Raw genomic sequence first — 144,179 nt, forward strand, 5'->3', positions numbered from 1 at the left:
TTGCTCTGGTAAAGAATAAAACATCTGCATAGTCGGTATTGCTTAAAAACCTGTGCAGATGGCCACTCCTTCCAATGATCCGGAGCATGGAGCCAAGGGCTGACATTGCAATTTGTTATCTTGACAGTACAATGGGTGTTGCAGTCTAATTTGCAGTTTTAAGAATTAGTGGTGAAGCGGTAAGAGGCGATAAAGATCATAATCTGTGTGAAGTAACAAGGAGCAGGACAGAGTTGTGTCATTACTTTGATGTAAATAAGGCATTTGTTCCGCAATGCTCTGGTAGTTCAAATGAGGTGAAGCACATGCAGAAAATCTGAGAAAGTGTATTTGTGGACATTTACCTTATTTACCATACCTGTCCATTTACCACCAAGCTCTGCTAGAAACCGATATGTCATTATTGGCTGGTTCATATCTTTGTATTTGGACATATTTATGAGAACAAAATAAAAGTGGTTAGCTGAAGAGCACTGTACTCACATAGCTTATTTTCTTTTTGCTTTGTTTATTGGAACTTCAAGGTATTTCATGAACATTACCATAACAACCTCTCGATTCACAGATTTATGTTCTTCTTATTGATTAATTAAACAATATAAGGTGACAGCTCTGTGGCTGCTGGAGTGATAGTTTGAAAATAAGAAATGCAGTATTTTTTGAAATAGGAAGGAGGAAAAAGCAAACCGAATGCCTCTTCGCATGCAAATAATCTAAAACTGGCAGCAATTCGGAGAACTTCCCAAATTGTTAAGGGTGGATTGCAGCCATTTGGCATGTTTACCTTGGTTGTGCAATGGCATTTAATGTAGTAGCTGGATAATTTTACCAAATTTTGGGGGAGACTATGTAAGTTCTTAAAAGTTTTCATGTAGTGACTTCGGTCTTTTCAGCCTCTCAGGAAATAGTTCTATTTTTGATACTTGAGTTTAAGAAGTCTCTGTGAAAAGCATAAAGGATTTCTGAAGCAAAAAGCTTGATGAGTTATGGACTTGTGTTTCTTATTTTCTGCAAAGCTGGTGGTGCGTATATGTCTGGTTTCTGATTTATGTGGAGAAATGAGTGCTCCCAGGCTGAGGGCGAAATCACCGTGTATTCATGCTGTTGTACAGAGCTTCTACCTTTAGACTCTTACTTGAGGTTCAGGATTTCCATACAGCTAAAGTAATACATAGGTACTTATATGTGTAATTTATACATATAAATTACAGGTGATTTATACGGTAACAATAATTGTCACAGAATTAATTGATCTCTAGACAAGCATGCCCAGATCCATATGGACACCCCAATGCTGCCCTCCAAGGGTGAGTGCCCAGTGAAAGGACAGCAGCTCTGCCTGTCCTGGTTTGAATACTCAGACTTTGTGGGCTCTGGGCTCTCAGCCACACCTCTGCAGCAAGGCTTGGTCAGGCTTCCACAGCTTTTGATGACCTCACATTATAAACATACCTGTTAACACCTCTGAATCACAGCAATCTGAGAACCTGTTGATGTGGAAAGGTTGCTCCATGCAAGATTTTAATCACCATGATGAGCTTTAATGTACATTTCGTCTATTCAGTGGCCATCAGTGTCTCCATGTGTAGTGAGCTGCTATTGACTTCTGCCTTCTGCCTAGTAGAATTTTCCTCACATTTTGTTCAAAGAGCAATATTTGTGCAAACAAATGTTCTTCATACACATGGCCAATCTGCCACCCATTTCAAAGCGAGTCTACTTACAAAACAGGTGAAATTAAGGAAATATCTTTTAAAATACCTGTCCAAATAGTTCATAGTAGTTTTGTAAACTTTTACTAGAGCACGAAAATTTCACAGGGAAAGCTTTAGTAGGGTATCAGCAGCATATTTAATCTGAATGCATGGCTCTGTGATAGATGCACAAAAATGCATGTAAATCTAACTTCCTAAAAATAAGAAATAAAGCTTAAAATAACAGATTCTAGTCTAAGAAGACTTTCCTCCACCTTACTGAAATCAATCTCTTTCAGAGTAGGTTCACTAGAACACTGATCAATTTCACTAAATTGATCCTTTTTGTTCTGCTCTAAGAAAATCTACATGATGGATTGCTTAAAGAATTGTTGTTAACTCATACATTGAGAAATTACTTTTTTCTAGAAAGAACATAATTGTGCATTTAACCGATTTCAGTTGGGGTTTTTTTGTTTGTTTTGTTTTGTTTTTTAATTTTTTTTTTAATTTTTTTTTTTTTTATTTCGAGAGAACTTTATTTTTGCAGAGGAGCTCAGGAGGGACAGACTGCAAAGGAAACAGGGAGAGTTTCCTCCAGGTTGTTTTGCTAAAGAGTATTTTTCCCTTACAAGACTTTCCCCTCCCTGTTGGCACAAGGTCAGCAGTGACTTTCCTGGCTTGCTTGAAGCACAGCAGTAATGAGAACACACTTCTGGAAATGTCTTTGTTGTCTGTTGCCCTTGGAACTTGTCCTTAAAGAGGGGGTTGTCCTTAAAAGCATGGAGGAGAAACACTCAGCCTTAGCTCAATTCCTTTTCCTTAGATCCACAGATTGTGGAATGGGACGCCACTTGTGTTCCTTGGGCTTTCTGCAGGTTTGTGCCTCTGTCCCCTCGCTCGCTGACCCTGTGGGGATGTCACAGGGTGGGGGACAGGGGACAGGGAACCTGAGCTGCACCAGCCTTCACGCTGCTCCTCAGGGTTTGCCCGCCACAATTCCTCCAGAGCTTGATGTTAATTAAGACTTTGGTACATTGCCGTGAAGATTAGTTAATCCTGTCATTGTTTTAGAGCTGACTGCTAATGCAATTAACAGATATTAATTCCTGTGCTCTTTAAGAAATTAACAATAATAGATTTCCATATCAGCTTGTTTTTTGCAAGCATCTTTCCTCAGCTATATGGCAAGATAGTACTAACTAGAGCTGTCTGTAGCTCTACTCAGTTTTAAAAGTCCATCATTTAATTAGAAATTGCTTAAGACACCCTAAAAATACATTTCAATTGTAGTCACCTTCAGATACTTGTACCAAATATCGAGGGGGTTTTTTAAGTCTCCATATTCTCAAAGCAACATTACTTCAATTTACAACGTCTGTTGTCAGCAGCATGAATTAATGTTACCAATAAATCTATCTTCCTTCATAAGATAATTTTCAAATGCCTGCATTTTGCAATGTTGTAGTGAAAAGGAAATTGGTGCCTTATTTGGCTGAATGATGGTGTTTTGGTTTGGAAAACAGGTGTCTGCTAAGGAAGGCAGGAGCCTCCCTTGGAAAGGAAAATGTAAACCCCTTCCCTCTGAATTGTTATAATTTTGAAATTAAGGGGCTCTCAGCCAAAGACATGAGAATAGAAATAGCAGGTCTTTACTAGTATGTGTAATAAACCAAATAACCAACAACAACTCTGGCATTAACAACAAACAGAATCACAAACCAGGGACCTCCTCTGGGCGGTGGAGCGCGGTCCCCGTGGGTGCAGTTCCGGGCACAGCCACCAGGGGCGCTGCTGGCTCCCGGCCGGCAGGGCGCTGTCATGATTCCCCCGCGGCTGCAGGGGGCGCTGTGGGCGGGCTCAGGTAGGACACGGTAATGGCGGCTCAGCCCGGACAGGGAGGGATGGAGGAGACGCTTTGCTTCACACACTTCACCAAGTCCATCCCAGTGCTCCAGCAGGACTCTGGGCAGCAGCAAGCTGGGCTGCCAGGACAACGCGGCAGGCTGGGGGTGCGGGGCTAGAGTGCAGTGAGAGCTCAAGGCGGTGCCGAAGAAGCAGCAGGGGCGGTGCCATGGCAGCCCGGCTCTGAGCAGGGCAGGGAGAGGCGAGATCAGGATCCCGGCACCGAGCAGAAGGTGATGGGCCTGTCTTTTAATGAGGTGGGTGTTAATGGGGTCCCAGTTCGGTGGCTGCTCTCATGAGCAGAGCTCACCCCACGGCAGAAGAAGCAGCTCTGGGCTGGGCTCTGGCGGCAGCTGTGAATTCCCTTCCCCAAGGAGCAGCTCCGACCATCCTGCTCCAACGCCAAGAGAAAGAGCCAGCAGCTGCCCCAGCCCCGTCCTCTACCTGCCCAATTCTCTGTCCTTTACCTGCCCAATTCTCCAGTATCCTGTCCCCTTGGAGAGAAATTCTCAGCTAAGAGAAGTGTAACCACACGTCCTCCTCCCCTGAGCAAGGCCACTTCTCTTCTTTTCCTTAAGTACCCAATCATTAGTGTTTCTCAGCAACTTATGGGAAAAGATTCTCTAAGTAAAAAGGAACAAAAGGAAAGAAACCTAACCCCCAACAGATGGTTGTGTCGAGATTTTGTTATGTATATATTTTGGCTACTTTTTTTTTTTTTTTTTTTTTTTTTTTTTTTTTTTTTAATGGCTCAAATTGGTTACAAAGGGCCCTACACTCAATATTTAAATTTTTTTCCCCCATCAGCATTTTAAGCTACTTGCATCATTGTTTCAATGTTACCTAATTAAATCAGATCTTGAATTTATTCCATTTAAATTTTCGTAGATATGTTTAGAATCTTCATTTTAGAAATCTCATACATTATCTTTTACTGAGGGATCAAAAATTTTGCCTGTAATTTTGTTGGTAAAAGTGTAGTTTCTATTGGGCTTTGCCTTATCTGAAATTTTCGAGGGCATAATTTTGGCGTTTTGCTGGTTGGTTTGTTGTTTTTTTGTTTGTTTGGGGGTTTTTTTGGTTGGTTTTTTGTTTGGTTTTGTTTTGAAGACAATTATTAACACTTTGTTTAGTGAACAAACTTTTTCTGTAGCGAAAATCTGTAAATGTATGCAGTTGAACTAACATTTTTGAAATGTTGATTGAACTGTATTTAGTTTTTTCAATTTTTCGGATCCACTTTATCAGGAAAAAAAACCTGAGAATATCCTCAAGAGTTCCTTATTCAAAGTCAAGTGTAACTATCTGGAAGCCCAGAGAGAGAAACACATTCACAGGGAACCATGTCTCAAAAGCAAGGTTTCAAACGTTTCAATGGCAAACAAGCAATTATTTAAATAATAAAACAAACACCTGCTCCTTAAAAGCCAAGAGCAAAGAGAAAGCAACGCCCCCTGCAAGCCCCCAAGGCAGGCACCACTCCTGGGCAGACTGAGTCACTGCCTCGGGAGTCTGTGATGCAAAAAGGCTCCCCAGCTGAACAATACCCTCAAACTCACAGCATTCTCTTTAAATAGCGAGTGCCTCTTTACTGATACTGAACGTGCTCTTTGGTTTGGGCTTTTCTGTAGCATCCCCTTCCTTTCATCTCTTAGATTTTGAAAACATTTTTGACAGTGTGATACATTAAAAAAAAAATTCTCCATCCTGTGTGGGGGATTTTTTTTTTCAAACCTAAGAAAATGGTAAAGGATCTTGTCAAGGTTGAGTTCTTTGTGTTGATCTAAAGAACTTGAGTTAAAAGCTTTTTGAAGTGTGTGGCAACTGCATCAGCAATTTATATGGATGGGAGATCAGCTATATAATAAATAACTAGCTGCATATTTCTAACTTCTGAAAGCCTACTATCTTGTCCATTAAATAACTTTCTTTTAATTAAAAAGCCTCTAATTAAGCATGTGGTAATGTTATGGTGTGATTAAGGGAAGTTTCATTTGAGCTAGAATTAATTTATTTGCCAACATTTTGACAGTATAGAATTTAACTCCATCTCTGACTCGAGCTTTCTGCATGGCAGTAACATTATTAGTTTAATGATAGAGCTGCTGAGTTACAATTCAGTGAGTGCAATTACAGAGCCTCCTGAGCAGCCCGTCCCCCTCCCTGCTCCACTGGCAGGGATTCCTGGGAATGATGCCCCAGAGATGACTCACACTCCATGACTGTAGTTTACTTCAGCATCCCAGGCTGAAACATTTCGGGGAAGAGAGGCCTGTGCTCCCAAATGATTTCTGGAGGGACAGATTGACCACTCCCCCCTTACTCCATTGTATCAGGTTTAACAGGGAATGCTCAAGTCCTAAAACTAAGACGCAACAGCGAAATCTGCCTCCACACCCTCAGCCATCACCTCCTGTGACTGTGTCCTCAAGCTTTGCTTTGCTTTCATCCTGCAGAGCTAGGAAAGGGTACACATGGAGGATCATTGTCCATCCATCTCAGAATAGGTGGGTGGTGAATGCAGTTTTGTGCTCCTCTGAGCTGCCTCAGAGGCTCTCTTCGAGTGTCCAGCACCCAGAAAGGTCCTTGTAGGGAGTGGCAGGGCTGGTTTTCCTCCCTGCTTCACTCTCCAGTCTGATTGTGCAGGCTCCTGCTGGAGGCACCTGCACACTCCTGAGAGCTCATGGCCAGCCATGAGCCAAAAGCAGAGGATGTGCTGCTCAGACAGTCCTGCAAACTGTCACTACTGTCCAGTGTTCTGCTGGTGAAGGTGGTTGTTTCAAGTCATGTTGAAACAAACACTGATTTTGTGGTAAAGTACCCATGTAGTAGAACTCTGACCATCATCTGAAATTTAGAAGTAACAGAAATTCTCTTATCATGTGTTTTGGGATTGGGCTGATTGCTGCAGGAAATGAGAGGAAAAAAAAAATTAATTTGACACTTTTTTCCCTTTTTCTGAGCATATGTGTTTAAACTTAACATTTTAGGTCTCATGTCCTTTCTGATCAAATGTCCAGTCCTTTTTTGGTACACCTGAAACAGACTGCAGCTTTGGTTGGTAAGGACGGCAACTGACTGTTTAGAAGGGGTAAGAAAATGTCTTTCTGACAAAAATGTCATGGAAATTTGTTTTAAATCAGGAAAGTCCAGTTTTTATATGTGTATATATACTAATTATTATTATTATTAGGTATCATCATTGATGTGTATGTCTGCTTTGGCAAGTCAGCTGTTTTGTTTTGGAACTGGTGGGCAGATAATGTAAGAGATGAACATGGCCTTGCTGGCTGAGAGGATCTGCTGGTTTGGGCTGGGATAAAGTAAATTCTCTTCCCTGCACAACGTCAAGGTACTTTCTGCTTCTCACCCCAGCTGCGAGGCGACTTGGGGGTGCACAAGGATTGGGAGCAGACACAGCCAGGACACCAACCCCAGCTGAATTTCTGTGTCATCATGCTCAGCATGTGAAACTGGGGGAAGAAGAAGGAAGGGGAGAACTTTTGGAGTGAAGGCATTTGTCCTCCCAGGTGACTCACAAACGATGGAGCCCTGCTGTCCTTGGGGTGGCTGAACACCTGCCTGCCTATGGGAAGGATGAATGAATTCCTTGTTCTGCTTTGCTTGAATGTTTGGGTTTTGCTTTACCTTTTAAAGTAGCCCACACATTCAGTTCTACTCTTCCAATTGTCTCTCCCATCCGACAGGAAGGTGAGTAAGGGGCTGTGTGGGACAGAGCTGCTGGCAAGGGTTAAGCCATGACTGAGGACATCTCAGATGATGGCAGGACAGGGCAGAACCACATAAGTCACAATCTTCTGTCACACTGATCTGTATCCTGCTCTGCTTAGATAAAAACTCAGTAAATGAATTTTGGGAGTGTATTAGCATTATTGGTACTGAGGGTTTTTTAATGGTACTTTGTAGGCTTATAAAAACAGAAAGGGAGCCTGTAAATAGTATCAGTTTTCCCCCAAGATCTTGCAGAGTGAGTGGGTTTGCCTTTTTGGAAGGCAGTCCTGATGAGGTTTAGTATTTTGCATGTACACAAGATGGGGTTTATTGTTCTGGCACTACAGACACATCTGACTGCTGAAATGTGGTGTAATTAGCAGTTAACTCTGAACTTGGGCACTGAACAACACAAGATTGCTGTTACATGTCCTCTTTCTTTCTTGTCAAATAGCTCTTCTGTCATATGACAGGATTGGGAAGAATTTACTTTCTGAACATACTTATTTTCCTGGACAGAACAATCTGTAACTGCAGATATTAAACATTCCATTACATACCATGCATATAGAATCCATAAGATAATTCATAATATATTTTGGAGTATACCCTGTGAGTATAGTTCATTATTAGAGCTAAACAATGAGTTTGTTTCCCTTAAAGATGTCTTTTGATAAGTCTGATTAAAAGAAAGAAAAAGAAAAGTTTACTCTAAAAAACTGAAAACAGTTGAAGTACTTGGAGTTCAGCATTGTGAAATCCATAGTACCATGCAACTATTAATTTAGATACAAACCAGTCAATCTTTCAAATGAAAGAAGCTCCTGGCACATCCATGTTTCATGTACTGACTGCACTTCCTGGTATCACCAAGTGAGGTATGTGACAGCATTCCTTCCCAACGGGCTGTTCTCTTGTTAAAATCATTGGATCATGGTATCTAGGAAGAAATTAATTACAAGTGAATAGCTTGTAGATAGGAATGCTGTGCTGCAGGCTACGTGTTGCTCCAAGAAATTGGAGGGAGGAAAAAAATTAGTCCTTGTTTAACTTCCAGCACAGAAAAATCTTAATTTTTCCACTCCTGCTGTCCAAAGTTTCCATTAAATGTCCTTTTTTTTCAGTGAATTCAAGGCAGTCAGGCTGTTAACTGGCTTGTAAGATGGTGTTTGTAGCATAGATTTGGTCTCAAGCTTAATTCAGGCTAAAATTTTGAAAGCAGGTTTAACTTTAGAGACAAAATACACAGTAGCATTAACTCCTAAGAAAATCAGGCTGTTACAGTGGAAATTCTGCCTGACTCAGCTACATTGATATGAACAGGATCGTTTGATTGATGACAATGTATAACTCCAAAGGTGAAAAAACAAGGATATCTCCAGCTGCACACACACTTCATTTTCATTTTTTGAGGGCTGGAGCTCTGCCGTGATAGGAATACAAAAGAAATCCTGGGTCTCAAGGTTTAGGGGCCTTTACACCAAAATTGCAGATAACAGAGGGGACTCTTTCTTAGTCTTGAATAGTTTTTTTCTTCTTTCTCTAAACAAATTAGCATAGTCCTGTTTGATTTCTTTTTTTAAAGCTGTGTTGTGTTTTCTCTGTGCTGATATGGTAGTGGCACATTTCTAAATTGGCTCTTCTCGATCTCATTCAAAATTCACATGCTTCCTTAATAAAAGCTCTCCTCAATGTGTTCCTCATTCTTGTTCTTCCATGTCCTGCTGTACTGGTGTCACAACTCAGCCCCAGCTGGTGACTGAGCCCCACAGAGCCCCTCACTCACTCCCTTGTCAGATGGGGGAGACAACGGGAAGAGTAAAAGTGGCAAAATTCATGAGCTGAGATCAAGACAGGTAAAGCAAAGCAGAACAAGGAAAGCATTCATCCCTTCCCCTGGGTGAAGTGCTCAGCCATCCCCAGGACAGCAGGGCTCCAGCAGTGTAAGGGTGACTTGGGACAACACCACCATCACTCAAATGTTCCCTCCTTCCCTCTTCCCCAGCTTTTCTGGGATCAGCTGTCCCAGCTGTGTCTCCTCCCAGTCCTTTTGCACCCCCACCCCACTCACTGCTGGCGTGAGGAGCAGAAAAGCCCTGACTGTGTCACTGCTCAGCAATGACAAAATTACCCCTGCATTCTCTACCCTGCTCCCAGCACAAATCCAAACTATAGCCTTGAACAAGCTGCTCTGAAGAAAATTAACTCTATCCCAGCCAAAACCAGCACAACTTGTGAGAGCAGCTGTTACTACAATACCACCTTTCCCCCCAGCTGGCAGGCAGATGGGCTAATCCACAAAGAGCCACTATTTGTTCATGGATCAGTTTTCAGAGTCTGAAGTGAACAACTGACAACCTTTCCAAAGATGCTGAACATGTCCATGCCTGGGGAATGTTTCACAAAACAAGAAAAGTCTTTCAGGGCTTTTAAATATTCCTCATTCTCTCTCTCTCAGAGTAGGAAGAAAGACAGACCACAGTATTTTTTTTTTTTTTTAATTAGGAGGTTGTTTTGTGTACCCGAAAATGCAAGTGCTCTGCCTTTTTAAATTTCATTCTATTTTCAAGAGAGAAAATACTACAAAAGGAAAAAGGAAGCAACTTAAACTACAGCAGCAACTGCAGTAGTTTAAGTATTTTACAAATTTGGCAAGGATTGTGCCTGATCAGTAGACTGATATGCCTTCTTATATTGAACTATGATCTCTTTGATTTTTTGGTTTTCCTGCTGACATTCCTGCTCTATATTTAAATATTTAGGCTTTATTGCCTGTTGGGACACTATCCTTGCTGTTTAAACAAGATGTAAAACATTTTATCCTCTTTTTTTTTTTTTTTCTTTTTCAGTTTTTAGAGAAGCACGAGATGGGCCAGAAGTACCCTTGATCTTTCAGAGTTTAGTTAGCAGTGGGATGTATGGCAGAGTGTATCTGACACTTTGTAAGCTGCACATAAACCACCATAAGAAAAAGCTCTATTGGAGGGCAGCTTGTTACTTTATGAATCCTATTTTTAAATCAATCATAAAAGACTGGAAGATAAGTGAATTAGTGCTGAGTGTGTCAAACAATATGACTGTTTTCTTTGTCTACTCAGACCTTGAGTTTCTCTTGCAGGAGTCAGCCAGTGAACTGTCTCCCCTGACAATAATAAGCCAGAGCAGTATCTGGCTGCAGCCTGTGTTGTCTTCCTTCACAGAGGTGGTACCTCTCTGTGCGTTGTCCCAGGTAGGGCTGGCAATACTTCAGAGACAATATTAGCAGTGGGTTGCTGCCCTGTAGGGCCACACTTTTCACTTGCCAGCCCAGGATGTGACAGGAATTGTACCAGGTTGGAAGGGAGGAGTGGAAGTGCTCTCCTGGCCCTTGTGCATTATGTGCTTTTCACCTTTGTTCACCATCTGGCCTTGCTGGAGCTGACGTCTGCCATCTGAGGGCTCAGATGCTCTCATTAGATGCTTATGGCACCCTCAAAAAACCCCTCACTAACCCAGGGACAAACGGGTGTCTTTGTGAGGCACACACTTCCCCATCCCCGTGGTGCTTTTGTGCACACACCCTTCCCAACAGCCTTTTGTGTGCTCAGACCCCAGATGGTTGCCTGCAGTCACAGCCTTTAGCAGAAGAATCATATTCTAATTGTCTAATGGATAATAAACAGTACTGACTTTGCTTCTGATATGAATTGGATGTCTTCAAGTTGATGAAACAAGATCTCCTGGGGAAAATTGCTGAAGATATGTATCACTGTGAATTTCAGACTGGGGAGGGAGGGAAGCTGAATAAATTAAAACTCCTACTTGGGTTTGCTGAGGAAATAAACACTGCAGAAGTTGAAGATTAAATCCCAGAAAATATCATAGAATTAGTAGAGTGTCTCTTATATCCTGCTTTCTAGATCATTGCAGCTACGCAACTAATACAGCCATTTTTCTATGTTCTGAATTCACATGGGCCATATTTGATACCTGGAATGTTCAGCAGTTTATTTTTACTAAAACAAAATGCTTTTGAGAAGACTTTACAGTTGCTAGAGTATTCCCAGAAATTTCCAGTGGCAATAGCTAAAAACCTTTGAGGTTCTCTTCCCTCTCTTCTGCCCTTCAAATAACAGAACAGAAAAATGTGACACATCCTGAGAATTTCAGATGGAGTTTCCTGGAGTTTCAGACGTTGGTAGTCTGAGCAAAAAAAGAGCCCACACTGATATTATTCAGGCTTAAGTGTTAACTTCAAGTAAGTATTCCAGGGTTAGAAAACAAAGTTGTAGGGTTTTTTGTTTGGTTTGGGTTTTTGTTTGGTTGTTTTTTAATGGGATGAAAAAATGTGTTAATGTAAATTTTTTTAGCTCTCCAAGGCATGTTGCTAGGACATGTTTTTCTAATATCTAAACAGAGATTTTTAATCTTTTTAGAAGTGGTAATTATCACCAGGCTTTTTAATATACAAAATAAGATTACGAAATAGTAAAAGACTTAGGTGTACTAATGGTTCCAGAATATTACATATACATATATATTAAAAAATCCTCTAAATCAAAGGTGAATGTCTGAAACATGATGAGTAACAGCAGAAGTGTATTTTTATAGGAAGGATTTGAATAAATCTATCTTTGATACAGCTTCCATAAGTTTTGGGAAAAGCAGGATTTTTCTTTCAGAAGCAAGGCAGAATGCAGGATAAACCGTGGCATTTAAAAAAAAAAAAAAAAAAAAAATCTTTTCGGGACCTACCTCTTCATTTGTCTGATAGTTATATGTTGAAATCTCATGGAAGTTACCCACTAAGCAGTTTAGGAAAGCAGTATTGAAACAAAAGCAATCTGTTTCAGTTAAAAAAATTCTGGGCACTATGTACAAGAAATAGCTTAGTAGTACTTACATTTCCAGAAATACGTTGCGGGGAAATCTGGGTGACAGACCTACCCGCATGAGCTCATGACAGGATTTGAAAGAACAGCTAATGTGCTATGGTTCTGCACACCCAAATTGCCTGTGATCCAAAGTATGCACCTTGTGGCTTTCCACAACTAATTATTTTGGGATGTTGTATTCACATTAGAAGAAAAATGGAGGGAAAGACCACTGCAGCCATTTCTTGCTGACTATAGAGTCAAAACTTTCCTGTGAGAGGCCATAGAGACCTATTCTCTCACTGGCGCAATGGACAAGAACCAATATTATCACAAGTATCAATAACATCTGAATTTCCTTCACATGTGTGGCAGCTGAGGTAACAGCATGAATGCACAGGGGCCAAATGTATCCAGGGAGATTGGATCAGTCATGATTTAGTCTAAATCAAGGTGAGATGCTATTGATGCATCAAAGAGACTTAAGTGAGCTAATGAGGATCCACCTGCACCCCAAACTTGCCAGTGTCACTGTCCTATCCTCTAGCAAAACAATCACATAATGTGTAGTGTCAGCAGTCTTTTATACTGCCTTGGGTTTAGGTGTTGTTGTATCAGCCATTGTCCCAGACTCTATATCCATCTCTTCTAATTGAAAAATCTGTGTTTAATTTTTCTCTTGATAGTTCCTTCAGCTGCATGTGATTGCTGCAATGTACTGAAGGCAGCATGATGTAGTAATACCACTTGAAATTAAAGCTAGTGCAAGGTATGATTACAGTTATTAGAGTTCAAAGCAGAGACTACAGTGTTTGGGATGTGAATTAGCCACCAGTCAGGTTCTGATGGGCTTTGTGGCACTGTAATGACTTAAAGGGTCTGATGAAGTTTCAAAGCAAGTTATAAGTAAATGCCAATATGACCTGGACTGCAGCAGCCAGTTGGAGGAGCCAGCAGGAGGCACAGGCTCTCTGGGCTTTCCAAACAGGAACTGCCACTTCAGAGACCATTCTCAGACAGAGGTTTCTGTGATTGGAATTTGCTCCTTAGGTTATGCAGAACCCAAAATAAGTAAGTAGAATGGGTATTGGATAGTTTTCAGTACTGTAATCGACTCTGTTGGATCCTCTGAGATGTCCCTCCCATTTACTGCTGGCCCAGGCCAAGGAGTTGTTACAGTGCTTAAAGGAAAACCCTTCCCTAAAAATCTTGTTCTCTTCTGTGTCAGTGGAAACTTATGGTTGTCTTTGTCCAATGAAATTTTGCCTGAGAGAAAAAGTTGCATACCAGCTCCATAGAGAAATCAGCTCCTTCAGATAGTGCTTCAGATCATGAGCTCTGCTGGAGATAACACACGAGGAAAATGAAGGGGAAGTTGAGGTGCTTTCTTCTTACCTGGGAGTATAATGTAAGTATAGTCTGATTGTTTTAGGCATTATCTGATGTGTTTGGGAAGGGGACTTGACTGTGTTATAGGACTTGAAGTACATAGTAAGCTTTGGAAATACATCTGAGAGTGTAGGTAGCTCTGCTTTTGAATAGAGGGACTTCTGACATTTTTAAATACTCTACTTTTGAATTGTTAAGTATTTCTGAATGCCATCCTTATTTGTCAAATGTGGTGTGCAGGATCTTCATCCTCAGTTAAGAATCTTTAAACTAAGGAAACATTTATGCAAGTGCTGATTTCCTAATCTCTGTGGGGTTTTGTCATTTGCTTGTAGGGAGATGAACTCTAAGAAGGTAAATTCTAACTTCTGCCCAATGACCTAGGGAAGCAGATCTCGGTTTCAGCAGCAATTTGTCAGTTCATTACGAGATGCAGTATCCAGGCTTCTTGGGTAATGGTTTTGCTAGGCTCCAAGGAGTAGTGGTAAAGTCTGATTTCATGGCTACCAGCATATGGCCAGGTCAGAATGGAAACACCCATGTAGAGAAGCTCTGTGCAGACAATGTTTTGAATGTCTGGAGCAAGGCAGAGGCTTCTGTGCTTCTCTCGGTACTTCCATACAAATGTCCAGTGTTCATGGAAGCAGAGTTTTAGGACTGAAATACTCTTAAACATCTTGTGTGGGAATTTTGTGGACTTTAGAGTAGTACAGTTAAGGTCACATCTTCACATGTGGATACCTAAAATGCATGGCAATACAGACTTTCATAACAATTTTCAACTTTGGCTCCTCTGTAGGAATGATGACTGTAGTATTGCTGTACTTAAGAGGGCTGATAAAAATAATATGCAATACTTAAGCACCATAAATAGAAATTATGGTGCAAGGAAACATAGATCTTTACAATCCATAAATCTCAGATGTGTATTTGTTTTGTCTTAAGGATCTCTAGGTGGGCTTTGTCCACACTGTCCATCAACTTATAACCTTATTTCTGTGGCTTCACTCAACTCTCCCCTTTACCTTTATCTGGAGCTCACCCAAAACTCCAATCTGGAAGCAAGAAGAATCCCAGGGATGTAGATACACAAGATACAGCAGTGCCTAAATGGCCTTTTGTTCCAGGTTCCTTCTGCCTGTACTGGGAGACAGCTCTGCCTGGACAGCCAGGCAGTGCAGGGCAACCTGGAATGTCAGCAGAGCAGCTCAGCCTGCTACTAAAAACCAGAGCAGATATGGCCCTCCAAGTATAGGAGTGCCCAGAAACCAGGTGGGTAAATATTAGTGATCTGGATCACAGGATCAGCACTCAGTACTTTTGGAGTGTGTGTAGGAAATGTTTCCTAATTGCTTCTGAGAGCAGTTCAGGGTGTGGGAAGATTCACCATGCAATAATGTGGAACTTACCTTGAAGGTGAGTATGTAGGGAAAGAACAAATTTAGGCAGTTATATTTTTTTTTGCCTGTTTGCTATCAGATGCGAGGATACAACTTCAAATGATGAATCTCATGTGAGACAAGCATAGACAGCAGATTACCATCTTCTTGATCTAAAGAAGAGCTAAACTTTCTTTTTCCTCACTTTTTTTTAACTGCACTTACTGTTTAATGGGCAATAATGAACAACTTTTACTCTCAACTCTCTGCCCAGCAATTCCAAGTGACTGGAGAGGCAGAATATTTCTCACCTAGCCCTCACCACCTAACCATAGTGTTTGTCAGTCAAGCATAAAATGCATTATTCTCAAGAATTCTTCTCTGACTGTGATTTTTATTTTCAGGTAATTTCAAAGTAGTAGAAGACTTTGGGGAACGTGAGTAATGCACAGTGCTTATGACACAGCCTAGGTTCTGCTCTTTGTGATGCACAGCTCCAGGAACTGTACCAAATGGTTCATTTTGTTGACTTTGTGTCACAGAGTTTATCTTGAAAGGTTTGTAATGTTACACAAACTTGTGCCTCTTCCTCCTCTCCTCAGGTATTTTACAGCATCAGCTCAAAAGAATGGGCTGTATCTGTACCATGCTCAAGTGTGTTTTAAAATCACGTTAATATTTTAACAGGTGATTGTTTCCTATTCGTTTATATTCTCATCGATATACAAATAGCATGTTGTAGCCCTCATTAATCAAAATGACACTTTCTACACCCTCAAGTGTTTTCACATTAGCACATGAAGCGTGTTCCCAAAACTCTGTGCTGCCTGATTGATCTCTGCATTGTGCACTTTTCAGACCAATGTGTCTAAAGCTGGCTGAAAAGATACAAAGCTTGACTTCTAATGTGATTTCTTTAATCTCCTTTTGTAGAATTAGTATTACAAACCATGTAGAAAGTCTTTCCAAATTCACTTTTTGCATCAAGCTTGGCACAGGCATGAAGGACCACATCCCATCTTACACTGGAAAACAAACTGCTGGCTGCCAAAAGAAGTGTTAGGAGACCCTGTTTTGGGAAACATGCTGTTTTGGGAAAGGGTGAAAGAGAAATAAGGCTGTTAAAAACTGAAGAAAGCAGAACATCCTCCAAGGCACAGACTTGCCCAAGTGTTCAGACATGGCTCATTCCAGGCCTCCTCTTCCCAATGAGTGCCACAAAACAGGCATTACCTGGTGGTCAGTCCAAGGGGAGGATTTACATTCAGTAACTTGTCTGCTGGTAAGAGCACAGATGACTACTCATGTCAAGACTTCCATGTATGTATATATAAACCAGACAAAGACTGCCTGAGGGAATGGGAAGTGGCAGAAAGCCTGTCCTAGGCATAAAGAACTGTGGAGCAAATAGAAAACTCCCATTCATCCTGTGCTTTCTATCTACTGTACATCTCAAAGGCTGTGGGGATGGGTGTGTATGCAGGGTGTGGAGAGGAACTGAAGTTTAATACTCTCTTTAAAATATTTCATTTGGGTTCAGGAGTGTCTGACCCCTTGAGGCACCACCAGGTCCCCACAGAAGGGGTGCTGCCATTATCTGACACTTTTTCTGCCCACATGGCATGTGTGAAACACAGCCAGTTTTACAGCAGCTCCTATGGAGGATTTATTGACTGAAGACTCTCAAAGAATTTGCAGAATTTCCTTTCCATTTTTTTTATGGTCTGAGCATGGATATTACTCTTGTCTGGCTCAGTTCTTTGCTAAAAGCCTGTCTGAACATTTTAGTAAAAGAAATAAAAATACAGTAGAAATAGGTATCAGCATGAAAGTGGAGAGGGGAAAATTTTTGTCCTCTTTATCATTAGAAGTATAAAGCATAGGTAGAACAGTAGAATTTGAGGAAAAATACTTATTAGCTAGTAAGGTTTTCTTCACCTTTCTCATTTTTTTTCCTCGTACTAGAAGAGATAGTTATTTTATGTCACCTTTCTGGTCTAGGGTCTCTAAGAGAAGATAATCTAGTTTTGGGGTGCGAAGTGCACAGCCTGAGCAGAAGCAGCACGTAATATTTCTTGTCTCGAGTGTGGACCCAAGCACTGCACAGAGCCAGAACACAAGTGTGTCAGCCTGTGCTGGTGCTCCTTGGGCCACAGGGGAGGGAGGGCGATTTAGGGCCGAGCTTATTAGGGTTCAAACCCACTGCTTTTCAGGTTGTTATTTACTGATATTAATGAGTACGGATCGAAGCACTTACCTGATGCCTGTTTTGTAACTTGCACTGGTCTGACAGGACTTGCCTCGCCTATGGCCTTCTAGAAGACGTGAAGCTCACCTAAGAGCGTGGGGTTGGGTTGGTTTTGGCAACCAAAAGTATAATTAAGAGTTTGACCCGCATGTATCTGGCTGACAGAGCCCGGGTAAGGCGAACCGCCCGTCTCCTCCCGAGGCCGCGTGTGCCGTGTTTTCCCGGCAGTGCGGGACGCGCGGCCCCGGCCCCGCGGCGCTCCCTCCGCTCCGCTCCGCTCCCCGCCCCGCGCCCCGCACCGCGCACCCCGCGGGACCCGCCGGCAGGGCCCGGGGCGCCTCCCTGTTGCCTCCCGTCGCCAGCGGCGCGCCGGAAGACGCCGCCGCGCTTTGCCGGAGGTGCGAAGCCGCTCGCCGTGGCCCGTGGGGCGGCGGCCAGACGCGCTGCTGGCAAAGTTTGCCGGTGCCCAAGGGCGAGTTTCACGCGTGAGCGGCGGGGCCGTGCTGTGCTCTGCGCTCTGCTCTGCGGGCGGGAGCCGCGTTCGCGGGGGCCGGGCCGGGCCGGGCCGGGGGGAAGGGGCGTTGCCATCTGCTGTTAATTCCGCGGTCATTGGATTAGTAACCAGCGGTGATGAGATCAGCGGGATCGACTTTCGCGAGGGGGCACGGCGCTCCCCAGCTGTGCCGGCTCTCGCATGAGGCGGCGGCGGGCGGCCCAGGGGGAGGCAGCGCGCACAAAGCCCGGTAGCCGCCGCAGGCCGCCGCCCCCGGGCAGGGCTCCCGGGCGGCCCGAGCCGCCCGAGCCGGCAGCCCCCGGGCGCGGCGCCCGCCTCGCTGCGCTGCTCCCCGCGGCTCCCCCGGCCCCTCTGGCCGCCTCCCGGGGCAGCCGCGGGCTCCGGCGGCGGGAGCAGCCCCTGCTGGGCGGGCGGGGAGCGCTCCGGGCGGGGAGCGCGGGCTCCGAGCGCGGCCGCGGCGCCCCCGAGTTTGTTTACTCGTGCTCCGCGCCTCGGCCCCGCCGCCTCCTCTCGCTGCCGGCATAGCGGATCCGGGCCGGGCCGGGCCGGGGTGCATGGTAAGTTTGCGATGGGCGAGTCCCGCAGTTGGTGGGAATTTGGTGTTTTGTTGCACGCTGTGTAAAGACGCGTTTGTGTGTGAGTGTGTGTGTGTGTGTGTGGGGGGGGGGGTTCTTGTGTAGTTGGTGTTTGGAGAAATGCACTTGCGAGCCGTTTTCTGCTTTATAATGAAGTGGTTTACAATAGAAATTAGTTTCCTGAGCTGTGTAAGAGCATTATTTCTAGATGTTGGATAACTAGAAATCTGCGTTTCTCACAAACCGAACGTGCCTGACTGTGCGCTGCCGGGCGCGAACCCTCTCGCCTCATGATCGCCACAGGCGAGTGCTTTTCAGGGGTTACTTGGTGCTTTTTCGGGCTGTAAAAGCCAGACCTCAGTCCGGGTGTTCAGATGAATCTGAAATACTAAACTATCTTCTCCGTAAGCGGGAAGCTGAACCTCCGTCAGGACGGACATGAATTCGTATGCGAGACTGGAGTTCCAACAAAGAAAGGTATTGACTGACTTTGCCCTCGCGTTAGCTGTGCGGACCGGGGCCGGGCGCTGTGTGCTGTGGTGTGAGGACGCTGCTCTGCCCGGGGGCCGAGGGAGGGGGCTGAGCGCTGCCCCGCTCCTTCTGGGGGCTCCGGAGCGATGTGCAGCGAGTCGTTTTTATTTCTTTGTGCCCGGGACTCGGAGTGTGGACTGCTACAGGGGGGAAAGTGTCCTTTATAGAGAGAGGTGCCCAGCTACCACTTCAGCTGCTGGTTTGATGCTGGCTACAGCCCTTCGGTGCTTAAGTCATACCTGATATTTTCACAGTGCTCTGTTTGCCTTCCGGTGACAGAAGCAATCCCTGATAAGATATCTCCACGCTGCAAAAGGGCTTATCAGGAGAGAAAAAAAAAAAAAAAAAAAAAAAATAGTGCCAGAGAGTTGATGCTTGTGGCTGAAACTGGCCTGACTTGTGCGGTGTATCTCGAAGGATGCTGCATTTTTAATGTTGTTTCTGTAACTAAAGCAGCCCGTCAGGGACGTGAATATCAAATTGCTGTTAGATTATTTGGTGCTGCTGACAGAGAATTGCCAGATACTGTACATTCTCCTTACAGCAAGCGGAAGTTTTATAACTGGCCTTAGTCATGTAAGTCTGGTTTCCTTGGTAGCTAATGTGCTCGGTGTCTTGCTGCTGACTCCGGATGTCCTTGGATGACCGTCCTGTGCTTCTGCCAGGGCTGGAGGGAGACTCGGTGCTTCCCTGCCTCGCCAGGATGAGAAAACTTCCCAGCTCCGTGCCTTCCTGAGGCCCTCCTGTGGGTGTTGCTCTGGAAGTACACGCTGGTGCTGTTGGGCTCCCTGTGCTCACTCCCATCCCAGCGGCCTGTTTGTCTTTGCAAATGTCACTGCACCAGCTCTGGGGCACCGGCTTCCTGCTCAACAGGCTCGGGACTAGGAGAGCAGTGCCGCCTTTTTGCAAGGAGCTTTTCGGAGTTGTGAGACTTCTGGGATTTTGTTTTGTTCTGGTTTTGGGGGGTTTGCTTGGGGGTTTTTTTTTTTGTTGGGTTGTTTTTGGGGGGAGTTATTCGTGGTGGGGTATTTTGGTTTTGGTTTGGGTTTTTTTAAGAGAAGCATAACACCCCCCCCCCCCCCATGAGAGGTACTAATTGGATATCTTGTTTCTTGAAAAAAACAAAGCTGCTGAGTTTTGATTTGACCAGTCATTACAGTCATCTTTATGACTCGTGTTTGTGCAGCATAGGAATTTCTGAATGATGGGACATCTCTCCTGTGACTCCACAAGCAACAAGTCATTAACGTGTCAGGCTTCATTGTTGCTGTGCAAACTTTTGTAATGGATTTTCCATGTACCAGGAAAATTCAAGGCAGCTATTTTTGTCTCATTTTCCTTCACAATCACTGTTTTCCCCTCTTCTGTGTATAGGACATTGACCTCTTTTTATGGAGAAGGAAAGTAATTTTCACAGTGGCACTCAATGCCATGTCACAGGACTCCATGTGATGGTTACTTTGCATTGGCTTCTTTTAATTGAGACAGCTGGAGAGTTTTTCTGTGAGGAGCTGATTGCTTACACATTTGAGACTTAGTGACAGCAACTGAGGAGGAAGGCATTACATGATTTTCTGAGATATTATTGTTAAAAATCCTTGGCTAAAGTGATTAGCAAGATCATGCTAGATACTCAGCTGTCCCATCCTAGTTATTCTTCACAGCCAAGAGGAGGAAGGTAGAAAGAGGGATGCCTTATTCAAATTCTGTAAGCCGTGCTGTGTTTTCGCTGTCTGCTCTCTTCAGTCTGCTTGGCAGCTCACATCCTCTGCTCATTTCTTTTTGTGCTGGGACAACTTCGCTTCAGTGTAAACTTGAGGCTCTCACAGTGGTAAATCCCAGGCTGAATAACAGTATTGCAGAGTGGCCTTGATACTCACATCTATTTCCTGCATTAGTTAGTGAGGCTAAATGCACTGTTCTTAATAGACTGTCCATGTAAAGGAAACCAAGATGCATTTTCTTCTCAGCAGGTTTCCCAGGACAGAGGGTGGATGTAAATGTTGCTGGACTTCATAAATCTTCTCTGAAGACTGAGGTGTGACTGATGGTAGAGAGCAGTGGAGGCTGGAACTGGTGGGTCCCCACCTTCCTGGCACTGTCCAGGAAGCAAAGCTGGGCTTGTGTCTCCAGGGATGAAGGGCTCCAGACTGGCAGAGCTCTGGGTGGGTGGATGGATCAGTCCATCTGAGCTGTGTCAGTGCAGTATGCACCTTGAGGCTGGTGGAGATGCAGGCCATGCATGTTGTCCTGGGAATTTTAAGTATTTATTAAGCCAGAATAGATGATTTTCTATGATTAAGGCATTGGTTAAACCTGCCCACTGAACAGTTAGGCAGTTTTTCAAATCAAAACTCTCTGTGAAGTTTCTACATATGGATAAATATTTGCTTATAATTCTGGACGTTGGTGTTGTTGGACTGACTGAAAATCAAGTGCTGTGGATTGAAACTTGCCAGACCAGATAGCTGCCTTGCCCTGTGTATTTTTCATGGGGTTGTGTACATGTTGGTGAATCTGTGTCACTCTCTGCAGCACACACAGCCTTCTGGGGTGGCTTTGGGCTGGCTTTGCAACGTGCTCTGTTAGCTGACATGGGTTGTGCTGTAGGATAAGGTGTTGATGCATCACATGCTTCCTGGAAGAGCAGTTCATGTCTTCTGATTTCTTTAACTCCAGTTAACTCCGGCTCAGGTTTTTTGTGGGGGTTGGTTGTTTGCTTTTTGCCTCGAAAACGTGTGTGTGCATCACTATCACTGGTGTTAGACTGTGTAGAGCCGATGCACTGGAGTGCTGCTCCAGAAGGGCTGAACACAGCTTCACTGATAAATAACTTCTTTCGCAAAGAACAACAGCTGTTTGTTATTTTGTTAGTGTCCAAGCTGCTGTTGCTTGAAGCCAGCAGTGTAGTGTGCTTGACCTGTGTTCCCTCAAGAGTTAAAGTATCTGATACGGTGGATGCTGTCTGAATCCTGCTTTCAGGTGATGTTTGCAGTGATGTCAGGAAATGCCTTTTTCTCAGCTGCTTGTACAGCCCACAGCCCTTTAGATTGGATGGTGATAAAGTTAGTTTTGTTTTGGTTTTTTGTGTCTGGAAAGCTGGCAGAATACTCAGTAGCATTCACAGCCTATCAGGGAAAAATCCTTGCCCTGAAGAGATTTAACAGTGTGGCCTGGGTGGCAGCATGGAAAAAATGCATAAAGGAGAGCTAGAAAAAGTGGGTTGTGTTTTTTTGGTAGCAGTTGTGGTTAAGAGATCAGTGCTCACAGGGTGCCATGACTTTGGGCTAAGAACTGCTGTTTGATTGGCAGTAATTGATTAAAACTTGATGACTCTATTTTGGCTGCCCTGCTCTGTTAAAGACTGGCCCATCAAGAGTGCTGGGCAGAGTTCATGACTTTCCTTCCTTTGGCTCCTTTTCCACCAGAAATAGAGTTGTGCCAGGTACAAGCCTGTTGAAATCCACGTATGTGTATGTTTGCATTTTTTGGGGGTGTCTTTTTTAAGTGTATGTCACCTTTGCCTCAGAGGCACGAGGTGCAGCATTTAATTTCTATAGCAATTAAAATGCAGAAATTTTACATAATTTGCTGTGGTTTGGCCATTGCAAAGAAGCATGTGAGGAGAATTTATATCTATTTCCACGCTTAGTAAGAGGTGAGGTGCCTGTTAAACATGGGGGCTCTGTGACCTACATCTGTTCATGCTGAAGTAATTTGAACTTAGACCAATGCTGGGCAGTATTCTATATAAATTTTTTTGCTTCCCTGTGCTTATTTTGTATATCTTTGGATTGAATGTTGTGGGGTAATCCTGCTCATGACAAGTGTCAGATGACAAGTTTTATTATGTTGCATTGCAGAGTGTGGTGACTTAGCAACTTTATCTTTGAGGATTTGTCAGAGGCTGAAGGGACAAGTAAGCTTTGGTGTGCAGCGTGAAGTGCAGCAATGTGGGAAATCCATCTTGGAGCTGATTGCAAGCTAATTCTTTCAGAGCTGTACAGAAACTCTCTAGATGAATTTGCTTTCTTGATTTAAACGTGCATTTCCAAAAGCTTGCTCTTGTACTGCCTTTCTCATCCTAGCCTATTGTTGAAGTCTGGTGTGCACTTGTCTGCTGTTGTGCCTCTCTGCAGTGATGACTCCTAAGGAAAATTTTGCCAAGAGATTTTGAGAAAAAGATTGGTTGTATTTACAGTGTCTCCTCAGAAGGATGAGGATTTACTTCCTGCAGAAATGGGTTCATACCCTGGGAGCTAACCACAGTCCAGACTGCAGGAGCTCATCTCCTGCAGCCTCGCCTTGCTGGGATAGGGAGCTGCTGAGGGAATTCCCTGTGGAGGGGTTGGACAGCCTGGGACACCTTTGTGCTGAGGCAGCAGAGGCACTGCTGACAGCTGACTTGGCTCTTCTATTTCTTCAGTAGTTTTTCTGCTTGGCACCTGAACATGGCCCAGCTCTTTGTGAGAGGGGGAAGTAAAGCCAGTACCTAGAGACCATTCAAGCTCCATCTACACCTCACAGCAGCAGCCTCCTGTAGCCCTTGTTAAAAAAGGGTGTTTCTTGAATGTTTAAAAATCAACATATTTAGAATTGCTTTTTTAAGGACCATTAATCATGCAAGAGCACTTGTATAGCTTTAGGCGTAGAAAAAGGTGTGATTTTTCAAATCTGGTGAAAGTTTTAGGTGCTTAATTATAATTTAATTTTAATTTCTCCTCCATCTCTTCAAACGAATGCAGAAACAAATTACCTCCAGCAGGAAGATACCTTTTCTCATTAGATACTGGAGGTCATAATTTTAAAAAAGAGCCATGCTGCACAAAGTATTTACATCAGTGCTACATTTCATACTGAGAGTCTGCTGTCCACAGAAATCCCTAACTGGTAGTTGTAAGCGTAGTCATGAGCTGTGTGTTGGTTCTTTGTTTTTCTGTAAGAATATTCTAAGCAATAGCTTTGCTCTGGAAGGATGAAAGTGGCTTGGAAGAAAGTTGGCTGTTGTGTTTGAGCACTGAACTAATTCTCAGAAATGTTAAGCTTATTTCCTAATCAAACTATTTCATGATAGAAGCCACACAAAATTAAGCAATAAATTCACAGTGCTGTCAACAAGGATTGTATTACTTCACGTGTGAGAAAATGCCATGACAGTCAAATCTATATGTACAGCCAAAGAAATAGTTGGTTTAAGTGGTAAAGGAAATTTTGAACTTTAACTACTTTTTAAGTTAAATTATAGTGAAATTATGAACAGTTTCTTGTTTTGAGAATGACTTTAGGGCAGCTTGGACACACTCAGTAATCTGGGGGCCAGTACTGGTACTTTTGAAACTTTGTTTTCCCAGTGTTTTGGACCCCATTTCCATGATAAGATCTGCTGTCATTTGCTTTTGACAACAGAATCGTTGCAGAGGTGTGAAGTGAATGGTTGTTTTGAAATAAAGTTTACATGTTAATTTGTTTGTATTTGCATTCCTTACTTAATGAGGTAATTGTATATAATTTTATAGTGTGTCCTGTATTTTACTCCATTTATGTGAATTGTTGACTCAAGTTATAAATAATCCCAGAATTCTGTGTAGCTTACCTGGGGATTTAAGAGTTAAAATTGAAACCTGAATACCTTTGTGGTATTTTCTGGCTGAGACACTTTCTTGAATTAAAAAAAAAGCCCATTAAAGTTAAAATTTACTGCTTCATTTGTTCGATTATCTTGAAAGTTAATCCTAATTTAACATGTAAAGAGATGTAGATACTTCAAAATTGTGTAACATCTTCATGGGGAATTGAGTATCTGTTCCTCACAGCTTATCAGTAGTCTCTTTGGATTTAATTTGAGGATCTGAGGGTGTGATAGGAGCACATGCTGAACTCTTTCAGAGATTTAGGGTATTTTGAGGCCCCAGCTAGTTCACTTGGGCAGGGCCATTACTTTGTTCTTTGCTAGGAAAGGAGCAGCAGTAGTGCACCTCTGGGCATGTGCTAAACCTGAGAATAATAAATTAAATTGTGACCTTTGATATTTTTATCCTATGCTTGAGCAAAGTCCCTCTCTATGGGGAGCACATTTTGGGAGTCTGACCTGCAAGGAAGGTTGGGTGCATTGCTTCCAAAAATTATGATGCAGCGTAAAGAAATTGAAATACTGTGTTCCTTGTTGTTGAAAACTATTGTCAAGCATGTTAGAGATGACAGAAGTTGTTTGAACTAAAGATGGTGGCACATCAAAGTCTATAAAAGACAGAAACATTGCCATCTCAACCTCATTTTACTGCGTTGCTACATATTAGTGTTACATCTGATTCGTTCCAGCACCTAACTATCCCTGTTCTTCAGCATCATCAGCCTCTGATGATGTTCACATCTGGGTAACACTTGCTGTGATAGTCTCACTTCTAAGTGTACTGGTCATTCACTAAATATTTATGGAGTCCTTCGGTTTTGATGTTGCAAGATAAAAAGGGAGGGTTTTCTATCATCTTTTGTATTCAAAGGCAAATAATACATTGAAGCTGTGATTATTTAAAATATTATCACATCAAGAAGTTCCTTTGTACTTTGTCAGTGTTGACGTAACTGTTTCCAGTAGTCTAGAAAACCTTGCACATAGTTCACTGCTGGCTTGTTTAGACTAAGATGCAGTGTTGTAAGTGCAATGATCATCTACCAAAGATGTGAGAATGTGCTCAGGAAGGATTTGTTACAACATGTGCAGTATCTCATCCTTGGAGTTCAAATAAAACAAGTTGTGTTAAACAAGCATGAGCATGAGACCTGGAATATGTCCCCGTTGTTTTTAAATTTTTTAGCATTCATATTAGTGTTATTTGAAACAAAGTGTGTGGGTGGAGAGAAGGAAGAGAGGCTCACCTGTGAGATCTCTTGGTAGCAATGTATTGAAGTGTGGACAGGGAAAGAGAGGAATATTCAACAGCAGTTTTTGAAGGTGATGGATAAAAAGGTGATTAATTTGTCAAAGGAACTAAGGCTAAGTATTTGTCAGAATTTAAAAAATGAAACGGGGAATGAAAATAGACCTCATAGGCAGGGTGCATGAAGGGAACCATCAGGAATTGCTGTAAGGTCGTCCTCCTGTGATGCTCAAACTCCTGTGAGGAGTCAGCAGTGATGACAGAACTTCCCTCACCTCAGAAAGCTGCAGTGGGATGGGAGGAGGTGCATGAGGCTGCTGCCTTCAGTTCCTGTCTAGGGATACAGTAGGCTTTCAGTTTATAATAATTGGGGTTTTTTTCAGTGAGTCACCTTCAGCATTGATAGTTGGCTTGCATTCCCTGCTCTTAGACCCAGAAACAAGAATCAATAGTTTGTTTTCACTTGAATACACCTCTGTCTAGCAATGGTGAATAATAGTGCAAGGGAAGAAAAAAATGCATATGTTTTAGTTCATGACAGTTTGACTGCTGGAAAAAGACACCAAAGGGAAAATTCAAAGTGAAATGTCTCAACACTCAGGGGACGTGAGAGTGACTGATGAGCTCGCTTTTACTGCTTCACTCCATCCACATCCTGCTAATAGAGGGCATGGCAGCAGGAAGTCTTTGGGAATGCAGAAGCCAACCCCCTCCCTTTGCTCCCTTTATTTTTAGATTTTGTTTTCCCCGTGGTAAAATCTTTGGAACCTGGGTGAGCAGTGCCCAGGGTTACGTAGAAATGTGACTCAGTAGTGCCTGCTGCCTGGTGTGCAGTCATTCAGGAGAAGAGCAGAAACTCTTTTCTCTCACCCTGTAGCTGGAGGTTGGGGATGTAATTCAAGTGTGTGTAGTTCTGACATCATGTTTTCTTCTGCACATGGATGAAGATAGTGAATTGATGCAGAACTGTTTTTCTTTTTGTTTTAACTATGGGAAGAAGTGGAAAAAGTATTGGCTAAACCTGGCATCTAAATTTAGATGTAGCAATGCAGGAAGCAGTATCGTAGCAAACAGCTCAGTTCCTCCAGAGCACTGCTGGCTGGCAGGATAGAAAATCTGGGCACTTAACAGATGCAGGCATCTCTTTACACCTCCTGGGAAAAATGTGGGTGGGATGCTTCCTCTGGATAATCCTTAAGCCAAGGCTAAACTGGCAGTTTAACTTTGGTCAGAATTCCCAGTGAAGGGGTTTTCACAAGGGATTTTTAACTTGTAAATTTTTTTTTTTTGTCTGAATATTTGCTTACAGTGGGGTTTGCTTCCACAGCTGTTCTGCATTTGGTTTCCGTAGTGGTAAGGAATGTGGTGTGCTGAAATCAAAGCTGAGCCTAATAGTCTATTGTAGAAATAGGATTGTAAGGAAAAATTCAAGCAGTTACTTTATTACAGCAAAGATGTGTGGGTTGATGGTCTTGGTAGAATTCATTTCAGTCTCATGGTACAAGAAGAAATTTCATTACATGTAATAATTAGCTTTTGAAGTAAAGAGGATTATCTTTCATTTTAATCACTCTGCCTTAATAGCAGGCAAGAAAACCCATTGTTTTATAAGAGTCCCAACTCTGTCCTCAGTGTTTGCTAAAATGACATTTTAATTGAATTTTTTATTTATGGGACTCATACTTAAACTTGTAATTCTTGTGGGTTCTGTTTCCCCCTGTATATTAACCAGTTGTATTTTTAAAGACTGTAATCTTCTGTCCTGCTTGTCTTGCCAAAAAAATATTCCATAAACGATTTCTTGTGAGGAGAATTATTTCTTCTATTGGTCGTTTTTAACGTGCAACTCTTTAGTATTCAGCCACATTTCTCATGTTAATGCAAAGCACTGTATATATGTGCTTCATATCCAGTATGTGAATAGCTTGTAAATAAATTACAAAAGTAGGTTTGAATTCATTAGTACTTAGCAAAACTAATGGATGGTAATCAGTGTAATGGCTGATGATAGATTGTGCTGTGCCAGCAGGGAACTGGCTCCCAGAAGAAGTAACACCAGCTCAGGAGTGACTGGAGACTGGCTGGTGAACGTGTTCTTCTCCAGATGCTTTTTTAATTCCTTCAATTAACTTGATTAAGCAGCTTAGCTTAAGTAAGCAGAATTTGTGACTTGGAAGTTCTCCCATGTAGTATTTTCCCACTGCTTTAGGAATTAATTCCATTAATATTGTGTCTGTGTGAAGCAGGCAGCCATGGTCGCTCCACAGACACGAGATGGTGTGTGCTCAGTATGAGGGGCACACACAGGGGTGGTGTTTTCCCTCTCTGCAGTTGGTTCTTGGCAGAAGTCATAAATCACAGTGGTTCTGCACACTGCAATTGAATGGAGCCTGACTATCTTTTTTTTTTTCATTTGTGTTGGAGGTTTCCTCCTGCTTAGGTCACTCTGAATCCTCCATCAGGAGAGAGGAGCACGCTCTCTTCTCTGTGCCCTGTGGTTCCCAAGCAAGGGAATTACATTTTCTGATTGCACCGGTGGTGTCCTTCCCAGGTAACCTGGTGCATTCTCTTTTCTACCCAATGTTTTATCTTCACAGCAGTGTTTCATTAGGGAATAGGGAAAGGGATGTTAAATAGAGAGTCAGATGTAGCTCAGAGTGCATGTCCATCTGTCTGCTTTCCTTGAAGACATCCCCTCCCTTTCCAGCAAGGATACTGGTTATGTTACAATATCCTATATTTTTCAGAGCACAGAAAAGTGGCCTCAGCTGGAACCAATTTCTTCTATCCTACAGATCCTTGTGGCACTGGGGAACCCACCCATCAGTAACTACTGCAGCACAAACAGGATTGACTGCTCAATATTGTGGCAGCCTGGAGCTCTGCGAGGCTCAGCTCTTGTGTTTACAGCTACCGGCTCAACAAATTGTTTTCCAAATATTAAGTCATTCATTCTGGTCCTGGCTTGCATTTTTTGTATAAATATAAGTTATTTCTGCAGTATCAGAAGTTGCAGTGTCTTATACAGATTAACGTTAAATCCATGCAGTGATTTCAGAAATTTAGATCTGTGTTTACAGGTGGGCTTTTTCCCTTTAGGAGAATTTCAGAGAGGAGATTGATACTACATATACTTTTTCTGCTCCCCTTGATTATGCTGCGTTAATTAGATGATAATGTATTCTGATAATTGCTCATGAGTCTGCTACCTAATGAAAGATGAGGGTTGAGTGTGCTTTCATATGCTTCTCTTTCTAGCAGTGCCAGGTGCGGAGGTAAATGTCTTAAAAGGACGCTAAAAAATAAATAAAATTTTAAGCCAAATGTGGTTTCCCAGTATTAAGGAAACTGACAATGGGATGTGCAGAAAAAGGAGGGGAAGGGATGAAAAGGAAAGGGAAACTAGAAAGGCTGGGGTTATAACAAAAAGCCATTTGCCATAGATGTGATGAAGGTGATATGTGGGGCAATTGAAAATACTTTTTCCATTCCTGCCGTCACTGTGGAGGAAGACCCTTGTTCATGAGAGAGATTCTTCAGGTGGTTCAAAGTGTTAATGGACTTCTGGATTTTAACACTCCATTAAAATTTTTTATTGTGTAAATTACTTTCTTCAAACTTGCCTCTATTTTTGATCTTTTGACTGTGAATTGTGACAGAGTTGATGCTAAATATGAAAATGCACAACTGCTCTTGATCCAGTGATTCTTTTAGCAGTTTCTGGTGTCCACACAGCACTTCAGGGAACAGTTTATCTGTTCAAAGAATGGCTGGAATTTAAACCCCCTCAGATTTCCAGTATCCTTAGTTTTTTTTTCCTTAACCTGTTGGCCAAAAGGCTTGCTTTCCTCCTCTGAAACTATTTGTAGTGTTTGTGCAGTATCCCACATGGTTTTATATTCACCAGTGGTGTGGTTTGTACGTGTCTTGCAAGTCTTTTGCAGCAGTAAATGATAGTTTGTTTGAGAAATGCAAGTTTGCATTAAGGCTGAAGTGAACATCTTGGTTAGTTCAAATGGTTCTGGAAAGATCTTTTAATAAATCTACTTCAATTTACGGTATTAGTGTTGTTCTTGAAGATGTAACAAAAACAAATTTATCTCTGATGAAATTGAAAAAAATAGTAATTTTCCCAGTATCTGTTCAGGAATCCAGGTCATACCAAGTGTGTAAGAGTTTTTATAACTCGGTGGGAAGATTAACTTGTTTTCCTGGATGTAGTCCTTTACTTTTCAAGATATTTCTAAATGTTACTTTTATTCTTTATCATGCTGGAAATTAAGATGATCTCTATATGCCAATACAATCTAGGGTTTTGTTTTTCCAGAATTAAAAACTCTGAGCACTTTGTTTTCAATATATTCCACCTGTTGCTGAAGCTTAACTGGTAATTACTGATGTGCTTTCTCTTTGTCTAAAGTACTGTTGATCCAAATTTAGACTGAACACATTTTTCTCCAGGGCAGAACAGGTCCCTGCCTGAGTTATTGGAGAATCAGAGTCTGGCAGATTTAGATCATGTCTGGAAGATTGTCTGCAATCATATCAAATATGGGGGGTTGTGCTAAGATTAATTGGAATATGCTATTTCTTTATTTTTAATATAGTTTTGCAAGGCTTCCAGAACACAATGTTACTTATTTTATTTCAGCAGCAGTACACCCAAAGATTAAGTGCTAGTATGTTTTTATTCCTATCAAAACTTGCATCCTGGTACATTTTTCTTCCAAATAACTTTCAGTGTTTTTTTCCTTTGTTTTCATCCAATGCATTAAAGAATTAAATCGTTAGTAATTAATTGTTACAAATAAAATGCTGCTTAAAATTCCCTGCAGAAGGCTGCTTAGTAGGGGGAACTAGAGTGTAAAGTTATTTTAAGAAATACAGGCCTTGTGTTTGAGCTTACAGATCACAGTTTGTGTTGAGGGTTGTCCTGTAGGCAGGCACAAAGCTGATTTATTTTTATCCATACCTCTATTAGGAAGTCTGGTGTGGGTTTTTTAAAGTACTTTCCTGTGGTCAAAAATACCTGGAATTGTTGGCACTTGCAGCATGAATTTCTTTGAGGATGTAAATTGTTAGATCAGTAATAGAGAGATGTAAATGCTACTCCAAGTAGCAACTTCTTTCACCATGGCTTTTCCTAGTTGGAGGCCCTCTCTGATTTTAACAATGCCAAGTCTGGTATAGTTTTTGTCCACAGAACAGTATTGATTTGAAAAAGCAGCCTTTCTGCTTAATCTGGCTCTAGGACAATGAAAGAGCCAGAAAGAAAATTGCCTTCCACACAGCCAGCAGGGCTTCACTGATGGCAAACTGTACCTGGCAAATCTAGTGACCTTCTGTGGTGAGATTATGGCATTGGTGGATCAGGGAAAAGCAATTGATGTAATCTGCCTGGATTTATGCAAAGTATCTTAACACTGTCCCACAGGACATCTTTGTTTTTGAGCTGGAGATACATGGATTTGATGAAAGAATCACTCAGTGGATAAGGACTTGGCTAGAGCAGGATGCCCAGAGATTTGGTGGATGCACCATCCCTGGAAGTGTTCAAGGCCACATTGAGCAACCTGGTCTAAGGACCATGGCAGGGAGATTGGAAGTAAATCCTAAAATCACAGAGGATCCTCAGTAGGAAAGGACCCAACAGGATCATTCAGCCCGACTCCTGGCCCTGCACAGGACACTCCAAGAGTCACACCATATGTCTGAGAGCATTGACCAAATGCTCCTTGAACAGGTTTGGTACTCTTACCTTCCCTGGGGAGCCTGTTCTAGTGCTCAGCACCCCCGGGGTGAAAAACCTTTTCCTGATACCCAACCTAAACCTACCCTTACTCAGCTTTACGCTGTTAACCTGGGTCCCGATGATTTTTAAAGTCCCTTCCAAACTAAACCATTGAACGATTCACTACTGTAAGACCCATTCTGGGTTCTTACCAAGGTGTCCTTTGTGTCTTCTGGAGTCAGATTTTTGACATGGGGGCATAACTGTCTGTGAACCTTTAACTCCTTAAAGCCTTGTGCCTTTTCCCAGCCTCTCCTGCATTACCAACTGACCTATTGCCTTAATTTCCTAAATGAATAAAAAACATAAGATAGAAAATTTCCTAAATAAAAAAAAAAAAAAGATACAAAAATAATACTTGGTAAAATGGGAAAATAAGCATTATAAGCATGCTTTTATAAGCAAGAGGAAAATCAATTTTGTTGCTTAGAGCTTAGGCAGTTTGTTTCTATGATATTACTTTCTCCATCATCTCCACTTGTCTGTGCAATTGTTCTCTACTGACAGATGGGCTTGAGTAGTGGCTGGTGTTTGAAACAGATGAAATTCATTGCTGCTTCTTACAAAATGTGGTGTTTTGCAAAACCATTTATTTGTTTAACAGGAAGTTGTTTTGTCGTTTTGTCTGTTTGTCAGCACTCCAAAGAAACTTGATTCGTTGCCTCACCTGGGAAATACAGAATCAGCTGTGCAATCTGATTTTGTCATGATGTTTCCTTAACATATGTGCAGTGTGTTTACTTAATTTCTGTTGTTTCAAAGAAGGAACTGTGGGACTGATGAAGCATTGCTTCCTGGTTTTGTGTCTTGTGGCTGACTTGACATGAAATCTTCAGGACACTTTGCCTGCAGTTATGGTTTTGATGTGAGCTTGTTCTCATCAGGGCTTCTTGGCAAGATGTGGTCTCTCAGCCCAGCCTGGTGTTCCATGTGCTCACTTCCAGGATGTCTGTCCTGTCCTGTAGGAACTTATTCTTGAGGCTGCTGCTGCTCTGTCTGATTTGGCTGAGGGTGGCTATTGACTGAAGTAGCTGAGGGGGAAGGATTAGGAGGGATACAGATGGTGTGATTGTGTAAGTCTATTTTCCTATTAAACAAAATACGCTTTTGTTCAGCATCAAACTTGTTCTCATGCATTCATCTCCTGCATGTTTGTGCAAGAACAATGGCTGGGTTCCCTCCAGCCTTGCCCTCCCCCTCTCTCTGTGCAGCCCTGAGTGGGGGGAACTGGCCTGACCCCTGTGTGCACTTGTGTCCACCTGTGGTTTCCAAGAAAGCCTCTTGGGGCATCTCTTCTGCATCAGTCTGTTCAGTTCATGGGGGGAAGAATATCTTCAGCTCTTGTCTGCTGTGTTTGGCCAGAGACATGGTATCTTTGTGTCACTGGACTTTTGCAGCACTGCTGGAAGTATTAAAGGCATCCACATCACATCAAGAACTGCCTCTGCTGGGCTGCTTCAGCTGAGCACATCTCACAGGTGTTCTCTGTACTCTGCTGCCTCAGTCCAAATGGGAATTAAACAAAGTGAGGTTTGGATGCAAAACAAGATGATAAAAGTATCCTGGTCATTTCAGAAGCATTGCAAATTCTAAGCTCTTAGTGAATGTCTTTATAAATGATACTGAGGCAAGACCCCAGAATCATCCACTGCAAAATGTGCAGACAGGCCCTGGGAGAGTGGAGCCATCTCTTGTGGAGTCTGGCAAATCTGCAGTAGCCTTGTGATGTTGTAGATGCCCACATTGCTGCTGCTAGTGAGTGTTCCTCCTGATCCTCATCATTACCACGGTGCTGCCCTTAGAAAACCAGTTACAGACTGAGGCTCCCTTATGATTTACAAAGGCTCAACCAAGCTTGGAAAACACTGGCACAATCAAAGAATGGAGCCTGAGCTGAGGGGCCAAATTTTCACTCCCATGTGATATTACAGTTTCTGCAGTGCGGTAAAGTTCTGGTGAAGAATTCTGTCAAGCCAGAGGAGCTCTCATCTGTCCGATTGTCACTTTCCACCATCTGCAGGCGTTCCCTCAGTCTGCTCAGGGATCATCTCTGGCACATTCCCTGGGATTTGCAACTGGCTAGACTGAGGAATGATGCTTTCCAGGAGTATTTCTCTCATTTATGACTTTTTAACTTATTTCATTTTAAAGGCCAACTGGCTCCACTACACATTACAGCAAAAGGAACTGCAGTAAAAGAAAGGGAGTGGGAATGTATTCAGCCACATTTTGAGGCTGTCACTTAATGGATGTTCTGATCTTGAAACTGAAGCTGTAGGGCTGTTGATCCTCTGCAAAGCTGTAGAAGTAAAATGTAAAATGAATTGTCTAAAAAGAAAAGGGTTAGGCTGGTGAAAAGTAGTAGTGACTGGTGAGAAATTGCAATATCAAAATTTAATTATTCCTTGAGCTTTAAATCTCACATGTGTGACACCTATTGGTATTACTTACTTGGTGAAGCATGGTGAGTAGAAATGTAAAATGGCAAATGATCCTGTAAAATGTAAAGTGGAGCTGAAAACATAATTTTCAATTTAGTGTTAAGCCTTTTTCATATGTTAATTTGCTCTTTTAGTGTAACCCTGACACTTGAATATTAAAAATGGTCACATCAGCTGTTTAAAAAATGGGAAGGTATTCACTGTGACAGAAGGGTGGCTGAAGGGTGAAAGATGAATGATTTTGAAGAGAGAGGAAGATGTAAGCAGAAGTTCATGTGCTGAATTCAGACATGAAGTTCAGCTGTGCCCCTTAGGGCGGCTTGAAGTGACTGTGGAAATTTGCTCCATGGTTTGGACTGCTGCCTAAATAGATGGTTCTGCCTCTGGGATTTAATTTTTTTTTCTATTTCCTTTTGCCAGAGCAAGTACTAACATAACTCTGATATTCTAGATCAGAGGGCTTATTCACCTGAACATAACCTGGCAAAATAAAACTCTGGATTTTACTCACTTTAGTTTCCTGAGGCAGACCCATTTCAAGGCCATTTGAATGCAGGTGGCTGAAGACAAAAGAGAAGAATGACTGGGAAAGGGTGGTAGAAAGGATGTAGCAGCTTGAACATCTGTACCCTTATGGTAACTGTGGGATCACATGGGTATTCCTGTAGCATACCCTGGAAAGGAAAGTGCTGTTTCCTTTCAGGAGCTTTAGAACTGAAATATTGCTAGTTTTAAAAGTACTTGCATAGTTAAAAAAAGTAATTTTTGTATTGTGTTACTATATTTGTTTTTCAAATTGCATTGCTGTATTCTGAGAAGTGATTACACAGAAAAACTGTTTACAGACTTGAAGTATTTTCAGTTCATGTTTCTTCAGACTAGAAATGTCTTCATCTAAAACCAGCTTTAAGCATGAAAGGGGAGAATTACAGAAACACATGCAGAGAGAGGAAGGCATGAAACCAGCCCAAAACCTCAAGTCAGCTCCGTTCCAAAATGCAATAGATGGAAGTATTCAAAAATATACATTCCACTGTATTCATTACTACTCAGGATTCTTTCTGCATTCTTCATCATATGACTAAACTGCTTTAAAGTCAGATGGTACAGATGGTATGGTATTTCAGATTATTCTAATTCCAAGCAGCTAAATGCACAGTCTTTTTTAATAACAAGCTTATCCTGAATTTTGAAACAATTACATTTTTGTAACATTACAAAACAAGTTACTCTCTAGGGAGGAATGTCCTTGGGATTTTCAGGATTTGCATTCCTTTCAGGAATCGAAGAAGTCATGACTTGCTGCTGCATTGTTCGTCCCACGTATTAAATGTCACTTGCTAAGTGTGCATGCAGCATCAACTTTTGCCTGTAGCACAGGATAGCTTAGAATAGCCAAGCATTTTTGTCTGGTTACGTTGTTATTGCATATTCCCAGTTTGACAAAGGAAGCCAACATTGTTGATTTATTGCCCATTTTGAACAATGTTGGATACCAGGATCTATAGTTGAATCCAAGCTACCCAGTCTTTTTAAGTGCCAAAAATGTGCTTAATTCATTATCACCCTCAAAACAGTGTTGTCATGGTTATGTAGCTGTTTGCACACTAGGAACAAAGTCGATAGACACTGGGCCTTGTGCCTTCACATTGTCTGGGTGGGGGTAAAAGTCCTTGTGTCCTTGTCCTTGAACATATATAAACCCTTTGCATCGATTTGCCCAGCACAGCATATCGTGTGTTTTTCTTCTTCCTATTCCTTCTGTAGGGGCTTTGGGACTGGAGTTGCATTCAGAGTGTTCAGACACTGTATCCGTTCTGTTCAGGCATCTGGTGAAGGAGCAGTTTGGTGCCCACAGAGGAGTGGCCTTGGTTCGGAGCCTCCTGCTGCTGCCTCTCTTGGCATTCAGGAGTCCATGCTGGCTGGTGACAAAGCCCACGTTGGCAGGGGAGGTGGCACTGAGGTCTGGCTGCAGGAAGAAAAAACGAATGAGGGCCAATAGCAGAAAGAGTGAGAACTGCTCTGTAGACATTGGCAATGGTATTGGATACAGGCATCTCCTTCCCTGCTTTTTCTGAGAGCCACTTTCACTGGTGTCATTAGTTGGGACTCACCTTCTGCTTCTCACTCCCTGGGTAAGTGTTATTTTAGGAGGATTAACCTGAGCCTTAACATATTCCTAATGTAGTTATGAATTGTGTTTGTGTTGTCATTTCTTATGCACGTTTGTCAAGCTTCCTGCATGTCTAGTTTGTGATCCAGAGGGAAATACAACTATGAATGCTGAAAGCTGACTTTGCTGAAAGCATGTTTCTTTTATCAGTTATGTTCTACTGATGCCAAGATACCAAACTTAAAAAATGCTCCCTATTTAATTACAGCAAAGTGATGTCCCAGCAAGCCTTTCTGTAGTAATTGTAATTTGTGGTTTTATTGTGAATAATTTCCCTAAATATTTTAGCAGCCTGATTGAAGACACTGCTAAGTGATATTGACACACTTTTCCTGTTTAAAGTTGTATTGTTCCTGTACAGTACATTTACTCTAATCATTGTAGCTTGACAAAGCTCAGCATGAATGGGAAACTGTGAGACAGAAATTATTTAGGCTACAAAAACTAACAGTCTTCTCACATAGGGATAAGTGGTGAAATTTACTGTTAGTCACTAAACCAGTGTAATGTAGAGGTCATATACTAAGCCACTTTGAAATAATTTGGTTTTTTAATTCCTGTAGTGGCTTGAAACTACTGGAAGAGCAAAGTTTTGGGAAAACTTTCAAGGCAAAGCTATACAGCGAAAAATAGTGTCCTTTCTATTTCTGAATATTTATTCACCTGGTGAGAAGATTTAGGGAAGGAAATCAAAGTTTCTCTACGAGGTGTAAGATTGCAAAAAGAGCAGTTGAATGACACTGTGCTTTGACAAGTTTTTATTAACTCAGGAGACAGTAAGAAGGTTTTACAACCAAATATTTCTGTAAATGGGTTGAACACTAACGAGTCTGACAGGAATAATTTTTTGTCCCTAACCCACAGCTTTTGGTAATGCTGTGTAGTGTATTCACCCAGTGCTGCAGAGAGGAAGCTGGTTTGGGGTACCTTTGCCAGAGGAATTGTTTGTCACTCCCCTTCCCTCTATGGGAGTGTGCACAACTTTCCCACAGCTGCTGGTGTGAGGAGAAGCTGCCTGCAGATCCCCATAGTAGATGTGGGGCAAGTGTGGCTTTTCCAGGGCTTCTGCACTGCAAGTGTGTGACCTGTGGAAGTGGGGAGGACTTGGCTGGTGGAGCTGACTGGGCCATGGTGAGCTGTGTCCCTCCAACAGCAGCTCCTGATAGGATGGAGGACAGTGGTGCTTCTGTGCCTCAGCTGGGTCTCTGCCATCTGCTTGGTGTGAAAGGACAGGACACAGGCATGGCAATAGATGATCTGGTCTTAGAGACACACTGCTCCTGCAAGCACCCAAGGGAGCTGTTGTGAGCTGCCAGGAGGACTTTGTGGATGAGTTGCTCCCCGTGGAGCTCACATTGCTGCTGCCTGGCTTGGGAGGCAAGGCTGCTCCTCGCATAAAGTCTTCATGTCAGCTATTACTCAGGTCCACCAACCAGAGCTGCCTAACTGTAAGATTTTTACACTGTTATTCCATACTATGTCCATGCAAAGCTATTTGGCAAAATATTCCATTATATAATTAATTTATGTGGTAATGAAAGACTTAATATTGTTAAGATACAGTTTCAAATCGAAGTAGTTACTGAGGGTGTCCCAGAGTGCAGGCATGGTTGTGTGTATATCAAGGTACTCCTAATGATGCATTTTACTTCTCTGAATTACTGATCTATCTATTAGCAGCCTATTTATGTTACAGTTTGGGGCACATGAGGAAGAATGTCTGTGTCTTGCCAAGTGAGTCAATACAGTGTTTATAATTTCTTGGTGATTTGCCAGGCAAACATCTGTGCCAAGTTTAGTTTCTCATGTGATCAGGAAGTGATACAGCAGGATGCACTGAGGACTTCCCCGGCTGTCTCCCCTCAGCACCCTGACAGGAATGTGGCAATTGTCTGGTGCTTTAAAGTAGAATTTTTCAAAGGCATGTAGAGCTAAATCTCAAATAGAAATCACTGAAGTTCCCTTTGAAAGTCTGATGTTTTTCCCTTCTCATTTCCTTTGAAGCTCAGATAATCACTTTTAAAAGGGAATTACGCAATCCTCGAGCATGTGTCCTCCTATGAAAGTTCAACATTTCCTCCTGTTGCTTCCCTGTGTGTTAGTGTCACTATGTAATTTCTCCTGGGATTATAGGTGTGGGATAAAGTACTGAACTTGCTTTGCTGGGGTGAGTTGGCATCATAACTTAGAAACAACCCGTGAGTGCTTCTACACTACTGGAAATGGGAAGCATCAACTTAAATGTAATTGCTGTTGAAAGTTTTGGATTCCTCTTACATAGTTTAGAAAAGATTAAGGGGGATCATTCAAGTTGACCTAATGTGGAGAGCTCCTGTGAATATGAGTCTTCTGCAAATGTATTATGAGGTGGTTGGATACTTAGGTATATTGTTTTATTTTCAAATATTAAAAATAGTTGCAATGAGTTGATTCTTTTACACTGACGTGTGTGCATATGTCCTTGTGGGAACCAGCCACCAGAAAATATTTTCCTGTAGTAACTTAACTGTCACATGGTTTTAAAAAATCACCTTTCTACTTCTTTTTTTTTCTTAAGAAGACTTTCATATAACATAGATGTGGTTTCATTTTCTGTTTTTAATACATGCAGAAAATACTTTACATATTATTTGCCATTGGAAATAATAAGATTTAATTCACTTCTCAAACTTGGTTGGATGGTAAATTTTACAGGGCTTTTTTCCTAAACTTTTTGTTCCCTTTTATTGTGCGTATATGTTTCTTATCATCTTTCAGAAGTTATCTTTGGATTGGGACCATGTGTTTGGAGTAGAAGTTCTATATAAGGAAGAACATGGGCTTGATTTACCAAGTGAAGTCTTGCAGGATGTTTTTTTGCAAGAACATTTCTGCCCATCTGCTGTTTGGTATTTTATGACAACCAACTGTCACCTGGGCTCTTCAGCCTCTTGAGAGTGTGGAGATTTTTTGTTTCTTGAAGCATGTCATCACTCTGTCAATAAACAGAGTGGATCTACTCTGCCAGATTTGAGCATTCCTGAACTTGGCACTGATTTTGCTAGAGGACAGAAGTATGTCTGCTGCTGCAGATACTCTATTTGATCCTATATCAGTCACCTATTTGAGTTTATAGGACTTTGTCTTCATTTTTATTCCATTAGTACTTTCAGAGGTTGTTGCTTTATCTCTACACTCTACCTGAGCTTTAAAATGTGAATAAATCTTAAACTTATCCCGGCTGCAGAGAGGCTTTCCTGGTGCTTTTTTGCCCCATAATGTGTCTTACTGTGTTCCAGGTCAGCTGAATACTGAAATACAGGAACTGTGGATTAGTCTGCTGTCCATTAGCATCAGGAACATCCCCAGTTGCAGTAGCTGCCCATTAGAAATGTCTGCCAAAGAACTGAAACTGCTGTTCTTCATTTGTCCTTCTGTGGCTCCTTTTCCTGATTCCCTTCTTTTTCTTTTTTTTTGCTCCTTTATTAAAAAAAAAAAATCTTGATGAATTTCTGATGTTTTTCTGCTTTTATTTAATGCCAGGGTAAGTTAAAAAAGAAACATTTAAATTTTGCTGCCGTTTGCTGTTGGCTGCATTTGTTTTAATGAGGGCAGAGAGGCTGAAGTGTCTGTCACCAGAGCCCAGGACAAAGCATGTCTGGAAATAGAAGATTCTGACCTAGTGTGTGTCTGAGACTGAACCAAAAGCACAAGTGAAAGTGAAGCTACTGCTGCACATAAAATTTATCACTGTTGTTGGGGAACAGCATCTGCCTGCTTTGGGCCTGCTGTGGACTTGGCCAGACAGAATAGGTGGAAGGGCAGAAGGTGGGGAATGTCTGCATCCTATCATGAATTGGAGGAAATGACTGTCTGCACTCCCTGCGCTGGTGGGCTCCGCATCCTGCTGGCAGCCTGGTTAGCGCTGCAGGACACTGCACAAGGAGGAGTGGATTTAGCTCTGGTGTTTAAAATAGCTCCTAGGGATGAGAAGAAGCGCTTCAAAAATATGCTGTGGGTTTTCTGTTGGCTTTCTTAAACTAACTGGAAACTTTCTGCTTTCTTTCAGGAGCCTTTTTTACTCTGAAAACATTGCTGCTAAAAAACTCCACGCAGGAGGAGTAAATCCAGTCAGCTTGTCAGGTCACTGGCTCAGTGTAACGGTGCTTTCATGAGGTGACGTTGGGCCAAAGTCAACTTCTCTTTCTCCTTTGTAAACCTGCAGCCAAGCAATGGGCCAGAAAATCTCAGGGAGCATAAAGTCTGTGGATGTGAGGGAGCCCCCTTATAGACCCGTGAAACGAGAGCTGAGAGGGCCGGATTTCTGCAAGCCCGCGCGCCTGGACATGCTGTTGGATATGCCCCCTGCCAAGCTGGAGGTGCAGTACAAACACGCCTGGAATAACGAAGATCGCTCGTTGAATATCTTTGTAAAGGAGGACGACAAACTGACTTTCCACAGACACCCGGTGGCCCAGAGCACGGATTGCATCCGGGGCAAGGTGGGCTACACGCGGGGCCTGCACGTGTGGCAGATCCACTGGCCCACCAGGCAGCGGGGCACCCACGCTGTGGTGGGCGTCTCCACGGCCGACGCGCCGCTGCACTCGGTGGGCTACACCTCCTTGGTCGGTAGCAATAGTGAATCCTGGGGCTGGGATCTGGGGCGCAACAAACTCTACCACAACTGTAAAAACCAGCCCGGGGTCACGTACCCTGTCTTTTTGGAACCAGATGAGTCTTTTGTACTCCCAGACTCCTTACTGGTGGTTTTGGATATGGACGAAGGGACGCTTAGCTTCATGGTGGATGGACAATATCTTGGAGTGGCCTTCAGGGGACTGAAAGGGAAAAAACTTTACCCCATAGTCAGTGCAGTTTGGGGGCACTGTGAAATTACAATGAGATACATCAACGGACTTGACCGTAAGTGTTACAGCATTTCTTTATTACCTTCTCAATTTTTCTCATGTAGGGTTTTTTCCTTCTCCTTTTGCTATGGATGGGTATGCAGGTTCAACTGTGAGGAGACTGCACCCCGTATGTACTGCCCACAATGAATATATATATCCCTGTTGTGTCTTGTAATGATGGTATGGATTGTATCAAAATACCTTCCTTTTTGACAGGCAGAGTGGCAAGAATTCTACGCCCAAAGAAACCAAACAGGCTGAGAAAAAGATATTGAGAAACTTCCTGGGTATATTTAACAGTAAAACTCTTGTTTACTGGAGGATATGTTTTAAATCTGTGGTTTCCAAATAGGATTTGTGGATCCTGTAAAAATTTCCTGTAGTAGTGGAAACTCTTACATGGTGTGCATGAACATACTTGAATACTGGCCAGACAACTCTCTTTCTGTAGTTGCCTTCTCAGGAGCCTTAGAAGCAGCTGTGGATCCCCAAGAATCTGGCAACTCAGGTCAAATACTGCTTTCAGCAGTTTTTCTGAAAGAGAGCTCTGTTCCTTAGCTCATTTCAGGAGGTACTCTCTCAGGGTATTGTCCAGAAATCCAGGTTTTTAGATAAGCGTGAGCTTTTTCTGATCTAACTGGGTAATATCCAATGAAATTGTTGCATAACAAGGAGAAGCATGTTGCTGCTGTGACTAGCAAGCAGTGGCCCAGCAGAAGGGTGAGTTGCAGAAGTGGGTCCTGCCCAGTTCTCCATGCACAGGAAGGTGTGGGCTCTGCCAGCTCTGTGCCCAATTCACACACAGGAGCATGTACTGGCTCATAACTCCCTGAACTGAGCCAACTTGCAGAGTGAGCAAGCTACTGCCACACAAAAACAGGAGCCAAAATTTCTGCTTGGATGATCTTTACTCCACCTATTCCTTCATGGTAAGTAAATTCAAAGAATATACTTGGAATAACACTTCTGCTTCCTTTGGGGATGTAAATAGAGATGTTAAAAGCAAGATGATCTGTTGCATGGCAGTGTTCAGGAACTACAGATAGAGCCCAGGGACCCTCACTGGTGAGGGCCAGATCTTGCTAGAAGGGATGCTATTCACTGTCAGCTTCTCAGCTGCTGGAAGCTGGGGAAAAAATAAAGGACAAGGTAGCAAGTGGAACTTGGTTCTTGTTTAAAACTGTATTATCTGAGGTGTAGTAGGAGCTACATATATAAATATGTAGAAAAAAAATAGATAACTGGGCAATATCTTCATGTTATTTTGGGCTCTTTGCATAGAACTTGGTTTTTTAAGGCAATAAGAGCAAGTGTTCAATGCTGGCCTTTCAATTAGGAATTTCTAAAAGAACTATCTATTCTTTTCCATTAGACTGGAGTGGTCTAAATTTTTTTCTGTCAAAAATTAATTCTATGCTCATTAACCTTATATCTGACATACCAAGTAGAAACAAAATTAAATCGTTGACCCTGTGTAAGATTACCTTTTCTAAACACTTGTTAAAAGCTCTGGGGGGAAGGACTTTTTATCCACAGAAGCCCTGCAGGTTTTACAGCTAAATGCTAAACAGCAGCTTCCCAAGTGCTTTCATACAGGGGAAGATCCAAGGATCTTAAATATTTTGCAATTACTCAGTCATTGCAGAATGATGTGCTGACAGTCTTTTTCTTAGATTGTGGGGGAGAGAGACTTTTGCAAACTGAGTATTTGTTTGCGAAAGCAGTTTTTATAATACTGTGAATATCTGCCAAACTAAGCAAAGTACAGCTCAGCTTGGTCCATCACGTCCACACAAGGAATTGTTCTACATTCCTTTTGTAGCTTTCACAGGGCTGCTCAAGGGAGCTGTAGAAAGACAAAAACATAGGAGGAGGATGTGAATGAGTTTGGTAGAAATTATAAAATAAAGGGGTCTAAGTGGAGAAGGATAGCTGTGGTCTGTGAGATGGGAGAGAGAAAAATTCCCATCTGGTTTCTCGTGGGATAATTTTTGCTGGAAGAGGCAGAATGGCTTCCTAAACTGTCCCTGAGAAAGTCAGAGTCTCTATTTTTTTTAAAACACATGAACCCATGGATAAAAGTGAACTCGTGAACTAAACTTTTGTGTAGGCCTGAGCGTTAATCTGATCATGTGAAGAGGAAGTTTAAAACCACTTTGCCGTGGGGCAGTTTGACATCCTGGAATCACATCATTTGTTATCACATATTCACTGATCCATTACTGTCCTGCAACAAAAACAGCATTCAAAAAACCAAATGAGCTTATTTAGCTGCTGCTCCAAAGCAAACACTGTCTCTTTACTGCTAAAGGTGTTTCTATCCAGCCAGCCCTTGTGCAGCAGTGCAAGTTTGGCTGTGGCACTCTTCATATTTGCTCTCATTGCACTTTTGATTGCAGGCTTTTAGAATTGCTTGTTCTTGTGAAAATCAGAGCAGGTATTGAAGAACCGTTGTGTTCACAAATTTAAATACATTTGAACATATGTGTATGTGGTGTGTTGTTACTGTTTGATTCCCCTCTAACCTTACCAGTTAGCTCTTTTTTCCCCCCCTAACCGTTTTTCCCCTCCTATTTCCTGGAAGTATCTCCTACTCCTGAGTGCAGCTTTTAGTAGATCTGGCCATAGTAACTTAGCTGGTTTTGAAGCTGCTGTCAAACAGTGCCTCGTAAGTTGCTATTCAGTGATTGATTGTTGCTGCTCAGAATACAAACCACAGCTTGTGATGGTTGTTTGTGTGGTGTCCTACAGAGCAAATGGAGACCTCCACGGCAGGGATTTCTACTGTTTTCAATGCTTGCTGCTTAAATTGAAGACCTCTGAATACTTAAAAGGCCTGTGTCTTTCAGTTGCTTGGCAAAGAGTGAAAGGCTTGCAGGAATGGAAGAGTGAAAGGCTCAGATGATGGGCTTTCATGCAGCTGCAATGAACTCAAACATACATCACAGATGATGCAGACTTCCAAATATGTTAATTACTGCAGAGATGGCAGATTCACAGGAGGGTAAGGCTGCAGGTCAAAGATCAAGGACCTCTGTGCCCTCTGAATTCTGGATATTGCTCCTAGAAATAATGCTGTAATTAAAATCAGTTGTACTTCTTCCAGCTGCATCTGATACCCACAGTATTCTGCTTCTGAAACGGCTTTGAACATCACATGATGATGATCTGTGACTTTTCACAAGACTTTTTTTTTTCCCTTTTTTTTTGAGAGAGATTTGGAGTTGCAAATGTTTTCAGGGTTTGGGAGGAAAGGCAGAGGGACAGGATGGAGACTGCTCATAATAAGTACATTGAGTTCTTCTCAGCACAAACTCCTTTGATAAATGCTATCAGTACTTACCACACTGATGTTTGCCCAGTTCCTAAGCTGGACAGAAGACAGAATTTTACATCAGCCTTCTGAGTTACTGCCTACTGTAATAATTAGAAACCTCAAATAAAATAAAAGCAGTAAATGTTACTTTTCAGGTCAGGGTATGTCCTTGTTTACAGAAAGCTGGTCTATTTATATCTGGTGTCTGATAAGGAGCCCTGGAGATTATTTATAGATTGGAACAGAGAAATAGCAAAACACTTCGGTGTAAATGTACATTGCAGATCATGACTGGTCCATTAGTGTTTAAACAAAGAATTGGGAGGACAATCAATATAACAATGCTGTGATGGAAAACTTGGTCATTGAGTAGGTAAACTGAGCTCATTGCAGTTGTTGCACTAAACCTCCCATAGTTAGTACTCAATTCTGAAAATAATTGTTGAGCTCAGGAAGCTGGAAGCATTTGTCTCAGAAGAGAAGACTTCACTTAGTAGGATTTATGGAAAATATCTGTCTGTACCGATTTTTTTTATCATTCTAGCAGGATCTGACCCTCACCAGTGAGGGTCCCTGGGCTCTATCTGCAGTTCCTGAGCGCTGCCATGCAACAGATCCCCTGCCTTGAACATCTCTATTTACATCCTCAAAGGAAGCAGAAGTATTATTCAAAGTATATTCTTTGAATTTACCTAACATGAAGGAATAGGTGGAGTAAAGATCATCCAAGCAAAAATTTTGGCTCCTGTTTTTGTGTGGCAGTAGCCTGCTTGCTCTGCCTGCAAGTTGGCTCAGTTCAGGGAGTTATGAGCCAGTACATGCTCCTGTGTGGAGGCCCAGGAGCAGTAAATCATGCCCCTGGATCCTGGGTTGCCTGGGGAAAGGGTGATGATCCCTCTGGCTCCTGCCTCTCTTGGCTGCTTGGGCACTTGCAGCCCACCAGGGTTGTTCTGTGTGGAAGGTGGAGGGAGGGAGGGAGGGAGGAGGGATTCAGTGCACATCCTCTCTGCTTGCTGATACAGCTACAGAAGTTCTGGCATGTGGGCTCTGTTCACGCCTTTTGCTCTCAGCTGTGCCAAGATCACAGTGTAACCCCTGAAACTCTTTTCAGACCTGAGGCTCTGTGTGTTTAGCATTTTGAATTAAGAGTGATGCTTCTAAGCTAAAAGACCAATTTTATAGCTATGCACAACTTCTTTCCTCTTTCCTACTATTCTCAGTTTATTTTAATTCACGTTGATCTGTCTCTAGCATACCACAATTGCTAGTTATAAACATACACTCTTCCCCTTGGAGGCCTTTTTGCCATAAAGAAATCTAAGTCAAAATTACAACATTATGAACTGCCAGGAGAAATTCATAATCTCTCATCAGACTCTGGGCTTTCCCCCCATAATGGGTTTCAATTAAATTTTTTTTAATTGATTTGGTTTTTTGTTTATCTAAACTTGTTTTATGCTATTTATATAATACATGACTCTGGAGGCAGCAATGGAAATAACATACTCTGAAAATCCAGTATTGCTAAACCTTAGGAAGTATTTTCCCTACAGCCATGCAGTCAGAGCATGAAGCAGCAGCAATTAAGCCACCAATGCTGTGAAGAAACAATCTTTAACTTTTGAGATAATTTAACAGGAAACAGCATTTTCAGTGTCTGCTTCAGGAGTCAGATAGCTTTTGTTAGGGGTGTTTTGTCTTCTTCTAAAGCCACTCCCCTTCCCTGGATTAAGTGCATTTTTTTTTCCTTTAATCCTAATTTGTTAACACATTCTCAGCCTTTTCCCAGCAAACTGAAACCACTGTATTGTCATTAGAATATGCCACTTTGCTAAGTGGCTTTTCACACCAGCCACCCCCTACCCCTTCTTGGTGGTCTCTGTATTACATCTCTCTCCCAGATACTCTTGATTTATTCAGTCCCCATTTCTTTCTTGCCTTCCACAGCTGAGTTTCTCCTCTTTTCTGTTACCACACTAAGCAATAATAAATTCTTAGCTACCTTGGTTTTTTCTTTTCCTTGTTCCCAACTTCAAGTAGTGCATTTTTGTGACTGATGACTGTAGAAGATCAGGTGCAGTGTCATTCTTCCAAGAGAAGAACATTTCAGATTTAAATGTGTGACTTTTTCTGTAATGATGAATGGGGTTTGTTTTATAGAACTTTTTCCTGATAAGATCTCAATGACAGAGCCTCCTCTGACAATCTAGGGCACAGATCAGCTTTACAGATAGCAAGTTTTTAAATTTTTGGCTTTGGAGTTTTTTGTAGGTTTGTTTCTTTTTTTGCTTACAGTCTTGTCTAATTTGTTTATTAACAAGGAATCCAGTTATCATTGGCCTAGCACATAAGAAGGTTCTGGGAAACTTTCTTTCAAGCTCAGTGGTTCCTAATGCTGAGAACACACATCAGTATCCACAGCTGGATTGTGGATTCTTTGCATCCTGACATACCTAGTGTTTTTTCTTCCCTCTCTGGTTCATAAAGGTGCCGTGACCATTCCAAATCTACAGTTTTAAGGAAAAAATGCTTGATAATGTGTTCTGATCATGTTTCCCCTGGTTTCCCATGTATCCTGTTTTTAAGAAATAAGAACCTTGAAGAGCAGTGACTACAACTCTCTTCTCAAGATTGAAGTGAACAAGTTACACTGTGAATATTGTACTTACTACACTAAAATAGCAACTTGATAGCCTTGCTTAATTCTTTTATGAATTTGCTCAAGCTAAGATAATGGAATTCCTCAGCAATGTGAATTAATTCTCACAGGATTGTATCAGAAGTGGAAATTTATAAAGGACCGTTATTTTTGGATTTGCTCTATCTATATTGCTTTTGGGAATTGTAGACTGTTAATCCAAGTTTCAGGGAAAACAGGGATGCTTCTGTCATTGAGTAAAATATTCCTTTTACTGGAAGCTTCTACCCTTCTGTAATTACAAGCTCTTTTCACAGATGGCCTTTTTCTCCTAAATCTTATGTACCTTCTCTGCTAGAGAAGCAGTTAAACAACCTGATTTCTAGTTTGAGCTCAGAGAAAATTCCAGTCTTAAAAAAAAGAGTGTGTTGTGGTGAGTAGTGATTCTCATACCAGTCTTCATATTATGGCAAAATCCATATTTTTATGGTAAATTGACAGGGAGTGGGCCTGAAAATGAGCATGTCCAGAGATGCTGCTGTGTTCTGCTGGTGCTCCCTGTGTACAGGAGAATAAAGCTGCCCTAGCAGTGACAATGTGTGAAAATAATGCTGAGGCTGTGAAGTCAAGTACTTGGAAGCTGATAAATGGCAGACTAGGATTGGATTTTTTGCTGCTGTAATTCTGAGCTGGGCAGCCTTATCCCACTTTCCTGAGATAATGTTCTACTCTGCTAAAAGGTGGTAGGTTCAGCTGCAAGTCATCCTTTTGTAGTCACTTTTTCCTTGACTCTTTTCTCCCCAGACCTGTGTGTCCAGGGGTTGGTGTATTCTGTAGTTTTCCTCAAACAGCCAGTGTGGAAACCCCCAGATCATGATAGTGCCTGTGTTCTCAGGTTCAGGTTTGTGTTGCCCTTTGAAGATAACAGCAGAAAAGCCCTGCTAGCAGGACAGCACTGGATCAAAGCTCCCCCTCATCTGCTTCCATTTGGCAACACACCTTCAGTCTTTCACTTTAAACTGTTTTGGATGGGGACTGATGATCAAATCTGTCTTCTGGTCTGTTATCAAGCCTGATTTTTGCTGAAAACCCTCCAGTACTACAAATGTGAGATGGGGCATTTCAGTCTTCAGTGCTGGAACTCACTCAGGGCTGAGGCAGGAGACACCTCAGTTATTGACAGAATTGAGCTTCACATACAAGTAATGAGAGGATGTTTTCAGTTGATTAAATGTTAGTTACTTGGTGGTGAAATACAGAAGATAAAATGATGACACTACAAAGAGAACTTCTGTTGGTAATTTCCAGTGTAAGCTCAGATCAGTTAGTTAAACCTATACCTGGATTTTCCATGGTGATGCTTAAGACAAAACAAATTTCATTTTCATACACATGTCAGACTTGTATCATGAATAGCAATGTAAGAGTATATCCCTGACTTCTGTGAACATTTCTTTCTGAAAATAATGAGCTTCCAGACAAGGGATGTCTTTGGGCCGGGTTGGCTTCCCCTTTCTCTTCCTTTTTTTTTTTTTTTTTTTTTTTTTTTTTTTTTTTTTTTGGCTACCAATTTATCACTGGTTGGCCAAAAAAATTGCCTTATTTCAGAGAAGTGGTCTGTATGAAACCAAAATGTGTTATGAGTATAGTAGGTAACATTAAAAAAAGATAACTTTTGCTTGAGTTATATTTCTTACAACAAACACTTTCATTTTTACAGTGTGCTGTCCCCCTGTTAGAAATGGGAATTCCATTTCTGTGTGTGTTGGGTCATACATGACATTTAAAGACATGGTACTTCTGCTTTTCAGTAAAAAATAACTAGAAAAGTTAATATTCTTGTGTGGCACATCTCTGCATGTCTGTTCACTGTGTAACTGAATGGACCACAAAGCTTTGAGACAGCTTCTTGAGGCTAAAAAAACCCCCTGCTTCTTCCTCCCTCTGGATTCAGCAAGCTTGACAGCTACAGTTTATCTGAGCAAGACAAAGTGATTAATTTCTTCTAGCTCCTGGTGCATTCCCTCATTTCTTGTAGTTTTTGCCTTTCATATTTTGGCACTCTTTTAAGCATGAAGCCTGTAATTGCTCTCAAAAGTACACTCCTGTCCATCAAAACAAAACAGAATGTGGAGTTATACTAATGCCCTGTTCACATGTTAAAAACTGAAATGCTTTATGCTTCTGGAAACACCTAATTTTCAAGTGATTTGTATTATCTAAAATATTATATTTTGAAGAGGCTTTTAAAAATATATTTATGAATGGAAAGTAATTTTTAAAGGCTTAGGAATTTGGTTTGTTTATAACCTGGTGCTCAAACAACCAGGCAGTGTGTTTGGGCTTTGTGTCCCACTGTCAGTGACTGCTTCTCTTCCAGCTTTGCTTTTTGAGCTTTTTCTGTCCTTTGCAGTATTAACTGCCACCCTGATGAATTAGTTCATGCACTGAAAATTTTGTAATATTTTGACACTGGTGATGTCAAAGGCTCCCACTTGTCATGAAACAAGTGATGTTGGGGTGAGTGACTTGGGTTAGGTTGGCGTGGAATGTGTGCCTTGGCTCCAGAAGAAATACCAGTTAATTTCTTGGTTCATACTGAGTTTCACTGCTCTGAAAGGCCTCCTCATCACGTGTGTGGACTCACTCTATCTTTGTTGTTTTAATTACAGCAGTTGCTTTAATGTGCTGTGTTGTAGCCATGACTCCAGCCCTGCTGCATGCATGCTTGCCATATGTGTAAACAATTTGCTGATTTTAGTGGTATGACCTGCTGGCCTCTGCCTGTATAAACAAATGAAGGCCAAAGTTCAGAGAGATCAGAGGGGAAACTTTAAACATCCTGCAAAATCTGCAGTCCATTAAGTGTACGTTAGTATTTGGTTACAGCCAATCCTTTTGTACTTCTGAGTAATTTGTTCATGGCATGTTTGGGAAAGGAGGGATGGCTTCACCTTGGGCTTGCTGAGAAACCAGCTTCAGTGGTATTTTCTTGGCTTGGGAAGGGAATGCTCCAGGTACTTCACTTTTCATTTAGAATGAGATTTGAAAGTTAAAGTTGTGGGGACGTTGGCCAAAGGGCTGTAGTGTGCAAAGAATGAATGATGTGAGAGACTTGTGACACACAGGCAACAGAACGAAACGTGTGGCAAAGAGGGGGGGAAAGCAAGAAGTAAAGTGAGAAGCGCCAGCAAGATCTAGAAAGATATACTTGAAAGAGCAAATGTGAAGAAGGCATTAGTGCTTAAAATGAAGGCAGACAAGTCTGGAAAGAGGGTTTATAAACTTAAAATGAAGGCAGACAAGTCTGGAAAGAGGGTTTATAAAAAACAATGCTGAGATTTTGACAGAAAATAAGCCTTGATGTAGTAAGCCAAGTAGCTCATGGAAAAAAAAAAAAAAAGGTCAGGACTATCCAAGCTCCTGAATGGTCAAACATCCCTCCTGTACTTTCTTTACTTTCATCACCAGTTTTTCTAGCGGGAGCTCTGATTCCAGCCCCCAGCTGTGTGGTGTTAAGCACAGCCATGCTGAGCTTTCCTGGCCACTGCTTTAACTGCTTGTTTTTGTAAAGCAGGCTAAGAGCCTGTATAAGTCAAAGAAACTTGACAGATATTCCCAGTGTTTTTAGTGTGAAGTTTGCAGGAATCACTGTGGTGCTATTGGCGTCTCCCAGGATTTTTTTCTCATTCATGACTTTACAACTGGAGTTTCAATTTGAGTAGAAATGAATGAACTGTTAATATTTCTGGATCTGAGAGACGAAATTAACCCTGCATATTTTTGAGTGATGTATTCTTAAGTTCTGATAGACTTTTATAAGTTTTTAAGTGTTTGTTTTGTTGTTTTTTTTTTTTTTTCTCAGCTGTCTGAACTTACTGTAAATTTAAATCTGTTACTTCTATGTAATAGATCTTGTGTCCTCTAAAATAATTTGCTAAACTTCCAGGTATAGCTGATCATCAGGAAGATGTTCAAGCTATTTTATAATTTCGTTTCAAGAATAAAGCAGAAACTAAATCATCTGTGATGCAAATGTTTTTAGAATCCTGCATGTAACTTGGTGTACTTGAAATGCTGGAGTTCCAGCCTTTTATCATCATCGCCAGCAGCATTTTTGATACAAAACTCTGATAACATTTCTGAAATGCAACTCTGTTAACTGGGCAGCATCTGTATGCAAGCAGCAGCTTCCTGAGAATGCGATTTTTTTCCTAAAAAATCACTTATGCGGAGGAAGTTCCAGACTTCCTCTGGCTCATTTTTTCCAAACACCTTTAATACATAATGCATACATAGGCTGTAATCTTAAAATGTTCACAAAAATAAGTTTTTCTTAAGATCAGAGCAGGAACAAACCAGGAGGGTTTGGACTTGGTACCAAAGGGGGTGATGCTTCCAGCAGCTTCCCTGGCCACAGAGTAGCAGTTCTGCACTTCTGCATCTTCCCCAGGTGCTGCTGTGGCTCTTGATGTCTCAGCCGGGGTACATGGGAGGTGCTGCACACATGAGCAGTTAGTGGTGACCGCTCTGCAGAGAAGGAACTGCAGGAGGAATTGGCCAGGAATTGACTACTTCCAGAAAAACGAGTTTGGGGAGGGGTGTCAGGCAGCGTTTGGCTGCTGTCATTAGAGCTTCTCTATTAGAGGGGGAAGCGGACCTTCCTGTGCTGCTCTGGGAGCAAGAGGAGCCATTACACTGTTGTGGTGGATGGGTTTCTCAGCAGCCCACAGGAAAGTCCTGGTCAACAAATCCCACAGCTCCAAGGAACTTCTCATCAAGCTCATCAGCTGGAACCACCATCTGCTTTCTGTTCCTCAGATTACTGTGCTGGTAGAAACTTCCTTAAAATGGCAATACCAAGAAACATTTTGTGCATGAAATGTGAACATAAAATCTAAGGGTCACTTTTACCATGGTACACAAAATCAGTTACTCCCCATTATTGTGAATTACTGCAATTTTAACAGAAATTCACACTAAGTAACTCATTTGTTTTGAAAGACATCTTAACTAATTGTTGCAGTAGGCTTCTTATGTTAAATAGGCAAATGATTTACTTTCCTAGGTAGAAAATAGCAAAACATTTTATAGAATTATTTGTGTTCCCATTGCTGACAATTCCTGCAGTAACAAATGGCATTGTTTGCTATTTTCCCCTGTTGTATGTTTAGCTACTCTTATAAGCAGGATAAGCTGTAGACCCAAAACCCTATCAATTTTAGCATCTTCTCATTTTGTTCTCAGTACACAATTGCCTTTGCAGTGGTGATTTTTTAAAAAGAGATCAGCTTTTTCAACTAGAGCTTTTGACTAACTGCAGTATTTGTTTATGAAGTAATGCATTAAAGGAGATGTTTTGTAGGAGCTGCTCTTGGAGCAGGTGAAAATGAAAATCCATTGTTCTCTCTACTTGGGCCAGTTGTTCAGTACTAAGAAAAGAAGAAAACCACATTTATATAACCAATACAAGAACACACACTAAGTGTAAAAAAACTTTGTTTTTCAGGCTTTTAGGATTAAGATTTTTGAGTCAAAAAGGCAGATGGTAAATCCATTTCCCAATGCTAATCTGACAGTAATGTTCTGATCCTCTGTGGAGCTCAGTAATGCTGTGTGCTTCTCTGAAATCCACTGGCTGCTGGGAAATGGTGTCTCCTTGTGCAAGAAATTCTTCTCTGCTTAAGCTGGAGATGGAGGAGTGTCTTGTTTTAGTGAGCAGGTGGGCAATAACGTTTCTCTAGTTTCTCTGCAGGAAGTATGATAAAATGTTTTTTCAGGAGCTGGGGAAGAAGAGTGCTTTGGTGTTCTTCTCCAAATGTACAGCTGTAAGCTGTCTTTTACTCATCCTTTCCTTTCTTTAATCTGCAAATGATACTGTCTCTACTCTCACAGGTTTGAAAAATGAGCTCTGTTCAGCTGATTCTGCCTGATTCAGCTGATGTTGTTGTCTTGCAAAAACAGTATTTCAAAATAGTCTTTGGAGATAAAATGTGAGAAATTACTTTTGAAGAAATTGAGATAAACCAAGTGAGTTACACAAATACAATTGTGCAAAGCTGTCTAGATGTGTCTTGAACATAACTAGATATTACTTAATCCCCTGAATAAACTCTAAAATTCTTGTATTTTTTTAAAAGAGCTATTTTCTTTGACTGTCAAGACTAGTTTTGTTTAATGTGGAAAATCATGATAAAGCTGATTCAATTGTAGAGCATTCCTTCAGCCTTGCAGAATGAAAAGCAGCCAAAGAGATGGCTTTTCAGGTGGTATATGAGGAGGTACTGACTAAAGGCCCTTCTGTATCTTCTTGCTGAAATGCTTAGAAAGACCTGTTCTGCTTCTGTTCCTCTGGCCAAGTCAGTTGCAGTCACAGGAGTTTTTAGGAGTTCTTTGGCTTCATTTGACAGCTCTTACTCTGTTCTACCTAGATCTGCAGTAAATGGGTAAGCAAAGGGAGTCTTTTCACAGAAGGGCTGATGTTCTGGATTACACGACACGTCCAAAGAGTGAAGCGTTCTGGATTAAGCAGGATTATATCTGTAATTTTTCGGATCTTTGTCTGGGTTTTTAAAGGTAATATCTCCCACATTTGGCCACATTATAATTTTACAAATGAGCTTCTGCAGAGAGAGCCAAACTATCCATTTCCTAAATGGGCCATCCAGGATGAATGATACATACATTTCAGAGATACATAGATAGAGGTAGGTATAGATATGTCTGTGTATAATTCTTATCCTTTTTAGGGCCTTTCTTCAAATTCTCACAGAACACATTCAGCTATTTTTGGAAAACTGAAACCGAATCCATTATTAAACACGTAATTGTGTGGTGCAGACAGCAGTCTCCAAAGATGTTACTACTCTTTTTGCCAGGTAATTGTAGCAGGGAATTCAGTGCCTCCTGGGGCACTTCTGCCAGCAGTCTCCAGTCGTTTCCGCCTCAGAGGGAAAACAACGAACAGTAAATGATTTCTGGTTTTAATTAGGCTGACAAGGATTCGTGCCCTGAAGTATGTTTGAAGAGACAGTCATTAAGTGTTCTGTCCCTGGAGGCATTTCCTGCATGTCCCTGGATTTACTGGTGTGCAGCATCTCTCTTGGCTTTGTTATGTACTGACTCTGCAGCCCTTATCTGGCCTTTTGTGTTCAGGCTACAGCAATTCCCACATCTCTCCTGTTGTCACCTCAGACCTACTTACTTGGGCAGTGTTTTTTTATTTATCTAGATGTTCCAGTCAAGAAAACAGTATACTTTCAATTATCTAGTCAACACTCTATGTACAAGAGTCCATTACAGAGGGCACCTCATCTAAGTTTGTGCTTCCCATTGATCCAGGCTGGAGATCAGATAAAGATGAAGTTAAAAATCTAACAAGAATTTGGGCTTTTTATATTAGAAGCTGTAACAAAAGGAGAGGATGATTAGACAGGTGAATATATATGAGGATTATTTCATATAAGGGAGCGTAATGCTTTTTGTTGTCCAAGATATAAATGTGTGGGAGTAAGGGCAGTCCAATAGGTTTTTAAATTTCAGATATTTCAGAGAACCTGATGAAAGAATCCCTTCTGAAAAAGTTGTATGTTGGTGAAGTTGAGTGGTTCTATTGGGAACCTTTTTTAAAAACAGGCAAGAGAAGATGAAAGCAAATGGTCAGGTTCTAAGTTGGGAGGACAATATTAGTAGGATCTCTGCTGGGATCTACTCTGCTCAGTACGGTAACAGTGAATTGCAAAATAAGGTGAAGTAATTTAGACACACTCTTTAAAGGCAGATAAATCTAAATTGGACTCTGAGCAGAGTCTTGTATTAATTAACTTGACAGTAGAAAAATAGGTGAAGTTTGGTGATGTTATGTGCCCAGCAATGTGTAACAGAATTGGGTGAGGGGAGCCTCTGTGTGGTGTGTGAGGAGCTGTGTGCAGGATGAGCTGTTGCCACCTGGAAGGAGATCCTGGAGACACTGTGTGCCATATGATGAAAATGTCACTAATGAGTGACCCACAGGGTGAATGTGATGTTGTTAATTGGGACAGAGCAGGGATCTGGTGATGTTATTGTGGCCAGCTTGTGTCTTGATTGCTGTGTGCTCTTGTCCATACCTGCCCTCTCCTATCCCTTTTCCCCAGATGTTAAAATGTGTAAATAAATACTAAACTAAATAGATACTAAAACTTAATAGGCTGAAGAGGAAGAAAAGTATGGCTTCTGCACAAGGAAAGAATAAATAAACCTGAATCTGACCAATAGTCCACCTACATCTGTATCTAGTCCTCAACAGCAATAATTCCTAGCTGGCTAAGGGGCAGTGTGGGAACTGGGTAAGCTTAGGGAGAGAGTGAGCCCTTTATTTCCCTGGTTCCTCTGAAGCTTTATTTCATCTGGGTGATCCCTTAGCCTCTAATCATCTGGATTTCATACTTTACCAGATGGATATGTGTTTAGTAACTCTTAATAGTTACTTTCCTAAAGGCTCTGGTCTTCTGCCGTGGAACTCTGTAAGCTTTTTGCATCCAGAGCACGTTGTGGCAGCTTACATATGTGTTATGTGACAAAACACCTCTCTTGATTTGTTTTGGCTTAACTCTTCAGCCTGAAAAAGAAATAACTGCAAAGAATATATAAAAAAAAAGTCTGTGCATTCATAAATGGCACAGAAAACGTTGACTGTGGAAGGTTCTGTGTCAAAATCTGATGACGGAGGTGTTCCAGCCAAATACTAGGTGCCTTATTTTTTAAAAAAACCCTAAAATTATACAGTGAAAAAGCTAGTCCTATAAATTATTGCAGTGAGATTATGTGAAAATGAAAAGTATAAATGGGCTTGAAAAGGAATGAAATATATTTATAAAGGATCTACTGATATTTGTTGGACACGCAGTCCAGTTACATCCTTCAGCACAGGAAATGTAATAAAATGAAAAACAAAAGAGCGCCAGGCAAGCTCTCATAAAATTATCTGCTCATAAAAAAAGTTGAAATTTTATATAGTGCTTCCTCATATATTAAATACAAGATTTAGCTGTATGTTTTTTGAAACGCCAAAAGGTAACAGAAGTGAAGCTGTGATATGCACATTCTGTGATCTCTGGCAGGAGAGACAGGATAATGTGATATTTAGTAAAATGTCAAGTATTTCTGAAGAGCACTAAAGCTGCTACAGGAGTTGCAGCAGGGATTACAGGTTTGTCTGGTCATGTAAGGTGAATTTCATTTCCACTTCACCTCTATGAATAAGATGAAAATAAAATATGGAAATACTACTGCTGGAATTATTTGATATTCTATTTGTCACATGTGTTTTCCATTATGAAGTAAATGCTTAAAATAGTTCCAGGAGTCTGAAAACAAGTTTTTGTCAGACACAGTTTATAAAATAGTTTCAACCACTTAAAATGGAAACAGCTTAAAATGGATTATTATAGGTAAGCCTAAAAACTGCCCTCAATAAAGATTAGACCATGGCAGAATTCCTGCTGTTGCTTGGTAGTGAAGTTAATTCTATCTTTCTTCTTGAGCTGGATATGGCCATCTGTTCATATTTGGGTAACCTTTAGACCTAAAAGGAAGCTGTGTATGTTGTTTGCAGGTATCCTTATGGCCACTCACCAGCTGTTCATTCAGAACTGGTCATCAGAAACTCACTGTAAATGTAAAACCTCCCCTGGTGAAGAATGGAGACAGATCCTTCTCTCTCACTGAGGAAAGCTTATGCAGCCTAACCTGTGAAGAGGGAAGATGTTCTGTTTGGAATGAAATGCCTTATTAAGCCTGAGCTAAAAATCAGCTGTGGATTCAAACCCAGCACCAGTGCTTCAGCAGAGCAAGGGAAGCAAATGCTGTCTCCTGACTAATTTTAGGTTGACTTCATTACACACCACTTTACGAAAGTTATGTAGGCACTGATCAACTAACTAGTACAGTATCTGAAATAGGAGTTGTATTCAAAAAATATGGAGAAATGGCTATTGCTAAAATTGCTAGTATGTATCCTTGAAATGGCTCACTTAAAGGTGAGTTTTCTCTGACTTAGGGCAAATCAGCCCTTTCTGGTCTGCTTACACTGTGGGTATGTGAATTGATTCCTTTTAAAGATGGTGTATTTATATCCAAAACCTTTGGTGACTGACACCATTCTGCCCTGCCTTGTTTCTGCATACAGTTGGAGACCAATGTTCCATGCTGTATCCTTAAAGCATCATTTAGCATGGGACAAAAACTGCCTTTTGCCTCATGTCCTTGCAATGCAGTCAGTCTAAGCTTTAGTGTAAGTTGGCTTTCAGTGGGCTGGTCTCGGGTTGGTTTTCTCACCCGAGATTCAGGTTGTTTAAAGTCCTTGGCCTTCTAAAAGCCCCGAGTCGCGTTGGTACAAAAAAAGCGGAGTCTTCAAGGCCTTGTTTTCTGGTTTCTCATGTTGTTTATTATTTGATATCACAGAGTTTTTCTCCGCTCCCAGCCGAGGTCCGGACAGCGGCTGGGGCACGAGGCGACTGCCCACCGATGGGACGTCACCTTACATTTATACAGATAATTACGTATAGGATATTTACTATTTCACACCAATGCCCAGTGCTTACACTAAGAGGGTCACTTCTGCTTTGACCCAACCCACTCTAACTACCTTATATCATCACCACCCCAGAAGATGGAGGACGAGGAAGAAGGAGAGGGACACGAGGTACAACCCAAATTCCACCATCTTGTCCCCCATTTACCTCTATTCTAAGAATCCTAAAACTACTGAATTTTGTATGTTTTACTGTGCTAAACTACTATTTTCACTTCCTGGTGTGCAATTCCTCTCCTAATGCTGGAAGTTTCTCCCATGGGCTAAGATCAAACTCAGTGTCCTCCTGGGCTCTGTGCCAAGGTTTCAAACCTCCCTGTCCAGGGCTCAAATTCTCTTTCCCAGGTCATCCAAGGGGATGTCCTGGACTCCAACAGGCTGGTTGTGGAGCATAATTGCTGCTGAATCTGAGGGCAAGCAGTGAAGCATCAGGACACTCTTCTGGCAGTGAGTGAGGTTAGTGTGACTCTCTTTGTTGGAAATCTTCACCTCCACCAAAGCATTGCTAACAAATATATCATTGAAATAGTGTCCCAGTGGAGGTGTCTATTAGCAACACGTTGCTATCTAAAAAAGATGGGTTATAAAAAAACCCAGAACATTTATTTTTTACTTATCTCTTTTTTAACCTGAGAAGTTTATGGGAAAAGATACTGAGTTTTTAGGAAAATTGGTTACAGATATCTTGGATCCCTGAACCAGCTGGGAGTAATTCATTTGCAGATTGACTAATCTGCCAGCAGCCTTAATCCATTTGACATCCATTGGATCCAGTCTATTAAAGAAGGTCACTTTCTTGTTATTGCCTGAATTGGAGCTTAAGATTCTAAACTGCCCAACTTGGCAAGGTCTTTCATTAGGTAAAGTCTTCTCCCAGCTCAGAATGACACCACCAACCCCTGCCTCGTTTCTTCCAGGTTTTATCCTTCAGTAGCACCAGATGTTCTGCGAGCTCATGTTTTCAGCAAACCTCCGGGGCCTGTTTATTGTCAGACTGTTGCACTGCAGTGTCAGAGAGGTCAGCAGTTGACCTATTAAAAAAGTAGTTGATTTCAGAGGAAAATAAAATGCCCTAGGTGACTTGTGAAAGCGGTGTGCATTTTTGATGTTTAATTCTGTGTGAGAGAGTGAGTGAATGAGGGGATGTTTTGTTATTGGCACCTAGCAATAAGTTCCTGAAATGAAAAAAAAAAAAAAAAAATCAATCTGTGGGATTTAATTAATTTAGCAGGAGAAATTGCAGCAGCTTCTACACAAGAGTTTAAAACCATACCATTTGGGGTTTTTAATTTGGTTGGTTGCTTTAAGTTCAGTGCTGTTTAAATTCACTTTCCCTGAGGAGGTTGTTTGTTCCTGAGGTCACCCTTCAGCTGCTGCAGCCTGAGCACGGGCCAGCCTGTTTTAGGTAAGAAGTGGAGCAACTCCTCTGGCCTCATTGCCACTTTCCCTTCTTCCTGAGGTTTGCAGGGTGTCATACAGGTCACTATGGCAAGGCAAATTGACCTTGGTACTGGTTCACCCTTCTGGTTTCTCCATTCTTCGCTTAAACCCAGTTTCAGCATTAAGACCTCTTTTAGAGCTGAGTGTGTGTCCTTCTAAAGGAGTTACCTGAGCTCTGTATCTTTTCTGTATATTTTTTTGTGTGTCTCTAAAATGCTCTTTTTTTCCCCAAGTGTTGTTTATTATGCCCTGTAACTTGACAGTGTGCTCTGTGCAATCCTCCTCTACACTCCCAGCTGCTGTTTTATTGAGTGAAAATGACCTCTTCAAAGACAATAATGTAACAGTGCTGTGATGATGTCAGGGCTTTGAAACACTTCATGTTCTTTCTTGATGTTAAGGTCCTAATAAAGTGCAAAAAATACCCAGGAAGTGAACTGATAACATGTTTGTGCACATCACACAAAGGAGTTGACAGTGAAAAACATAGCTTTCCTTTTAATGTTGATGTTTTGGGTTTATCATCTGGGTGCAATTGAAAAAAGTCATCATTTACCTCCCTTTTAAAAAATTCTCCTTCCCCCCCCTCAGCACTGTGTGTACTTGCAGTCGCTTTTGATTCTGTTCATAGTTTGATTTTTCATTCTTTGCAAGCATTGAATTTGCTTTCTCTTGGGAAAGTGAAAATATTGGAAGTTTGGAAGCAAGCAGACTTGGACTGCAGTCTCAAGATAAGAAGGGGCTTTGAGGGTCAGTGTTGTCCAGTGACATTTAATACTTGACTAGATTGCTCCCAGAGCATGGGAGCTAAGTTTAGATACTGGGGCTGTGTTGAAATACTGAGTTAAGCTTCAAGGGGGAAGAAAAGTATATGAAATCACACAGGATAACTCCTTGTGTTACTTATAATGCTTCTCAAGTATCTTCTATATATCTTCTCAAGTATCTGAGAGAGTTACATGTATTTTAATGAAACTATAATAAATCCTGGACTGAAAAGAAAGGAAGGTAACTTCATAATATGGTCACTTTGGGCTATAGGATGATTTTGAAGATAGATTTATTTACTATGTTTTCATTAAGAAAATTGAGCTTCATATTGGAATTGACTCCCATTTAAATAGACATCAGCATACTTAAAAAATAAGAAGCATGAAAAATGGACAGAAGAAGCTTTTGTATAAGAAATAGGTTTATCAGATACTTTTTCTTGTTGTTACTCTCTACTTTTGAAACATTTGTTTTCTGCATTAGCTCTCTGTGCAAATTTTTATTTGCTATTAAATTCTATTACAAAGCTCTTTTGACTGGAGCACTTCTGTATAGAAACACAGACTCTATTATTAAGACATGTCCTGCTGGACATTGCTTTATTACAAAGGAACTTTTTGTGGAGAAAATGGTTGTCTGTCTTGCTTTAGGTAGCTGAGATTACTGCACATTAACATGGCCATGTGCTCCTAGAAAGTTCATAAGGCAAAGAAAAAGGCTTGGCACCTCTTGAGCTAAAGAGCTTGTGTTGGGATGAGGCCAAGCTAAACACGTCCACGTTTATGATTCTCATCTCTCCTCAGCTCTTGGGGTTCCCTGGCATTTGTGCCATTGCTCAGGGGCTGCCTGCAGGCACTGTGGATACCACTGTTGTGTAGAATAAATATATGGAGAGCATCTGGGGAGAAATAAAATTCCAGCTCTTTGACCTTTTTAAGAGAAACTTTACTGCATCTGCCTTGACAAACAGGCAGTTTTCCATGAGAGGAAGTGTTGAGAAATGTGTGGGTGAATCCATGCATTTTTCCATTGCTGTTTAAATGTGTACTTGAATGTTAAATTTTAGAATATATGTAAGCCAACCAGCAAACCATAAATACTTATTAAAATTTACTGAAACTGTTGAAATCCGTATTTTTCCTGAAATCACACTCAGGCCTTGTTGGTTTCTTTTGGGTTTTGTTTTAAAAAGTTCAGAAAAGTTTGTTTTTAGAAAACTCTACATCAAGTCCTGTATCAGATTTTTCTCTCCCTCTCCATACACCTACATATTTTTATAGGTATAAATAATAGCCATATGGTTCTTGAGCTTGGATAACCCTCTTCTGTTTTAGTCCATCGGAGACGAGGTTGCCCTCTGTACTCAGCTGTCAGCTGCCTTGCTCTGCTCCCTGCATGGTTCAGCGCTCCTTGCTGAATGCTCCTCCAGCCAGAGCCCACATCATGCTCTAGGAGTTGGTATTCAAGGAAAAAATTACAAGAAAGAGCCCTTTGAAGTTTGTATGTGCAGGGCCCAGCTGGAGCTGCTGGTTAGATGGAAAATATGAACTAGAAATTTTATGTTTTAATAGGTAGGGTAGTTTATTATCCTTTGGTACATCTTATCAGGATACACAGTAAATTGCCCAGTTGTGTGGCTTTTTAAATTTAAGTTCAGCTACCTTGATAACAGCTGCTAATTCTGCTTACTGGATCAGATCAGGGCGTTTGGTGACTCAGAAGGGTGATTTGTGGCTGTTTCTGTGCAGAGTTAAAGCTGGGTGATTTTGAATCTCCTGGATGAAGAGGAGCTGCTGAGATTCATTCAGTCACAGTAGAGGCAGATTCTGCTTTGGCTTTGTTCTGCCACAGCCAGGGCAGCTCTACTCCTGATTTTTCCATGGGCACACCCTGAGCACCTCTGGAAATGCCATCCCATGGCCACTGGGGTAGTTGGTAGCTATGACAGCCAAGGTGACTCTCCTGTTGCTGCTCAGAGCATGTTTATAGCTGTGATGAGGCACATAATGGGGCCATTGTGTTCTGCATTTGGAAATGGAAAATCAGCCCAGGCTGGGCATCTATCAATTCCTGGGCACAGCAAGGCAGCCTCTCCTCTCCCTGTGTACCAGGTCTGGAAGTTAAAGGTTTTCAGGTACACATGCAGCAAAGTAACCCTTAATACTGGGTCATTTCCATGGCCAGCTGGATAAAGCACAGAGCCTGTGACAGGTTTTTGGTGTGCAAAGCCTCTGATGCCCTTGAGTAATGCCTGACTGGCAGCTGCTTCCATGGATCTCTGGTTTGAGAGATCTGTGCCATGGGGTTCTTATCTCTTCATCATTAAATATCATGTACTTACTAACATTTCTTTCAGACAGCAGCTAATGGAATTAGGGATATTTTATGTCATCTCTGCATCAATAATGCAATATGGGCCACATCAAGAATTGATTTTTTTGGTGTGTGTTTGGGGAAGGAAGCAGAAAGATAATTTAACTCTTGACAGTGAGAGATTTCTTTCTGCAACTCCAGTTTGATGTAGATTCAGGTTGTGACCTTGAAGTCACGTCTAGAAGCAAGGAGGCTAATTAGTAGAATTTCATAATTACTTTGGCTGACTCCCTAAATTACAGCCATGCAATAAAATCAATACCCCTGGAGCAAAGCAAGTTGTACTGCAAAGACAGGTTAGTGTGTAGGATTACTCTGGTTATATTGCTGTGTACATAGGTTGTAATATCAGTGTTTTATTGTGTCTGCAAACTGGATGTTGGTTGGTTGAGTTTGTTTGCTTTTGTTGGTTTGTTTTGTTTTTTTCTCTGGGGGATAGCCTGTGAGCAGAATTGTTAATTCTTCCATGTGCTATTTCCACGCCTGCTCTCCTTCAGACAGAGAAAATCAGCACTTCTATTTGCTGGTGCCAGGTTTGCTGTGTCCTTTGAGAGGATCAGTGGCATCCTCTAAGCTGCCTCCAAAAAGGAGGAATAACTTGAGCTTGCCTGTGCCTTTGCAGATGGTGAGGGAATGCTGTGACTTAGCAGAAATAATCCAAGGCAGGAGCATATCCAAAAAGAATTGGCAATTCCATGGGGCAGTAGAGAGCATTATTTGCTCCTTTTAGATAAGCAAGGAAAGGACTTCTATAAGTTGCTGGTTGGGTTGACAAAACTTCCCCTGAAGGCTGACAGGAAGCTTTTAATTCAGCATTGAACACTGCAGAAGTCTGGAGTTTGTATGCATGAGCTGACATACACCTGCTTGGGTTTGTTTACCCTGCATGTTAAGTACTGAAAAGCCAGTGTTTATACATTTATTTCTACAATTTGATGTTTTTGTTTGTTCTGCACATTGTAAATATATATTCCAACATTTGTAGCAAACATGTATTTAGGAACATGATGTGCAAGAACTGATATTTTTAGCATAAAATTGTTTATTTGTTTTTGCAAGTGAAAAATATTTCAGTTGAAGCTTTTGCTTATCCCTGTGGTACTGAAAACTTTCTGTTCAAGATGCATTTCTATGTAGCAAATACTTCAGAAGTCTTAAGGCTATTACTGTTAATTTATGGTTCCCAATGGCAATTATTTATTTGTTGATGGAAGGGTATTATGTAGGTAGCATTTCCAGATTAATATTTTGCTTTTTTCTTTGTTTTATAGGGTGATAAGTGGGATTTCTCTTTCATGCTGTTTTCTAGTGGTTTTGAGTAATTTCTTGAATTTGCAAATGGGGTGCTAAAATATGAGGACAGGCATTTTGGTTCTGAAAATCTCCCCACAAATACCATTCATTTCAAGAGAAAACTTTCTGGTCGGTTAAATCTTGTGTCTTGATAGAGAAGCTTAGAAAGCCCATTTTGATTTCAGACAAGTGCTTCAACCATGTCTCTTGCAGTTGAAGAGACAAGTGATTAATACGAACATGCTGGATGCCTGTTGCATAGCACAGAATATTGTCTTTTATTAAATACTAAAGATTCTAACTCCATGGTGTGCTACAAACAGCTCCAGGGTTTCATGGTATTTCTCCAGGAGTTCATACAGAAACTGTTTGTGTGTTAGGCCGCCCAATGTTTCTGGGCACTGGTGAAGTACAGAAGTCAAACTTCAGTGTCTTCAGGTTTAGTTTAGCAAAGGCATTTTGGCTTTTCCCATTATTCAAAGTGCTAAAGCCATGGCTGTGTACTGAGTGCCATTCCCAGTTCACAGCATCCATTTTTTTATGGAAAGAGTGAAAAAGTACCTGAATGGTCTGCCACCCAATGGGAGGTGGTGGATGTGTTTAAAAAAAGACTGGATGTGGCACTTCGTGCCATCGTTTAGCTGGGGTGTTGGTTCTGGGTTGGACTCAATGATCTGGAAGGTCTCTTCCAACCCAGTGATACCTGTATTTCTGTAAATTCATTGAAACTCAGTAACATGTAGGCACATGCTTGATTGTCCTTGAGGACCTCCTGGTGCCTGGTCAAAATCTGTAGAAGAGCCCAACCCACCTGTGGCAGGAGCTGGTGACCGGCACATCCTGCTGAGCCAGCTGATCCAGCATTACTGATGGAGCTTAGGGATCCTGGCTCTCCTCTTGTACACCCTGCATTAGGGTAATAGGCTGTGATTATAGACTGACTTAGCCAGTTTGAAAAAAAAACAAACCACAAGCTCTTTCCAGCCTGTTATCAAATATTCTTTTGCTGATGCTGACAGAAATGAGTGCAGGCAGGCTGTGAATACACTTACCCCTCTTTTAAATTTGTCTGTGGCGATGCAGACTCGCGTCCTTGCCCATTGACACACGGAGCAGACGTGCTCCTTGCCTGCAGCCTTGCTGAGTTGACTGTCTCTGTCACCAGTCTGTGCTATCAGCCCGTCATCTGGGCATATTTTTATTCTGCTGGCAAATCTGCCCCATCGAGATCATTGATGGGAATGTCAGGTTTTTGTTTCTTCTGATGCTTCCTCTTCCTGTGATGTAATAAATTTATGGTAATTGATTTTTAATTTATTGCATGCTGTTTAATGTACATGGCAAGGAGACATGCACTAATGACATTGGTATATCAGCCTTTGCAAGCACACAGGTACTGGAACTCTGGAATAAGTGCCTTTTTATTGATGGGTTTACATGTACCAAAATATTAAAAACTATATATATTCTAGGATTATTTTTTGTCATTGCATACACAAAGACTTACATTCTAATGTGTTTTAAACACAGAGCAAGGCCTTTGCAGTTCACCTCTCCATGCTTCCCATGGGCTGTCATTCTGTCTCCATCCTCCTTTGTGTGATTTCAGCTGAAGGGGGAAAAGGGATGAGTCATCCATCAGCTTATTGTAAGACAGTGTAGACAGCTGTAAATATATCCTGTCTGGAGATTGGATTTCAGTAATCAGCACAAAATAACCATTGACATCACACAAGGGTAACTCTGAGCTTGTCTCACTCAAAAAAAGAGGGTGGGGAAAGGAATTAATGGTGCCAAAATAGCAAAGGGCAGTATTCCTTCTCGTGTGTGTCCCTGTGGTGTTTGTGGCCTCCACAAACTGCATGGGAACTGTGTGCGCACTGTTGCTGTGGGCTAGTATCTTAATATGGTTTTCTTTTAAAAAAATACTACTAATAAAAATCAGTTTCTGTGCCTAGCGCTAAACTCGTGGCATTGGGAACAGGTACATCATGGTACCTTTCTTAATTGTAGACAGCTTGAGTTGAAATTTTGACTTTTGCTTGCAGAAATATTTGAGGAGGATGTGTCTAAAATGAGATGTGTCTTTATTTTTTATGGGCATGGCTTTTGTGTGCCTGTGGTTCAAGACTTATGGTTTGCATGTCTCCACTTGAAGTCTGAAAGAAGTGGAAGTGAGTGAAGTGAACCAGTTTCCCCTGCATATCTTGTGTTTGTTTATTTGGCGTGCTCAAAGCTACCAAGGCATTAAGGCAAAATAGCTTTTTCCAAAGGCAAATGAGAAACATGGCCAAGAGCTAGGAATAGCCTGAGGTTTGACATTATTTTCTGTCTGGCTGAGCAACAGCCAGAGAGACAGCAAATCTCCAGGAGAGACTGAGGAAGAGATTGCAGTCTGACATTGCTATGGCCAGCTGCTGTTTCCTTCAGGAATAGCATTTTAGCAGTATCAGTCTTTATTACAGCCCCTTTTTCTTTCTGGAGTTACTAGAGTGGTTAGGATCACTCCATAATAACGCTGTCCGAACCAGCAGTTACAGTTGATATGTTTTATTTTACTCAATATTATGAGTTTCGTAATCTGTTGAATATGTGCACAGTGTAAATTAAGGATTTTGCATCCATTTGAAAAAGGCTAATTTGTAGTGCCTCATGCAAATCAGCTCTTTATCAAAAAGCTCCAGGGAGCATGTGTGTACTTTGTTTTCGTGCCCTTCTCAGATGCATCTGTAGGTTGGAAGCTTCCACAGTACAGACCAGAAGAAGCAGATCTCTGCCTGGCATATGGAAATGAGATTTAAGAAATTATTCAAACAGTGATGCCTAGATTTGCTGTTTTGAAATGGAAACTGGTTGCAAAACAAAAATGTTGCATTAACATGGGTTTCTGATAGCCTTGCCAGTGCTGCTATAGGAGGCAGGAATGAAGTGGAAGTTTATTTTAATAATTAAACCACCAAATCCTCTATTTTCCTTTCACTGTAGCTGTATGTAGTCCATGTTCAAAGAGTTGTTGCTTCTGTCGGAAACTTCTCAGATAAAGTCTGTAATTCTGTTAAACAAATGTTTGAAATGTTCACATCAAATGTAGGCTCAGTAGGATCTACATACGTAAGTGTGGAAGCAGGTGGCCTGAAAATCCAGCTTGGCTTGTGGCTCCCCAGGCTCCTGTGCCTTCAGGAGGCCCCAGATTTGGTGCACAAGTTCTGGCAGCCATGGGCCCCACACACTGTGTGTGGCTCAAAACCAGCAGGAAATGGAGGTCCTAGACTGGGGTTTAAGTTGCTTAATCCTGGAAATAGTTTCTGTGGAAACATGTATGAGTGAATCAGTGCTATTACATTGTTTGGGTTCTGGTTTTCCTCTCCTTTTCCTTCAAGTTTTTAGAACCTAGTACTACTAATGGTCATTTTCATTCTTTTGGTGAGTGTCTTCCTCCTTGAAGCAGCACCAGATCTGCTGTCCCTGCTGTTCCTGGGCACAGGGTATAGGTGACAGTGCTGCTAATGAAGAGCAGGACTTGAACCTGACAGAGCAGCAGCCCTCTCTCACTCATAGAGTACAAATAATGAAGTTTCCTCTTGTGATTCAGGACTACTTTTCATGCATTAAAAATTTCAGAAGAAGAGGAGGATGGTGACTGTGTGTGGTCTGAGGAAAGAGATTCACCAGTTAAATACTGAAAGATGTGCCTTAACTGCTGAATCATCCTCTTGGGGATCCTTTGAACTTTAATGTGGCTGGAAAGAAGTGAACATACTGTTTCTGTGCAGTATAGCATAAATGTGGTGTCTTCCTCCAAGCACTTAGCATTTAATGTGAAATTTGTTATTTGCATTTAAAAATGTATTCAAGAGTTTGTAAATAAGCAACTCAGGTTAATTGTTGGAATTAGCATGTGCAAAATACATGGTCTTTCCCAGAGGGAATTCTGGATGAGCACTTTGAAGTTTATTCCTTGTGCAGCTACCTCATCTTTTTCGGATGACTTGAAAAGCTGCCAGCATCTCTGCTGATTCAGAACAGGCTGATGGTGTTCTCTGCAGAGCTGGCTGTGTCTTTGGGGGCTGACCTGAATGAATTAACACAATGTTTATGGGGGACAGTCTGGGAAACCAGGGCAGAATCAGTTTTAGCATCTCTTTTCATGTAAAATCAAGCAAACCGAAATAGTAGTACATTTCATATATGTGTAATTAGGAAATTTCAGTGGGGTGTCTGGTGAGCACTATGCTAAGGAAGGTCCTAACTGGGTGGAGATCAGGAGCTTGTGTTTCTGTTTGTTTTCTAGGAGTTTATACAGCAGCTCAAGCCACTGGCACAAATGGTGTGGTGACATGTGCTTCTTATGGCTATTGGAATTGGTGTTCCTATGTCAGTGTCTCATTTTAATTTGGAAAAAATCTTGACTTGACTACTATATATTATTGGAGATAATGAAGAATATGCAGCAAGTTGTTGTATACAGTTGTAAGCAATATGGAACATGAAAATCTCTTTTTTTTTTTTTATTCTTTTCCTTTTCTGTGATGAAGTGATTGTTTTACTGTATTGTGGTCTACTTTCTGCTTTAAAAACCTGGGGATGAGTTGCTGCCAACAGCACAGGAAAATTTCTGTGGCTTTGCTTGCTGGTGGTGTAATGCAGGAGGAAACCCTGCACTCCCTGCTGTCAAGAGGGTTTGCAGTAAGTGTTATGGACTTGCTTAAATCCATAGTAAGTTCATAGTTAATCTCACAGTAACTTCACCAGTTCTGGGCCTCACTTCTCTTCCTTGAGGCATTTTGCCCTTTTTCTTACTATTTCCAAGCCCTCAAGCTTTTGGTTTCAGCTGATGTGCTGTAGCTCTGTGTATTTGGAATTGTGTTCATATTCTGGCTCTCCAGGTGTGTTGCTATAATCAAGGGCAACTTTTATCCCTTTGTTAACCAAGAAAACAAGATTAGAAATATGTAATTGTATCACTACAATTTATAAAAGAGAAATTATCAGATTAAGATTTACTGGATGTTTTTTTGAAACTTATTTTCTTCCACTTTATTCTTCTGTATTAGAAATCTGAAAATTACACTTTTGCAGGAAGTTTGAGCACAGAAATAAAGTTAGTGAAATATAGAGCTGACGAAGCAGGAGCAGCCTGTGTGGAGAAGCCATGCTGGCTCCCAGGGAGAGGGGTGTTCCTGGAGACTGATTCTACCCTGGCTAGGTGTGATCCAAGGTGATGGAAGCCCACTGGCATATTGCTGCAGATTGGAGGATTTTTTTTCTTAAAATCTTTGAATAAGAGTATAAGGAAAAGAAATCCAATCCAGGCCCCAAGTGTATCTGTGGATAATGATCCTCAGCAAGACAGTCTCAGGGAATAAATCTGGTTTTTATGAACGAGCACCTGTTGCTCTTCATGGAAGTGATAATCCTGGAGCAGCTGCTGGTCAGGACCAGTGATATCAGCTCTTGGCCCTGCTTTAGCACAGTATGTTTCAGCCCCATGTGTGGACTCACTGATCTGCTTTATGGTAAACACAGGCAGCCCTTGGATCACGAGGATTGACAAATGGAAAGTCACAGAAGGCTCCTTGTTGTAGCCCCACATAAGTTCTTTTGCCCACTGAGGAGGCGTCACTGCAGGGCTCAGTCACCCTCCACGCTGCCCTAGGCACTGCCTGCTCCTGTCCCTCCAGCCTCCCTGGAGCACAGAAACCCCCACAGTGCTTTAGAGTGGATAAATAGGAATGTTTCTGTTTCTTGAAGCTCATTTTTAGAATGTTACAGCATAGAAAATTGCTGAACTGTGGCTGTGCTGCTTCTCTCGTGTGCTGAACTGGCACTGATGGAGACAGGACTCCAGGAGGTTCTGATTTAACAGGAGCTCAGAAGCCTGGTGGCACTGACGAGCCCTTTCAAACCTATTTTTAAGCTGGGAAGACTGAAGACTGACATTGTAGTCTTTTGGGATCAGTCTTCCCATCTTTCTCTATAATGCCAGCTCAATGGCTGTTTTGTGTGCAGAATGTTTGCATAAAATGAGGGGGGGGAAACCAAACTCAAAACATTTAAAGCCCTTAAAAAATCTAATGCAAGCACAGAGATTTCTCTGTAATTACAGCGGCTTGCTTCTGAAAAAAAGTAATGTTTTTTCCTGTATCTTTCTTCCTCTTAAAGTGCCTGGAGATGATTTTGTGAAGATGCAATTGCCCTTACAAGGGCTGTGCCCTTGCCCATTACTTCTTGGTAATGTCATTTATGTAGACCCAGGTGGCTGCTGTATTTCAGTGATTTCATTTGAAAGAATTGGACTGATAAGCCTGAGGTCAGAGCCACCATTCCCATACCTGTGCAGAGGTCTAAAATTGTGTGGTTTATGTAAGTAGACGTGGGTATTTGTAAGCAGAAAATCTGCTTACAAATCTTCTGTAAGAAGATGCTGCTTCATTGACCACTGCTTCTTATAATTTGCCTTTTGTAGAAGGTACCTTTTGTACATGTACATATGTATGTGTGCAAATGCTCAGAGGGTATATAAACATGTGTAGGCACGAACACTCTCAGCGTTGGTATCATAAAACTTAAGTTGCAGCACCAGGCAAGCAGAGTTGTCCCAAGTGCTCCCAGAAGAAACTCTTGGTTCCCAAAAAAGTCTTTTCAGCCCCAGTGCAGCTCACATGGAAGCAGTGCTTATTAGTAAGAGCTGTGGCTTTCTCAGTTATCTAAAAAGTCACAAAACATGTCATAATTTTCTGAAAACGGAGATTAAAAATTCCTTCCTTGTTTTCCTTCTCTCCCTACTGTCTCTACTTCTCTTTTTCATCTTTTTTGGGGTGTGTCTGTGTGTTTAAAATTTTTGACAGGCAGGGAAATCTGTGGGGATATTTTTAATCAATCAGCATACTCCTTTAATGCATTAGAAATCACCATTTTTATCTGCATTTATTGCAGTGTTTTCTGGAAGCTGGGTGGAGGAAAAGACAAGTGGAACAGCACTTGCCTCTTAGCTGTGTTAGATGGCTGCAGCCTAAAGCACACCACTAGCTCTTGAGATGACCAGAGACTTATTCATGCTTCTGTTTAAAGTACAAAAGACAAAGAAAAAAAAAATCTTTTTGTTCAGGCTTTTGCTGTTGTTTGAGTATCATTTGTCAAGTTCAAGCAAGCGTGGTAAATCCATTGGCAGAGGCTTATCAGGCCCGCAGTGCAGCACCAGCAGCACACTGAGCCCTGGGCCCAGGCCAGGTGCTTGGCCAACCCAGATAAGTTGATAAATGTTGATAACCCAGTGGACAGTGGGGCAGCTTTCCACATTTGTCAAGGTATTAAATAATTTTATGGCAAAAAATGTACTTACAGTATTTTTAGGTGTGCAATACATACTACCAGCTGTCTTTCCTCATCACTGCAGGTTTCCCATTGTTCCTCCTTTCACAAGTCCTGATGAACTTCAGTGTTTCCATGACTCAGGATACAACATTTGTTAGTTTTTCAAAACATTTATCACAGTATCATGAGCCCCAGTGATTGAGACAGTACACTTTGGAATGTACACAGACAGATAATTATAAGCAATGCTCAGTTTATATCAGCAGAAAGTAAAATTAGATTCCTGGTTGAGGCAATGGAGACCCCCTTACACAGAGGACAGCCTCTCAGGAGCCCTCTGTGTGTCCTGTGCTGCCCAGTGTGGCAACACCTGGCCCTGACAGGGAGGGCATCTCCTGCTGGACACAGCAAGACAAATTGGTGGATGCATTTCCTGAGCCTGAGAAGTGATAGAAATATGAGGGGGTATTTTACAGAGCTTATTTTAGGTAATTGCGGCTGTTTGCCTGCAGAGGATAAGCCTTTGTCAGTCAGCACTGCTGCCATGAAGCACAGTGATGTTCCTCTGCTGACTCCAATAGCAGCAGATCAAGCCCTGTCATGTTTTTAACAGCTGAAGCTCCTTTTTCCACCTCACTTCCCAATCTGGCAGCATCTGGTGAGCATCTGCACACTCTGTGTTGAAGCCACAACAATGAGACTTCTGTTACATGGAGTATTTTGGGAGAGGAGGAGGCTGAGTGAAAACAATCCTGGGGGGTGGCAGCTCATCCAGCGTGTTTCCCGTCACCCTTGGGTTGGTGCTGCTGAGGCAGTGCTCTGTTGCCTGGTAAGGAAACTTGAGCATCTTGGTCACAACAGAAGTTAAACCTTATGAGGAAATAATTCTCTAGAGCTGTTTGTGGCTTCCTTAATGAGTGGGAGCTGGGATTTGAGTAGACTACAGAAGTAGGGCTGATGATGTGGAACTTTTGCTGCCTTTCATATCTCGTAGCTCATGATTCAGCAATGGCTTTTGCATTCAGTTATTTCATTTGGTCTCCTGCTGCAGCCAGGTTTGGAGACACATGCTGATTAAATTATTTAGTAGTATTAGTTCTGAAGCACTCACATATAAATTTACAGGAATATTAAAAAAGTCAAATGCTATTCCAGGTAGGAAATAATATTTCAGTAGATGATTCATAATAACATGACCTCCTAAAACTTTCTCAGAATTGAGGGACAAAAAACAAACTCTAAATATCAAGTTTATTGCTTTTGTTGTTAATATCTATATATTATTGATAATAATGTATACCATAATGGTGCTATGCAACCAAGTTACTTTTTCCAGTTAAGCAAAAGAGTCTGATGAAAAAGCAGACCCCAAAGGAAACCATTACAACTCTGTGTTAATGTTTGCTCTCGTCCTCCTCCTTAATAACAGAAGTGGCTCAAAGCTGTTTAGGTGAGCAAATTGGGGATGTTTTTTTGTTGTTGGTTTTCCCCAGAACTTTCAGTAGAAATGCTTTAAGATTGAGAGTGAAGACAACTGTCCCTGGATTGCCAGAGGGCCTTTCTGCTGGTTACACTGCTGTCCTCCATCCTCTCAGTGTCCTCATACTCAATACAGGAGTGGGCACAGTCTGTGCCCACCCAACCTCTTCATAGTCCAGTGCTTAAGTTACAGATTTCTTTCTTCATGCACATCAAAACTTACTCTAATTCAGCTTTTAAGTAGTCAGTAAGATTTTACAGATGAATGTTTTTAACAAACTCAGAACCAGAACAGAAAAATACTGGTTTTACAGTGAAGGCTGAGCAATCCTACCAAAAGTTAAGAAGGTGTGACTGGTGATAAACCTGCTTAATGCCTTCTTTCCCCATTTACTGAATGTTAGTAGATGTTGTGTTTTTAAAAGAGAAGGTACTGGGCAGCCTGGATGAGGACCGTTGTGTTTGATCCTGGGGTTACACCCTGCCGGCATATGGGACCCAGGAGAGAAAGGAGCGTCGGTTCCTTCCTCGAAAGCAGCCCTGTCCACGCAGCCAAGGGGTGGGAGGCAGCCAGACACAAGCCCAGGGGTGACCTCGAGCTCAGCAGGACTCAGTGGCTGCCAGAAGGAGCAGGAAGCTGATGCATGGCCAAGGTCTGTGTCTCTGAGGCAATGGAAGAAACAGCTTCTCTGTGGATGTGCTGGAGGAATTCGTTCCAGCCTGGAAAATGGCCGAGTGGATTAGCAAAAGGCAAGCCAGACAACAGGACCTCACTGCCAAACCATGGCAGGTTTCTTTACAAACCTTCTGACTTGAGTTGTATTACCTATTTCAAATTTCATTATTACAAATTTCATTATTTAACATTTTCTTGTTCTAGTTTGTCCTGATGAAATGAGGCTTTGAAAATGGATGTTTCTGCGGTGCTTACTTTAGGTTAAACTTTTCAGATGATCTTTCCCAAAATATTTGCAGGCTTGCACATCCTTTTCATGTTTTCATTAATGCTCTTCAAACATTAAGGAGCAAGTATATTTTTTAAACTCTTATTTCTATGAATAGAATAACAAGCTGAAGAGAATGTATTTGCTCTAAACAATTGAGATCTGCAAAACTGGTGTGTGTATGTGATGAAGCAGTTGGATTCAGCTGGTTATGGTGAATATTACACTAGATGCAGCAAGGAAGGTGTTTGACTGAGGTGACACTTGCTAATGAGTTTCTAGCTGAGCTTTGTCGTGGGATTTAATGTCTGTATGCTCTGGAGGATAGGATCTGAGAAAGGAAAGTAGGCTGCATGGAGCAATGGAAAGGTCTGTGGTGGTGCTGTAATGAAGTAGTAATTCATCACTGGTGACCTGCAAAGAGAGGGTGTAGGGGGGAAAACTCTTGGCTGAAATGATGTTTGACAGATAAGTACTTTCACCATGTATCTACAGAATAATATAAAAAGTTTTCAAGTAAACTCCTTACTTTATAGTCTTAGTTAAACTTTGATTATGGGTCAAGCACATTGCTCTTCTCAGTCCACATCTCTGGGCTGTGTGTGGCTGGGGGTACTCTCTCATTTGCCCTGCCTGCAGAGGAGCTGTTAACAGAAAAGAAAAAGATTCAGTGGGGGAAAGTACAGCTAAATCTCTTGTAAACAGTGAAACTGCCATTGCCTGTTGGTCACAAGGTTCTGGAGTTTGGAGATGGGTGGGGCAGCAGGAGCTGGTGCTGGTGGCTGCCTGTGCTGGGGTGGCTGTGCTGGCAGGGACAGTGTGGCGGCTGTAATGGGGTGGCTGTGCTGGCAGGGACAGTGTGGTGGCTGTGCTGGCAGGGACAGTGTGGTGGCTGTGTTGAGGTGGCTGTGCTGGCAGGGACAGTGTGGTGGCTGTAATGGGGTGGCTGTGCTGGCAGGGACAGTGTGCAGGGCTGTGTTGGGGTACCTGTGCTGGCAGGGACAGTGTGCAGGGCTGTAATGGGGTGCCTGTGCTGGTAGGGACAGTGTGGTGGCTGTGTTGGGGTGGCTGTGTTGGGATGGCTGTGCTGGCAGGGGCAGTGTGGTGGCTGTGCTGGCAGGGGCAGTGTGGTGGCTGTGTTGGGGTGCCTGTGCTGGCAGGGACAGTGTGCAGAGCTGGAGCTGGGGGCAGCTCGTAGCTCCCAGGCAGCCTTTGGAGCAGAGGAAGAAGGAAGCTGTTAGGGATAGAAAGATAAACAAGCAAAGAGGTTTGAAGCATTAAATGTTTCCTTCACAGTAAGGGACTGAGCTCATAGTTTTCACTTTTAAAGGAGTTCAAAACACCCACTTGGAGTTTATTTGCAGAGCACAGTAAGTACCTTGATTGATTTACAAAACAATGGAAAACTGAAGCCTCTTCACTGGCAGTGGCATCCCCAGCATGGTGGTTCTCATGGCCGTGGGATCAGGCCATGGGGAGGGCAGGAGGTGGCAGGTATGTCCTACACTGTCCTTCAGTGTGTGGTAGGAAAGGGACAGTGGAGTTGAGAACCAGCTCCTTTACAATGCTCTTCATTGCTGAAGACAGCTCAATGTGCAATTGTATTTGTGTATTTCTGACTCAAGGTCTTTGCTGTCACACACCCACCACAGGCTACCACAGACCCTCAGATACAGATAGAATGGACAAGGATGAGCCTAAGGCTGCACAGAAAAGGAGATTTAGACAGTGGAGGAGGGGCATGCATAGCCAAAGCAGAAAATGGGGGAAGGAGAAAAGAATCAATAGTTCATTAGATTTATAGAGTAGAAGAAGGAGAAAAGGGATCAATAGTCCATCTGCTCCGGAGACTCTGCTTGTGGGATGTGGGTGGTTAAGGACATTATGCAGCAGCTCATATCAGCATATGGGAAAGAATGAAGAAGTAGAAATTAAGGGTAGCCAAATTGTAAAGCCTGGTTTAAGGGAGGGGACCCCTTTAAAAGAGCTTGTTGACAAATAATAATTCTTTGAGGTTCTTCAGCCTTCCTTCACCAACACTGTCTGTGGCATGAACATCATTGCTCAAAATTCTGCAGTTTTCAATTAGGATTTCAGTGAATGTGAGTTTTGTCTGCAGGATTTGACGTTGTGGTTTTAATAGTTTACAGACCAAGTAAAAAGTAAATACTGTATTGTAACAGATTTCAGACATGGGTGTGAAATTTTCTGCAAAATTAGCTCGCTTATTTAACACATATGGACTAGAAGTCATGCAGTTGTGCAGTTTCCATGATTACACTGTAGAGAAATAATAGCCACTGTACTATGAGGGTATATTTTTAGAAAGAAGGTTGCAAACATGCCATGTTAGTTTGGACAGACGCTTAATAGTAGATGTAAACGGCTTAACGGTAAAGGGCTGCTTTTAGTACAAAGTAGCTCTTTTCTGTGAGTTTATTAATTTAAAGGATTGTGTATTTGCCAGCATTAAGTGCTGATGGTCTCATTAGGGCCCTGAAAGCACCTGTATAATAGCCACATGCACTGACATCTAGTAACCCAAGAATTCTTTCTTGCCTTTAGGAATATCAGTTGGCTTAAATATTCCTTCATGTTTCCTTGCTGTGTTCTGCGGGAGAACAGTCAAATTCTCCTGTGAGCTCTGCAACAGAAGTTCCTGCAGTGCCTGTGAGAACCAGAAGCAATCCCTTTGCCTCCATAGGGCTCTGTAGAAGATGCAGCAGTTAACAATCTTTCACTTTCAGATAAAATAATGCAGTTTGCCTTTTTAATGGCCACAAATCATAGGAGCTTCAGAGTTCGAGGTCCCTGTAGCCCTCTTAGCTGAGTGTACTCCTGTTCATGCATGAATAATGCAGGACCTCACTGGCTTTAGTAAGATACAGTTAATTCTCCTGGCCTTTAAGGTTTCTCCTCCCCCTGTTATTACTTAGCTGTCATCCTCTTGGAAAGGAATGAATTAACCACAAGACTACAAATGCTGGTGAATGTAGGAAACAATAACATTATATGGATACAGCAGCTCCAGAGTTCAAATTCTTCAGCAGAGATTTGTCTCTCTAGGCTTCCTAAACATCTCTCTTGTGCTGTGGACACAGTTGGTCTGCCAGTATTCAGGTAGTTTTGTGTGTAAAGCTTTACTAGGCACAGTGAAAGCCCCCCGGGCATTGCTGTGTGGGCGAGGTGGGAGGGCAGAGCAGGGAGCTGCACACATCGGGCAGGGTCTGCAGCTGGTCCCACCTGTTCCCCTGGCCTTCCCAGTGAGCAGGACACTAAGGTGCTGGCAGGCTGCCCTTTGCAGTCCTTTCTCTCCCTTTGGTACCGTATCTGAAGGTCAGACAGCTGTTGGAACACAGATGCACCCTTCCTAGGATGGCTAGGGAAGAGAAACCTGCCTTTCTGTATTTGTTTATCCAGACAGAATATCCTTTTGAAAGTCTTACTTAAAGCTTAAATCTTCTTCTCCTGTTTACGCAGCACAGCTGCGGGGAGAATTTTGGCGTGGTCTGTTCATTTTAGCGACATGTTCTCTCCATGTTGAGTAGGTAAGGCAAAACTTGGAAAGGCAGGGATTGACAGAGCACCTGCTAAAACAGACTGCTCTTTATAATCTGTAATTCAAATGTTTACTTTAAAAGGAAATGCTTTGGTTGGCAGGGGGTAACAGGAGGTAGAACCAGGTTGTGACGTTGTGCTTTTTCTCAAGGCACAATTTTTCATCTGGTTAACTTGATGTGCTGACCCCTGTAAAGAATAACTGAACCCTAACAAAATGATTTTTGATTCATGGCAAGCTGTAGCTGGGCTGGCAAATCAGGCACGTTTAAAGTCTTTTGTGGTATCTAGTGATATTTATATACAGTCCTAAATAGTTGACAATAGGTGACATTTACTGGCATAACATACTAGCTCAGTGCTGTGTCTTAGCTCTTATTCATTCTAAAATGAGAAAGGAAGGCCACTCACACAGTTTCACAGTACATGAGAAACGTTTTAGAAAACAATAGGTGATGGTAAAAGTAACTTATGCTGACAACACTGTGTTATTTTCTTTGCTTAGGAGATATTTTCTTATAAAAGAAACATCTTATTGTAAGATAAGATTTTAAATCCACAGGTGCTGCAAGTTATACGCAGTATTAATCTGGTTTAAATTTTTGCAAGTTCTAACAATTGTTTAATTGGTGCATAAATTACTTGCATGTCTTGTTCTCTCTGACAATGTTTCACTGAATTTTGTAAAGACTAATTACTGTCATCCCCAGTAGAGTTGTTCTTTTTACATCAGCAATCATTCACAACTTACTAGGTGCCTGCAGCTACAAATCAGTCATTTAAGCAATCCTAGGAAGTGTTTCACATTATCCAGCCCATCTGGTAATGGAAGAAACTAATAGTTCTAACCATATTATCAACTTGAAATCCAGCCATTTCAGAAGCATTGCAATTAGCAGTTCCCTCAGCCAGTGACATGACCCTGAGTGTGCACTTGTGTCACTGTGTGCAGAGAGTGCAGGGGCTTTTCCCTCTTTTTTGTCTGCCTAAAAAACTTCCAGAAGGACAGAAGGGGTAATTGGAGCTCTGATGTGAAGACAGGTAGTACACACAAAATTTAAACTAAAGGCCACAGCTTTGTTAAACTGACCAGGCAATTTCTGTGAAAAAAACAGTTTATGCCTTGAGACCCCTTCCTTGAACTATCCCTGTGTCTGGAACAGAGCAGTGACAAGCTTTAATTTGGGAAGCAGTCGCTAATCCATCAGCTTAAGACTCAATGGGGCTGACTTCCAGGGGCAGGAGTCAGATGTGGGCAGCAGGAAGAGCCAGCTGTGCTGTGAGCCTTGTGCCACCTGCCCAGCCCTGCCCCTGCTGCAGTGCCAGTGCTCTGGGGCTCCAGCCAGACCCTGCCTGGGAGCTGCCAGCCAACACAAACACCACGTGGAGCCTGCTTGAAAGGCACATTTTGCATTGGTCCATGCTAATAGTGGGTATATTTTGTAGAAGGAGTCAATTTAAAAAATAAAAATAAAAAAAATGAAAAAAGTGTGTTTTATTGGATTCCTCAGCCCTCTACTCGAAACCAGTTTCTTTTAAATGGCCTTTGAATGGAAGGCAACTAGAAGTTTATTGCAAAAATGCAAAGTAACTTTCCTGTAGGTCCTGCAGGAAACAATATTTCTCTTTAGATTGTAGTTGTATATTTGGTGTTTCATTTTGCCTGTTGAAGTAATGAGGATGGAAAGTAAAAATTTCTACTTCTCCTTTTTCCAATTTACCCGTCTATTTCTAGGTGTTGGGACTGACCTTTTGCTACTCTGATACTTGCTACAAGGGAGAGAAACTCAGTCTGCTCGAAGATGAGGCTCAATCAGTTAATGCCAGTGCATACTGCATTACTTACAGTAGCAACATGGTAAACTCAATGACTGTTTCAAGGCTTTTGTTCATCTGACTGAAGACTTTGTTTTTCTGGGCTGCACAGTTTTAGCATCTTCCCCTCCCCACACCTCCATTTCTATTCTACAAGTACCAAATGAGAAAACTCCCATAGTCTGGATCAGGAAGCTATTCCACAGCTCATTTCTGGTATTCATTTTGGACCACTTTTGTTTCTAAAACTATAGGATTTCCTGAGCAGTTGTTCTTCATGCTGAGAGCTGCCACATTTGATTTTCTGTCCCATCATCTCCTCATTACTGCTTTCATTTTAACAAGTTCTGTGGTGTAAATTCTTCTAATCTCCCCTCCCAAGCTAAATTTAGTCAATCTTAGATGAAACTTAAATGTTTTATTATTGCATACAAGTGTTGGAACATTAGAACTGTATTAATGCAATGCAGTCATATACCATTTACAATTTAATGGTTCTGCACCAGGAAACTGGATTAGGGAAGTTGAAGGCTTGTTTTTTTCTTGCTGTGAACTGGAAGGAGCTGGAGATATGACTGTGCTCTGCCTTGGAGTCACGCTCCATAATTCACCACTGAGAGACACTTTGTGTGTCCATCCCCTTGGCGTGTTTTGCTGCCCAGTTTCAGAGCAAACCATCTGTTATGGTCTCAGTGTATTTCACAGTCACTTTTATTCAAATATGCTGAAAGCTGCTTAGGGAAGAGATTATTTTTCAGACTCATAAGTCTGACTGTGTGGAATGAGTGATGTCTAGCTTTGCTCTTCAAGACTGAATGGTTTAATAATGGAATTAGGCCAGGCACATCCAAACCCTGAGTGCTTCGATGTCATTCCTGCCTGCCTGAACAGCCACTGTGATTCTTTCCAGCTTGTCATGAGAAACCAGAGTAGGACAACACTATTCATCTTCTGAAAAGTGAATTTGACAGGTGCTTTTGCTACTAAACCAGCACTGGGAGTTTTGTCAGCAGTACCCAGGCTGGCTCTTGGTGCTGGCAAGTGAGTAACCTCACCTCTTGGTTTATTTTCAGGAACTGCTGTCATTTAGGTGAGCCATTTTCTTTTCATCTACTTTAGAAGAATGCTCCAAAGGCACTCCTTTTGCGTTTTTTTTTTAAAGCTTGGTTTGGTAATTGTGCTTCAAAGGCAAGGATGCTGACAGAGTGATGAAGCTGTTGGTAAATAATTTAGGCCACGGTTACCACTGTTTGTGGAACCATATTTCACCCTTTATGAGCAGTGACTGAGTTGAAGTGAAGGTGAAACTTCAGAGTAGAGAAAGCTGCAGTAAGTCAAGCTTTGGTGGCTCATGGCTGCTGTTCCTGGCTTTTCCTCCCCTTTTCCTCCTCTGTTATGCCTTAGGAGGAACTCCATTGCATAACAGAGGAAAAATTCCTCTCCCTGAGCGAACAGAAAAAGATCTCAGGTGACAAATTGACCAAAACCCTCACACTCTGTCTTCCTGCACTGTCAGTGGGAAAGAGGAGGGGCTGGGGGAAAAAAAGACGTTTTAAACGCTTGTTTTACTTCTTATGTTTCTCCTCTCACCCTGTTAATAATAAATTTATCTTTTAAATTTGAGCCTGTTTTGCCCTTAGAGTGTCTTCTCCTAGTCCTTATGTCAATTCATGGACCCTTCATTAATTTCTTCCCCCCACTCCTCTGCCCAACAAGAGAGGGTGAGTGAACAGCTCCCATGGATACCCAGTGTTTGGCCAGTGTCAAACCACAACCACAGCACTTCTCAGTGCTGTTTCATTATACATCTAAAACCCAAAGTTATATACCTCAAAATTTGCTGATGTACAACTGAAGTATCCCTGGACCTGAGTTAATGTGGCCCACTCTCTCCTATGCCTTTCATGTTGTTTTCCTGATTTCTGTCACTGTTTACAGGAAATAAAAATGTGCATCGGATGATTTAATCATCCTTCAGTGGTAAAAAGGAACAGTCCATCAGCTGATGCCATCAGGTGAAAGCATTTACCTTCAGTTTGTTGGAGTGTCTGCTGGTTTAAGAACTCTGCTCCCCAGGATGTCTTGTCAAAATGCTCAGCTTCAACAAAATCTTCTATTAGAAGTGCACAGTCTCAGTTGTACTTTAGTTTTTCCTTCCTTTCCACAAGATATTTCTAGAAATACTTTGAAAGCATTTTAATGCCTTATTTTTAGCCTACAATAACCTTGCTGAATAAAAGATTTGATGAGGAGATCGGCCTTATTCCTTTATTACCAAAACTGGAGGAGGTGTGTGTAGGAGAAGCTCTTGTAGGGAAAAAGGTACCTGTTGTCGTGTTCCAAAGCTGCAGCACTTTGAAAGGTGCTGCTTGTTGCCTGACCACAGGTCAGATGCTCTTACTCAAATTTTAAAAAATACTTTGCAGTTATTTAACAAACTACTGTGGAGCTCATAAAAGTGAACTTTTCTTTGCAGAGTGTTTTGATGCCTTCCCCCAAGCTTTCTTGAACCCTTTCAAAATTTGTTCTGTTTCACATGTAGCAGATTTCCCTAACAAGGGCTAGTTTAACTTTCTCTCTCTGTGGCTGTTAGTCTGTGCAACATAAAATTAATGTAGAAAAAGCAAAATATAATTTGTTTATGCAGATAGACCACACTATTTTAAAGAGTCTAAGTAAAACTTGATGGTTTAGCACTTAGAAACATTCTTAAATGTTCAGAGTCCATGGTTTTTCCCCAGTGTGATTTATAATACAGCAAGAAATGAAAAGCTTAAGAAAAAGGAGGAGGGTTTGGATGGAAACACTTAAAATTTCTTGGCAAATGTTTGCTGCTAGGGAAGCTTAGGGGTTTGTTTTTTTGTTTTTTTTTTTTTTTTTCCCTCTTTCCTTCCAGGAGTGAGAGATTTCAAGGAGGAAATGGCAGATTTGGGTTCCTGAGAGTGTTTTCTGAAGGCAGACTCAGGGAGCAGCCTCATTTACATTGCAGACCACATTCCTGGGAAAATGTAGCCTGGGCTCCTTACCTGGGGCTTCTGGGAGGGAGCCCCAGCTGTCTGCCCAGGGAGGCTGGCACTGCTGCCAGGCTGGGACTCCCTGCACTGCCCACAGCTCACAGAGGAGCAGTTAGAAACAGCCTTTTTCTCCTTGGACAAAATGGAGTCACAGAGGTGCAACTAGAAATTTAAATTGCTGTTCCTGAAACCCAGGGGTAAAGACCTGCATAAGATTTAAACTGTTCTGGCATTGCATGAGCAGTGCTATTTTGCTCTTATCAGATACATTTCTGGGCTGTGAAGTGATGTTTGAAATTCTCACAAATGGTAGATGCAGAGGGTCATGCTATTTATTACGTAAAAAACCAAAAATAAACAAACAAACCCAAAAAAACCCCCAAAACCAAGCAAATTAATTTACAGCACTGTGTGTTATGACATTTGGGGGAATAATCATTGTTTAAATTTCTGATAACATTTCTTACTTTTACATTCTTCTGAGCTTCCCAAAAATGTGGCTGACTGCTTCCAGTAGGTAGTTTTACTGAGCCTCTGCAGGGTTAAGACCATACCCCATGTTAGATCTGCAGAGCAGAGCTTGCACAGAGGAATCCTGAAAAGAGTTGGAGGCTCCAGAGAGCTGCTGGTTTGGTTTTTGCTTTCTTTGTCATGCTTTCAATCCCCTGCCTTGTGGGCTCTAGATTACTTTATGCGTGCAAATTTAATTAGTTTAAATGTCAATACTAAGGTTTTAGTAATGGGTTGGAAATTCATAATGGATGTGTTCCATCTGTATGGCAATGGGTCTAGCTGTATATTAGAAGTGTATTTGTTGTAATACTTGTATGTCTGATGGGCCAGGCTGCCCAGGAGGTGTGTTTTGAGGAAACAGGAAAGCCAAAGCACAGCAGGTGTCGTCATGGCTACCTGTGAGCCAAAAATAATTTTGGCATTGACTTATGTAGTGATGTTTGCCTTAATTTTCTCTGAACTACAGCTTTGGCCTGGTTAGGCAATAGAAAAGAAATGCCAAATCCCAGAACTGTGAATCTGAAATGGGTTTTCAGGATGAAAACAGGCAGTAGCTATTTAGAACAGCACTGAAATGCAATGTCTGTAGGGAGCCATCAGCACCTCAGGGGTCACCAGGTATTGGGACCATAGGGAAGACAGAAATTCGTGTAGGCTTGCTCTGAAGTACTTTTTCTCTAAATATTTTGTTGCTACTGATAAATCCTGTCCCATTCCTTTCCTTTCCCTGCTCTGGTGCACTTGTCCTAAGAGGAGCCACAAGTCCTGGGCATGGTTGGCATTCTGGTGGGGAGTGGCGCAGTTTAACTCTGGTAGCTCAGGGAGGAACTGCATCCCTGCTGCCAAGAGCACAGCAACAAAGTGAATCCTTCATCAAAACTGGGTAAAGCCCATAAGGAAAGATGTACATAAAATTAATTGAGCTTTGCATACTTGGGGAATAATCATTGGAAGCAAGGCTTCAGTCCTGCTGCGACTACTGAGCAATGGAAGAGGAACAAATGGGTTTGGAACCAGCAAAATTTTGAGACCTTTCAATAGTAATTGCTAAATCCATATGGATCATCCAGGTCATGAATTGGATGAAATTACAAGTATTATACACAACTGGCTTCTAAAGTAATATGGGATGCATCTAAGAGAGAAGTGTATGAAATGTTTTTGTTTGTTTGTTTGTTTGTTTGTTTGTTTTTTGTTTTTTGTTGGGAATGTGTTCACATGGTGCTGGAAGGTTACAAACACAATGTGCCCATTCCTGGGCCACACTGGAAATCTGCTCAGAAGGGTTGTGGTCTCCTGTTGCTGCAGGGTGAGTGTTGCTTTCTCTGAGACCCTCAAGCAATGATACAAGTTGCTCTCTATGAAGTTTGCTTGTGTCGAGGCATAGAGGTTCTTGTTCAAAGCTTGAATGGGAAAGGGGTCCAGGAGTTTTGAAGAATTGTCATTTGGCTTTGTTGTTTTAAAGGGGGAATGTCCTGGAAGGTCAGTTTTAGTTGATGTTACCTACCACGGAAGAGGCAGTGAGGAATAATATACAGTCCTGCTTTTGTCTTTGGAAGATACATCAATAAAGGAAAAAAATTTAAAACATTGCCCTTTTTAGTAATCTGGAAAATTACCTTAGAGACAGTGAAATGCATATTTCAGTTGCTACCAAGATCCTAAATATCCAAAGTCCAGACTTCCGGTTTTGTGTCAGTAAATAAAGTTTACAGTATATATGATTAAAAATATTCAGAATATGAAATTAATGACATCAACATTCAAATATGTCATTGTAGCAGAGATGATGAAAGCAATGCACTGAACAGAAACACAGAGAAAGGAAAGCCTTTATTTACATTGTTACGCTGGTCTTGGTGTGGTGGTGGCCACTCCTAAATTGCTTTTGTCTTTGTCCATTAATAATCTCCTGCTCTCTCAACCCTAGACTTCCCAGGCAGGGGGTCAGCAGGAGCAGCATGCCCTGCCTCCCTGGGAATGTCTGCAGGGCAAGGCAGGAGGGACAGGCAGCAAAGGGCTCCAGGTCTCCCCTCTGTCACTGCAGCACACGTAGAGCTGTATTTTGAGTTCCCAGGGAAGTATCTGGATGGTCACTGCCCTTCTTTCCTGATCACCTCTTGATCTGGAAAGTGCTTGGAGGGATAAAGTCAGCCCAGTTCTCTTTGCTTTGGTGCCCCTTCAGTTTTTACTGCTGTCTCCCAGTTCTGAAGGAAAGCATCTTCCTTGATGTTAGTCCTTATTGAAGGATTTTTTTTCTGATTTTTGAAAGGACAAAGAGATGCAAACCAAGTCTCAGCACTTTGGGAAGTGGGATTCATCCTGTTTCTTCCCCTTACTGTTGGACTACAGTCTGCTTTGGGGTTGTGGGTATAATTCTCTGTATGGTTGAATAAGATGTAAAACAAGCACAAGGTCTTGATCCCTCCTCCTGGAGTAAAAGCATATTCAAGGTAAACAACAAACTAATGCCATGGGTTTAGAGGATGAGTTTGGAATGCTCCCCAGGAAGTCTGCTCTGGTTGGCTGTTCCCACCCCTAAGAAGGATGGTTTTGGAAAGCTCTGTGTAGCTTTTTGCTCAGTCATTGTCTACATGATTAACTTAATTAGTTAAGAAATATCCAGGACATCAGAATGGCCTGGGCATGTTCCTGTGCCTGAGGAGTCAGTGTTTATCTCAAAACTCTGTGTACTTGGGGAAAAAAAATTCCAATTAATCTTACAGGCAGATTGACTTGGCAATCAGAAATTACTTGGCAACAGAGATAAAGTGAAATATATATGGATGGGGGACCCCACTTAGAAGTATTTACGCTGGCAAAAATCCCTTTGGCTTTGCTGACACTGCTGGTGGAGTCAAAAAGGCTGAGTCACCAGGGAGCAGAAGGAATTTGGTGGGAAGCCTTCTTTTGTGCTCTGTGTAATTCTGAATGTGCTTGGTGGGGGGGGGGGGGGGGGGGGGTGTTGTACTTTGGATTATTACCAAATTAAAGAATTTAGATTAATAATTTAGCATTTCATCTGTTGCACCAATGTCACATAGATTTTTAGATAAAACAAGTAAAATACTCTGCCTGAGAAGGGCTTTTTCTTTTTAAACCCCAGTTCACTGAGTGACACTGTTTGAGAGTAGGAGATTAGAAGATAGGGAAGGAGCCAGCTGATGACAGAAAATAAGACAAATAGTGTTAGAGGTCAGAAGATTTGACTGAAAAGAGTCAGAATGGAGTTATATATATAAACTGTAAAATTATGTATGTGTTTATATCTGCTACACAAGCCTAAAATGGGATTGGTATTTATCTCTCACCTTTTTGGTTTTGTAATCTCATTAATAAAACCCTAAAAATTAGTGTTCAAAATATGAGGCTGATAGTTAAGGAGTCTGTCCAGAATCTATCAAAACATAGTGGAAATTTAGCATTGAATTGATACTTCAGTACCTGAAAAAAAAAAACTAAAACAGAAGTCCCCACTGTTATTCTCTTTGAAGAACTTACTGTGTAAGTTCAATATTGATATTCCAAACTGTAAATAAAATGTCAAAACCCCCAAAAATGACCAAAAAAGACATCACTGTTATAGGGGCTAGAAATAGCCTCATTGTGTTCAGTAAGTTGTGGTGTCTGCTTGGCACTGTAGTGAACCAAGTCATTTATAGTGGAAGCTCAGTATGGGCTTGCATAAACTCACTTACTGTAAAAAACTGTTACCTGCATATTTACCAATGCCCAGATCAGAAAATAGACCCTAATGGAGCTAAAAGTATGTTGAAAACAGTTTATATTTCGTATTAAGAAATTTTTGTACTTGTGCTCAGGTTGTAGAATTCTAGAAATGTTTTTTTTTTTTTCTATGATATTAATCACACACACATGTAATAGTGAGCTGAGCGCCTCAAGCTCCTGCCTGAATGTCTTCAGCAATCTGAAAACACAACTATATAGAAACTGTGATAAGGTTTTTCGTACTTATTCAGTTTTCTTCATTTTAGTTTTTTATTTGCTATCAGTTGTATTAGTGGGTTGTGAGAAACAATCACTCAGTTTTAAGTTTCAAAGGTTTGTTAAACCTCAGCAAACACAACAAAGGGGTGAATAAGGAAAAGGGCAGCTCTCGGAGCGTGGCCAACTGCCAGAGGCTCATCCACAAAGTGGCAGTTCCACCTTTTATACCCCTGGTGTTGTGTCAGCCCACCCTGGTCCCTCCCAAAGTCTGCCAGCTGACTCTTCTTCACCTTCCAGTAGTGGAGACCTTCTTGCAACTTGGCTGGAGTTGAGGTGTTTTCATACCACACCAGCCCAGTACAAGGTTCCCCCATCCCCAGCTGCCCCATGCAAGGGGCACAGGTACAGCCCTCCCTCCACATCTCTGACAACTCTGACAACCCAGGCTGTCTGGTGGCAGCAATACAGAGGGGGGAAAGGGGACTGTGGGGAGAACAGAGAGTGTCCGAACAGCAAACCACAATAACATAACCATTCATCAATAAAACTTCTCTTTAATATACATACAATATTCATCCCTTAATCGCAAGAGCCAATAATTTTATTACCCATCTATAACATGGGTGGATGAGATTCCCTTTCCTAAAGAAATCAGGCATGCAAGTACATGAAAGAGGTGGGTGAATTTGCTTAGCTTTGCTTTGTTGTTCTCAGATGCCTTTTTTAATTGCCAGCCTCACAGATTGACTTTGGGACCTGAAATTCTAGATAAATCTTTGTTCATAATAGCTTTCCTGCAGGCCAAATGATGCTTTCATTTACACCTGTGCAACTACTGCCAGCTGGCAGCTGGGACAGAGCAAGCTGGAACAGGCTGTTTATGGACAGGGCGTGTTTGATAATGAATCAGTGAGAAGCAATAAACCCAGACCCAGAGCACAGCCACGTCACTCAGGGATTCAGCTGTTCCTGGCTTTCTTCTCTTCTCCTCCTGGTCTTACACCAGTGGGGTCCTGTGCAGATGGTGGCCATAAAACCACAAATGGAGACAGAAGGACCAAGTGTGAAGCTGGGAGACATGAGAGGAGGAGAGGGCTGGGGTTAACATCCCCCTGGTCATTCCTTGCTGCCCTCCCCTTTGTGCCTCAATTCATTGGAATAATAAGTGAGCACCCCTTGGGGAGAGTCATTGTATGGAGTTTGAGAGATCCAAAGGAAATGTGTTGGCTGGATTTGGGGGGCTGCAGAGGACAGAGAGAGGCTGTGAGTGGTATTACCCTGCAAGCCTAGTTCACAAAATATATTAAGCAGTGTTGTCAGGAGTAGGCTGATGGATGGTTGGAGAAGGGCAGCAGGTCCATCCCAGCTGCCACCCCCCCTTTCAGCTGTTCTGCTCAGTGATGCTGCCCTAGAGGTGAAGAAATTCAGTGTGAGCAAAAGTTGAGTTAGCTATCAGATTCTAGAAATCCTGTGTGAAATTCCAGGGGGTGTTTTTGTGAGATTTAATGTTTGTCCTCATGTTGTATCCCCCTGCCCCAGATGCCTAGGAACAAGAAAAGTCACTTCAGTGGGCAAACCACTCTGGAGCCCACCTGCCTTCTCATCTCTCCCATCCCAGCACTGGGTTTGTGCTGGTGCTTCAAAGGCTTGGGGAGGTGATAACACATCTCATACAGTGGCTGTAGAATGCACAACATGGAAATCCTCAGAAAACGGGTTTCTAAGATGACGTGGCAGGAGTGCTGATTGTAGGTGGGGCAAAGGGGTGTGACATTTCAGACAGAGCTTTGCCAGCGTTGAAAGATGGTCACGAGTTTGTGACTGAGAAGAGCTGTGCTGTGGTGAGTGGAGGCAGCCCTGTGTGCTTTATCTGTGCTATAACAGTGCATTTGTGTTCAAACTGAATGCTTTAGAAATGTGTTCAGAGAGCATCAGCTGTGTTTGCACGCCAGGAACAATGAGGGATCCTAAACTCAGTGTGAAAATAATTCAGATCATCTCCAGTACCCATTCTCTGCTAGTGAAGATTATGGTACTTAAGAAAAAAAACCCACTTTCAACAAGTCCAAAATATAAATGGTACTAAACTAATGGGATCAAATTCATTATATTGAGCTTAATTGCAACTTCATGGCTCCAGATTTATTCCAACGTAATTCTGTTAATACCAAAACTAGAATAATAAAGTGATGAGTCAGGTCTGTTGTTTGTAAATCTCCACTAGAGATCATTAGCTTATATACAACTGCATTAAAATTTAAATGACATGCTGCTGTCATTTTTTCGCTTGGTTTGAGAAAATCTGCATATGTTGGAGCCTCTGGGTAATTTAAATCGAAGTAGTTGAGGAAAATGTTATGTAACAATGATATGAGGAATGTAGTCAAATATTAATTGTCTTAAACAGCTCAGCACAATTTGTAGTAACGTAAGTAGGTGAGTCATCAGTTCTGTTACCCTGTCAATATGGTGAAACTTTAAAGAAAGCTGTAGTGTGGTGCAAAAGATGCTTTGAATCAATTTAATTGCTGACTAGGGTAAACAGCTTTGGTGTAATACTAAAGAGGCATACAGAAAACTGTTGTGAGGCTCCAGCTGAGAATGGGAGTTGTAAGCAGTGGAAATGTTGAGTGATGGTGTGTTATTTCAGTATGGTAGTGTGGAGAAATGGTGGTGAGGCTTCAGCATGCTGGGCACAGTACAAGGGAAGTACTGTCCTACACAATGAATATGTCACACAAAATGCAGCAGGTAAGAAAGAGGCCAATGAGAGAAGGGCAGAGGGGGCAGTCAGGCAACCTGGGACCCACTGGGTTCAGCACACGGTGCCAGCATTTTAGTTCTTTGCATGCTTCTCACTCATTCTCTTCCCTTTTCCCTCTTCCCCTCTCATCCTTGATTAACTAACCCAAAATAAGAAAATGTGTTTAAGAACAGCTGTGCAAATGTACAACTTTGAATTTTAGGATGTTTTAATCAGTATGATTAGGTTTCCCACCATGAAATCTCCTCATCTGCTGTCATGCTAGGAAGGCAGAAATGTGTAAATGAATTTAAGGGATTGGAAGAGGTTCACCAAAAATATCTTTGACTTCCTGCCCCCCTTTCCTGAGCATTAAGAGTTTGTTCACAGCCATAAAGGCCATTAGAGGTGTGCATGCTATTTTATATGCCTGTTATTGAAGCACATCTTATGAAGAGATAAAATGCCAAGGAATTGTTTCAGCATCTTTCAGTCAGGATGTTGCTCACAGTGTGCATGTGCCTGTTGCAATAGTTGTCTGCAGTGGTTCGTCCTTGAATCCTGAACTTTCCTTCAACTTTTTCTGTTATTACTTTGTCTATAAATCTATCCATAACCCCTGAACAACATTGTCTTTGAACTCCAGTGCATCTACTCAGGGAAATTCTCATCCAAGCTTTAATCTTCTCTCACCTTGATATATTTTAACTCTCCTTATTATGGGCTGGCACACAAGCTGAATTTAATGGTGACAAATGTGTTTCTGAGATTAAAAGCTATAAAGTATGCATTACAGATTAATCTGAGCCAAATCTTCATTCCCAATGTGGTAAATTTGGGGAAGTTTGATCAGGGAGGAGCCAGGGAGCCTGTGGTTGTAGCTTAGGCTCATCTATGATGTCAAGCACATGGTTTTGTTAGTTGGTTTTAAAGAGTGTCTATTAATTCTTGGTGTCTTTCCTACCACAGAACATTTAAATCATCACTGAAGCAACTGTCTCAATCTACCTTCACACTGCATTCAATAACAAATGTGGAAGTATCTGAGGGGAGGAGAAGAGCAAACAAATCAAGGCCAGAAAGGAAATCTTTCCAGCCTGTCCTCCTTATTTGCATTTTCCTGATGCACATAGGGGATGAATTCATGTGTCCTTTCTCTTTCACTGGTTTTGCTTATGCTCTTTGTCACCATGCAAATTTATCAAGATACAGCAAGACGAATTTATTACACAGCTTTGCTGCATTTTTTTAAAAAGCCACTTGTTTGCTGTTAAAATTCCTTATTATCTGTTTTGCAGTTCCTGAATCAGAGCAGTACAATTTAGTATTCTAAATTGTGGAAATAGTGTGGTAAAATGTTTTAAAATATGAGTTCTACCCTTGATTTTGGTGGTGGAAATTGATTATGATGCATATGTACATTTAAATTAGCAATTGTAATTCAGAAAAAGTAGATTTTCAGGTGAGTTTCCACAGTAAGGTGTGCTTGTAGATTTTGCCTGGGCCAGACTTTGTACTGTGCCTGTTCTTCATATGAAACGTGGTGGATCAGGGTCCTTTTTTGGGTGGATCATAAACCTACCTAGAGGGTAAAAACTGTTACCACGAGGAGCTTCTCAGATGTGTATGACTGTAAATACATCTTTCCTACAAATGTACACAGACAAATTACTTTTCTAAGAACACTCCTATGGTCAACATGATTAAGAAAATGTTTAGGCCTATGCTTAAGCCTACTAAATTGAAATATTTAGGAGTGAATTTTAAGCCTGCGTTGAATTAATTGAATTTAGACTCTGGTGTTCATGGGTCAGGATCAGTTGTCTGAGTGTTGTGTGTCTACCTCCCAAGAGATTACAGACTCTGAACTGCAAAACAGACATGGCATGGAGCTGTGCATTTGTGCTTTAAGGACAGATTCTTTATTCAACCCATAACAAGAGGCCACTGGCTTTGGGGCTTGGTTTTGGTTTGTTTTCATTCTGTTCTGCTTTTCAGCCATTTACCTCTCAGGAAAGCACAGCTGGAGAGCATTAGCTGAAAACAAATGATGTTGCAGAATATCTGCTTGTTCACTGCTGCTTTTTCAGCTTAATTCCGCTAAATGCTGCTTGATTGAAGTTTCGAGCTGCGCCTCACTGCATTTAACACTTACAAGACAAACCTGTAAATCAATTCTCCCGTCCCAACCCGAGGCATGCAGAGGGGATGGGGGCAGGGTTACCCTTGAGTCCTTCCCTCTGTTCAAGCTTTCTTGCCTTCCTTTCTCCCTTGAACATATTAAATTTCAAGCGCCGAATTTTTGTGGGATGCGGGTGAGCTCAACTACAGGGCGGTGTTTGTGTTGTTTTTGTATTGCACCTTCCCCACCGTGCCCGCTAAAAGCAAGGGGCGGGTGTGGACGGCACAAAGCTTTATTTGTGCTGGCAGACAACTGCTGGAGACAGTGTCTCCTTATCAGCCGTGCCTGATAACACAGAATCTCCCCATCTGCCACCCGTGAGCTTGGGAAGACTTGAGCGAGTGCTAAAGCTCCCGGCTGCCTGGGAAGGGGCTGCCGGATGGATAAAGCTGTGACTTAGGGAAAAACGACAATGCTCTCCTCAAAATCACTCTGTGCCCTTTGCGATTGCAGAATTCTTGAGAGAGGTGATAGCTCTGGATCGCCTGGGCTGTGATTTAAATGTGATTTCTAAGGTGCTTCACTGGTTTAGGCTGCAGGGCTTAAAGACATCTGTGGGGCAAATAGATAAGTGCTGTCCTTTGTCCGAGGTTTCATTGCTGTTAGGAGATTTATTAGCATTTTTTATGGCTGGTCATAGCCTATGTTCTTTAATATATTATTTGCAATTTCCTTTCTCTAGATTGTGCCATTTGAGGAACACAACTCAAATTTTCCATCAGTTGCATCAGGGAAGCCATAAATATGTCACAAGGGGTGTATTTATGTACCCTATTATGCATTGGAAAGAATTTGGCCTGTACTGTGTAAAATTAAAACAATAATTAGGCTTTGACACAAAGGTTGGAAGGAAAACTCCTGGCTAACATATATTTGTGTGCTTATTGCATGTAATAATTAAATGGTAGTTAGAAATTTCTGAATGCTCTAAATCACCCGAATGGAAACACTTAGGGAACGTTACCTCTTAGCAGGTGTCTTAATAACTGGAGGAGGGATGAAAATAGAGGAAAAAGGATTTAACGAAAGCGTGCTGCAGTCTGTGGTACAGTGGGGGATAGAGCAGGGAGAATCAGCTGAGTGCTGACAAGCCATGGAGAAGCTTTCCCTTCCCACTGTGTGCATGTGGAAGTCCCACTAGGGCCACTGTAAGACTGATGCCTCGTGTCCATATTGGAGCACAGTCCATGGCCAGGGATCAGTCTTTGGGGGACACCATCCCTCTGAAGATCATGATGCTCACTGATCTTGGCCAAGTATGGGGTAAAAATGGAGCAGTGAAAGGCAGTGCTGGGCAGAACTGGAGTGCTGCTGACTTAGAGAGGTACAGACCAGGGGGCAGGAAGGAGAACAGGGCAATCGCCATAAAGTACAGAAAACATTGTGCCCAGGTTTGTTGATTTGGCACAGCCTGGTTTTTGATGGCCAGGGAGGGTCACAGAAATGCCTTCTGTGAGAAACTGCTGGAACCTTCCACAGTGTCTGACAGAGCCAGTCCCTGGTGGCTCTGAAGATGGACTTGCTGCTGTTTCTTATGTTCTGGTGACATCAGTTCTTTTGAAAACTTCCTTTGTCTTTCACCCAGCTTTAATTTTGCTCATTGTGGTTCCCCCTCCCAGTCGCCTCTGCTTTTATAATATGAGATAAAAATACATTCCTCATAGATTGAGGAAAGCCATGAACATGAGGTGCTGTTAGAGCTTTACAAATTTATTTTAAAAAATAGTATGGTCATTTGGCAAATAAGTGTTGTCTGCTAAGAGCTGCTCTTTTGTGTGAGCCATATGTAACATTGCAGTTAATAACATTTAGTGTTATCAGCTGCTAGATGACTTTATCTCAACTACAAAAGCCTGTTTGCAGAGAGGAGGTAGCCTTGCTGGAGTGCCAGATTGTTAAATAACTACAGGTTGCCAAAACTAAATGAACTTTTCAGCTGGTAATGATGTGCAAATTGCTCTCAAAAATGTATGTGCACTGGAGGAATGCTCAGGGTTGTGTCTGGTTACAAACGTTTCTTTGCCTTTGTCCTTAACCCAGCAGTGACACCATTAGAATGAATAAATCTGTAGGTAACACAGTTATTTTGTGTTATTAATAGCTGAATAGTTACTCAATAGCTATTTTAATTAACGTAATTAACCAAATATATATTTAAGCGATTTTTGAGTTATTAGCTATAACGTTAAATAGTCGTAACGTTTATATTGTGGCTCTCTTGGTGAAATGCAGCTCTGGGTAAGAGGGACTGTGGTTGTGCTGCCAAAGGGTCCCCCTGGGTGTGACTGTAGTGTGTGGAAAGGGAGGTTTGCAAATGGGCCCTTTTTTAAACTACTGGTATCAAAAGGGGAGACACAGGAATTAAACTCTGATGTGTGAATTAAGCAGTATTTCTTAAATTAATTTTATTCTTTTCTTGAAAAATAATTTTCAGTAATGTGGCAGCTATTAGGATCTACCTTTGGGTGAAGAGGTCTCAGAGTGAACTCCAAATGAGAAGGTGATTAGTTAAAGGTATGCTCAGGAAGGTGGCTGGGGCTGGCCCAGGCTGGAGCTGTTACCCAAAAGCTGCAGTTTCTCTCTGGGTGCTGCTGCAGCCCAGAGGAAGTGCTGGGTTTCCTGTGCAAAGCCTGTTCCCTTGCCCTGGAGTGTCTCACCTTGGATTTCTTAGCCTGGTTGGGAATTTAGTACAAAGAGCCATTCTTGTGAATCATGTTTTCTTAGCAATTTTGCATTCCAGCTCAACAATTCATTCCTCCTTTTTTCTAATGGCAAGGACTTTACTGGAGTTCACATAACTTTGGAAAAAAATGGTTAGTTCAGGTTTTTCTGGGGGCCTTGAATGTGCCAGTTCCAATCCACCCGGGAGTTGTTTTAAAAATACAACTCTTGGTATACCTAATATGCATTAGAATTAGTGGAATGTTCTGACAAACAGTTAATATCCCTGAATTTAAAAGTTTTTCAAAGGTAAATACTTACAGGTGTGAAAGGCTTTTTCTGTAGCCAAGTTAAAGCTAATGATGTGTCTTCAGAGTATTCATCTTCCCATCTCTTTCATTATTAGACTCTTCTCAGCAGTGTTTGTATGATCTCAAATGAAATCAGCATTTTGGAAATATGGTTTGAACGTTTGAATGTGCTGTGGAGTGGTTTTGGGTGCACAGTCTGTGTGTGTGTTTCAGGTGGCAACATCCTCAGGTTGGGCCAGTCCTTTCCCCTCTCGAGGACTGAGTTACTCACGGTACTTTTATTCCTGCTTTGTAAAATACACAATAAAAATGTGAAATGTGGCAAAAGGGGAATGCCAGCATTAAGGTACACACCAAGTGGTTAATAATGGTTCTGTCGAGTTAGGCTGCCTGAAAATCGTCAGTCTTTAATTTTAGCTTTCTACTTTTGTCCCATAAAGTATTTCAAAACTAAGACTATTTCTTTTTCTGAATTTAATTTTTATTTATTTAGGACTATGCACAGCTACACACATTTTTAACTTAAAATGCTACTATTACAATTATTACAATTTTTTCTCAAGTTCTTACAACCTGCACCCCAGAAAAAATAATTTTTATTTAGTATTGTAGGACTAACCTGCTCTGAATTTGTTGTAGGTTTGAACTGCTGGTGGGTAGAATAAAAAGAATATAGTTCAATTTTCAAGTTGCAAAAACACATTTAGTATGTGCAATTTAGCAGCTGTTGCTAACACTTGAGGGCATTTTCTTCAGCATTTGAAAATTCTCTGAAGAAGCGAGACAGGAGACATTAATTTAGCATTTCAAGCTTGAAAAATAATTTAACCTTTCCTTAAATTGTGTTTTGAAGTTTGGGATTAACACTGTGCCTGGCTGCACAGATGGTTGCATTTTACATACTCCTTTGTCTAGGGGAAAAAAAGAGACCACATGGTCAGTTAATGGCTTTAAACACTCCTAGTCCTCATTTTGTATCTTCCTAATGGGACCTCAGAGATTGTGGGAAGATACTCAGAAAATTGTTGTTTATGGTGTAAGACTTGTAAGATGTGTTGTATTGTGTCCCAGGACTCATGAGCTATTTTTGTTCCTGCTTATTAATCCTGGTTAATGAATTTTACAGCTTCATCCCTTAAGATTTAACATCCATAATTCTGCTGTGGAAAAAATGAAAACTATGATCACTGATGTAGAGAAAATGTTGCTTTATTCATGGAATGTGAGGGCTCTAATTTTGTAATTTTTAATAGGTAAAATTATCAATGAGGTGTATTGTCAAATAGACTCCATCTCAAGTCACTGAAGTGATTATAAGCTAAAAAAGCTTTTTAGTCTTTCAGAATGCTTTCTAAGCTTTTTTGCAGCCACTTTGGGGAAATATCATAGTGAACCATGGACGACACAAATCAAATGTGATGCTGGGATAAATGATGGAAAATCCATTAAGTCAATGGTGTGTCACCAGAGCAGACAATTCTAGCATATAAAACCAGTCCTTAACTGGGTATTTTGTGCTTTGTAATGATTTTTTCCCCCTCAAGTAATTTTAAAAGTATCAGCTAACAGATTGATAGATTAACACAGAATTATAGAATAAAGTCATGGAATGGTTTGGATTAAAAGGGACCTTAAAGGTCATCTGGTTCCATGCCCCTGCCATGAGGGGACACCTTCCACTAGGCAGTGTGTGTAAATCTGCACATGGCACATCAAACGGATCCTGATAAAACCACTGAGTGCTGTACAATGTTGAGCACTTGTAAGAAATCTGACAATTTTATAAAATGTTATCGTTATGATATAGGCACAGCACTGTTTTTTCCCCTCCATTTGAAAGTGCTACTAAGGTTTTTAAGGCTACTACTGTTCTGCCATGTGAAGAAGAAAAGTTTCCTTTAGTCTTTTAAGTTCTTACCCTTTTAAGCCAGCATGTGCTACAAAATCCATCTGGTTGGAATTCTTAAAGATAGTGGTAACTGGTACAAAACTTCACAGCTTTATTCCAGCTCCTGTGGCAAAAGGATTTCCATTGCCAGCACTGCAGTCACAGAGATGATTCTTGCTAATATGCAGTGGAAATTTTGTGATGTTCCTGCAATTCTCTGTGAGCTCTGCAGCCAGGGTGGGATATAGGGGTGAGGTGGTTGGAGATGCTGGGGATCAGTGTTTGGCTCTCCAGTCTGAAGTGCTATCAGCCAGGCATTTCTGGCAGATACTTAATTCACTTTGATTAAATTAAACTTAAGACGTCTGAAGATGTTGTTTACATATTTTGGGGGTGTTTGTGTGCATACATATGGGAACACACACTCTGCCTTCCAGTCAGCCAAATCCTCCTCCACTAATTTATTCACAGAGGAAAAGATTATGTTTCCTCTAGATTTTCAAGGGTGTTTTGTTTAGTTTTTTTAATCGAAGGGACTTCCTAGAAAGAAAGGCTAAGAGAGTGTTGCAGGAAAAGCACTGTTGGCTGACATGTTTGGTTACCCCTAAGTGCCATTTCCAGTTCCTAAGATGCAGAAGGAGCTGGGATGTAAAGGTCAGAAGTTGCCAGTGTAGTTCATGTTAACATAACATGATGAATGTTGTGTTATAAACACAGTAGAAACTCTCTGTCTTGTTTGAGATCTGGAAATGTAGTAGCTTCTCATGTTTGGTAGAGTGGCCTGAAGAGTGGTTTGACATTGCTGTTTTAAACTTCCAGATAAAGCTACTCAATGTGAAGGTTTGCAGCCCCTTGCTGTGGGTGAAATGTAGAAAATTCTGCCTTGGCTTCTATTGATTACCTTAATTGCCTGAAGATACAAAGGTTTTCCCAACACCATTATTATCTTTATGACTGATCAATAGAATACAGAATCTCTTTTAATAAACAAAACATTGTCTGTCAATGGAGATGCTGGAAAATTAACTCTTTTTTTTCTTTCTCCTGTTTTTCCAGCGGAACCCCTGCCTTTAATGGACTTGTGCCGAAGATCAATTCGTTTTGCTCTTGGCAGAGACCGCCTGCATGACATAGAAATTCTACCTTTGCCTCTGTCTCTGAAAAATTATTTACAGTACCAATAAGACATCTAGAACCCTCTGGCCTCACATTGGACTTCATCAATGCAAATGGCAGAAAATTGTTTACAGCAAAATATAAGTCTTTGTGATGGACACTTAAGTGTTATTTAATTTTTAATGTATTTTTTTTTCTGAACCAGTGAAAGCAGATCACTGTGGGGGACTACTAAAGAATGTGAAAACATTAATTTGATTGAGGTTCATGTGTTACCTGTTGCCTGTTGTGTTTACAGTCCTGAAGGCTATAATTCTCATCTCCCATACATTGATTGGTTTATCTTTGTTGCCTCTGGTAAATGCCAATAGAAAATCTGACCTGCATGATTCACTGTCATGTGGACAGAGCATTTTTCAACATTATGATTTTCATTTTTCTTTCTCTCTCCTACACTTTACTCCAATAAATAAAAATAAATTAGCAAAAGAAGAGTCTTGACAATAACTTTTGAAAAATATTTAAACCTTGGTATGCACAGTTGTTGAGAGTTCTGTGTGTTCAGTACTCAACATAATTAGGCCTATAATATCTAAAAGCTCTAATGTTTAAAAAAAGCAGATTATTGTCTAGAAGAAGAGAATGTGGTTTAAAAACATGAGAAGAAACAAATGGTTTATGTGTCAGATCAGTTTCTGGACTTGGTAACAGTAAGGTGCAGTTCATTGTTTTCAAGACCAAATCTAGTCCCTCCAAAGTTCTGCAGTTTATAACAAAGTGCTCATTGTCCCAAGAATTTAGGATATTCATATTTTAGGAAGCTTGTCACTTTCTTCTTTTTTTTTTTTTCTTTTTTTTTTTTCAACAAATTTATAATTTTTATGTGGTATGAACTCTAAGTACTTTGTTTTCTTTTTAATGTATGTGTGGTTATAATGTTTATTTATCTGTTTAGCGTCTGGAGTTCTCATTTAACTGTTTCCCATCTTAGGGTGACTGATTCTGTTTTTTTCCCCAACTCCATCTGAAATGTATCAGTTTTTCAGGCTTTTTTTCCAAGATGCTGCTTTCTGTTTGCATTTCTTACATGTTTCAAGTTATCTGCCTGAATCAGTTATCTAGTTTTTAAACTGGAAGTTGTTGTTACGGCAGAATGTCAAATGTTTAGACTGAGCTGCCTTCAGCATATTTTAATGTGAATTTACTGATGAATGAGGAGAAAATTTCTAATAAAGTCTACTGTCCAAAGTAAAACTCCTATCTCCTTTGATGAAGTGTTAAAACTGCTCATAGCCCGGAGCTGAAGTTCAGTTCCTTGTGCTGCTTTGCAAATGTCTCTGTTTGGTTGTTCTGTGGGATTGCTGCTCTGGGCTCCTGTGTGAGAGACATGGCAGGAGTGGCCTTGTCCCATTCTTGATTTATCCCATTCACACTGAGTATGGCCATGCTCTTGCTTTCAACACCATTCTGGTCAGATTCCTCTGAACAAAACCTCCCTTCTGTGCCAAGGTGCCCTTTGGGACTTGATGCTTTTGAGGCAGGTTGGAGATTGACTGCTGTGCACTGATGGTCCTGGCAAAACCACTGACACACAGATGGCTGCCCTGCTCTCAGTCACCCCTGGGAACAGAATTACAGTTCCAGCTGGAAAAGAGAAATATGAGATACAACACAAGCAAGAGTGGAAGCAACAAGGGCAAGGTGACACAGGAATGTCAAAAGTTAAATAACCAATATTTGATTGTCTGGGCTTAACTGTAGGCTTCAGCATGGAATTATTTTGGACTTGCTTTCACTTAAATGAGAGGTACATACTGCATTCCTTCCCTTAATCTTATAAAGAGGAAGAAACTACAGCAGTGATCCACATTTCTTACCTTTCCTGCTTGGTTTATTTTATGTAAACTTTTTGTCTCAGTAAGTACATTGGAAGAAGGAGTTATAAAAGCACAATAGTTCACACAAAAGGCAGAACAAAAGTGTGTCAAGTGATCTGTCATAAGGTAAGCAGCTGTTCAGGAATGGCAATTCTGGCAGACCTTATTTTTCCACCACCAAAGTCCATGCTAGGTAAGTATTCCCTAAAATTAGTGTTCTGCTGTGTGTAACTACAGACTTCATGTTCCTTTGAATAACTGCAGTGACACAACTGTTCTTTCACTTGACCCAGACCGACAGCTTTTTAATGTTATGGTAAAGTGGGAATTGATATCATAAGACAAATTAATAGTGCCTCTGTATGTTAATTTATCTAATTGCTTTACAGTTGCATTGGAATTTTAGTTGGTGCCTCTTCTGTGATGATTTCTCTAAACCAATCATCCTTATTTTAGCTTTCAAATATTTTTTCTAACACTCCCTGTCTTCAAAGGCATGATAGTTCTACAGGAATGATTATTTTATTCTTTAACTGTTTCCTAATTACATGTTACAATTCTGTAGCTGGTGGATAGGGTATTAGGGCCATGTTTTGGGGATCAAAGTCTGTTTGATACATTTTTCTTGGTCTGCAGAAGCCTTGTAATGAGACTGCACCGTGGAGAATATTAATGATACTTTAGTGTCCTTCCTAACCATCCCTGTGTAAATGGATTCTCTTCCAAGAGGGTTTATAGGAAACACAGAGTACAGGTAAGGATTAATCAAGTGGTCAGAGAATCTCCTCACAAAGAGTAGCAGGAAGAGTCTCCTCTCTGCCAGTGAGCTCCAGCCTGGGTGTTGTGTCTCTCACATTGATCTTCCAGGCTCCCTTTACTGGAATGCAAATGTTTACTGTCTGCTTTAGGAGGGAATTGAACAATAAAGTGGACATCCATTGGCTTTTGCCCAAATCAGAAGTCAAACACTAAGTTTTTACCTTCCTCCAACCAAAGCAGTTGAAACTTCTCAGAATTTCCATCCTGGCCACCTAAATGCAGGAAGATCCCTACCCAGAGGTCCACTCTGGGGAATATCTGACAGTGAGGGTGATTACTTACTAAAAAGCTGCAGTACTTGGAGATTTGGGATGAGATCTTCCTGGCCTTCATATTTTCAATTTCCAGCCACTTCTGCTTTTCATCACATGAAAAAATCTGTGTGGTGGTTTTCAGCTTTCACTGTGTCCTTGTGCCTGGGCAAAAGGAGTGCAGTTTCTCTAGATGTGATGTGGAAGAGAATTTCAGAATCACAGAATATTCTGTGTTGGAAGGACCCACAAGGATCATTCAGTCTGACTTTCAAGTGAATGGCCCATATGGGGATCAAACCCACAGCCTTTTATTAGCACCTTGCTCTGACCAGCTGAGCTGATCTCACACCCAGTGTTCCCATGGCTGGTGAACCGAGGGGAGCAGCAGCTCTGTAATGCAAAACACAGGACTTCAGTGGTAGTATTTCAAGGAAAAGGGCACATGCCTGGGAGCTGCAACCAAATTGCAACCTCTGTGATGGGCGCAGGCTATATAGCGGGTTGCAAAAGGAAATGTTTCACCTACTTTGCATTTGGTTCTCTAATGTGCCCCCTTCCTAGGAATTATTGGTGGTTCAGAATCCCTTCTGTTGTAACTGTGGTTAAGATTTGTGGGGACATGTATCATAGCTTCTCTTGTTTACTTTCTCAGTATTGTCATTCTTCAGCCTTCTGCAACTCATGTGAGGTTGGGGAATTGATTTATCCCCCTGGAGGTGCTGCTTTGGTGATCATGATTCACAGGTGCTATAACCTGAGTGACACACTCAGCTTTTACACTTGCCGAAACTGTAATTTTGTAACACCTACATTTGGAGTCAAATTTAAGAATCCACTGTCCTTTGATGTAGCAGCTGTCACACCTATCCCACTACCAGGCTGACAGAGTCTGTTCTACAAAGGCTTTACTTCTGCCTCAGATTGGAGATGGGTTGAAATGTCTGCATTCTCATCCCAAGATAATGTAGTACAATCTGTAGGGAAATCATGAAGTTCTATTTTAGTCTTTACTGGTGTTCATGTTTTTATATCAACAGATAGACTCTTGTTGTTGAGGTAGGACCTAAGTTTGGAGCAGTTTCTCAGTGTTCACTTGGAGCTGGGAAAAGCTGTTACGGAGCAGACGTGTACAAATCATTTAAGTGTTTTTGATAGTTATAAAAGAGCAGCAAGCCAGAAATGCTATAAAATATCCTCCTCATCTCCATTACAGTTGGTATGGTTAAACTATAACCATATGTTCTCCTGTCAGTGGCAGGCACTGCAGAGTGAGCTGTGTATCAGCTCCAGCAGAGCTCATTCAGGTGCAATTCCCACTGACATCAGCGGGAGATGTGCCTGAGTCAGCACTGCAGCTTTTGGTTCCCATGTAAAGATCCCCAAACATTTCCAATACATTATATTGAGCCATACTTTATTATATGTAAGCAATGTCAAGCAGATGGTTTCTGCAGCAGTTTCTCTAATTTGGCAAAACATGCTGGCAAGCGTAGTGAGGTGAATGTTGTGAGAAAGTTGAACGAAAAAATGTGTCTCTTTGAGGCTGAGAGCAGCCTCAAAGGGGAAGCCAGACTTCTTGGTTCCTTGGTGATGGTTTTCCATTTATAAACCTTCAGAGTCTTAGTGATTTTTATTCTGTATGCTTAAAGGAATGTAGGATCTTTATCCACTCCTGTTTATGTCAAAAGACTGTCTGGTGATCATGAAGTGGAAATCCCTTTGTTTGCTTGATTCAAAAAGACACCAAAAGACCTCCCTCCTCCTTGGGAAATGTTGTTCTCTGTCGACACAGAGCCATGGGAAATATACAACACAAACCAACCTGGATGCCCCACCACGTCCTGTTTTTTTTCTTTTTCTTGAGGTAGCAATTGTTGCTTCAGAGAAGACCTCAGTGTGTTCTGCAGGCATTGTCTAAGATAGAAATACTTTGAAAAGATCTACCTCAAAGCTGAACCCTGCTGAAGGGTTAAAGCAAATTTGGGTACATTGTGGCAGGGACAGAGAACAAAGGATCAGAGCTTAGGAGAATATAGTGTTTGCCTTGTTTTCTTTTTCTAGCCCCACTAAAGAGTACAAGTAAATTCAGAGGGGAAAGGAATATAGAAAAGTCATTTATGTTTCCATCACCATCAGGTGTTTAGTGTTGATGTTGAAAGCTTAAGTATCTTCCTCACTAAACCTTTGTTGCAGAACCTTAACATCCCAAGGCTCTACCACAGACTGCTTCAGAAGCCTCTGAATGTCTCTGGGCTCTGCAGTTGTGTGTAATAGCACCCAATTCCATATCCTGTCCTGTTAGACCGTAATTCATTAACTTCTGGGTAAAAAGCACATGTGCTCTGTTATCATTGGCACTGCTGCTGGAACATGTCGGGGTACCCAAACCAGCTGCCATCCTCGGCAGACAGAGCCCAGCCCTTGGCAAGCAGAGCTCAGCGTGGGGCAGTTCCTGTGCCAGGGACAGCAGCACAGGCACATCTGCAGCCAGTGATGGATGGCTGAGCTCTCATGGCTCTGCATTTCAGCTGGGAGGCAGCTTTGCAAATCCTGTTTAAAGCAGCTGTCAGGATCAGGTACTTGCAGTTTCATTTGTGTAGCTGTGAAAATTTGTAAGGTGTATATAGGCTCTGATCTCTGCAGGTGACAGTAGATGTAAAAGCAGAGCTCATGGTTTTTTTTAACTTTAACATATTAGAGGTGCTTACAGTGGAGACAGGTACGTTGGATTTTCATGTGCTGTTTCTCTGCCTTTTAAATGCTACACCACGAAAGGCAGATGTCTCCAGGCTTCTAAGGAGAAGCAAACAAAACACATAAATGAGCTGGTATTTTATTTCTGCCAGTCTCCATGTATGGCAAATGCTCCTGACAGTTTTGAATAGCAGTCACAAGCATCAGAGAGGCACTTAGCTGAGATCACAATCTTCTCAATGGTGCCTGCATTGGTTGCCTCCAAACTTATCTATTTTTTTAAGAAGAAAAAGGTTTACAAATTTATTCAAATTGCAAGCTTAACTTGAAAATGCACTATTCTAATAAAAAAAATGCTTATAGCACACTTAAGTCTTTATTAGCAGGGACATAAGAAACTGCTGAACACATACCTGGGAAACTAGAGAATGTTTTTAATGGGAAATGGTTCAGCCTTTTCTCTTTTACCGAGAAAATCAGACGAGTGCACTGCTTCTTCTGTAGCAAAATGTGAACAGCTGTAAGGCATGGGGCCAGAATTTCAGTGTATGCATTTGGAAGTGACTTCTCAAGCATTGTAAAGGTACCTGTGACATTATTTTGGGGACTGAAGTTTTACTCTATTTGGAGATAACTTTCAACTTGTGGGAATTAATAAGATTTGAATCTTTCTAAGCTATTCTATCAGGGCTTGTCTAGAGATGGTCTAGAGATGAGCCAAACCCAAACCAGACTCTCCTCAATAATATAAGTTACCTGAGTAACTTGGCCTGGCATCAACTGCTGCTGGTATTCAAATGTTTCCCAAGTCCTACCATCTAATTGCATAAATAAACCCCCATTGGAAAAAGCCATCTAGAAAAAGAAAGGATGTTTTGACTATTAAATTGGCCTCCAGAAGTTCTGAGATGAATTCTAAGTTGTGCCAGAAACTTTTATGTTCTTGATTATTTGCTGATTCTCCCTCCACCCGTGCCTCTACCATTTCCTGTGTACATCAAAGAGAGCAGTCCAATTTTTTCAATTTTTCATGGGCACTAAATTTTCATGATAAAAATAAAACCACCCAGTTCATTTATTCATCATTTCTAATCTTGCATTTCTAATCTAATATTTTACCTCACTGGTATTTGAGACTCGGGCTGTGTTCCCCAAGCTGAGCTTCATGAAAATCCATAATTTCATTCTTCTCCTCACCATCCACTTTGGGAAAAGCATCTTTACTATTCATGAAGTGAAGCATCTTCACTGTTCATGACTCCAAGAGCCCACTCAAAGGACGTTGGGACATGTCACGTTGGTGGCTTGCTGTTGAACTGACCTAATTAGTTTTTAATTTAATAACTGTCCAGTTATTAAGATCAGTGCTCCCATTCTGCACATACACACAAAGACACAAGTGACCATTCCTAATTTGCAGCTTAGGCACCTTTTGTCTTGTGTGTTATGCCTTTTATATGCAATTTCCCTTGACTCTTCTACTGGGGCCTCACTCTGGGAAACAGTGGGTGCTTCAGCCTTCTGTGAGGCCAGTTTAATTTGCCTTTTCAGAAAGATCAGCAGTATTTAAAGTAAGAATTTGTTTTAGATCAAAGTCCTTTGAGCTGTCACAAGAGCATTGCACAAGATTGGAATAAATATGAATTTTAATAATAGAGCTGCTTAATGTTGAGGTTTAAAGCTCCATGCTTCAGTTGCTCTCACATGATTAACCCTTCCCCACTAAGGAAAGTTATACACAACTTTACTGTCAATGATTACTCTCACATAAAAATAAGAGAAATCTGTAGTTGTAATACAGAAACTTCCTCCTCTCTGAGATCCATGACTTCCAGCTTCCTGCTGAATCTGAGCTGAAAAAAATCTGGAGAGGTTGGTTCCTTGCATTGCTTGTTATTCCCATTGCCCACAGAAGTGGGAACAAATGTTTTTAATTGTCAAATAACCAATGATAAATGGACGGCTGGGATAGGAACCTATCCCAGGATGTTGTGTCTTGTGCACTAAAAGGTGAAATAAATGAGTTTTTTTCCCAGGACCTTATCTCTCTAGAAAGATCTCCTAAACATTTATCTTCTGAATATGTGCATCCTGTTGAGCATGAGGAGATGCTTCTAATCCTTTTGAAATACCAGCCTTTTGGAGCAGGCAACTTAGTGAATTTGGAAAAGGGAGGACACTTTATATCATGCCCTCTTTTTATTTATTTTATCTTTGGTTAAGGATTTAAGTTCTGTTTGATTTCTGGGTTTGGAATTTATTTGTAGAAATCTAAAAATACTCTTTTTTTCTTTTGTAAGTTTCCTTACTGAATCAAAAGGGTTTTATGGTCTTGCTATAATTACAGAAATTGGAGGGTCAAATGATGTCTTTTATGGGACCAGCTGAGTGAAACTGAAGAGACACTTTCAGACACAGAAACATTTCACTGAAGCACAAGCACCAGTTTTCAAAATTAAATTCAGATTAAGAACTGTTTAAACTTGAACAGCTCTTAAGCTGCACAGAAATTTGAGAGCTGATAAATGTACTGGTTCTGTGCCCTGTTATGATTTTTCCCATTCCTGAAGCAGCAGCAGCTCCTGTGTATCCTGCTGAACCTCTCTCTAATGACTTACTGAATCTTCCCTCTCTGTGTTGCAGGTACAAAGCTCTTTGATGATATAATTGATTAACTTGTGCAAGTTAAACTTGTATCACAAGTTTGAAGCTGTATTTTGCCTTGAGGATCAAAGCCTCAGCCTGCATGTCCTGAAAGCTGGTCTGGCTTTTAGAGTACAGCATTAGTCACATTAAAGATATTATCTTTGTAAATTCAATCCTGTGTATATCCTGCAGTAATGGTGTGTATGTTCACACCATCTCTTCTTAAAGAGAAGCTAAGTAAAAAGAGCAGATGTCATGTATTTAATCAAGATCTTTCCCTTTTGTGGTTTTCCTGTTCAAAGAACACAAAGATGAATGAGTTCTGAGAATTTAAGTCCTCTGCTGTTTGCATAGAGCACCTTTTTGAATGGTTTGGTAGGTGTACACCCACTCTGCTGTCATGCAAAAACATGGCAGGAGCTCACTATGAATTTCTGTAATGGAGTAAAAGAATTCAGGTGCAGGGAGAGGCTTCCTCTGGCCATCAGAGGGGTGATTAAAAGGGAGCTGAGCAGCTGAGCAGGTGCTTCCCTCCCTGAGCCACCATTCAGGCACAGGGCAGGGCTTCCCCTGGCCATGGGGGATTCCTTGGGGTTTGCTGAGTTTTCTTGTGTGGTGGGTAATAGGAACATGTTGAGGCAGGGGCATTAAAAATCCTGGTGATGCTGACTGATAGGTGAGGCTGTGGAGGCATTAGCCAAGCTTGGGAATGCTGCTGAGCCTCTTCCTGCCCTTTCTCAGGTACCTGCTGCTGATTGTGGCCAGTGCCATGGCCCTGTACCCCACAGGTTACTCTAAAAGGGAGGACCTCTCTGCTGGCAGATGCACCTGGCCAGGTTCCTGGAGATGCTGCTGAGACAAACACCAGCTGCGCTTATTGCCAAAAAAACCTCATCAGTTTTCTTATAAACCCCAGCAATTTGGTCCCCAGGGCTTTGTCATTCAGTCTCTGCTTATGTTGGTTTGGAGGGGCTTGATCCCAAGGGTGCCAGGAGTGCACCTGTGTCCTTTTCCCCCACTTCTATTCTCATTGTGGGAAATAACTGGATTTTAGTTGTTTTCCACTGCAGTGTGCTGCAGATCTCAAAATACCCATCAGGAAAGATGGGTATTCACCAGGTGAAAGTAGAAATGGTCCTATTTCAGGACCCTAGTTTTGGAATATTTTATGGAATTGGCCAAGTAGCTTTCACTTCTGGGGTTTCCACAGTCTGTCCATGGCAGGTCCAGCCTGTGCTTCAACTTAGTGCCACTCTGAGCTCTCAGTCCACAGAGAAATTAACATTTTACAGCTCTACTTAATGGTTTGTGGATTATGATGATTTTCTGGAAGTAGGCTATCCATCCTGACCTGTTTTTTTTTTCCCACTGCCTGTCAGACTGTACCTGCAGGAAGGCTGAAGTGAGACCAGGATCTGTAAAATCTATGACTCTCCCAGTCTGCCTGAGGCTGAAGCTGACAGAGAGGGAGATGCAAAAGACTAAATCACCCTTATTATTCCCTGAATCTCAAGACTCTGCATCTGTAAAATGCTCCTTTCTTTGTGGCACCTTGGGGATACTTCCCAATGCATTGGGCAGAGGAACTTGTTGTGGGTCAGTGTGGGAACCATCAGGATAAACCAAGAGGAGCCAGAGATGTTGGGAAGAGGTCTCCCTCTGGGCTGGAGTCAGAGATAAGGTCAGTGTGGTTCCTTGGGAACATTTCCAGGGGACCATACCCTTTGCGTTTTCCAGAATCCCACATGGACACAGTGCAGTAAAATCTTGGTGGCCACAGTTCAGAACTTGGTGAAATTGAAGCAAAGGTGAAGGGTTTGTCCACTAAGATAAGTGGTGATTTATAAAAGAAAGCAGAGTGGTATTCCACATGAGGGATTTGGGATTGGTGATGATCCCAGTCCATAATCCTTCTGTTCATTTTCTTTGGGATGCTGCAGCCTGCTGGATTAAAAAACTTCTTTGGGGTGTAAAAGTTCCTTTCACATTCTGTAATATTTATTCATAACTTGATTAAAGAGAATAATACCATATCAATGTGGTTTTAATTGGTTCATTTGAATTTGTTAATTAAAGCAAATCATTGGTAAGGGGTTTGAGCATTCCCTTGGTTGGAGCTGGCAGCTCTTTTTATTGTCTCTTCATTCTTTGAATTCTTATTCATTATTTCTTTGGTGATTACTGCAATTAGGATATACAAGGAGGAGAACAGAATTTTTGTCTGCTGGATTGGGAAATCCAAGTCAAATCTCCAAGTTGTGTGGAGAAATTGAGACGGGGAAGGGGAGCTGAGCTTCATGCTGAGTTTTGGCAGCAGGAATTCGGTGAGAAGTGGTTAAAGCCAATGCTGCTGGGTTTGGGTCCTCCTACACAAAAAAATTGTCCTGGTTAAAAAGAATTTGAGGAAGTACTGGCAGAGCTATGCTGGGACCCCAAATCCTGGTCAGGGATGCTGGGCGCTGCCAGATCCACAGGAACGCTATGGACAGACTGTGCTAGAATCCCCCAAATTCCAGCCTGGAATACTGGGCAATACCAGACCTTTGGGACACTATGGAGAGGTTCCACTGCCTGACCCAGAGAGTTTTTCCATCATTTTCTGTCATAATCATCACCTGGCAGATTATTATAGCCCCACAGGTTGAAAATCCTGTTGGAGAAGTTGGAATCACAGCAGATCACAGAAAAGCCAGTCCAGGAGAGGAAAGGAGCTGTTCCATAGATTTATTTTTCACAATGTGTTTTTAATTTGGTACAGAAGCCCTCTCTTTCCCTCAGACCCCATCCTTTAGCTTTGGGTTTTCTCAAAAATAATCCCCTGCCCACACCAATGAAAAAGAGTCCAAATTAGGGTACTCTGGGACTCTGTGACCTGGGCTCAGTTGGTCACTTGGAACCCTTGGGAAGGAATTTGTCATCTCTTGTGAGCATTGACAATCTCAACCTGAACATAAATGAATAAATAATAAAACCCCCAAGCCAACCCAAGCCCCCGCGGTGCCGTGGGCAGGGCCCTGGTGCAGGAGGCGGGCGCTGCAGTGCCGGCCGTGCCCAGCTGGAGGCGCTGCAGTGCCGGCCGTGCCCAGCTGGAGGCGCTGCAGTGCCGGCCGTGCCCGGCCGGGGGCGCTGCACTCATGTCCGCTCCGTGTCCGCCAGAGGGCGCTGTGGGCGGCGGCGCTGCGGGCCCAGCGGGGTTGCGGTCCCGGGGCCGCTCGCAGCCGCGCTCCAGGGGCTGCCTGAGGGAACCGCCACCACAGCCCTTCTCCCGTGCCCACCCACTGGGTAGGGCCCGGCTCCCCCTGGTGGGAGCGGCAGCACCGTGCGCCAGCCCAGTACCCATCCCAGAGTGGCTCCTCCCGCCCGCAGCGATCCCCATCCCGGCCCCAATCCTTCCCCGGTGCTCTGGGCCAGGACCCGCACCCCGCCCAGCAGGAGACAGGCGGCACCGCCCAAAACCCCCAGCGGACGGGCAGCACGCGGACCAGAACGCCCGGTCCCAGTCCCGGTCCCACCTCGGCGCCCCGGGCTCCTCGCAGTGTGAGGAGCAGGGCCAGCCCAAGCGCCCATCCCGCCGCATCCCTGGGACAAGCGTTCCCGCTCAGGGCAGGGCGGGGCGGGGCGGGGCAGGCGGGGCGGGGCTGGCTCAGGGGCGCGGGCCCCCGGGGCAGCTGCGCCGGGCGGGACTGGGGTCATTTAAACGACTGGAGTCATCTAAACCGCGGAGATCGCCCTTGCTGCCGTTTGCTCACTCAGAGTCACTGGCCGGGCTCCCCCAGTGGGACTCGGGTGAGGCACAGGCCCTGTACCCCAGTTTGCCCTGCCTTCCTCCCCCCTGTACCGCCCTCCTTCCTCACGCTTTGCCCCTCTTCCCCTCACACCCCCTTCCTCCTTCACCAAGGCCCCACCTCCATCCTTCCTCTCCCGTCCCTATCCTGCTACCCAACCCGCCCTCTCTATTCCCTCTCTATCCTTCCTCCGTGCACTCTCCCTCTATCCCCCTGGCCTTTCCCGTCCCCTCCCGTACACACCCCGGTACCCCCTTGCATCCCCCCCTCTTTCCCTGCAGCCACCACCCTTGGCTGTGGCAAAAGTGTCTAGGAGAGAACCGAGGGCTGATCCTGCCTGCGGTGGGGCGTTTCCTACAAGTGTTTACAGCCCAAAATCACGGGGAATGCTGAGGCCAGAGCTGGGCAGAGCCCTGGGCAGCTCCCACTCACTGCCAGGAATGTTCCTTTGGTGTCTCCTCCATGTGTCCCAGCTGGCCAGGGAACATGAGGTGGTAGAAGGCCAGGAGCCACAGAAAGCAAACCAGCATCTCATGTGCCTCCTTTCCAGGGATGAGCTGCACCCTGCAGTGTCCTGCCCATGGCATACAGTGTGCAAAAAACATCCCAGGGATGGGAACCCAGCAATGGGCACTGGGCTGCCCGAGCAGTGCTTGGATGGACATGGATAAAGGTCTGCCTGTGGCTGTTTCATGGTGAGCTGCTCTGAACAGGCACCTGGAGATGCTTCACCCCAGGCAGACCCCACCGACACCCCAAAAATACCCCAAGAAACCAGCTGGCACTTGGGAATGCTGGCACAATGTTTTCCTGAGAGGCTCGGACAGCAATTCCTAGTGCTAACCTGTCAGAGCTTGCATACACCCACTAGGTATGTCCTACTCACCCCAAATCCCTTCCAGCCTGAGGACACCACCCATCAGCAGCCTTAAAGACAAGGGAATCTTCCCTCACAGAAATTAAATCCCAAGCAATAGCCCTAAGAGGTGCCTTAAAATAAAAGCTTGTTGTTGAATAAAGTTTTGTTTGGATTAAGTTTGAAGTTGTTCAGAGACCCAGCCAGAACTGATGGAAAGCTTTAACAGGTGGGTCAGACCTGAGGTGCCCTGAAGGCAGGTATGTACATCCCTTTCCTCAAGGAAAAGAGTTTCCAGAGGCCATTCCTGAGACTCTGAAATTAAATCAGCTTTCTGCAGGGAAAACAGTCCTCACCTGGGCCCAAGTTGGGGTTTCTGCAGCATAAATGAACATCCAAGTATGGTGGGGATCATGAGGATGATGCTCCAGTTAGAAGCCAATTCATTAGAAATCTGAATCATAGAATCATTTGGGTTGGGAGGCATCACCCCTAAAGATCATCCTGTTCCAATAGCCATTTTTGGATGGATTCTCATTTTTTATTCTGTACAACTGTTTCTAATGCATCATAAGAATATTTAAATATACAATATAAAGATACAATTAAGTAAGGATTAATTAAAAGTACAGTGTAAAGATTCCTTAGTATTTTTCCTAAATCAGTCCTCAGCCTCAGCTGAGTTGGAGTTCAAGGATCAGCACTGAAAAGGTTGGGAGCTGCTGCTTCGCCACACGGTGTCAGCAAAGGAGAGAAAATAATGATAGAATGATTCATCTTGCTTTTAGTGGGACCAGAGTTAATTCTGCCCTGGAGTGCCAAAGAACTTCTCCCTCAGACCCCCAGACAGCCCTTGAAAAGCCAAGCTGCAGCAGATAAGGAAGGAAAGGCACTTCTGTCAGACCTGCTGGAGGCAGCACACATCCTGCTGCTCCTGGGGACTGCAAATGAGGCAGGAGGATTAAGCGCCTTCCCCAGGTCAGAGGGTCTTTCCTAAAGCACCAACTCTGGGAAACAAAGGATTATGGAAGAAATTGAGTGGGAATTTACAAGAATAACAAGAACAAGAACAACAATAACATTATTAGACAAGAGCAACAAAGGGAGCAATAATAATTCAGAGGGAGTAGGAGGGATGCTTAGCTTCAAACAGGGTTTGAGTGAGGCAGCATCTCCTGGGATTTATAAAGCACAGCTCCAGGTCTGGGATTACAGGAGCAGTGCAAACTCCTACTGCCCAATCCCTTTATTTGCCTCCTGCCAGCACTTGGCACTTCAGGTATGCTTGGGTTCAAGAGATCCAGTGCTGCTGCCTGGAGAGACTGGGAAAAACGGGCATTAACCACTTCTGAGCTCTGCCTGAGGAAAGCATTTGGCACCTCTGGCATTTCAATGAAAACAGTTTCCATCACTTTGAAAATATGTTGAACAAAGCCACAGGAGACAAATAAACCTTTTCTCCATAAGTACAGACCTAGGGATTACACAATTCTATCTATGCCTGGTCAGACAAACAAGGAGACAGGTTTTGGGGAGGGATGCCAGACTCCTGTCTCCCTCTCTAGCTGTATAACACTTGCAGGGCACCAGGATTTGAGTACTCGGGCCTTGATTTTAATGTGTCTGAAGCCAGAATGGAGGAAAACATGGCCCAAATCGAAGCCAGAATACAGAATGGGGTAAAACCCAATCAGGACTGCACCTGAAGTCCAGTGCAAGAAGGAGAAGTAAAAGCAAGGTGACACCTGGGAAAATGAGTTAGGGAATTCACACTCGGGGTGCATGAGCAAGCCAATGCAAGGTAAGGGCACAGATGGGTCAGGAAAAGGAAGAGCGAGTCAGGAATGGAGAGGAACTGCAAAGGAGATAAATGCCTGGCAGTGCAAGGCAGGGGAAGAAAGCAGTAGGCAGGTCAAGGGGAGGTTAGGTATGTGAGATAATGCAAGACAAGGGAGGGTTAGCAAGGCAAGACACGGAAACCTTGCCTGGGGAACAGAGGCAGATTCCCAACCAAGGGGAGAAACACAAGAACTCAATTAACTATCTCTCAATGGACTTCTCTAGGGGAATCTCCACAGCCTTGTGTCCCTTTGAAAACTAAACAAGGGCCTCATGCATTTTACAACCAGAGCTCTGGCATGAGCCTGGGAAGTTGGGATCCTCTAGAAAACAAGGAAATCAACACGTAGCAAAGTGATCAAAGACATGCCTACATCTCTCCCTGAGAGACAAATTGACCCATTTCCTCACACACAACTTGACCCACTTTGGTCAGTGTGTCCAGCCTCAAGGCTGGGATCTGGATGGCAGCTTTGGGGAAGAGGCTGAGGGCAGGGAGCCCAAAGCTCCTTTTCCTGGGGCAGGCATCACTTGGCCATTTCAATTCATTTCACACTTCAAAGGGATATTGGATCAGTGTCCCAGAACATGTGGGAATCATCGTGATGTGGAAGAGTTGGGAAAATCCATGAGCTTCAGGCAAACCTGAATCATCCTGATGTGCAAATGAGTGCACAAGGTGCCCTGGACTCAGGCATTCCAGGGATACCAGAGCACATAGGCTCTGCCTGCCTCCAAAACTTCAGCCTTTGTCTAGGGGCATTTGCAGACCTTTTAGGACCAGTCCCAAACCACCTTGGACATCCATGTAATCCTGTGGGGCTGCTGCAGCTTTCCAACAGGCATTGCCTTTTGGTGCCTGCTCAGGGGCTGCTCGGGGCACACAGGGCAACCCAGTCTAATGGAGGTTGGCAGAGACCACTGGAAGTCCTGTGCTCCTGCTGTGAGAAGAACAAACTTCCCAGCTGCCTCCAGAAGCTGTGGGCCTCATCCCACTGTCCTGTGAACACTGCCACTGTCAGACAGGTCCCTGTCTCCTGGGCAGCACTTCCAGGCATGTCCTGCACCCCTGCAAGGCTACCAGGAGATGGAAAGGGCTCCTACAGCTGAGCCTCCCGGGTCCTTGACAGGGAGGAGCACCAGGAGATGACACTGAGGCTGCCACAGCCCCAGGCTGGTGAGACCATGCCATGGCAGCCTGGAGAGCACAGGGCTGGCTGTGTGCAGGGCATGCCACCTGCTCTGCACTGCACTCTCAGGCCAGTGACAAAGAATACCTTTGGGGCAGAAGGGCAGAAAAGCAGAGAGAAAGTCTGTCCCATGAGAGTTTTCAGCTCCTCTGGGGAGCTTTCACCCCTAATGCTGAGAGTTCCTTCCTGTCCATGTCCAGATCTCCTCCCATAAGCCTGAGATCTGATCACCTCCTGCATGGTGCCCTTTCCTTGGCACTGCAGAGGCCATGTCTTGGTTGGTGTCCCCATTTCATGTCCCTGGGGACAAGGGAGGTGGTGGTGATCTCTTGTGGAGAGAGCCACTGCCAGAAAAACAGGCAGAACAAAAGGGCTGCAGCACCTGACACATGTGGGGAGGCCAAGGGCTCTGCACTTGTGCAACCTGGTGGAGATGAGCAAGGCCGGGAGAGGGGTCTGGAGCTGCTGTCTCCACCCCACCCTGGCAGTTCTGGAGAGAATGAAGCCAGACTCTCCTGACAGGTGCACTGTCAAAGGGCAAGGGACAGCAATCACAAGTTGCAAGAAGGGAAATCCCAGGGGGGAAGACAAGGGACAGGCCTGGGAGAGCTGCACAAGGGATAGGGACCTCTTTCTTCTGCTGTGTCAGGGCTTAGAAGTGAGCAGGACAAGGCCCAGAGCCTGCTGAGGAACCGGGGCAGTCTGATCTGCCCAGAGCACTCAATAGGAGCACAAGACCTCCAGAGCTCCATCCAGACCTTCTGGGGTTGATCTGGGGCACTCTGAGTCACTACAGCCTGTGAGCAGCCACCAAAAGAGCATGCCCTGGGAGACAGCAAATGCAGGAGATGGCACAGAAGCACCAGGTGATCCAGGAATGGGGAGAGAAGGTGGGGAAATACCCTTCATGGCAGCAGAACATTGAGGATATGACCTCTGTTGTCCCTTGGACACCTGAGTCTGTGGCACCCAGGCCACTGAAGTCCACACTGGGTGACTCAGGTTTGCCTGGAGCTCAGGGATTTTCCCAGCTCTTGCACATCATGATGACACCCACATGCTCTGGGAGACTGATCCAGTGTCCCTTTGAAATGGAAAATGCCTGGAATGGGAAACCCCATCTCTGACCCAGAAAAGAAGAGCCATGGGCTTTGGGCTCCCTGCCCTCAGCCTTTTCCCCAAAGTCACCATCCAGGTCTCTGGGATGAGCACACTGAGCAAAACAGCTCAGGGTGGCTGTGGGTCTGTTTCAGGGAAGGACACAGCATCTCTTTGATCACCAACCCAGGCCCTGGTACAGCCTGTGCACTGTGAGCAAGTTCCCCATGGCTGTCACTCAGGCCTGCAGGGGACATCCTTCCAGCTGAACATGCACTTTCCTTGCCACTGAGCTTTGCCACCTCCCTGCACAGTTGGGTCTCTTCCCCACTATGGGCTTGTGCAGTGTTGACTTTCTGCCTCAACTGACCCACAGTCATCTGTATGTCTGGGATGAGCCGTGGGAGTAATGGCTGTCAGGGTTAGCCTGAGTGCCTGCACTGAGAGCTCCTGAGAGCTGACCTGAGCTGTCTCTTCATGGCTGAATTGAACTGAAACTGGAGCCAAATTACCCACCAATGAGGACAAGTGAAAGAAGCAATAGAAACTGCACAAATTCATTTCTACTCACTTTCTACACGTGCCTGGGACCGCCAAGTCAATGTGGTCTTACAAAGCTGGGACACACATGAATCATTTCCATGTTGATTGGTGTGATATTGGTAAAAATGCCTGAGAAGAAAGAGGCAGGACCTCATCAGCAGCAAGGCCTCACAAATGGCCACTCCCAGGAGTTGGGATGTTTCACAAACAAGGAATGTTTGTGGCCCCACAGGGCTCTGGGACACGGCATAAAAGGCTGTGCTGCTCCAGGCTCAGCATCCTGGTCTCTGGCCTCCCTCTCCTCAAGGAACGAGGTAAGCCTGAGTCTGCTCCAGCCCTCCCTGTGGGCTGAACTGCTGCCATGGAGGCTGCCCAGGCTGATCCTTGGGCTGCCTCCGCTTGGCCCTGACACACAAGTGTTGAAGGGCCCTCAGCCTTTCCGTGCTGCTGGCTGGGGACAGCTGGGAAGAGGGGCCTTTGTTCCAGCAGAAGGGGATGCATGGGGCTCAGCCTCAGGGGAATGAGTGCCCAGCAGAGTTTGCACCCGCCGTGGGGTGCCAAAATGTGCCAGTGCACGGGCAGACATCTCTAAGAGAGCCGTGTCTGTTGTGGAGATGGGCTGGGAGCAGTCTTTGCACAGGGGCCTTAAAGCCACTGTGCTGGGTGCTATTGCTGAAGGTGGGCGGCCTTCCCGTGCCGTGCCACTGGCAGGGCAGCAGGAGGGTGGTGGGAGCTGTGGGCACAGAGGGTGTGTTGAAGAGCAAAGGTGTCCCTGGCGAGAGCTGAGGGCCAGAGAGCCAGGCAGAGTGATGCTGAGGCCGGTTGGTGCTCCGTGCTCTGTGTTGCAGCTTTGCCTCCTGCCCCGAGAGATGTCTTGCTGCAGACCCTGTCCCCCACGGCCCTGCGGCCCCTGTGGCCCAACGCCCCTTGCCAGCAGCTGCAGTGAGCCCTGCCTGGCCCGCTGCGCTGACTCCACGGTGTACATCGAGCCTTCGCCGGTGGTGGTGACCCTGCCGGGCCCCATCCTCACCTCTTTCCCTCAGAGCACAGCCGTGGGATCCTCTCTGTCAGCTGCTGTGGGCAGCTCCCTCAGCACCTCGGGGGTTCCCATCTCTTCTGGGGGCTCCCTTGGCCTGGGCGGCTCAGGCCTGTGTCTGCCTGTCCCCCGCTGCGGTCAGATCTGCTGAAGCCCACGCATCATCCCCTTTGGCCCTGCCTCAGGGCCCATCTCTTTCCCTGCCTGACCCCTGCACACGTCTTCCTTGCTCTCTGTTCTGTGACGCTGCTTTTGCTCCTTCTCATTAAAGCCTTTGTGCAGCACTGCTGGAGAGTTGTGGTTGTTTGTTCTCCTCCTCCCTCAGCTTCCACCTGCTCTGCAAGGAAGATCCTTCCCTCTCCCAGGAAAACAAATGTAACCCTAATGGTGGGGAACTGCCCAACGCTTTTAGAGCTCATTGGAAAGATTGCAGAGCATGAGAAAGAAATTGGCAAGGGATAGAGGAAAAGGACCTGTAGAGGAAAGAGAAAAAAAGGAACAGTCCACAGGGGTGGGCATACAATTAATGCCTCACAGAGTAACCTGCTGTCACTGTGGCAAGGGTCCAACCTGGAAACAGCTGCCCAGAGTGTGTTCCCAGTCTCCATTTTAGCATCTGCCATAGGGGCCAACAGTCCCAGAGCAGCCTCCTCTGCCTGGACCATTTTGAGTGTGTGGGCTCCAGCTCAGCTCTGTTTGATCGATCAGAAAACACTGCACAAGTGAAGCAGCAGCAGAGTAGAGCTGTGAGGGTTTAAGCATGCTGAGGGAAAGGCTGAGGGAAGAAAAAGGCTGAGGTCCCACTGAGACTTGAACTCAGATCACTGGATTCAGAGTCCAGAGTGCTCACCATTACACCATGGGACCTTCTGCACAGCTCACCTCTGGCCCCTTGCTCAGCCAAGCCTGGCTCAGCCTGATGCCCCCAGCTCAGGCTGCCTGTCTCTCCATCCCCTTGGACATCTAGCACCAAGTGCAGCCTTCCTGCACGGGCTCCAGCCACTCTCCAATCACACCACCCTTCAGGGCAGCAGCACAGCTCCTTCTGCAAGCCTGCCATGGCCTCTCTTACAAGTGCCAGGCTCGAAACCTTGCACAGTCTTGTCTTTCCCAAATGGCAACAAGCTCTTTCTGGCTCAGGGCAGGCCTTGGCAAGTCACCTTCACACAGCAGTAAGCCCCCTGTGCCTTCTCTTCTCCAGCCCAAGCCACTCCAGCTCCTTAAGGACTGAGGAGAAGGAAACATTGCCCCATCTCTACAAAAGGTGGAGAAAGACCCTCTGCGGACCCCAGGAAAGGGGCTGCAGAGACAAGGAGAAAGGACAGGGGAGACACCAGTCTATGCAGTCTGGATTTGCCAGGGCCCTCCCGGCTCAAAGCCAGTCTGTGCCTGCAGGGCTGGGAGGTGCCCGGAGTCCTGGGCAGGAGGCCCAGCTGAGGGAGCAGGAGCAGCGGCTCAGCTGTGGGAGAAGAACTTGCAGGGGGAAGAAGCCACGCTGCTCTGGACCAGGAGAGGCCAGGCCTTGTGGAGCCAGGCTGAAGAAAAGCCTGGTCTGCCTTGGCCAGGAATGACTGAGCCCTGCTCACCTGCTTGGAAGGCAGCTCTGCCAAGCACTACCCTGCAGGGCTCCTGCAGCACTGCTGATCCCTGCTCCTGCCACCCGCAGCCTGCACTGCCTCCTGCTCCTCCAGTGCCTACGGGCACTGCCTCCTGCACTGCACCTCACACCCTGGCCAGGCTCCTGCTCCTGTCACATTGGCTGCCCCCTCCTCCCAGCCCCCTGCCCACAGCCCAGCTCCAGCTCCTGGCATGTGCCTGTGAAATGCAGAAAGACTACAAAACTCAGAGACATAGTCAGATTTAAAGTAGTAATGTGATTTATTCAGCACTGGGGTACGATGTGGGATCACTCCCAAGGGCATGCGCAGCCCCTCTCTCTCACTTGCGCTCTCTTTTAACCTGTAGAATGTTAAATATACATCAAGTTGTGTAATACATCTATGCATATTGTAATACAGCTATGCATATTCATGTTCTAGCTACCCTCTCTCCGTATTCTAAAAGTCTTATTGGTCTTTGCCGCCTGTGCAATTGGCTCTGGTGGTTGTCTCACTTTTTCATAGCGGAATAGTCTTCCTCAGAGAAGAGCTTCTGACGCTGCTGCCTTATACTGCACGCCCACTGATCCTCTGGTCTTAGTCCAAGCTGTAAGGCCAGTTTTATCTGGTCCTGGGGCTGCCTTGTTACCTCAGTATTTCTGGTAGTCTTGTATTCTTGTCTTTTGCACTGGTAAGCATCTCCCTCTTCTCAGGCATCTTTGCATGACTCCTTGCAGTTCTTGCACATAGTCTTGTCTTTTCCTTTGAAAATCACCAATAGACATCATCTGAATGCCTATCCTTTAATCAATATCTTCTAAATTCTATGATTAATATCTTCTACTTTTCACTCCCCTGTTTCACCTGCACTCCTCTGGCTCTGACACGTGGCCTTGGCAAACTCACAGCGCTGGCTGCTCCCAATGGAGCCACTGCAGTTCTACAAGGCAACTCCTGTTTCAGGTGCTCCAGCCACGGTGCAGCCTTGGTGAAAAAAGTGCCTTAGCAGAGGATGGTTTCGATCCATCGACCTCTGGGTTATGGGCCCAGCACGCTCCCGCTGCGCCACTCTGCTCCTCTCAGGCCTGTCTGCCATTGCCCTCACTGCAGCCTCAAGCTGCCCCCACTGCTGGCCCCACTCCCTCCCTGCCCCTCTGCTCGGCCTCCCCCACCCCACAAAATGCACCCCCTCAATAATTCATCTCCCTTGCCCGCCCGCTCCACACCTACAGGGACTGGCCTTGCCCTTCTCACACCCCTCCTGCACACACACAGCCCTGCACACACACGCGCCCTTTCACCACACACACCGACCCCACTGCACCTGCTCAAGCCACCCCCGCAGCCAGCCTGCACCCTGCACCCTTCCTGCACATCAGCCCACCTCAAATACAAACACATCCTCACGCCTCCAGCCCTGACCACAAACCCACCTCCCCTCCCAGCACGCTGCAGGACTGCACCTGCCTGACAGCTCCGTTCTTTGCTGCCCATGGAGGGACATGCCTTGCCTCTGCCTGCAATTGCCAAAGCCAAAGAATTCTCCTCTTTTAGCTCTGCACATTCTGGGGTCTCAGCTCCATGCTGCTCGTGCTTACTGGGAAGTAAAAGCTCAGAGTTTTAGGCACTTTGTGCTAACTAAGCAGGTTGCCAAGCTGCCTGCAGGTCCTTGCCTTTCACACTTGGTGCTACTGCAGGGTGATGAAATGCTCAGCTGCAGGTGCTGGTGTGCATTTGCCCTTTCCTTCTTCATTGATGCTGACAAGGTGTCTGAGCTTCTTTCCCCTTGCAGGGCTTCCCCCACCCCAAGTGTCTTGTCTGCAGGGCACAGAGCTGGCAGCAGCAATGGGCTCTTTCTTGTCTTGTCCCCTGGCCTTCCCTGTGCCCCTCAGGCTTTGGCTGGGCCTGCAGAAGGCCCTTCATCAGGAGCCAGGCAAGGCTGCAGCAGCTGCTGCCTTGCAGCCAGAGCCCAAAAGGGGCGTGTGCCCCGTAGTTGGCAGGATTCGAACCTGCGCGGGGAAACCCCAATGGATTTCTAGTCCATCGCCTTCACCACTCGGCCACAACTACCTGCTCCAGCCCTCCCTGCCCTGCTCAGCACAAACCCTGCGCCACGACACCGACGCCCAGGCACTCCAGACCAAGGCTTCTGCTACAAACCACTCTTGGACATTGCTTCAAAAATCACTGCCAAGGGGAGCAGCAAAACACACAGTTAATAGTAAAGGAAAGCACAACACAGAGCCTTGGCCAGATGTGCTCTACTACTTACAGGGCAGTTGAGGCACAACAAGGAAAAACAAGCATCAATAAATCCAAACAAAATCCAAGCAATCAAAGCCAGAATTAACCAAGAACTCTCTAGTGCAGTGTGTGTGCGTGTGTGTGTGTGTGTGTGTGAGAGAGAGACAAAAGACAGTGAGGCCAAGCAGATAAAGGAACACGGCCTAAAAGCATGACAGCACTCAACCTTGACAGTATTTTAGCTTAGCTTATACGGTAGACTTTATTAATATATTGGCCTTAAAATTGACAGAAGAAAATCTCTTAATAGCATTTAACCTAACTCATAACTTCAAAGTTATACTTAGCAGCATATTTGTAAGTCTAGAACAGAAACTTAATCTTGCTTACCGCAACTTACTTAGACAGCCAAGGTACTTAAACACCTATCTCATAGCCAGTATTTCTCCCAGTTTTGCTATAGCACATGCACATGTGCATGCACACGGACATGAGGAGTCAGTGTAAGCAAGGTACCTGTGACAAATTCTCCTCAGTGTTCAGTGAAATGCTCACTTTGGATGCCTTCACATCTCCTGATGGGTGAAGGGTCGGGCCCCATGGAGTGAGTGTATCAGCCTGGGACTCATTGTTGTTCAGCAATCCTCCAAGTATAGCAGAGCTGAGAGTTCACTGGCTCTGAGAGTTGCCCCACTCAGAGGGCCATTGCTGGTGGCAGCCTGGTGCGGTGCAGGAGAGCTCTAATGGTCTCATTTTGGACCACTGTTTATAGGGTTGCAAGAGAGTGGCCTTCAGTCGTAACCATGTTTCACCCTGGCCAGTTTGTGTTGGCACTTTCTTTGGAAGTGTGAGAACGGGAATGTTATGGAATTTAGGCAACAAAACTATTTCCCAAGATTGGCCATAAGGAAAACAGGAGCCTGTTAGACAGCAGTTCTTGGGAAGAGACAAGTGTTTCTGATAAGCTCAGGAAGAGCTGAGACTAGGTGCTCTTTCCAAGGCTGAGGCCCAACGAGCATTTCTCACCTCTCAGTGTGGCCTGAAAAATGAGAGGGGGAGGAATTCACCAGCACAGCTCCACTCCACATGTGTAGTTGGGACCCTTGTGGAGGCAGATGGGCCCCTGGGCCCACGTTCTGGAGGCCTGAGGGGCACAGCCCCAGGGGCTCCTGCTGCAGCTCTGTGAGCCTTGGCCTCAGGCAGGCATCAGGGACACCCTGTCCTGTGGCTGTGCTCATTCACCCTCTCCTGTGCTCCTCCCTCTGACAAGCCTTAAGTGAACCAGCTTCAAGAGGAAGCATCCCCTTCACCAGACCAGCTGGGCACTGAAAGGTCCCTCAGCACAGCAGGTGCTGTTGCATGACAACAGCCCTGACCGTAACAGCAGCATCAGCTTCCTCTGAGCAGCCTGAGCCACGGTGGGGAACGAAGGATAATCAGTCATTGCAGGACAGCCTTGGAACATTCTCTCCATGAATGGTAACCCAATTGGAAGACCACCATTGTAGCTGCAGATTTGAACACAATGTCCAAATGTCTTGTGCCTATAAAGAACTTTGTCCTGAGTGAGGCTCCTGGAGGCCTCCTGGACCACAGCATCCTGTGCCAGCACCTTCCTCTGGGTGAAACATCTTTTGCACCTTGAGAACTGTGAACTTGGGCTACTCAAAGGACCATCACTGATGACGAGGCCCGGTTTGATCCACCTCACACTTCTCTAAGTAGAGCCCACACTTGATTGCAAAACGCAACCAGATTTGATGTATTTCACTGAGCCTGAGAGGCATTTTTGTTAGGTACATTTACACACCTAAATACAGAAAGTGTGTGTGTGTGTGTGTGTGTGTGTGTTTGTGTGTGTGTGTGTGTGAAAGAGTGAGATAGAGAGAAGGAGAGAACTGATAATGGTATGAATTTTGTCACTGTGAGTTTGTAATTAAGTGCTTGCTGCAACTGTGGATTGAGCACTGTTAAACCCTTTTGCAGCCTTGTAATTTTGTACCCATGTCCTTTGCATACTGTTGTGGTTTGAAAGCAAAACAAGTGAAAGGCTCCAAGTCAGAAATACAATTTAATAAGAAGAAAGGTAAAAAGGTAAAATAAAATAAATGCAATAACACAAAAAACCACTGACAGAGTCAGAATACAACCTAAGCAGGGTGGTGGAAGCAGTCCAGGTGAAGTGGTCTTCCTGAAGCAGTGATCCTGTAGAAAGGTCTGGTAGCTCTGGTCCTCTGGGAATCCAGTGGGTAAGGGCTACCTGTACTAGCCTAAATACCAGATTATATCCAAGTGAGAATGTTTGGCTCCTCCCCCTGGGCGGAGCATCTCACAATGGGATGATGAGTCATGAAGTGGGTCCTTGATGGCCCATTAAACAGAGATAACTCCTGGAGGGAGTTACCTGTGAGTCATGGGCCAGGCGTTAATGGGCCATTAGCAGAAGACATCCCAAAGGAAGGGGGCCTTGGAAGACACTGCCGCACTTGGTTTAACAGTTCATGAGAATAGTGATAGAATAAATACTTTGTATAAATCCTACACTACAACTGAGGACACATACCATACACATCTGAATGTACAATCTCCCTATAAAATATCAAGCCGAGATTTCAATTCAATATCCTATTGATGCTTCATAGGTTTAGTGAGAAATGAGTTGACTGTGCAGTAAAATTTTATTGATGCCACACTGGCTATGTCCAGCCATGGAAAGAAGTACTTTCCTCCTTTCCAGCCTATAATCCTGTACTCATCCCACTGACACTTCCGAACATCACCAACAGAAGAAAGAAGATTGATTTGCTATGCCTTTGAAAAAAACCTTTGAGAATTGAAAAGTTACTCAAAATTGTGGAGGAGATAGCTGAGGAATGGTTGGAGGATAAAGGACACAATAGCTCTCAGATTATTCTTGTCATTAGAAGCTAGGACAAGGCCAGCATGTACTTGGCAGAACTGTTAGAAAAGAACAAGATGAGGGAGAGAAACTGAGATCATGAGAAAAGAGGAACTGAACACTACAGGGCGATATGACTTTTGCAATATGCTGATATAGCATGAAGTAAGCTATTGGTTAGTCACGACCAATCAGGAGCATGGCTTTTGCAATATGTATGAGCTGATTACTTAGAATATAAATGTAAGCGAGGAAACAAATAAAGTTGAGTCTGATTGATCAACATCAGTTGAGTCAGTCCCCCTCTTTCCAACACAAAATAACTGTATTAATTCTAACAAAGAAAAAATTGGTATGGGGCCATGCAGGGCTGTGATCTCCAAGTTCCAGACTCAAGCTCAGTGACTGACGCTTTGGTGCTCTGGTGTAATTTCAGAGAGTTCTTTGTGGAGATGCTGGTAAGCTCAGGAGAGCAGCCAGTGCTCAACCTGGCAGAGCAGGTGGAAGCTGAGGGAGGAGGAGAACAAACAACCACAACTCTCCAGCAGTGCTGCACAAAGGCTTTAATGAGAAGGAGCAAAAGCAGCGTCACAGAACAGAGAGCAAGGAAGACGTGTGCAGGGGTCAGGCAGGGAAAGAGATGGGCCCCTGAGGCAGGGCCAAAGGGGATGATGCGTGGGCTTCAGCAGATCTGACCGCAGCGGGGGACAGGCAGACACAGGCCTGAGCCGCCCAGGCCAAGGGAGCCCCCAGAAGAGATGGGAACCCCCGAGGTGCTGAGGGAGCTGCCCACAGCAGCTGACAGAGAGGATCCCACGGCTGTGCTCTGAGGGAAAGAGGTGAGGATGGGGCCCGGCAGGGTCACCACCACCGGCGAAGGCTCGATGTACACCGTGGAGTCAGCGCAGCGGGCCAGGCAGGGCTCACTGCAGCTGCTGGCAAGGGGCGTTGGGCCACAGGGGCCGCAGGGCCGTGGGGGACAGGGTCTGCAGCAAGACATCTCTCGGGGCAGGAGGCAAAGCTGCAACACAGAGCACGGAGCACCAACCGGCCTCAGCATCACTCTGCCTGGCTCTCTGGCCCTCAGCTCTCGCCAGGGACACCTTTGCTCTTCAACACACCCTCTGTGCCCACAGCTCCCACCACCCTCCTGCTGCCCTGCCAGTGGCACGGCACGGGAAGGCCGCCCACCTTCAGCAATAGCACCCAGCACAGTGGCTTTAAGGCCCCTGTGCAAAGACTGCTCCCAGCCCATCTCCACAACAGACATGGCTCTCTTAGAGATGTCCGCCCATGCACTTGCACATTTTGGCACCCCACAGCGGGTGCAAACTCTGCTGGGCACTCATCCCCCTGAGGCTGAGCCCCATGCATCCCCTTCTGCTGGAACAAAGGCCCCTCTTCCCAGCTGTCCCCAGCCAGCAGCACGGAAAGGCTGAGGGCCCTTCAACACTTGTGTGTCAGGGCCAAGCGGAGGCAGCCCAAGGATCAGCCTGGGCAGCCTCCATGGCAGCAGTTCAGCCCACAGGGAGGGCTGGAGCAGACTCAAGCTTACCTCGTTCCTTGAGGAGAGGGAGGCCAGAGACCAGGATGCTGAGCCTGGAGCAGCACAGCCTTTTATGCCGTGTCCCAGAGCCCTGTGGGGCCACAAACATTCCTTGTTTGTGAAACATCCCAACTCCTGGGAGTGGCCATTTGTGAGGCTTTGCTGCTGATGAGGTCCTGCCTCTTTCTTCTCAGGCATTTCTCACCAATATCACACCACTCAACATGGAAATGATTCATGTGTGTCCCAGTTTCTGAAGACCGTATTGACTTGGCAGTCCCATGTTGGTGTAGAAGGTGTGTTGAAATGAATTTGTGTAGTTTCTATTGCATCTGTCACTTGTTCTCATTGGTGGGTAATTTGGCTCCAGTTTCAGTTCAATTCAGCCATGAAGAGACAGCTCAGGTCAGCTCTCAGGAGCTCTCAGTGCAGGCACTCAGGCTAACCCTGACAGCCATTACTCCCACGGCTCATCCCAGACATACAGATGACTGTGGGTCAGTTGAGGCAGAAAGTCAACACTGCACAAGCCCATAGTGGGGAAGAGACCCAACTGTGCCGGGAGGTGGCAAAGCTCAGTGGCAAGGAAAGTGCATGTTCAGCTGGAAGGATGTCCCCTGCAGGCCTGAGTGACAGCCATGGGGAACTTGCTCACAGTGCACAGGCTGTACCAGGGCCTGGGTTGGTGATCAAAGAGATGCCGTGTCCTTCCCTGAAACAGACCCACAGCCACCCTGAGCTGTTTTGCTCAGTGTGCTCATCCCAGAGATGTGGATGGTGGCTTTGGGGAAAAGGCTGAGGGCAGGGAGCCCAAAGCCCATGGCTCTTCTTTTCTGGGTCAGGGATGGGGTTTCCCATTCCAGGCATTTTCCATTTCAAAGGGACACTGGATCAGTCTCCCAGAGCACGTGGGTGTCATCATGATGTGCAAGAGCTGGGAAAATCCCTGAGCTCCAGGCAAACCTGAGTCACTTAGTGTGGACTTCAGTGGCCTGGGTGCCACAGACTCAGGTGTCCAAGGGATAACAGAGGTCCTATCCTCAATGTTCTGCTGCCATGAAGGGTATTTCCCCACCTTCTCTCCCCATTCCTGGATCACCTGGTGCTTCTGTGCCATCTCCTGCATTTGCTGTCTCCCAGGGCATGCTCTTTTGGTGGCTGCTCACAGGCTGTAGTGACTCAGAGTGCCCCAGATCAACCCCAGAAGGTCTGGATGGAGCTCTGGAGGTCTTGTGCTCCTATTGAGTGCTCTGGGGCCTTGGCCTTTGACAGTGCACCTGTCAGGAGAGTCTGGCTTCATTCTCTCCAGAACTGCCAGGGTGGGGTGGAGACAGCAGCTCCAGACCCCTCTCCAGGCCTTGCTCATCCAGGAAATCACCACCTCCTCCCTTGTCCCCAGGGACACCAAATTGGGGCAACAACCAAGACATGGCCTCTGCAGTGCCAAGGAAAGGGCACCATGCAGGAGGTGATCAGATCTCAGGCTTATGGGGTGAGAGCTGGACATGGACAAGAAGGAACTCTGAGGATTAGGGTGAAAGCCTCCCAGAGGACTTGGAGTGAAAACTCTAATGGGACAGACCTTCTCTCTGGTATTCTGGCCCAGAGGTATTCCTGGTCACTGGCCTGAGAGTGCAGTGCAGAGCAGGTGGCATGCCCTGCACACAGCCAGCCCTGTGCTCTCCAGGCTGCCATGGCATGGTCTCACCAGCCTGGGGCTGTGGCAGCCTCAGTGTCATCTCCTGGTGCTCCTCCCCGTCAAGGACCTGGGAGGCTCAGCTGTAGGAGCCCTTTCCATCTCCTGGTAGCCTTGCAGGGGTGCAGGACATGCCTGGAAGTGCTGCCCAGGAGACAGGGACCTGTCTGACAGTGGCAGTGTTCACAGGACAGTGGGATGAGGCCCACAGCTTCTGGAGGCAGCTGGGAAGTTTGTTCTTCTCACAGCAGGAGCACAGGACTTCCAGTGGTCTCTGCCAACCTCCATTAGACTGGGTTGCCCTGTGTCCCCCGAGCAGCCCCTGAGCAGGCACCAAAAGGCAATGCCTGTTGGAAAGCTGCAGCAGCCCCACAGGATTACATGGATGTCCAAGGTGGTTTGGGACTGGTCCTAAAAGGTCTGCAAATGCCCCTAGACAAAGGCTGAAGTTTTGGAGGCAGGCAGAGCCTATGTGCTCTGGTATCCCTGGAATGCCTGAGTCCAGGGCACCTTGTGCTCTCATTTGCACATCAGGATGATTCAGGTTTGCCTGAAGCTCATGGATTTTCCCAACTCTTCCACATCACGATGATTCCCACATGTTCTGGGACACTGATCCAATATCCCTTTGAAGTATGAAAGGAATTGAAAGGGCCAAGTGATGCCTGCCCCAGGAAAAGGAGCCATGAGCTTTGGGCTCCCTGCCCTCAGCCTCTTCCCCAAAGCTGCCATCCAGATCCCAGCCTTGGGGCTGGACACACTGACCAAAGTGGGTCAAGTTGTGTGTGAGGAAATGGGTCAATTTGTCTTTCAGGGAGAGATGTAGGCATGCCTTTGATCACTTTGCTAGCTGTTGATGTCCATGTTTTCTAGAGGATCTCAACTTGCCAGGCTCAGGCCAGAGCTCTGGTTGTAAAATGCATGAGGCCCTTGTTTAGTTTTTAAAGGGACACAAGGCTGTGGAGAGTCTCTCAGAAAAGTCCTTTGAGAGACAGTTAATTGAGTCCTCAGGTTTCTCCTCTTATTTGGGAATCTGCCTCTGTTCCCCAGGCTCATGGGCAGAAAACACAGGCTGTGGCAGAGAATGATAAGAGAGAACTGAAAGCAAGGCCCTCGTGGCCCTCACTCCCCTCAATGAGGAGCTTCCCTCCAGCCCACAGTGATCCTGCTTTGCCACTGAGTTTTGCCACAGCCCTGCAGAGCTGCATCTCTTCTTCTCTACAGGACTGTGCAGCCTTGAACTTCTGCCTCAATTCACCCACCGTCAGCTCTTGGTCAAAGTCACCCCTGGGGAGAAATGTCTCTCAGGGCTGGCTGGTGCACCTGCACCAAAAGCACCTGAGGGCTCACTCAAGGTTTCTCTCAGAGCTAAATTCCACCATGATGGGTGGCTACAGTCCCCATGAAGAGGGCAATGTGGCAAAGGCAATCTGTGTGACACAAACCCACCTGTAATCTTCCTCCACTCCAGCCTCAGACCTCTCCGCCAATGGCCTCATGCAAATTGAGATGGGGCAAGGGCTACTTGCTTGAAAATGAAAACATGTATATTTCTATTTGATATTGGGAAAGAATCTTTTCTTCAGAGAGGTGGTAGATATCGGAACAGGTTGTCTAGAGAAATTGTAGAAGCCATTTCTGGGAGCTTGAAGATTTTAAGGTCCATTTGATCCCCAAGTGATTGTAAGAGTCATTGCACGATTCCGGGTTGTACCAAGTGGGAGAATAATGCCTGAGATGAAAGTGGCAGGACCTCATCAGCAGCAAGGCCTCACAAATGGCCACTCCCAGGAGTTGGGATGTTTCACAAACAAGGAATGTTTGTGGCCCCACAGGGCTCTGGAACACGGCATAAAAGGCTGTGCTGCTCCAGGCTCAGCATCCTGGTCTCTGGCCTCCCTCTCCTCAAGGAACGAGGTAAGCTTGAGTCTGCTCCAGCCCTCCCTGTGGGCTGAACTGCTGCCATGGAGGCTGCCCAGGCTGATCCTTGGGCTGCCTCCGCTTGGCCCTGACACACAAGTGTTGAAGGGCCCTCAGCCTTTCCGTGCTGCTGGCTGAGGACAGCTGGGAAGAGGGGCCTTTGTTCCAGCAGAAGGGGATGCATGGGGCTCAGCCTCAGGGGGATGAGTGCCCAGCAGAGTTTGCACCCGCCGTGGGGTGCCAAAATGTGCCAGTGCATGGGCGGACATCTCTAAGAGAGCCGTGTCTGTTGTGGAGATGGGCTGGGAGCAGTCTTTGCACAGGGGCCTTAAAGCCACTGTGCTGGGTGCTATTGCTGAAGGTGGGCGGCCTTCCCGTGCCGTGCCACTGGCAGGGCAGCAGGAGGGTGGTGGTAGCTGTGGGCACAGAGGGTGTGTTGAAGAGCAAAGGTGTCCCTGGCGAGAGCTGAGGGCCAGAGAGCCAGGCAGAGTGATGCTGAGGCCGGTTGGTGCTCCGTGCTCTGTGTTGCAGCTTTGCCTCCTGCCCCGAGAGATGTCTTGCTGCAGACCCTGTCCCCCACGGCCCTGCGGCCCCTGTGGCCCAACGCCCCTTGCCAGCAGCTGCAGTGAGCCCTGCCTGGCCCGCTGCGCTGACTCCACGGTGTACATCGAGCCTTCGCCGGTGGTGGTGACCCTGCCGGGCCCCATCCTCACCTCTTTCCCTCAGAGCACAGCCGTGGGATCCTCTCTGTCAGCTGCTGTGGGCAGCTCCCTCAGCACCTCGGGGGTTCCCATCTCTTCTGGGGGCTCCCTTGGCCTGGGCGGCTCAGGCCTGTGTCTGCCTGTCCCCCGCTGCGGTCAGATCTGCTGAAGCCCACGCATCATCCCCTTTGGCCCTGCCTCAGGGGCCCATCTCTTTCCCTGCCTGACCCCTGCACACGTCTTCCTTGCTCTCTGTTCTGTGACGCTGCTTTTGCTCCTTCTCATTAAAGCCTTTGTGCAGCACTGCTGGAGAGTTGTGGTTGTTTGTTCTCCTCCTCCCTCAGCTTCCACCTGCTCTGCCAGGTTGAGCACTGGCTGCTCTCCTGAGCTTACCAGCATCTCCACAAAGAACTCTCTGAAATTACACCAGAGCACCAAAGCGTCAGTCACTGAGCTTGAGTCTGAAACATGGAGATCACAGCCCTGCATGGTGCCAGACCAATTTGTTCCTTGTGAGTGTTAATAGAGATATTTTGAGTAACTGTTCAGTTCTGTCAAAGCTTCTTCAGAAAGGCAGAGCAAATCTATCTTCTCTATTGGTGATGTTGGGATGTGTCAGCAGGATGAGTACAGGATTGTGGGCTAGAAAGAAGAAAGCACTTCTTTTCATGGCTGTACGTAGGCAGTGTGGCATCAACAAATTTTGATGTCAAAGTTCTGTCTGTTACTTACTAAACTAATGATGCATCAATAGAATATTTAATTGAAATCAATGATTAATATTTTATAGGGAGACTATGCATTTTGAATTGTACATTATGCAAAGGATATGGGTACAAAATTACAAGGCTACAAAAGGGTTTAGCAGCGCTCGATCCACAGTTAAAGCAGGGACTCAAATACAAATTCACAGTGACAACATTAATACCATTATTAATTCTCTCACTCCCCACCCCCCTCTCTCACACAAACACACACACAGACTCACACACAAACACTCTCTCTGTTTCGGTGTATAAATGTACATATTGAAAATGCCCCTCAGGCTCAATGAAATACACACATCAAATCTCTTTGCATTTCTCAAACAAGCGTGGGCTCTACTTGGAGGAGTGTGGGGAGGTGGGTGTGTGGATCAAACCACGCCTCATCCTCAGTGATGGTCCTTTGAGTAGCCCAAGTTCACAGTTCTCAAGGTGCAAAAGATGTTTCACCCAGAGGGAGGTGCTGGCACAGGCTGCTGTGGTCCAGGAGGCCTCCAGGAGCCTCACTCAGGACAGAGTTCATTATAGGCACACAAGAGGAATTGCCTTTATCATCAGAGATGGAACCTTCCTTTCCATCTCTGACGTAATCCCTGGTGGTAACTATTGGAAACAACTCCCAAGACATTTGGACATTGTTTCCAAATCTGCAGCTACAATGGTGGTCTTCCACTTGGGTTACCATTCATGGAGAGAATGTTCCAAGGCTGTCCTGCAATGACTGATTATCCTTCGTTCCCCACCGTGGCTCAGGCTGCTCAGGGGAAGCTGATGCTGCTGTTACGGTCAGGGCTGTTGTCATGCAACAGCACCTGCTGTGCTGAGGGACCTTTCAGTGCCCAGCTGGTCTGGTGAAGGGGATGCTTCCTCTTGAAGCTGGTTCACTTAAGGCTTGTCAGACAGAGGAGCACAGGAGAGGGTGAATGAGCACAGCCACAGGGCAGGGTGTCCCTGATGCCTGCCTGAGGCCAAGGCTCACAGAGCTGCAGCAGGAGCCCCTGGGGCTGTGCCCCTCAGGCCTCCAGAACGTGGGCCCAGGGGCCCATCTGCCTCCACAAGGGTCCCAACTACACATGTGGAGTGGAGCTGTGCTGGTGAATTCCTCCCCCTCTCATTTTTCAGGCCACACTGAGAGGTGAGAAATGCTCGTTGGGCCTCAGCCTTGGAAAGAGCACCTAGTCTCAGCTCTTCCTGAGCTTATCAGAAACACTTGTCTCTTCCCAAGAACTGCTGTCTAACAGGCTCCTGTTTTCCTTATGGCCAATCTTGGGAAATAGTTTTGTTGCCTAAATTCCATAACATTCCCGTTCTCACACTTCCAAAGAAAGTGCCAACACAAACTGGCCAGGGTGAAACATGGTTACGACTGAAGGCCACTCTCTTGCAACCCTATAAACAGTGGTCCAAAATGAGACCATTAGAGCTCTCCTGCACCGCACCAGGCTGCCACCAGCAATGGCCCTCTGAGTGGGGCAACTCTCAGAGCCAGTGAACTCTCAGCTCTGCTATACTTGGAGGATTGCTGAACAACAATGAGTCCCAGGCTGATACACTCACTCCATGGGGCCCGACCCTTCACCCATCAGGAGATGCGAAGGCATCCAAAGTGAGCATTTCACTGAACACTGAGGAGAATTTGTCACAGGTACCTTGCTTACACTGACTCCTCATGTCCGTGTGCATGCACATGTGCATGTGCTATAGCAAAACTGGGAGAAATACTGGCTATGAGATAGGTGTTTAAGTACCTTGGCTGTCTAAGTAAGTTGCGGTAAGCAAGATTAAGTTTCTGTTCTAGACTTACAAATATGCTGCTAAGTATAACTTTGAAGTTATGAGTTAGGTTAAATGCTATTAAGAGATTTTCTTCTGTCAATTTTAAGGCCAATATATTAATAAAGTCTACCGTATAAGCTAAGCTAAAATACTGTCAAGGTTGAGTGCTGTCATGCTTTTAGGCTGTGTTCCTTTATCTGCTTGGCCTCACTGTCTTTTGTCTCTCTCTCTCTCACACACACACACACACGCACACACACTGCACTAGAGAGTTCTTGGTTAATTCTGGCTTTGATTGCTTGGATTTTGTTTGGATTTATTGATGCTTGTTTTTCCTTGTTGTGCCTCAACTGCCCTGTAAGTAGTAGAGCACATCTGGCCAAGGCTCTGTGTTGTGCTTTCCTTTACTATTAACTGTGTGTTTTGCTGCTCCCCTTGGCAGTGATTTTTGAAGCAATGTCCAAGAGTGGTTTGTAGCAGAAGCCTTGGTCTGGAGTGCCTGGGCGTCGGTGTCGTGGCGCAGGGTTTGTGCTGAGCAGGGCAGGGAGGGCTGGAGCAGGTAGTTGTGGCCGAGTGGTGAAGGCGATGGACTAGAAATCCATTGGGGTTTCCCCGCGCAGGTTCGAATCCTGCCAACTACGGGGCACACGCCCCTTTTGGGCTCTGGCTGCAAGGCAGCAGCTGCTGCAGCCTTGCCTGGCTCCTGATGAAGGGCCTTCTGCAGGCCCAGCCAAAGCCTGGGGGGCACAGGGAAGGCCAGGGGACAAGACAAGAAAGAGCCCATTGCTGCTGCCAGCTCTGTGCCCTGCAGACAAGACACTTGGGGTGGGGGAAGCCCTGCAAGGGGAAAGAAGCTCAGACACCTTGTCAGCATCAATGAAGAAGGAAAGGGCAAATGCACACCAGCACCTGCAGCTGAGCATTTCATCACCCTGCAGTAGCACCAAGTGTGAAAGGCAAGGACCTGCAGGCAGCTTGGCAACCTGCTTAGTTAGCACAAAGTGCCTAAAACTCTGAGCTTTTACTTCCCAGTAAGCACGAGCAGCATGGAGCTGAGCCCCAGAATGTGCAGAGCTAAAAGAGGAGAATTCTTTGGCTTTGGCAATTGCAGGCAGAGGCAAGGCATGTCCCTCCTTGGGCAGCAAAGAACGGAGCTGTCAGGCAGGTGCAGTCCTGCAGCGTGCTGGGAGGGGAGGTGGGTTTGTGGTCAGGGCTGGAGGCGTGAGGATGTGTTTGTATTTGAGGTGGGCTGATGTGCAGGAAGGGTGCAGGGTGCAGGCTGGCTGCGGGGGTGGCTTGAGCAGGTGCAGTGGGGTCGGTGTGTGTGGTGAAAGGGCGCGTGTGTGTGCAGGGCTGTGTGTGTGCAGGAGGGGTGTGAGAAGGGCAAGGCCAGTCCCTGTAGGTGTGGAGCGGGCGGGCAAGGGAGATGAATTATTGAGGGGGTGCATTTTGTGGGGTGGGGGAGGCCGAGCAGAGGGGCAGGGAGGGAGTGGGGCCAGCAGTGGGGGCAGCTTGAGGCTGCAGTGAGGGCAATGGCAGACAGGCCTGAGAGGAGCAGAGTGGCGCAGCGGGAGCATGCTGGGCCCATAACCCAGAGGTCGATGGATCGAAACCATCCTCTGCTAAGGCACTTTTTTCACCAAGGCTGCACCGTGGCTGGAGCACCTGAAACAGGAGTTGCCTTGTAGAACTGCAGTGGCTCCACTGGGAGCAGCCAGCGCTGTGAGTTTGCCAAAGCCACATGTCAGAGCCAGAGGAGTGCAGGCACATGGCAGGAGCTGGAGCTGGGCTGTGGGCAGGGGGCTGGGAGGAGGGGGCAGCCAATGTGACAGGAGCAGGAGCCTGGCCAGGGTGTGAGGTGCAGTGCAGGAGGCAGCCCCCATGGGCACTGGAGGAGCAGGAGGCAGTGCAGGCTGCGGGTGGCAGGAGCAGGGATCAGCAGTGCTGCAGGAGCCCTGCAGGGTAGTGCTTGGCAGAGCTGCCTTCCAAGCAGGTGAGCAGGGCTCAGTCATTCCTGGCCAAGGCAGACCAGGCTTTTCTTCAGCCTGGCTCCACAAGGCCTGGCCTCTCCTGGTCCAGAGCAGCGTGGCTTCTTCCCCCTGCAAGTTCTTCTCCCACAGCTGAGCCGCTGCTCCTGCTCCCTCAGCTGGGCCTCCTGCCCAGGACTCCGGGCACCTCCCAGCCCTGCAGGCACAGACTGGCTTTGAGATGGATGGGCCTTGGCAAAAGCCGACTGCAGGGGCTGGTGTGTTGCCTGTGCTTTCTCCTTGTCTCTGCAGCTGCATTCCTGGCATCCCCAGAGGGTCTTTCTCCACCTTTTGTAGAGATGGGGCAATGTTTCCTTCTCCTCAGTCCTTAAGGAGCTGGAGTGGCTTGGGCTGGAGAAGAGAAGGCACAGGGGGCTTACTGCTGTGTGAAGGTGACTTGCCAAGGCCTGCCCTGAGCCAGAAAGAGCTTGTTGCCATTTGGGAAAGACAAGACTGTGCAAGGTTTCGAGCCTGGCACTTGTAAGAGAGGCCATGGCAGGCTTGCAGAAGGAGCTGTGCTGCTGCCCTGAAGGGTGGTGTGATTGGAGAGTGGCTGGAGCCCGTGCAGGAAGGCTGCACTTGGTGCTAGATGTCCAAGGGGATGGAGAGACAGGCAGCCTGAGCTGGGGGCATCAGGCTGAGCCAGGCTTGGCTGAGCAAGGGGCCAGAGGTGAGCTGTGCAGAAGGTCCCATGGTGTAATGGTGAGCACTCTGGACTCTGAATCCAGTGATCTGAGTTCAAGTCTCAGTGGGACCTCAGCCTTTTTCTTCCCTCAGCCTTTCCCTCAGCATGCTTAAACCCTCACAGCTCTACTCTGCTGCTGCTTCACTTGTGGAGTGTTTTCTGATCGATCACACAGAGCTGAGCTGGAGACCACAAACTCAAAATGGTCCAGGCAGAGGAGGCTGCTCTGGGACTGTTGGCCCCTATGGCAGATGCTAAAATGGAGACTGGGAACACACTCTGGGCAGCTGTTTCCTGGTTGGACCCTTGCCACAGTGACAGCAGGTTACTCTGTGAGGCATTAATTGTATGCCCACCCCTGTGGACTGTTCCTTTTTTTCTCTTTCCTCTAAAGGTCCTTTTCCTCTATCCCTTGCCAATTTCTTTCTCATGCTCTGCAATCTTTCCAAGGAGCTCTAAAAGCGTTGGGCAGTTCCCCACCATTAGGGTTACATTTGTTTTCCTGGGAGAGGGAAGGATCTTCCTTGCAGAGCAGGTGGAAGCTGAGGGAGGAGGAGAACAAACAACCACAACTCTCCAGCAGTGCTGCACAAAGGCTTTAATGAGAAGGAGCAAAAGCAGCGTCACAGAACAGAGAGCAAGGAAGACGTGTGCAGGGGTCAGGCAGGGAAAGAGATGGGCCCTGAGGCAGGGCCAAAGGGGATGATGCGTGGGCTTCAGCAGATCTGACCGCAGCGGGGGACAGGCAGACACAGGCCTGAGCCGCCCAGGCCAAGGGAGCCCCCAGAAGAGATGGGAACCCCCGAGGTGCTGAGGGAGCTGCCCACAGCAGCTGACAGAGAGGATCCCACGGCTGTGCTCTGAGGGAAAGAGGTGAGGATGGGGCCCGGCAGGGTCACCACCACCGGCGAAGGCTCGATGTACACCGTGGAGTCAGCGCAGCGGGCCAGGCAGGGCTCACTGCAGCTGCTGGCAAGGGGCGTTGGGCCACAGGGGCCGCAGGGCCGTGGGGGACAGGGTCTGCAGCAAGACATCTCTCGGGGCAGGAGGCAAAGCTGCAACACAGAGCACGGAGCACCAACCGGCCTCAGCATCACTCTGCCTGGCTCTCTGGCCCTCAGCTCTCGCCAGGGACACCTTTGCTCTTCAACACACCCTCTGTGCCCACAGCTCCCACCACCCTCCTGCTGCCCTGCCAGTGGCACGGCATGGGAAGGCCGCCCACCTTCAGCAATAGCACCCAGCACAGTGGCTTTAAGGCCCCTGTGCAAAGACTGCTCCCAGCCCATCTCCACAACAGACACGGCTCTCTTAGAGATGTCCGCCCATGCACTGGCACATTTTGGCACCCCACGGCAGGTGCAAACTCTGCTGGGCACTCATTCCCCTGAGGCTGAGCCCCATGCATCCCCTTCTGCTGGAACAAAGGCCCCTCTTCCCAGCTGTCCCCAGCCAGCAGCACGGAAAGGCTGAGGGCCCTTCAACACTTGTGTGTCAGGGCCAAGCGGAGGCAGCCCAAGGATCAGCCTGGGCAGCCTCCATGGCAGCAGTTCAGCCCACAGGGAGGGCTGGAGCAGACTCAGGCTTACCTCGTTCCTTGAGGAGAGGGAGGCCAGAGACCAGGATGCTGAGCCTGGAGCAGCACAGCCTTTTATGCCGTGTCCCAGAGCCCTGTGGGGCCACAAACATTCCTTGTTTGTGAAACATCCCAACTCCTGGGAGTGGCCATTTGTGAGGCCTTGCTGCTGATGAGGTCCTGCCACTTTCATCTCAGGCATTATTCTCCCACTTGGTACAACCCGGAATCGTGCAATGACTCTTACAATCACTTGGGGATCAAATGGACCTTAAAATCTTCAAGCTCCCAGAAATGGCTTCTACAATTTCTCTAGACAACCTGTTCCGATATCTACCACCTCTCTGAAGAAAAGATTCTTTCCCAATATCAAATAGAAATATACATGTTTTCATTTTCAAGCAAGTAGCCCTTGCCCCATCTCAATTTGCATGAGGCCATTGGCTGAGAGGTCTGAGGCTGGAGTGGAGGAAGATTGCAGGTGGGTTTGTGTCACACAGATTGCCTTTGCCACATTGCCCTCTTCATGGGGACTGCAGCCACCCATCATGGTGGAATTTAGCTCTGAGAGAAACCTTGAGTGAGCCCTCAGGTGCTTTTGGTGCAGGTGCACCAGCCAGCCCTGAGAGACATTTCTCCCCAGGGGTGACTTTGACCAAGAGCTGACGGTGAGTGAATTGAGGCAGAAATTCAGGGCTGCACAGTCCTGTAGAGAAGAAGAGATGCAGCTCTGCAGGGCTGTGGCAAAACTCAGTGGCAAAGCAGGATCACTGTGGGCTGGAGGGAAGCTCCTCATTGAGGGGAGTGAGGGCCACGAGGGCCTTGCTTTCTGTTCTCTCTTATCATTCTCTGCCACAGCCTGTGTTTTCTGCCCATGAGCTTGGGGAATAGGATCAGATTCCCAACCAAGAGGAGAAACCTGAGGACTCAATTAGCTGTCTCTCAAGGGACTTCTGCAGGGGAATCTCGACAGTGTTGTGTCCCTTGAAAACTAAACAAGGGCCTCATGCATTTTACAACCAGAGCTCTGGCATGAGCCTGGCAAGTTGGGATCCTCTAGAAAACATGGACATCAACAGCTAGCAAAGTGATCAAAGACATGCCTACATCTCTCCCTGAAAGACAAATTGACCCATTTCCTCACACACAACCTGACCCACTTTGGTCAGTGTGTCCAGCCCCAAGGCTGGGATCTGGATGGCAGCTTTGGGGAAGAGGCTGAGGGCAGGGAGCCCAAAGCTCCTTTTCCTGGGGCAGGCATCACTTGGCCCTTTCAATTCATTTCACACTTCAAAGGGATATTGGAGCAGTATCCCAGAGCATGTGGGAATCATCGTGATGTGGAAGAGTTGGGAAAATCCATGAGCTTCAGGCAAACCTGAATCATCCTGATGTGCAAATGAGTGCACAAGGTGCCCTGGACTCAGGCATTCCAGGGATACCAGAGCACATAGGCTCCGCCTGCCTCCAAAACTTCAGCCTTTGTCTAGGGGCATTTGCAGACCTTTTAGGACCAGTCCCAAACCACCTTGGACATCCATGTAATCCTGTGGGGCTGCTGCAGCTTTCCAACAGGCATTGCCTTTTGGTGCCTGCTCAGGGGCTGCTCGGGGGACACAGGGCAACCCAGTCTAATGGAGGTTGGCAGAGACCACTGGAAGTCCTGTGCTCCTGCTGTGAGAAGAACAAACTTCCCAGCTGCCTCCAGAAGCTGTGGGCCTCATCCCACTGTCCTGTGAACACTGCCACTGTCAGACAGGTCCCTGTCTCCTGGGCAGCACTTCCAGGCATGTCCTGCACCCCTGCAAGGCTACCAGGAGATGGAAAGGGCTCCTACAGCTGAGCCTCCCAGGTCCTTGACGGGGAGGAGCACCAGGAGATGACACTGAGGCTGCCACAGCCCCAGGCTGGTGAGACCATGCCATGGCAGCCTGGAGAGCACAGGGCTGGCTGTGTGCAGGGCATGCCACCTGCTCTGCACTGCACTCTCAGGCCAGTGACAAGGAATACCTTTGGGGCAGAAGGGCAGAAAAGCAGAGAGAAAGTCTGTCCCATGAGAGCTTTCACTCCAAGTCCTCTGGGGAGCTTTCACCCCTAATCCTCAGAGTTCCTTCTTGTCCATGTCCAGATCTCCCCCCATAAGCCTGAGATCTGATCACCTCCTGCATGGTGCCCTTTCCTTGGCACTGCAGAGGCCATGTCTTGGTTGGTGTCCCCATTTGGTGTCCCTGGGGACAAGGGAGGTGGTGGTGATCTCTTGTGGAGAGAGCCACTGCCAGAAGAACAGGCAGAACAAAAGGGCTGCAGCACCTGACACATGTGGGGAGGCCAAGGGCACTGCACTTGTGCAACCTGGTGGAGATGAGCAAGGCCTGGAGAGGGGTCTGGAGCTGCTGTCTCCACCCCACCCTGGCAGTTCTGGAGAGAATGAAGCCAGACTCTCCTGACAGGTGCACTGTCAAAGGGCAAGGGACAGCAATCACAAGTTGCAAGAAGGGAAATCCCAGGGGGGAAGACAAGGGACAGGCCTGGGAGAGCTGCACAAGGGATAGGGACCTCTTTCTTCTGCTGTGTCAGGGCTTAGAAGTGAGCAGGACAAGGCCCAGAGCCTGCTGAGGAACCGGGGCAGTCTGATCTGCCCAGAGCACTCAATAGGAGCACAAGACCTCCAGAGCTCCATCCAGACCTTCTGGGGTTGATCTGGGGCACTCTGAGTTACTACAGCCTGTGAGCAGCCACCAAAAGAGCATGCCCTGGGAGACAGCAAATGCAGGAGATGGCACAGAAGCACCAGGTGATCCAGGAATGGGGAGAGAAGGTGGGAAAATACCCTTCATGGCAGCAGAACATTGAGGATATGACCTCTGTTATCCCTTGGGCACCTGAGTCTGTGGCACCCAGGCCACTGAAGTCCACACTGGGTGACTCAGGTTTGCCTGGAGCTCAGGGATTTTCCCAGCTCTTGCACATCATGATGACACCCACGTGCTCTGGGAGACTGATCCAGTGTCCCTTTGAAATGGAAAATGCCTGGAATGGGAAACCCCATCCCTGACCCAGAAAAGAAGAGCCATGGGCTTTGGGCTCCCTGCCCTCAGCCTTTTCCCCAAAGTCACCATCCACATCTCTGGGATGAGCACACTGAGCAAAACAGCTCAGGGTGGCTGTGGGTCTGTTTCAGGGAAGGACACAGCATCTCTTTGATCACCAACCCAGGCCCTGGTACAGCCTGTGCACTGTGAGCAAGTTCCCCATGGCTGTCACTCAGGCCTGCAGGGGACATCCTTCCAGCTGAACATGCACTTTCCTTGCCACTGAGCTTTGCCACCTCCCGGCACAGTTGGGTCTCTTCCCCACTATGGGCTTGTGCAGTGTTGACTTTCTGCCTCAACTGACCCACAGTCATCTGTATGTCTGGGATGAGCCGTGGGAGTAATGGCTGTCAGGGTTAGCCTGAGTGCCTGCACTGAGAGCTCCTGAGAGCTGACCTGAGCTGTCTCTTCATGGCTGAATTGAACTGAAACTGGAGCCAAATTACCCACCAATGAGAACAAGTGACAGATGCAATAGAAACTACACAAATTCATTTCAACACACCTTCTACACCAACATGGGACCAAGTCAAAGTGGTCTTAGGAAGCTGGGACACACATGAATCATTTCCATGTTGAGTGGTGTGATATTGGTGAGAAATGCCTGAGAAGAAAGAGGCAGGACCTCATCAGCAGCAAGGCCTCACAAATGGCCACTCCCAGGAGTTGGGATGTTTCACAAACAAGGAATGTTTGTGGCCCCACAGGGCTCTGGGACACGGCATAAAAGGCTGTGCTGCTCCAGGCTCAGCATCCTGGTCTCTGGCCTCCCTCTCCTCAAGGAACGAGGTAAGCTTGAGTCTGCTCCAGCCCTCCCTGTGGGCTGAACTGCTGCCATGGAGGCTGCCCAGGCTGATCCTTGGGCTGCCTCCGCTTGGCCCTGACACACAAGTGTTGAAGGGCCCTCAGCCTTTCCGTGCTGCTGGCTGAGGACAGCTGGGAAGAGCGGCCTTTGTTCCAGCAGAAGGGGATGCATGGGGCTCAGCCTCAGGGGGATGAGTGCCCAGCAGAGTTTGCACCTGCCGTGGGGTGCCAAAATGTGCCAGTGCACGGGCGGACATCTCTAAGAGAGCCGTGTCTGTTGTGGAGATGGGCTGGGAGCAGTCTTTGCACAGGGGCCTTAAAGCCACTGTGCTGGGTGCTATTGCTGAAGGTGGGCGGCCTTCCCGTGCCGTGCCACTGGCAGGGCAGCAGGAGGGTGGTGGGAGCTGTGGGCACAGAGGGTGTGTTGAAGAGCAAAGGTGTCCCTGGCGAGAGCTGAGGGCCAGAGAGCCAGGCAGAGTGATGCTGAGGCCGGTTGGTGCTCCGTGCTCTGTGTTGCAGCTTTGCCTCCTGCCCCGAGAGATGTCTTGCTGCAGACCCTGTCCCCCACGGCCCTGCGGCCCCTGTGGCCCAACGCCCCTTGCCAGCAGCTGCAGTGAGCCCTGCCTGGCCCGCTGCGCTGACTCCACGGTGTACATCGAGCCTTCGCCGGTGGTGGTGACCCTGCCGGGCCCCATCCTCACCTCTTTCCCTCAGAGCACAGCCGTGGGATCCTCTCTGTCAGCTGCTGTGGGCAGCTCCCTCAGCACCTCGGGGGTTCCCATCTCTTCTGGGGGCTCCCTTGGCCTGGGCGGCTCAGGCCTGTGTCTGCCTGTCCCCCGCTGCGGTCAGATCTGCTGAAGCCCACGCATCATCCCCTTTGGCCCTGCCTCAGGGGCCCATCTCTTTCCCTGCCTGACCCCTGCACACGTCTTCCTTGCTCTCTGTTCTGTGACGCTGCTTTTGCTCCTTCTCATTAAAGCCTTTGTGCAGCACTGCTGGAGAGTTGTGGTTGTTTGTTCTCCTCCTCCCTCAGCTTCCACCTGCTCTGCAAGGAAGATCCTTCCCTCTCCCAAGGAAACAAATGTAACCCTAATGGTGGGGAACTGCCCAACGCTTTTAGAGCTCCTTGGAAAGATTGTGGAGAAGGAGAAAGAAATTGGCAGGGGATAGAGGAAAAGGACCTGTAGAGGAAAGAGAAAGAAAGGAACAGTCCACAGGGGTGGGCATACAATTAATGCCTCACAGAGTAACCTGCTGTCACTGTGGCAAGGGTCCAACCTGGAAACAGCTGCCCAGAGTGTGTTCCCAGTCTCCATTTTAGCATCTGCCATAGGGGCCAACAGTCCCAGAGCAGCCTCCTCTGCCTGGACCATTTTGAGTTTGTGGTCTCCAGCTCAGCTCTGTGTGATTGATCAGAAAACACTGCACAAGTGAAGCAGCAGCAGAGTAGAGCTGTGAGGGTGTAAGCATGCTGAGGGAAAGGCTGCGGGAAGAAAAAGGCTGAGGTCCCACTGAGACTTGAACTCAGATCACTGGATTCAGAGTCCAGAGTGCTCACCATTACACCATGGGACCTTCTGCACAGCTCACCTCTGGCCCCTTGCTCAGCCAAGCCTGGCTCAGCCTGATGCCCCCAGCTCAGGCTGCCTGTCTCTCCATCCCCTTGGACATCTAGCACCAAGTGCAGCCTTCCTGCACGGGCCCCAGCCACTCCCCAATCACACCACCCTCCAGGGCAGCAGCACAGCTCCTTCTGCAAGCCTGCCATGGCCTCTCTTACAAGTGCCAGGCTTGAAACCTTGCACAGTCTTGTCTTTCCCAAATGGCAACAAGCTCTTTCTGGCTCAGGGCAGGCCTTGGCAAGTCACCTTCACACAGCAGAGGCCCCCTGTGCCTTCTCTTCTCCAGCCCAAGCCACTCCAGCTCCTTAAGGACTGAGGAGAAGGAAACATTGCCCCATCTCTACAAAAGGTGGAGAAAGACCCTCTGGGGATGCCAGGAATGCAGCTGCAGAGACAAGGAGAAAGCACAGGCAACACACCAGCCCCTGCAGTCGGCTTTTGCCAAGGCCCATCCATCTCAAAGCCAGTCTGTGCCTGCAGGGCTGGGAGGTGCCCGGAGTCCTGGGCAGGAGGCCCGGCTGAGGGAGCAGGAGCAGCGGCTTAGCTGTGGGAGAAGAACTTGCAGGGGGAAGAAGCCACGCTGCTCTGGACCAGGAGAGGCCAGGCCTTGTGGAGCCAGGCTGAAGAAAAGCCTGGTCTGCCTTGGCCAGGAATGACTGAGCCCTGCTCACCTGCTTGGAAGGCAGCTCTGCCAAGCACTACCCTGCAGGGCTCCTGCAGCACTGCTGATCCCTGCTCCTGCCACCCGCAGCCTGCACTGCCTCCTGCTCCTCCAGTGCCCATGGGGGCTGCCTCCTGCACTGCACCTCACACCCTGGCCAGGCTCCTGCTCCTGTCACATTGGCTGCCCCCTCCTCCCAGCCCCCTGCCCACAGCCCAGCTCCAGCTCCTGCCATGTGCCTGCACTCCTCTGGCTCTGACACGTGGCTTTGGCAAACTCACAGCGCTGGCTGCTCCCAGTGGAGCCACTGCAGTTCTACAAGGCAACTCCTGTTTCAGGTGCTCCAGCCACGGTGCAGCCTTGGTGAAAAAAGTGCCTTAGCAGAGGATGGTTTCGATCCATCGACCTCTGGGTTATGGGCCCAGCACGCTCCCGCTGCGCCACTCTGCTCCTCTCAGGCCTGTCTGCCATTGCCCTCACTGCAGCCTCAAGCTGCCCCCACTGCTGGCCCCACTCCCTCCCTGCCCCTCTGCTCGGCCTCCCCCACCCCACAAAATGCACCCCCTCAATAATTCATCTCCCTTGCCCGCCCGCTCCACACCTACAGGGACTGGCCTTGCCCTTCTCACACCCCTCCTGCACACACACAGCCCTGCACACACACGCGCCCTTTCACCACACACACCGACCCCACTGCACCTGCACAAATCACCCCCGCAGCCAGCCTGCACCCTGCACCCTTCCTGCACATCAGCCCACCTCAAATACAAACACATCCTCACGCCTCCAGCCCTGACCACAAACCCACCTCCCCTCCCAGCACGCTGCAGGACTGCACCTGCCTGACAGCTCCGTTCTTTGCTGCCCAAGGAGGGACATGCCTTGCCTCTGCCTGCAATTGCCAAAGCCAAAGAATTCTCCTCTTTTAGCTCTGCACATTCTGGGGTCTCAGCTCCATGCTGCTCGTGCTTACTGGGAAGTAAAAGCTCAGAGTTTTAGGCACTTTGTGCTAACTAAGCAGGTTGCCAAGCTGCCTGCAGGTCCTTGCCTTTCACACTTGGTGCTACTGCAGGGTGATGAAATGCTCAGCTGCAGGTGCTGGTGTGCATTTGCCCTTTCCTTCTTCATTGATGCTGACAAGGTGTCTGAGCTTCTTTCCCCTTGCAGGGCTTCCCCCACCCCAAGTGTCTTGTCTGCAGGGCACAGAGCTGGCAGCAGCAATGGGCTCTTTCTTGTCTTGTCCCCTGGCCTTCCCTGTGCCCCTCAGGCTTTGGCTGGGCCTGCAGAAGGCCCTTCATCAGGAGCCAGGCAAGGCTGCAGCAGCTGCTGCCTTGCAGCCAGAGCCCAAAAGGGGCGTGTGCCCCGTAGTTGGCAGGATTCGAACCTGCGCGGGGAAACCCCAATGGATTTCTAGTCCATCGCCTTCACCACTCGGCCACAACTACCTGCTCCAGCCCTCCCTGCCCTGCTCAGCACAAACCCTGCGCCACGACACCGACGCCCAGGCACTCCAGACCAAGGCTTCTGCTACAAACCACTCTTGGACATTGCTTCAAAAATCACTGCCAAGGGGAGCAGCAAAACACACAGTTAATAGTAAAGGAAAGCACAACACAGAGCCTTGGCCAGATGTGCTCTACTACTTACAGGGCAGTTGAGGCACAACAAGGAAAAACAAGCATCAATAAATCCAAACAAAATCCAAGCAATCAAAGCCAGAATTAACCAAGAACTCTCTGGGGCAGTATGTGTGTGTGTCCGTGATAAAAGGCTGTGAGGGCAAGTATGATATAAAGGAACACGGCCTGAAAGCTTGAGAGCACTCAAACTTAAGATTATTTTTACATAACTTATTCTTTACACCTAAATAATACATTAGCCTTAAAATTTGACACAGGAAAGAAAAGTTCTTAATAGCATTTAACCTAACTTATAACTTCAAAGTTATACTTAGCAGCATTTAGGTAATCTATAATTAATATTAACCTTACTTACAGGCCTAAATTACTTAGACAGCCAATGTACTCAAAGACCCAAGAGAGCAGTATTTCTCCCAGTTTTGCTATAGCACATGCACATGTGCATGCACACGGACATGAGGAGTCAGTGTAAGCAAGGTACCTGTGACAAATTCTCCTCAGTGTTCAGTGAAATGCTCACTTTGGATGCCTTCGCATCTCCTGATGGGTGAAGGGTCGGGCCCCATGGAGTGAGTGTATCAGCCTGGGACTCATTGTTGTTCAGCAATCCTCCAAGTATAGCAGAGCTGAGAGTTCACTGGCTCTGAGAGTTGCCCCACTCAGAGGGCCATTGCTGGTGGCAGCCTGGTGCGGTGCAGGAGAGCTCTAATGGTCTCATTTTGGACCACTGTTTATAGGGTTGCAAGAGAGTGGCCTTCAGTCGTAACCATGTTTCACCCTGGCCAGTTTGTGTTGGCACTTTCTTTGGAAGTGTGAGAACGGGAATGTTATGACAACATTCCAGAGGCCTGAGGGGCACAGCCCCAGGGGCTCCTGCTGCAGCTCTGTGAGCCTTGGCCTCAGGCAGGCATCAGGGACACCCTGTCCTGTGGCTGTGCTCATTCACCCTCTCCTTTGCTCCTCCCTCTGACAAGCTTAGAGTGAACCAGCTTCAAGAGGAAGCATCCCCTTAACCAAACCAGCTGGGCACTGAAAGGTCCCTCAGCACAGCAGGAGCTTATCAGGATCCCCAGAGCTGCCAACCGGCTAGCTATGCCCTGTCGTGATACGATGAAGTTTTAGGCAGGTCTGGATTTCATGCAGGAGTGTGCTTGCTTGGAAGAAAGGAGCAGCCCACACTTGGTGTTGCTTAGGAAGGTGTTTATTCAGGGAGAAGGTCCAGGTGGTTAAAGGATGAGTATGTGAGTGTGTGAGTGTGAGTCCCGATTCTGGGTCTCTCCTTCTCTTATGAACAGGGGTGTTACTGATGGAAATGAGGAGGAGTGATAAAGGCAGAGGGGGATTTGACATTGCCATTTAGGGGTAAAAGGGGTGTGGAGATACCTGAAGCCTTGACCAAGCCACCT

The 144,179-nt window shown here is 44.8% G+C and overlaps 1 protein-coding gene across 1 annotated transcript; it reads left to right on the forward strand.

Moving 5' to 3' along the window:
* Positions 1-40,159: 40,159 nt before the first annotated feature.
* On the forward strand, positions 40,160-98,114 carry SPSB4 (splA/ryanodine receptor domain and SOCS box containing 4). The gene is made up of 2 exons (XM_083868873.1): positions 40,160-41,008; positions 96,826-98,114. Exons 1-2 carry the CDS (start codon positions 40,315-40,317, stop codon positions 96,951-96,953), a joined length of 822 nt encoding a protein of 273 aa, XP_083724999.1. The 5' UTR covers positions 40,160-40,314; the 3' UTR covers positions 96,954-98,114.
* The last annotated feature ends 46,065 nt before the right edge of the window (positions 98,115-144,179 follow it).

Source organism: Zosterops lateralis (assembly GCF_965231275.1).
Source record: "Zosterops lateralis genome assembly, chromosome: 10".
NCBI lineage: Eukaryota > Metazoa > Chordata > Aves > Passeriformes > Zosteropidae > Zosterops > Zosterops lateralis.

What these genes read in the sequence shown, in the direction of transcription:
- SPSB4 (XM_083868873.1), top strand. Translation starts at nt 40,315, where the DNA reads ATGGGCCAGAAAATCTCAGGGAGCATAAAGTCTGTGGATGTGAGGGAG. An exon ending in ATACATCAACGGACTTGACC is followed by an intron (nt 41,009 to 96,825) that starts GTAAGTGTTACA and finishes CTGTTTTTCCAG; the next exon opens with CGGAACCCCTGCCTTTAATG.